At 40.5% G+C, this 140,849-nt stretch overlaps 9 protein-coding genes and 3 pseudogenes across 11 annotated transcripts; 2 read left to right on the top strand and 10 right to left on the bottom strand.

Moving 5' to 3' along the window:
- Nucleotides 1–1,120: 1,120 nt before the first annotated feature.
- On the bottom strand, nucleotides 1,121–6,882 carry LOC116610146 (annotated as a pseudogene).
- A 575-nt stretch (nucleotides 6,883–7,457) lies between these two features.
- LOC5504952 lies at nucleotides 7,458–9,007 on the top strand. The gene has a single exon (XM_001625757.3). It carries the CDS (start codon nucleotides 7,604–7,606, stop codon nucleotides 8,531–8,533), a length of 930 nt encoding a protein of 309 aa, XP_001625807.2. The 5' UTR covers nucleotides 7,458–7,603; the 3' UTR covers nucleotides 8,534–9,007.
- Nucleotides 8,797–20,690, bottom strand: LOC5504938 (ceramide glucosyltransferase). The gene is made up of 12 exons (XM_048731911.1): nucleotides 20,523–20,690; nucleotides 20,364–20,433; nucleotides 20,143–20,211; nucleotides 19,796–19,898; nucleotides 18,653–18,754; nucleotides 17,884–17,948; nucleotides 17,389–17,442; nucleotides 16,960–17,071; nucleotides 10,504–10,570; nucleotides 10,341–10,427; nucleotides 9,904–10,096; nucleotides 8,797–9,697 (listed from the first exon to the last, which is right to left on the bottom strand). Exons 1-12 carry the CDS (start codon nucleotides 20,645–20,647, stop codon nucleotides 9,503–9,505), a joined length of 1,242 nt encoding a protein of 413 aa, XP_048587868.1. The 5' UTR covers nucleotides 20,648–20,690; the 3' UTR covers nucleotides 8,797–9,502.
- A 267-nt stretch (nucleotides 20,691–20,957) lies between these two features.
- Nucleotides 20,958–26,397, top strand: LOC5504953 (ATP-dependent Clp protease proteolytic subunit, mitochondrial). The gene is made up of 7 exons (XM_048731912.1): nucleotides 20,958–21,109; nucleotides 21,184–21,261; nucleotides 21,712–21,783; nucleotides 22,209–22,349; nucleotides 25,508–25,651; nucleotides 25,753–25,858; nucleotides 25,925–26,397. The coding sequence occupies exons 1-7, from the start codon at nucleotides 21,083–21,085 to the stop codon at nucleotides 26,041–26,043; spliced, it is 687 nt and encodes a 228-aa protein (XP_048587869.1). The 5' UTR covers nucleotides 20,958–21,082; the 3' UTR covers nucleotides 26,044–26,397.
- Nucleotides 26,044–33,195, bottom strand: LOC116612526. The gene is made up of 8 exons (XM_048727745.1): nucleotides 32,956–33,195; nucleotides 32,478–32,521; nucleotides 29,737–29,839; nucleotides 27,562–28,455; nucleotides 27,313–27,392; nucleotides 26,964–27,177; nucleotides 26,840–26,882; nucleotides 26,044–26,549 (listed from the first exon to the last, which is right to left on the bottom strand). Exons 1-8 carry the CDS (start codon nucleotides 33,193–33,195, stop codon nucleotides 26,431–26,433), a joined length of 1,737 nt encoding a protein of 578 aa, XP_048583702.1. The 3' UTR covers nucleotides 26,044–26,430.
- Nucleotides 33,196–33,547: 352 nt separating this feature from the next.
- On the bottom strand, nucleotides 33,548–63,665 carry LOC5504939 (protein shortage in chiasmata 1 ortholog). Its single transcript, XM_048731913.1, has 17 exons — nucleotides 63,103–63,665; nucleotides 59,588–62,486; nucleotides 59,322–59,451; nucleotides 58,983–59,234; nucleotides 54,958–55,120; nucleotides 54,576–54,666; nucleotides 53,850–53,955; nucleotides 52,177–52,293; nucleotides 51,763–51,901; nucleotides 51,302–51,402; nucleotides 50,770–51,024; nucleotides 50,427–50,561; nucleotides 49,795–49,968; nucleotides 49,208–49,654; nucleotides 47,990–48,478; nucleotides 47,309–47,503; nucleotides 33,548–33,850 (listed from the first exon to the last, which is right to left on the bottom strand). The coding sequence occupies exons 2-17, from the start codon at nucleotides 59,621–59,623 to the stop codon at nucleotides 33,702–33,704; spliced, it is 2,979 nt and encodes a 992-aa protein (XP_048587870.1). The 5' UTR covers nucleotides 59,624–62,486; nucleotides 63,103–63,665; the 3' UTR covers nucleotides 33,548–33,701.
- A 528-nt stretch (nucleotides 63,666–64,193) lies between these two features.
- LOC5504132 (calcyphosin-like protein) lies at nucleotides 64,194–71,501 on the bottom strand. 2 transcript variants are annotated; one of them, XM_048731916.1, is made up of 7 exons: nucleotides 71,357–71,501; nucleotides 68,823–68,954; nucleotides 66,598–66,694; nucleotides 65,827–65,907; nucleotides 65,405–65,502; nucleotides 65,137–65,251; nucleotides 64,194–64,751 (listed from the first exon to the last, which is right to left on the bottom strand). In XM_048731916.1, exons 2-7 carry the CDS (start codon nucleotides 68,945–68,947, stop codon nucleotides 64,650–64,652), a joined length of 618 nt encoding a protein of 205 aa, XP_048587873.1. In that variant the 5' UTR covers nucleotides 68,948–68,954; nucleotides 71,357–71,501; the 3' UTR covers nucleotides 64,194–64,649. The 2 variants fall into 2 exon arrangements, with proteins under 2 accessions (XP_048587873.1, XP_048587872.1); XM_048731915.1 differs by lacking the exon at nucleotides 71,357–71,501 and adding an exon at nucleotides 70,190–70,346.
- A 5,561-nt stretch (nucleotides 71,502–77,062) lies between these two features.
- On the bottom strand, nucleotides 77,063–81,237 carry LOC5504131 (calcyphosin-like protein). Of its 2 annotated transcripts, none has more exons than XM_032372412.2 (6): nucleotides 80,975–81,237; nucleotides 80,416–80,512; nucleotides 80,066–80,146; nucleotides 78,887–78,984; nucleotides 78,649–78,760; nucleotides 77,063–77,663 (listed from the first exon to the last, which is right to left on the bottom strand). In XM_032372412.2, the coding sequence occupies exons 1-6, from the start codon at nucleotides 81,118–81,120 to the stop codon at nucleotides 77,559–77,561; spliced, it is 639 nt and encodes a 212-aa protein (XP_032228303.1). In that variant the 5' UTR covers nucleotides 81,121–81,237; the 3' UTR covers nucleotides 77,063–77,558. The 2 variants fall into 2 exon arrangements, with proteins under 2 accessions (XP_032228303.1, XP_001625061.1); XM_001625011.3 differs by lacking the exon at nucleotides 80,975–81,237 and adding an exon at nucleotides 80,608–80,786.
- Nucleotides 81,238–81,466: 229 nt separating this feature from the next.
- Nucleotides 81,467–90,701, bottom strand: LOC5504130 (origin recognition complex subunit 1). The gene is made up of 14 exons (XM_048731914.1): nucleotides 90,403–90,701; nucleotides 89,453–89,964; nucleotides 87,547–88,026; nucleotides 86,504–86,710; nucleotides 86,032–86,368; nucleotides 85,569–85,670; nucleotides 85,117–85,276; nucleotides 84,713–84,820; nucleotides 84,043–84,192; nucleotides 83,856–83,975; nucleotides 83,318–83,505; nucleotides 82,929–83,016; nucleotides 82,466–82,502; nucleotides 81,467–81,988 (listed from the first exon to the last, which is right to left on the bottom strand). The coding sequence occupies exons 1-14, from the start codon at nucleotides 90,498–90,500 to the stop codon at nucleotides 81,819–81,821; spliced, it is 2,757 nt and encodes a 918-aa protein (XP_048587871.1). The 5' UTR covers nucleotides 90,501–90,701; the 3' UTR covers nucleotides 81,467–81,818.
- An 11,440-nt stretch (nucleotides 90,702–102,141) lies between these two features.
- On the bottom strand, nucleotides 102,142–106,043 carry LOC125567846. Its single transcript, XM_048728475.1, has 2 exons — nucleotides 102,767–106,043; nucleotides 102,142–102,573 (listed from the first exon to the last, which is right to left on the bottom strand). The coding sequence occupies exon 1, from the start codon at nucleotides 105,196–105,198 to the stop codon at nucleotides 102,769–102,771; it is 2,430 nt and encodes an 809-aa protein (XP_048584432.1). The 5' UTR covers nucleotides 105,199–106,043; the 3' UTR covers nucleotides 102,142–102,573; nucleotides 102,767–102,768.
- Nucleotides 106,044–118,479: 12,436 nt separating this feature from the next.
- LOC116609381 lies at nucleotides 118,480–120,375 on the bottom strand (annotated as a pseudogene).
- Nucleotides 120,376–122,532: 2,157 nt separating this feature from the next.
- LOC125567848 lies at nucleotides 122,533–123,951 on the bottom strand (annotated as a pseudogene).
- Nucleotides 123,952–140,849: the final 16,898 nt, after the last annotated feature.

Here is a 140,849-nt window from a genome sequence, read left to right on the forward strand (position 1 = left end):
CGATATTTTGGAAGGCCACTACATGCTAACGCATATTATAGCAGCACAAAACAAAATAATGGATTATTATTATAACAGGAAGTGGTTAAAATTAAGTTCTTCCTTCTCAAGCTTTGCGAGTAGACCGATTAGAGTAGCGTTTATCATCTTGTGGAAATTCAATTTAGACTAATAAAAATAAATGTTTTTTTTATCTGATTCAGTGTTGGAGGCAAAATTAAAGCGCTCAGCGACGTTGGTAGGTGTGAACATTTTTTTAGACTGTTTAGAAATGCTTTCATTAACCATAAAGAAAAGAATGCAGATGCTTTATTTGTTATGTTAATTTTATTACTTTAGCACTCTTATGTGTCAAGATAACCTGCGTAGCAAGCGTTTCTGTGGAGTTTCGAGCGAAGAATATGGCCGCGCGCTCTCTATTCGTGCTGAAACTCCACAGAAACGCGTGCTACGCAGTCTAGTGTCAAGATATGTCAAGAGAGGCGCTGATTGGCTGTTCTTTTATTGAGGGTCGTCCCTGTCAGGCGCCATTTGTCATCCAGGGCCCGGTTTCTCGAAAGCAGGTTAGCGCTTATCCACAGATAAATATGGTTATCGAGACATTTGATTGGATATCTACCTTATTTATCTCTGGGTTAGCGTTAATCTGATTTCTAGGAACCCGGCCCAGGTAAACAATTTCGGGATTTCCATCGGCTGATTTGAGAAGGCTTTGTGATATTTTCGATGGGTATTCCGATTTTTTTTTTTTTCAAAAAAAAAGCAAAACTAAGGTGTGGCTTTAACTGGGGAAAATTGCGAGGCGATCGGAAATGCTTCAAGTAAAAAGAGTCTCATAGGCTGTTAGAAAACTCCTCATAAGGATTTCAGATAACAAAGGTATGAAACAGGCATTATTGTTTAACGAGCGCTATCGTGGCCTTAAATACAATGTTTTTAGAAAGTTAGTCATTAAATATGCGATAATTACATTTTAATTGACACAAACTGAAATGAACACATTGACTCGTGGCTATTTTTGAGCTGAATTTACAAAAAAAAACAGACTGAAAACAGATATCTTTAAGAACATTTAGCCCTTAGACGGATGCCTGAGTATCTTCATCTCCTTGTGTTTATTTTGCATTTATTATTATTTTTTTTGGCCGTAGGTACTTTTTCTCGCGCCCTTATTGGTTAACTTCACAACACTCGCAAGGTGACCACGGTAGCGCGCGTCGCACTATAAGAGGAACAACATGATAAAGTTAATGAGTGGTGTCTACCTCGTATTTGAGCGCCGCGAGCTTTTGCAGTTTCGCTCCGTTGACTTATTTTCCTTGACCTTTGCGCTGTATTCCCTACAATAATGATTACAAGTGTTAATTACTCTATCCCAAGGGCTGCATGATCTACCATGGTTCAGCCATAGTATCACTTTAGTCCGAGGTTATCACTTTAGTCCGAGGTTATTCAGCCACGTGGCGACGTGCTCCACGCCCCATTCAGAGACGATTAACTTTTCTGAGGGGCTGGCATCGACAACGTCTATGAATACATGATAATATTTGTCACGAGGTTGTAATATATTTATAAGCATTGCCCTGTTTTCTAGTTAAAAAAAGATATTATGATGTATAGATGTCGTTTAGTTCGTGTTAGTTTCGCCGACGCCCTGTGTCTCACCAGCTTGTAATAGCCCCACCAGCCTGTCTCCACCCAGGGCCCGTGATCACCCCCACTCGCCCTAGATATATCAACCAGCTTGTAATAGTCAAAGAGCCTTTTTCTTCCCATGGCCCGCGATAACCACCTTCTCACCCTATTTATACCGACCAGCCGACCAGCTGAGTAGAGGGATCCCACTAACCTGCCTGCACAGGAGAGTAAGACGCCCCTTTTCCCCAATTTCCTTCATCAGCTTCTCGGCCATTTCGAGGATATTGCTCCCAGGCGCGAAATTGAAGTAGAGTTTAGAGCCCATGATCATACCGAGCCAGCCGTCAGGTTTATACCCATTCTCCATCATCAGCGGGACGATGGGCTTCTTCTGGGTGTACGCATACTCCGCCTATGAGAAATACATGGAGATTGAAGCACAATCGAGGGAAGAGAGGGGATGGGTGGGTATACGGGTACTAAACCTTTGCAAAAATACCGTCGAGTCGGAGTCTGTCCGTAACATATAGACGCGTAGACGCATTCCATTGTGTTCTACGAGCAATTCAAGACCTAAGACCACGGGTGGCTTATTGGAAGCACGGTTGCCTAGTGTGTTAGCGCGTCGTCGTCTCACCGCTGTGACCCAGGTTCGAATCCTGGCTCAAACTGGGGATTTTTTCCGGGTTCCTGCCTTGATTCGAATTTGTGTCACAAGTGAGTTGAAGTTATTCTCCCGTGTTTCCAGTCTTGTCGGATAAGGACACTAAACCGGAGGTCCCGTCTCTTCAAGCTGCACTATATTAACCTGAACCGAAGGAACGTAAAAGAACCACTGGGGACGCAATAAACCCTCTGGCAGTGACCACACTCCCAGTGACAGTGCTTACTAACCGAGGGCCATATGTTAGAAAACTGTATATCGGTTAAATATGTTACCCTCGATAAACAAAAACTAAACTGAAACTGAAACAAGACGAAGCTGAATAGGGCCGCCCATAATCTGACTTTCCAGATCTACAATTCACCCTGTCCTTTTAGATGGCGTTACTCACCCGATCTATAGTTCACACTGTCCTTGTACTTGCGTGACGCACACATGAGTACAACCGCTGAGTTCTCCACGGCGTTGGCCATGGCTTCGAGTGTAAAGCCCCCCATCTGGTCAATATCCATCCACACGTGATAACCGGCGGACTGAAGAAGCTCCTGAACTTTGATCATCACGTCCTGTACATCCCATTGATAGCTGATCATCACGTGACCTTCTGGCGCATGCGCAGTAGTAGAAGGCTTTTTAGGTGATAAGGCCGCTAGAGAAAATAATGAAAAAAAATGGCAAGTGAATAAAACAAGATATCATTGAAAGTCTGAGTTTTCTCGCTGCTTACCTGCATTTTGCGCTTTTTGCTTCCCTTTAGTCTCTCACAGAGCACAATTTGCAGATTTCTTTACTTTGTTGTTGCTGCTCTGCTTCAGAATTCGCAAGTGATTCATCGCTTCGGTATCTTTGTCAATTTTCTGTTCAAGTTTCTGTCGTCACTGTCAAACGCCATCCTCCACAAAGCGAGAGCAGCATTTTCCCTCTCCTCGTCATCTTGAGCAGTCTTGAGCATGCGCACTAGCACAGGGGTCGCACCATTCGAACCGATCTGTTGTAAGAAAGATCATAAATGATATATTTTTTTAGAAGAAAAATACTCATAAAGCATGTTTTATGGGACTTAGCGAGGGGGCTGATTAACAGTTCGTGGAACAAAAAGTATAGAAACTAAATTACTAATTTTCATCGATATTAGCATATTTTAATCCTTTCAATCGTAAAAGCATTGCTATTGAAGGAACATTATAGACTGACCAGTTTGTTGTTGTTGTCGTTGACTGCAATCTGCGCCAAACCATCCGCTAGCTCACTGGTGGAGAATCCGAGACATCGCCGTTTAGACTCTTGTATCGACCGGTCCATCAACTTGATCATAAACTTGATCGGAGCTGAACAAAGTAAGATAGTTATAGGCAAATTCGTTGTTGCGCGATCCCGGCGAATCCAAAATCCTTGCCGTGTTTGGGGCGTAGTCAATCAACCATCTAAAACTTTCGATGGCTTTATGTTTTCATTATTGCCTCAAACCATTTGACTGCACACAGTAAGAGAATTGATTGGTCACGGTGGTATGATTGACTACCTGCTATTGCAAAGCCGTAGCAGGCCTTGGAAGATTGGGGGGCATTTCCTTATAATTTTTCAAAATATTGGGTGGCCCACCCCCTGATACGGCCCTTGTATTCCCAGACGAAAGACGGTTTTGAATTCTCGGCGGTCGCAAAAGAACGAATTCGACTATAAGCTATGCTCGTTTTGGCAAACAAGCGTATTCCAAAATATTTAAACTGCCAATCTTCCTAATCTCATACCAACAAGTGAAGAATCGATAGATAAAACAATCCTTTTTTTCTATTTCTACTATCTCCATATATTTTTATTTATGTCAACCTAGGCCTTTCAAATGACACAAGAGTCTACTACTATATGGAAATCGGAGATGGATAGATGGATGGTGTAAGAAAAAAAAATTGGCTGGATTAATTTGCGTGCCAGTAATTAGTGGGGTCAGTCTAGGTGTTGTTTTCATTTTCGATTAGATACCAACAAGGGGGGGGGATAATACCTTTCAATCTAGGTGGAGGAGGAATCAGTCTAGGTGGAGTGGTAGGGTTTAGGGGGCATACTTGCGCTAGCCATGATGACGCTGTTATTGTTTTCGTCTATTAAATACGCGAGAGCCAGCAATGCCTTGGCCGAGTACTGCGGCACATCGTCTGTGAGATAGGAAAGCAGCGCATTCATGCCATTGCTGTCGATGAGAGCCTGTCGACATTCTGTTTGCTTGGAGATGTTGTGAATTGCGCCCAGGACTCGGGACAGCATCCCGCTAGGCGGCGTGTACCTGTCTACGCCTAGTGTGGTGGAATTCTGAAAAACAGTCAGGTCACCAAAGAATTAAGTGATAGAGATGAAAAGACAAAGGTTCGACCATTTTACTTTGGTAGGGGTTGGAAAAACAATCATGCGGCCTTTGCGTCTAAGAAAATACATACATCCTTTGATATACAGAAAAAGGTCCAATACAAGATGAAAATATCCTGCCCGCCAAAAAAATCCTGTTCACGACAAGCACGCCTCACTCCCTCCCCCCCAACAAACATATACAAATAAAACCTCACAACCACCATTTCATTTTATTTGTTTGCCACATATATAATTAAAGATATTCACATTTATTTGTAAAGCTGAAAAAATCTTGGGTGGCGAGGAGTCCCCTTGAAACCATCAGGCTTTTATGTGTAGGGGAGCTCCTCTATTTTACATTTATTAGAAAAAAGAATGAGCTATTGTCACGGGTGTACGAGCAAACACTAAATATATATATATATTTTCATGTTTTTCTTGAAAGAGGACATATTAGACAAGCATTTCAAATTTTAGGACCTTGGTAAAGAATGGTGAATTTCTTTATATTAGTTCGACAATGGTGAGGCCGTAGGCTCATATTACAAGCTCCCAGTGGAATTGTCCGTTCACAGGAGAGAGGCAGTCCTAGCAGCTGGACGAGAAAATAGACAGCTAACTGTGTAAAGGGGCCTCATCATACATACCACATACTGCTTCATAGCGGGCGTACAACTCTTGAGTGACATTGCCATGTCAACCAGCACAGGAACCAGGCCTCCGGTTTTACATCCAATGCAGAAAGAATCGCTCAAGTCACTGAAGTTGATGAGTCGAGATGAGGCATAGAGATAGATTTCAAGCAATGTCTTGCCCCTTCTGAAAACGATATGTAAGTCAAAATATTAGTCGGATGAGAGACCGAGCCCCCTCCCCCACCCCACCCCTCACAGAAAGATCTTAACGGTACTGTAGTAGTAGTGGCCACAAAAACCTTAGCCAATAAGGTGCGAGGACCGGAGACTTGATTGACAGCAATACTAGGCCAAGAGGTTTTTCCCAATATCTTTAATCTCACTTGATACACTTTTGTCACAGTCAGTGGCCGATAATCATTTTAGATCAAATTGTCATGCCTCCCCATTGTTTAATGTTTAGTTTTCTAGAAATCCACAATAGAATGTATCACACACGGTACGTTGTCAAGAGATGAAAGTATCAAGCGCTTACCCCATCTTGCAAGTAGCATTTGACGTCCGTGTAAGCCTTCAGCGTTTTGTAAATATCGGCCATTACTTTAGGAAGGTCCAGAGCTGCTACAAAGTCCGACAGGCGTAGTCGCATCTCTGGTGTCGAGTTTGTCTCGAAGTAGATTCGAGACAAGCTAACGACCGGACCACTGCAGTGTTGAATGTTATCTCCAGTAGAGGATTTCGCTGTCAATACCTTGTAATTTTCAAAAGCGTTCTTGAACTGAGACTGGTAGCGTGGGTACTTTGTTGTGAAGCTCTGTAGTGTTTTGTTTGCCATCTTAACCTAGTCCTTGCGTCTTTTTGCTAGTCTGTTATGAGTAGAAAAGACTCAAATTTCTTTCTTTCTGACTTATAGACAGAACGCCCCTTTGCAAATCGCCAGGGAAAAGTTTATCAATAGCCAATGAGTACTGCTTCACAAAGGTTATTAGCCAGTCGAAGAAATATTCCTTCGTGCTTCCCTGAGAAAACAATGCGGCTTGTTTTTCTTATTCATCGTTATAAGGCATCTCAAGAATGCAGAGACGAATAGCGGAGGAATTTATTATGACACCCTGGCGATTCTATAAGCGCTTGGGGCGTCTAGTCATTTTTAGTTAAGAATTAAAATTCCCTCAGGAACCTATTATTTGATATATAACATAGAGGTAACTGATATATCGCTTATTATCGAGGTAAAGTGTATTTGGGCCACGGGCTATAGGCCAACTTGAGTTAAAAATGACGTGAGTGTTGAATACAGCATGTATTCCGTACCTAATCTGGCTGTATTCTCCTTGAGGAGTTAAACCAAGGCAAATACAGCCAGTCGAGGTAGGCATTCGTGTTTTATTTCAACACTGAAAAGCATTAGACATTTTTCGGCTAAAGTTGTCCTATAGCCCGTGCTCAGAATTCTCTGTTTACCGACAGCCTTTTTTTTTGTTGTTGTCCGCTTTAACTTTAACTATGTTATGATTTTTAGTGTTTTAAAAAAACCTGTGAAGCACTTTTTAGTTTATTTAGCACTAATACACTCTAATGTATTTGTTATCCTTTGTTCTGGCTTGACTATTACACTTTAACAATTACATTTTCTTGCACGGGATTTTGAAAACCACTCTAAAAATGACATAAAGGATTTTGTTAGAATGGTTTTCAAAATCAAGTGCAACAAAATGTAGTTATAAAATGTAATAGTCAAGCCAGAACAAAAAAGAACAAAGACATTACAGTGTATTAGTGTTAAATAAACTAAATAGTATTTCACAGGTTTTTGAAAACCAAAACCACTTTAAATATCGGGGTAATACATTTGACTGTCGAAAACTAGAACCTCAATATTCGAGTTATCGCGAGTTGTATCGAGGGTAAAATATACAGAAAAGCGCTTTTCCCCAGAAGAATAGAAATCGCTTTGTGTTAATAATAGTCAATATGACATGTGAGTTACCGAGGCTTTGAACCAGGAGTAAAGCTTTCATGCGAAAAAAAACATTTTCAATTTTATTTACTTAATTCCTAATTCATTCTTGAACGTATCGTATAATAATAATTTATTTATAAAGCGCTAAATCTATGTAAACATATTCTAATGCCTAGGGCAGTGGTTACCTGGCCCTACCCCTTGACCCGTCCATAGCGTGAGACGTCTATTGTTTGCTAATCAAATATTAGCAGTGTTGACGCCTGTTGTGTGACGCGCAATTGTTAGTTTATCAACTAAAGTGACAATTTGAGCGGAACTCATGATCTGCCCATGCTCTCGTCGTGAAGTTCAGCCATGGACGGTCCTTACGTATTCACAAACTTCCTACGCCTGCTTTTTGCCTTGTTTCTCATAGCCCAAGGCATTCTATTGGACCAGTACCTCGTTCAGTTCGTCCACCCGGCATTCTACTCCTTTCTGGTACTATATCTCGTCGCGTTTATTGTCTGGGTGTTGTTTACTGTTGGTAAAATCAAGATTAACTATTTGTGGACGGTGTGGGCCGCGTATAGCTGCCTTGCACTGGTCCCAATGCTTGCTACGATATTAGGGACCGTGATCTACGCGTATGACCAGCGCGTCATGACGATGATCAATGCTAACGGCTCATCAGGACACGTTACTGACACAGTAGGCTACCTTACCAGGAACGAGTTCTTCGGCCCTAATGTCCTCAAGGTAACACTTTGCATCTCGCCTTTGCTATTCCTACTCCTCCTCACTACAACACCCGAGCAAACCAACCGCAACGCAGTCGTGAACCTGTGCATGATGGGCACTTTAGAATTGTTCGACGGTATTGAGATGCTGGAGGTGTTTATAGGCCATAATCAGGAGCACACCGTCCCGTCGTGGCTCAAGACCCTCATCGCTTGCTTCGTCTGCTTCAGTTTCTTCGTCTCGCCTCTGGAGATAGTCGAGAGTAAGGTGGATCAGTGTGGGGTTTGGAAGAGGCGTCGTCGTATATTCGTATTGTACGCGTTACTTCAGGCCTTGCTGGTGAATGGTGCCTATCTAGTGATCAGGCTGTCGCTATGGCTGGTCTATCATCTGGAAGCTTCTATTTTCATCGCTAAGAATGCCATTACTATTATGATCACCCTCTTCGAGGTGTTCACTGCATGCAAGTGCTTTGGCTTTGGCCAGGAGCTGCCTCACGAACACAAGCAGGAGTGCACTGATGGGAAAAAGAAACGAGTGAAAAAGGGGGAGACTGCCGCATAGCACTTCCGGACAAAAAATGTAACGCCACACGTTAAAGCATGTCACGCAATCTTAGAAAGTGCTGTTTACTACTTCCGGTTTGGAAAAGTAACGCAACACGCTCAAACATCACACAATCTCACAAGACAATTCATATGGAAGTTTTAAAATGGATCATCTTAGGTTTATCAGTAAATGCACATTTTTTTACATGGAGCCAAAATACATGGATAAATGTGCAATCTACAAAGCACATGTAAAAAGCAAGAGAGCACAAAACACAATTGACCATACAGCTTTATTTTGTTAAATAGTTTATAATTTGTTTTACTTAAGAATATCCATAGATCCTCATTCAACATGTCTCATGGAATAATTTAGGAAAAATAAGAATCTCATAAATAATGTATAAAGCATGTCCCATTACCATTATAAAATGACCGACGGTGCATCTCTTTAAAAAAAACTGTTAACAAAAATAAAAACCCCACTGAATATTTTGATGCATTAGTTTAAAATAGAACGGCCAAGGTTCTATTGAGTTCTCCCACAATCTGCCCACTCGCGTGTATACTTTTATGGAAATTTTGTCAATAGTCTATAACATTCTGTATGTTGAGGGCGGGGCCTCTCAAATTACATATATTTAAACAATCAACCCATGTGATACTCGTAGTTCCTTTTCGTCTCAGAATTCTTATTTGTTAACTATTTTTTGCAATTCACCCAGACAACACAGTAACCCTGTTTCAGACAGCCTGCCTCATGTGAACATGGCCCCTTGAAGACAGCTTATAAGGTATGAGCACATCTCCTTGAAAGTAGCTCGCCTCATGTAAACACGGCCCCTTGAAGACAGCTTATAAGGTATGAGCACGTCTCCTTGAAAGTAGCTCGCCTCATGTAAACATGGCCCCTTGAAGACAGCTTGCCTGGTGTAAACACGCCCCCTTCATGATAACTTGCCTTGTGTGCCAGGCTTTGCATATATTAACAACAGTGAGTATCTGCATTTTGGCATTTGTCAATTAGTTCTGCTTTCCCTCCTAGCAGTAATTTGAAATGAGTAGTTCTCCATTCAATATGGCGGCCACATGCTGCCTGGAGGAAGAATACAATAGAGAACAACTCCCGAAATAGCCAGGCCAGGAAGAGCTTCCATAATGGTGGCAATGGCCCGTTACTCTGAAAACAAGTACATGCATCAATAGAACTAGATTAGTAAAAAGTGACACAGCATTAACAGCAATCAACTACAGTGAAAAAAAAAAAAGAACAATAAGTCACTGACAGTGCAGAACTCACACAAAAGAGCCGATAAGATAGAAATATGTAACAACATTTTGATCTTTTCAACAAATACACACAGAAATTCACTAGAGCAATCCTACCCCTTGGACTATTCTCAGAAGTATGAAATCCAGTAGAAACCAAAGAAGGAGGTGCTTAATAAAAAACAGGACAATGCTAAATGCCCATAACTGCCAGACTGCCCAGCTTGCTAACACACCAATCATTAGGCACTCAGTGAATGGTTCAAATGCAGCCAGAAGGGGCTCCATGGTTAGACGCAGGCGTGTCCACCTGCAGACAATAAAAAACATTCCTTGCTCACTTTCTAAAAGTAACGGAGTAGCACTAGAGTGGTTTTCAAAAACCTGTGCAACAAAATGTAACTGTTAAAGTGTAATGGTCAAACCAGAACAAAAGAGAACAAAGACATAACAGTGTATTAGTACTAAACAGTATTTCACTGGTTTTTGAAAACCACTCTAATAAAAACTCTTGATTTTGAGGTTTAGTAATAACTAAATTCTCACTTACAAACCTTAGCATTCTGCCCTGGAATTGTGCCAATGACTGCTTGCTTGGGTTCTGCATGGCAGGCTCTGAACTGAATGCTATTCTATGACCTCTGTACAACAGGATAGATGTCATTATTCACAATAGATTTTGAGCTACTACATAGTTCTTCATATAAAGGCACTTACTTGTTGTAAATTGCTTTTGAAATGAAATAATCTTCTGCTATATAACAGGAGAATGCCTCCAAGCCACCTGAAATATAGTGTAAATAAAATGTTGTACTGTATATACAAAATAATAAAAAATACACTTTACAAGTAAATGATAGATAATCTGATATAAGCACTCCTCCTTTGTGTCATGTCCATTAAGTAGAAGAGCATAAGCCTGTAGCAGACACATGTAATCTCTGTGTCATGTCCATTAAGTAGAAGAGCATAAGCCTGTAGCAGACACATGTAGCCTCTGTGTCATATCCATTAAGTAGAAGAGCATAAGCCTGCAGCAGACACATGTAATCTCTGTGCCATGTCCATTAAGTAGAAGAGCATAAGCCTGTAGCAGACACATGTAATCTTTGTGTCATGTCCATTAAGTAGAAGAGCATAAGCCTGTAGCAGACACATGTAATCTTTGTGTCATGTCCATTAAGTAGAAGAGCACAAAGCCTGTAGCAGACACATGTAATATCTGTGCCATGTCCATAAAGTAGAAGAGCATAAGCCTGCAGCAGACACATGTAATCTCTGTGTCATGTCCATTAAGTAGAAGAGCATAAGCCTGTAGCAGACACATGTAATCTCTGTGTCATGTCCATTAAGTAGAAGAGCATAAGCCTGTAGCAGACACATGTAATCTCTGTGTCATATCCATTAAGTAGAAGAGCATAAGCCTGTAGCAGACACATGTAATCTCTGTGCCATGTCCATAAAGTAGAAGAGCATAAAGCCTGCAGCAGACACATGTAATCTCTGTGTCATGTCCATTAAGTAGAAGAGCATAAAGCCTGCAGCAGACACATGTAATCTCTGTGTCATGTCCATTAAGTAGAAGAGCATAAGCCTGTAGCAGACACATGTAATCTTTGTGTCATGTCCATTAAGTAGAAGAGCATAAGCCTGTAGCAGACACATGTAATCTCTGTGCCATGTCCATAAAGTAGAAGAGCATAAGCCTGTAGCAGACACATGTAATCTCTGTGCCATGTCCATAAAGTAGAAGAGCATAAGCCTGTAGCAGACACATGTAATCTCTGTGTCATGTCCATTAAGTAGAAGAGCATAAAGCCTGTAGCAGACACATGTAATCTCTGTGTCATATCCATTAAGTAGAGAGCATAAAGCATGCAGCAGACACATGTAATCTCTGTGCCATGTCCATTAAGTAGAAGAGCATAAGCCTGTAGCAGACACATGTAATCTCTGTGTCATGTCCATTAAGTAGAAGAGCATAAGCCTGTAGCAGACACATGTAATCTCTGTGTCATGTCCATTAAGTAGAAGAGCATAAAGCCTGTACCAGACACATGTAATCTCTGTGTCATGTCCATTAAGTAGAAGAGCATAAGCCTGTACCAGACACATGTAATCTCTGTGTCATGTCCATAAAGTAGAAGAGCATAAAGCCTGTACCAGACACATGTAATCTCTGTGTCATGTCCATTAAGTAGAAGAGCATAAGCATGTAGCAGACACATGTAATCTCTGTGTCATGTCCATAAAGTAGAAGAGCATAAGCCTGTACCAGACACATGTAATCTCTGTGTCATGTCCATTAAGTAGAAGAGCATAAGCCTGTAGCAGACACATGTAATCTCTGTGTCATGTCCATTAAGTAGAAGAGCATAAGCCTGTAGCAGACACATGTAATCTCTGTGTCATGTCCATTAAGTAGAAGAGCATAAAGCCTGTAGCAGACACATGTAATCTCTGTGCCATGTCCATAAAGTAGAAGAGCATAAAGCCTGTAGCAGACACATGTAATCTTTGTGTCATGTCCATTAAGTAGAAGAGCATAAGCCTGTAGCAGACACATGTAATCTCTGTGCCATGTCCATAAAGTAGAAGAGCATAAAGCCTGCAGCAGACACATGTAATCTTTGTGTCATGTCCATTAAGTAGAAGAGCATAAAGCCTGTAGCAGACACATGTAATCTCTGTGTCATGTCCATTAAGTAGAAGAGCATAAAGCCTGTAGCAGACACATGTAATCTTTGTGTCATGTCCATTAAGTAGAAGAGCATAAGCCTGTACCAGACACATGTAATCTCTGTGTCATGTCCATTAAGTAGAAGAGCATAAAGCCTGCAGCAGACACATGTAATCTTTGTGTCATGTCCATAAAGTAGAAGAGCATAAAGCCTGCAGCAGACACATGTAATCTTTGTGTCATGTCCATTAAGTAGAAGAGCATAAGCCTGTAGCAGACACATGTAATCTCTGTGCCATGTCCATAAAGTAGAAGAGCATAAAGCCTGCAGCAGACACATGTAATCTCTGTGTCATGTCCATAAAGTAGAAGAGCATAAAGCCTGCAGCAGACACATGTAATCTCTGTGTCATGTCCATTAAGTAGAAGAGCATAAAGCCTGCAGCAGACACATGTAATCTCTGTGTCATGTCCATAAAGTAGAAGAGCATAAAGCCTGCAGCAGACACATGTAATCTCTGTGTCATGTCCATTAAGTAGAAGAGCATAAAGCCTGCAGCAGACACATGTAATCTTTGTGTCATGTCCATTAAGTAGAAGAGCATAAAGCCTGTAGCAGACACATGTAATCTCTGTGTCATGTCCATTAAGTAGAAGAGCATAAAGCCTGTAGCAGACACATGTAATCTTTGTGTCATGTCCATAAAGTAGAAGAGCATAAAGCCTGCAGCAGACACATGTAATCTTTGTGTCATGTCCATTAAGTAGAAGAGCATAAGCCTGTAGCAGACACATGTAATCTCTGTGCCATGTCCATAAAGTAGAAGAGCATAAAGCCTGCAGCAGACACATGTAATCTCTGTGTCATGTCCATAAAGTAGAAGAGCATAAAGCCTGCAGCAGACACATGTAATCTTTGTGTCATGTCCATTAAGTAGAAGAGCATAAGCCTGTAGCAGACACATGTAATCTCTGTGCCATGTCCATTAAGTAGAAGAGCATAAGCCTGTAGCAGACACATGTAATCTCTGTGTCATGTCCATAAAGTAGAAGAGCATAAGCCTGTAGCAGACACATGTAATCTCTGTGTCATGTCCATAAAGTAGAAGAGCATAAGCCTGTAGCAGACACATGTAATCTCTGTGTCATGTCCATAAAGTAGAAGAGCATAAAGCCTGCAGCAGACACATGTAATCTTTGTGTCATGTCCATTAAGTAGAAGAGCATAAGCCTGTAGCAGACACATGTAATCTCTGTGTCATGTCCATTAAGTAGAAGAGCATAAGCCTGTAGCAGACACATGTAATCTCTGTGCCATGTCCATTAAGTAGAAGAGCATAAAGCCTGTAGCAGACACATGTAATCTTTGTGTCATGTCCATTAAGTAGAAGAGCATAAGCCTGTAGCAGACACATGTAATCTCTGTGTCATGTCCATTAAGTAGAAGAGCATAAGCCTGTAGCAGACACATGTAATCTCTGTGTCATGTCCATTAAGTAGAAGAGCATAAGCCTGTACCAGACACATGTAATCTCTGTGTCATGTCCATTAAGTAGAAGAGCATAAAGCCTGCAGCAGACACATGTAATCTCTGTGTCATGTCCATTAAGTAGAAGAGCATAAAGCCTGTAGCAGACACATGTAATCTCTGTGCCATGTCCATTAAGTAGAAGAGCATAAAGCCTGTAGCAGACACATGTAATCTCTGTGCCATGTCCATTAAGTAGAAGAGCATAAAGCCTGTAGCAGACACATGTAATCTTTGTGTCATGTCCATTAAGTAGAAGAGCATAAGCCTGTAGCAGACACATGTAATCTCTGTGTCATGTCCATTAAGTAGAAGAGCATAAGCCTGTAGCAGACACATGTAATCTCTGTGCCATGTCCATTAAGTAGAAGAGCATAAAGCCTGTAGCAGACACATGTAATCTCTGTGTCATGTCCATTAAGTAGAAGAGCATAAGCCTGTACCAGACACATGTAATCTCTGTGCCATGTCCATTAAGTAGAAGAGCATAAAGCCTGCAGCAGACACATGTAATCTCTGTGCCATGTCCATTAAGTAGAAGAGCATAAAGCCTGCAGCAGACACATGTAATCTCTGTGCCATGTCCATTAAGTAGAAGAGCATAAGCCTGTAGCAGACACATGTAATCTCTGTGTCATGTCCATAAAGTAGAAGAGCATAAGCCTGTACCAGACACATGTAATCTCTGTGCCATGTCCATTAAGTAGAAGAGCATAAAGCCTGCAGCAGACACATGTAATCTCTGTGTCATGTCCATTAAGTAGAAGAGCATAAAGCCTGTAGCAGACACATGTAATCTCTGTGCCATGTCCATTAAGTAGAAGAGCATAAGCCTGTAGCAGACACATGTAATCTCTGTGTCATGTCCATTAAGTAGAGAGCATAAAGCCTGTAGCAGACACATGTAATCTCTGTGCCATGTCCATTAAGTAGAAGAGCATAAAGCCTGTAGCAGACACATGTAATCTTTGTGTCATGTCCATTAAGTAGAAGAGCATAAGCCTGTAGCAGACACATGTAATCTCTGTGTCATGTCCATTAAGTAGAAGAGCATAAGCCTGTAGCAGACACATGTAATCTCTGTGTCATGTCCATTAAGTAGAAGAGCATAAGCCTGTAGCAGACACATGTAATCTTTGTGTCATGTCCATTAAGTAGAAGAGCATAAGCCTGTACCAGACACATGTAATCTCTGTGCCATGTCCATTAAGTAGAAGAGCATAAGCCTGTAGCAGACACATGTAATCTCTGTGCCATGTCCATTAAGTAGAAGAGCATAAAGCCTGTAGCAGACACAGGTAATCTCTGTGTCATGTCCATAAAGTAGAAGAGCATAAAGCCTGTAGCAGACACATGTAATCTCTGTGTCATATCCATTAAGTAGAAGAGCATAAGCCTGTAGCAGACACATGTAATCTCTGTGCCATGTCCATAAAGTAGAAGAGCATAAGCCTGTACCAGACACATGTAATCTCTGTGCCATGTCCATTAAGTAGAAGAGCATAAAGCCTGCAGCAGACACATGTAATCTCTGTGCCATGTCCATTAAGTAGAAGAGCATAAAGCCTGCAGCAGACACATGTAATCTCTGTGCCATGTCCATTAAGTAGAAGAGCATAAGCCTGTAGCAGACACATGTAATCTCTGTGCCATGTCCATAAAGTAGAAGAGCATAAGCCTGTACCAGACACATGTAATCTCTGTGCCATGTCCATTAAGTAGAAGAGCATAAAGCCTGCAGCAGACACATGTAATCTCTGTGCCATGTCCATTAAGTAGAAGAGCATAAAGCCTGCAGCAGACACATGTAATCTCTGTGCCATGTCCATTAAGTAGAAGAGCATAAGCCTGTAGCAGACACATGTAATCTCTGTGTCATGTCCATTAAGTAGAAGAGCATAAAGCCTGTAGCAGACACATGTAATCTCTGTGTCATGTCCATTAAGTAGAAGAGCATAAGCCTGCAGCAGACACATGTAATCTCTGTGTCATGTCCATTAAGTAGAAGAGCATAAAGCCTGCAGCAGACACATGTAATCTCTGTGTCATGTCCATTAAGTAGAAGAGCATAAAGCCTGTAGCAGACACATGTAATCTCTGTGTCATGTCCATAAAGTAGAAGAGCATAAGCCTGTACCAGACACGTGTAATCTCTGTGTCATGTCCATTAAGTAGAAGAGCATAAAGCCTGCAGCAGACACATGTAATCTCTGTGTCATGTCCATTAAGTAGAAGAGCATAAGCCTGTAGCAGACACATGTAATCTCTGTGTCATGTCCATTAAGTAGAAGAGCATAAAGCCTGTAGCAGACACATGTAATCTCTGTGTCATGTCCATTAAGTAGAAGAGCATAAGCCTGTAGCAGACACATGTAATCTCTGTGCCATGTCCATTAAGTAGAAGAGCATAAGCCTGTACCAGACACATGTAATCTCTGTGCCATGTCCATTAAGTAGAAGAGCATAAGCCTGTACCAGACACATGTAATCTCTGTGTCATGTCAATTAAGTAGAAGAGCATAAAGCCTGTAGCAGACACATGTAATCTCTGTGTCATGTCCATTAAGTAGAAGAGCATAAGCCTGTAGCAGACACATGTAATCTCTGTGTCATGTCCATTAAGTAGAAGAGCATAAAGCCTATAGCAGACACATGTAATCTCTGTGTCATGTCCATTAAGTAGAAGAGCATAAAGCCTGTACCAGACACATGTAGCTAGCAGAGGACAGCTAAACACACACTACAAAGTATGAATTTCACAAAAGACAGGGGAGAAAGAAAAATTTTGTTCTTCTTATTGGTGACCCATGCATGCGTGGTTAAACTACACCCTATACGGTATATACAAATCTCTATTATAGTTACCTAATACATCCAAGACCTTTTTGTTGTATATTGTAGACATACCTAATTCATCGAAGACCTTTTTGTTGTATATTGTAGAAAAAATCTCTATTATAGTTACCTAATTCATCCAAGACCTTTTTGTTGTATATTGTAGACATCCCATTTGCACACAGCAGTCCCATAGTGTTGGCAAACAAGTACAAGAAAGCATGTTGCGTTCCAAAGTAAACCTATAAATCAAGGCAATAGATAGAATGAAAAGCAATATCGTGAACCTAGAGAAACATCAAGCAAATCAAGGTAACATTTTCAGTGCAGGATATTTTGGTAGAGGGAGCTTACAAGTAAAAATGTACATATTACACTGAATGGGTGCCTGAGTTACAAAATAATGTATTAAAAAGAATACCATATAGAAGGCAAGGCTCATTGGAAAGGATAGTTAGTGTGAATAACTTCTCTAATTCCTATTTTAAACCCTTTTCATTTTTAACTTTTTTAGATATTTTACATCCAAATTATGTTATCAGAATATGAGGAAACAAACCTTATCAACACATGCTGCAAAACTTGCAGAAGATGCACATACTATGAAGGGAATCTGGAAAATGTTAAAATAATTTTAATTAAAACAACTTTTGATGTTGTTATTTGTCATTGTTACAGCTAATTGTAGTTTTTTTTTGCTGTTGCTGCTTTTGAAACTAAAATTTTATTGTTGTAAGTTTTACTGTTGTCGTTTGCTTCATCTGCATCTATCTCCACTCCCACTCTAGCTGCTGTTGTTGTTTGCTTATATCTCTACTCCCATACTAGTTGCTGCTGTTGTTCGCTTCTATCTCCACTACCACTCTAGTTGCTGTTGTTGTTTGCTTAAATCTCCACTACCACTCTAGTTGCTGTTGTTGTTTGCTCCTATCTCCACTACCACTCTAGTTTCTGTTGTTTGGTTCTATATCCTCTACCACTCTAGTTGCTGTTGTTGTCTGCTTCTCTCTCCACTACCACTGTAGTTGCTGCTGTTGTTAATAAATTAGCATACCTGATGCACCATGCCTACACCTGAACTCATGTGTGAGACCATTTCACGCAAGGTATTTGGGTGAACTGAAAAAGATATGGATAAGAAGGAAAAATATGGATAAGAAGGGTGCAGGGTGAGGTACTCAGACAGGGTACTCAGCCAACATGACCAGGGGGGTCAGGTATATAAATCAACGGTCTAGGGGGATGGGTACTCAGCCAACATGACAAGGGGGTCAGGTATATAAATCAACAGTCTAGGGGGAGGGGTACTCAGCCAACATGACCAGGGGGTCAGGTATATAAATCAACGGTCTAGAGGGAGGGGTACTCAGCCAACATGACCAGGGGGTCAGGTATATAAATCAACGGTCTAGGGGGAGGGGTATGCAGCTAACACAACAGGGAGTCAGACAAATGAATCAGGAAGGTCCAGGATGGGGAGATGGGGTAAGGGAAAGTGGGTACTCGCCTACATGACAGGGAGTTTTGAGATTCGATAGAAGCATGTGAAAATGCATTCTGTGTGATACAAGTTTCACACTCTATAAAGAATGTGGATGGTTGCCTCTCCTCTAACTCCTCTAGCTATGTAGGAATAGTATCCTTAGTTTATTTTCATCTGTTCCTGTAAATGATGCCATTCTTATTCCATTGCAACTTGTTTGAACTGAATGCCAAACATGATCACATTGTTTTTGATATTGTTGTCCTAGCCGTCGTCATTACCTTTGCTTAAACTCCGTAATAAGATCCCTAATTCCCATGGATAAAAGGTGGGGACTCACCCATGATGCCGCTGTCACAAATCCAGAGGTAATCATATCTAGCAGCTTTATATCCCTGATTCATGTTATTTATCTTCGGGTTCACACCAACAGTTCTTGCCTCTAAAAACAATGGAAGGATGAACTCAATAAAAGCAAGATGAAAAAAGGGATGTAAATACTTTAATAAATGTATCAAGATATTATATTTGGTGTAGGAAAGGGAAATTAAGAGATACTAGAAGCCCAAGAATTATATCTTCAAGGGGTTTAATATATTTTTTTTGTTTAAGTGAGAGACAGCTGTTATTTTTCAATGGGCCTGAGGCAACAAGGTTAACCATCAGCTGAATCCTTGTCAACCATTCAATCTCACTTATAAACTGATTGTTTCTATACTTAAACTTCATTAGCAAACTCAATAAATTAAATTCAAGTGCTTTTTAAGGAGCATTCAAAAAAGTAAAGGAACATCATTTGGTTATAAGGCTAAAAATGAACCAAGTGAAAAAACACCAAACTTGTTATTGTTTGTTAAAACCATTTTCTAAAAAAGATGACATAATGGATCATCAATTTTTTTCTTATGAGCCATACAGTGTTCAAATGGAATTTGAATAGGTAAAAACTAAAGAGGACATTTAAAAAGGGTGCTTTCTCTCATAAAATTAAGCAAATTAAATAATTCAATTGATAAAACCACAGAAAAAACTGCAGGCTGTCATTAAATATTAAATGGTGAAAATATAACTGTGCACAAACAGCTTGGTCAAATTTACTCCCGAATATAAATGTACCAGAGATGGTTAAGGGTTCTACTAACTTCATTTGGGACAATGGTATTTTCTGGGAATGTGACTTGAACAAAATACTCTGCAAAGGGTCTATATACCGTGGGAACAAAATCCATTATTCATGCAGAACGCTTTTATGACAAGAAGTTGTCGAAAGCATCACGTCTTGTATTTAAAATATGAAAGATGCAAATTGTGTACCCATTCTCATCAACTTACTAGGAAACTAGAGGATTCTCAAAAGTATTTTAATTACCACCCCCTCCCCCTCCAAGCCACATCCCTCCCAAGACATCACAGTCATCAACAACAACACAAAATGTGTAATAAATAATAGCAAGATTTTCAGCAGCAAAGTGCCATCACTTGCCTGTGAAAAGTTTGGCGTTCACGAGGGGGTAATTTCGTATAAGCTGACGCACGATGCCAGCTGCACTATCTAACTCATCTTCAACACAGAACAAAATCTCGAACTGAAAAAAAAAACACCGCCACAAACTACCAGTCAAAACGTCAAAACAAGAGAAAGGCAAACAGCAAGGACCAAGCCATGTGTTATACAACAGAAATGCATGGTTTCGGAGTGGCAGAATTTCGCGGGCTGAAAAATGACACTGTTATGACTGAACACAAAGATGAACCTGTTTTGTGAATGAATTAAAAACATGACAACCAGACATTAAAGAGCAAAAGCAGTAAAACACAACAGAAACAAACCTTTGGGTAGCTCAATTCAAAGAAAGTTTGTAAATTCTTCGCTAGATTCAGTTCATCGCCAGCCAACGGCTGAAATTGTACAAGTTAACAATAAAACGTGAGTAGTATTTGGTAATGAAGATGTTTGTAAGAGTCGAGAATGTGGTTGAAATGTTGAAACTCCCTCTAAATACCTCACGGCAAATAAACAAAACCAGTATTGGTTAATATGGGCGCAATACCTTCAAAATTGAAACACCGGGAAGCTCTTGGTCGTTTGCACAAGGAGTGAAGTTGTAGAGTAAGAATTTCCTAGTTTGTTATCGCAAAAAAGTTTGAAAATTGTCATTCATAGATCGTAAACAGAACCTTTACAAATAAGAACTCGTCACTTAACTCACCCGCCGAATATAGACACTAATTGAAGTACAATCAATAAAAACCAGAGAAAAATGAAAATATAAGCCAAAGAATCCAAGAAACCAGGAGCGTAAAGTTCACCTGAGTCCAAAAATCCTGGCGCCATGTTACACTAGACTGGCTTCCGGCGTGTACGAATGATTGGTTGTTCTTTCATTCAACACGTGAGTGATTCTCACTTCTGATTGGCTGAACAGATCTCTCTACTTCCTGATTTGAGTTTGTTTTCATGCAAACACAACTTAAAGAACACATAAAAAAGTGGAATAGATTAATCTAAAGGCGAGGGAATAACCCCTGTTATAGTCATAATATAACCGTGACATTAAACAGTATGTAAATTGCAGGAAGGGATAAGAAGATAAAAAAGAAATTTGGGGAAAAGTAGTTATTTATTTATTTTTATTATGTTCAAGCTTTTCATTAAAGACGCCCATCCTCAAATGTGGTCGCTATCGGACAACGGGACTACTGTCCGATATTCGTGAAGGTTACACAATCAGTGAATCAGATTTTAGGTCAGCGGTTTTCCAAAATCAAGATGGCGGCCAGATTACGAAGTTCCGCGGTAAGGTCTTATACTCAATCTTTCGGCGAAGTTGATGTCACTTATAAATCAATACCACTTTACTCTTTTATTAGAGGTTCTTGCGCCATGTTCGGGGTTTCCATACAAGCTGCGTCAGGCGCTTCCTGGTACCAATGGTCATTGAGTCAACGGTGAGAGGGTTTTTTTCATTCCATTTTTGCATTGTGGTTGAAGGCAAACACTTATGTAATATGAAAGTTTTGTTAAAAGAGTTTTATTTGATATTAACATCTGTTGATTTTTAAGCTTTCGTGTCTATCTCGAATTTATAACATCTAAGTATAAGCAATATTTAGGTTTTGATTATGTCATCTATGACATTACGTAGTTCACATCACACGATACATGGGCAAGTCTAATTCATGATCACTTGCAAGTACTAGTAAGGGACAACTTGCATATTGCAAAAGATGGGAACTTGCATGCAAAACCCTTATACTCCTATGCAGTACAAGAAATGTTACTTAGTCTGTTATACACAAACAGGGACTTGTTATGCATATTATTTGGGTAACATACACACAGATGCCAGATCAAGGCATGTTTTACTACTATTGACATGATATTTAAATTATTTTAAGGGCCGCGGTGAGAGAGCATATGATATCTTTTCACGTCTTCTGAAAGAAAGGATTGTCTGTGTCATGGGACCAGTAAGTAAAAACAGCAATAGACAGTACCAAGAACTCCTGTTCTACTCCCCTTTGTTGACAGCACAGTTAACAAATGAGAACTGATAGGATAAATCAAGGTACATTTTTAAAATTAATTAACAAGATTGGACCAACAGAATATCGTTATATTTAATAGGCGTGATCCTTGAAACCCAATCTATTTCAGCATATTCAAGAAGGGTCTCACATAATTTTTATGTACTAATGCCGCTTTATTCCAAACTTCCACCCTGGATTAATCTTAGTTTTTCTGCAAAGGTTTGGATTTAGCCTAGCATTACAATGAACTTGTACATTGATAATTATGGTATAGCCAAGGTAGGACTCATGAATGGCTATTTATTGTTTGGGGACAAATGGTATTAAGTCATTCAACTTTAATATATCTGTTTTTGTGTTATCAGGTGACAGATGAGACATCAAGTCTAGTGATAGCCCAATTGCTGTTTCTCCAGTCAGAGAGTAGTAAACTTCCAATCCACATGTATATCAATAGCCCTGGTGGGACAGTTACCTCAGGATTAGGAATATATGACACCATGCAGGTAAGCTTGTATATCAATAGCCCTGGTGGGACAGTTACCTCAGGATTAGGAATATATGACACCATGCAGGTAAGCTTGTATATCAATAGCCCTGGTGGGACAGTTACCTCAGGATTAGGAATATATGACACTATGCAGGTAAGCTTGTATATCAATAGCCCTGGTGGGACAGTTACCTCCGGATTAGGAATATATGACACTATGCAGGTAAGCTTGTATATCAATAGCCCTGGTGGGACAGTTACCTCAGGATTAGGAATATATGACACTATGCAGGTAAGCTTGTATATCAATAGCCCTATAGTCCTATCAATCTATGGTTTAAGATTGGACTAATTGCAACACAAGGTTTTTCAACGTTTTTGTATTAATTAAGTCTCCCTTTATAACATACTAAAAGTCTAAATAAATAGAAACACGCAAACACCCCGAAAAACCGCAACGTAATTAAGAAGGCTAACAAAAAGCTTTATGCTCTAAGAGTACTTGAGAAATGCGGCCTGGATGCCATAGAGCTGATAACAGTCTACCGGTCACTTATCAGATCGGTCATTGAATATGCGTCTGCAGCCTTCGCGAACCTTTCAAATTATCTGTCTGACGCCCTAGAGAATGTTCAGAGGCGCGCGCTCAAGATCGCTTTTCCAGGTCGTAGTTATGAGGGCTCACTCACGCTTGCAAACCTTCCAACGTTGCACGAGCGAAGAAATATTGCATGCCAGCGGTTCGTTTCCAGAATCAAACCAGAGAATCCTCTTTTTCCTATCATTAAAGGGCGTCGCATTACACATGATTCAGGGTATAACCTCAGGTCTAAATCTACATCATATCAGAGGCCTACTAATACAAGTCGTTTCAACGAGTTCGTTACTGTTAAATATGCTGATTATATTTGGTTAATTGTACTTTATTGTAGTGCTTACTTGTATCTCTGACTCACCTGTAATCCAGTCTATACTGTGAATCATGAAAATCACAAAAAAATACACATACTGTAAAAAAAAATCAAATTTATACCACTATAAATGATTAGAAATATATATTTCTACACGATCTGGATAAAAATCAACGTTATCTGTTTTGGGCAAAATCCACAGGTTTCTAGCTATATTTACGATCTTTAGAAGGAGGATCAAGTAGTTATTATCATCAGTTTGAGTTTGTTTGATTTTGCAAGACTTTTTTCAAGGCTATACACTGAAAAACACCTGTACGGGTGTCTAAGCCGACAGCACAGTTAATATTGAGAAGCAGAACCTCGCAATCGGCAGTGCCCATTGACAATGACGACGTACATGTAACAGCTGTCTTTTCAGCCCTCAATTCTAGGTCATCCCCAGAAGACCTTTAACAACATTTCTCACTTGAGCTCTAAAGCTTTCCTCCAGCATTGTTAGACTCTATAATGAGTGTGGCAGAATTTTATTTAAATGTTGAGCAAGCTCCCGAGGGAAAACGGTTGTGGCACAATGGGCACAGAAGCTGATGCCTCTCTTATGTGGAAAGCTGTTGTAAAATTGTCCACACAATTAGCATCACCGTTCCTGTTGGTGACGATAATTCCGCATGGAAGCCTGTGACATCTACCTGAGCCGAAATCCAAATCTACGCGAAGATGTGGGGAATGACGGCCATGAATGAGCTGCTAGGGGAAAGTTTTAATGTTATTTCTATTTCTCATTTTAGTTTTTGCTTTTTATCCATGCGCTTCTTGGTTGTGATACCAGCCTCCAGTAATACAGGTTGGAACAGTATGGTAAAGGGGTATGGATCACGTTTCACGAACCCGAAAAATGGCTTTTTCACGTTTCACGAACCAAAAAATGGCCTTTTCACGTTTTCGAAAACCGTAATGTCTCATCCAAAACTCGCAAATTCCGTAATATCACGTCCAAAAATCGCAAATACATTCACAATCCGAAAATACTTGTATTAACTGTAACGACAATACATATCCTTCTATTTTGGAAGGTCACATGGTTCTCCGTTCAACACACTCAAAAACTTGAGTTAAATCTCGATTCACCAAGACTTAAAACTTCCAAAATCACGGTTCACGGGGAGAGAAAAATCACGTTTCACGGACGTCGAAATGGACGTTTTACGTTTCTCGACAGTGAAAAATAGCCAAATCTCGTTTCACGCAATAACCCTTTACTACCCTGTAGGAATTGGGGCATCGTTCAAGCAGCTTGTCTCCTCACCCAACATCTGCACACATAGGCAGCTGTTAACAGGACAGAGCTAAAAGAGCAACAAAATCTATCCCCAACTTCAGCAGCAGCCATGTTCCACAGTTCCAAGTTCCAGTATTCTATCAATTCAACCAATGGAAAGGCGATATAATAGCGGTCTGAAGTTTGAGCCTAGATGTTGGTCAACGACAGGGTGAACCCTTAACAAATCTTGAGAGAACTCCAGGACTGCAGCGCGTTTAGTGCTCCTGCCGCATAAACAATCTAGCGTGTTCACCCCACAGCCAATGCAAAGGGTCATCATGTACTAATTCCCTCTCAATTGGATCCTAATTTTAAAGAAATTATAAAAAAAACTTCCAACATTAAAGAATCTATTCTTACAAAAATGATACCATGAGAACGATTATAAGTATGTTGTGTCCATATACTTTCTTGTTTTATTCTGAATCAATGACATTATTTTTAAGGGCTACCAAGCACTATTTGTTTGAGAACCTGTTTTAATCACGTATAGTCATTTATGATAACAACTGCAAGATCAAAGTGGTGGTGACAAGGATAGCTAAAAAATCTGTGCATTTTACACAAAATAACTGAACTTATTCAAATAACGTTAATTTTTATCCTACTTGTGTAGAAATATATATCTCTAGTAATCTATAGTGGTATAAATTCCTTTTTTTCGTTGTTTCCATGATTTGGGAACCCTGTGGTTTTTCATACAAGTTTTGTATGTGAAAATTCGATACGTTTTTCGGGGTGTTTGCGTGCTCCGATTTTTTTTAGACTTTTAGTATGTTATGGAGGGATACTTTCTGTGCAAGGAACCGTTAAAAAACCTTGTGTTGCAATTAGTCCGATGTTGGCACCTTTTTTGACATAGATTGACTGGAATACTAGGGAAACAGTTATTTTGGAGCTAGGAAAAATATTTTATCTGGTTTTATCTTATTTTCTTAGTACATTCAGCCTCCAATCTCCACATGGTGTGTGGGCCAGGCATGTAGTATGGGCTCTCTTCTCTTAGCCGCAGGAAGCCCAGGGTTGCGTCACGCCCTACCCCATTCACGGATCATGGTTCACCAGCCCCATGGAGGAGCAAGTGTTAGTGTCATTCCTCATAATATTAATTATTCCTTGAGTTTCACAAAAAAAGAGTTTGGTATGCTTATAATTGGTATGCTTATAATGAGTGACCTTCTTAGGGTCAAGCGACTGACATTGCCATCCAAGCTGAAGAAATCTTAAAGCTAAAAAGGGTCTTGAATGGAATCTATGTGAAACATACTGGGAAGGATATGGAAACTATAGGTAAGATCTTAGATTTCCTAACCCATATCATATGATGTCTAAGATAGAGTTTCTTTTTCTTTTCAGAACAAGCTTTGGAAAGAGATAAATTTATGTCCCCAGAGGAGGCAAAAGAATTTGGATTGATTGACCGTGTACTAGCCCATCCTCCCACCAACGAAGAGCTAAAAAAGACTACTAAATGATGTGATTAAGAGATCAAGCTCAATGTATTTTGCAATCATAAAAATATTCTTACATTTTGTACAAAGTACCTTTTTCTAGTTAATTGGCTATGGTATTGTATGAGGTAATGGTATGCTCAACTCTATCATTGTACATGACACTGTGTTGATGAGATCAAACCTGATGTCATGGAATCTATGACAAACTCAGACGTCAAGGTTGCCTAGAGGGTATTTTACTTCAGAAGTCTATTATCAGCCTATCCTAGATAGCATTTAACCCCTGAGAAGGCTATCATGAGCTCTCTCATGTACAGTGTCCATAATATTCCTGGTTCCATTGTTCCAATAAATTTAAGTTATGGTGCTTCATAATGTATCAACCTGTATTTAAATTCCCATGGATTATCAGTTGAAGGCTAACTTGGTTTGGCCTTTGTTCCCTGGTACACGCTCATATGTCAGCCGGCGCTTCTTATTTGTGTGGTCATCATGATGGTTTGAGAATATGGACATCTCATCTGTATCTTGAGAAAAAGTGTGAGAGTGGTGTGTTATTGTTATGGGTGTATAGTATCTTGTTTGTTTTCAAATGTTGCTGATATTTATTGATATCTGATAGCTTGTATCATTTATATATTATTTGTTTGTATTTTGTTATATATCAATTTTCAAATCAGGTTATGTCAGGCTTAACTGACTTTGAGAAAAGGTTCAAGTGGTGGTACCATGTGAATACCACATAACTGGAAAAGGTTCACCTATAGGTTACATGTACCACCTAACTGAAAGGTGGTACCATGTGTGTGCCACTTACCTGGAAGAGGTTCAAGTGGTGGTACCACGTGCTCACCTAGCATCTGAAAGGGGATTATATAAACAGCTTGATAAGCTCTAGAGCAACATTATAAGGTTTGTTGACAAGGATTTCACACACATACTTTGGAGATTCTTTGATGATTCTGTTGGGTTGGTCCAAACAGTTCATCAAATTGTGGGACCCTTTTTCTCTTGGAAGATAGAGCCCTTGCCTCCAGAATCTGATGGCGCCTTGTTTCTGCATCATTTGTACGCACTAATGGTTTTGCGATTCCGATACTAGGGCCTACTTTGCACACCACTGACGTGGCAATCCTTGAGGTTATACCGCAGTCGCTATACATACAGAAAAGAGATAGAGACTCTACAACAAACAGCAAGTAAGCAGGAAACAGAGCAGGGTATACCACTGTTGCATACAAGCAAAAATGATGAGAAAAAAGATGACAAAACGAAAACTGCACATAATACCTTTGTCTGTTTTGCTGGAAAAGGGTATTGGCTTGCTGATCTCTTCGCGGTAACATCTGAGTGCGATCCATAGAGGTGTTCTGGAGTTTAGAGAGAAGCAAACAAATGATATGGTCCAGACCACTAGATAACCGCATAAAATTGATAGTTACCGGCGAACCCAATAGATAACCACATGAGGTTGATAGTTACCCTTGAGCCTACTAGATAACCATACACCATCTTAGTAGATAACAACATGATAGTTACCCTTGAGCGTTTACTGTCCATCCCCTCTCTCATCCGCTGTGAGTGATAAAGTGATGATGATGCGTCTCTCGTGGGTAGCAAGGACTTTGTATAGTTCTCTGAGGACGTGTTCTGTTGGTCTGTGTTTCTGTATACAGGGCCCCTTTCCCTCACATGATTTTCACTATACAAGCCCTGATGACCATGTGCTCTTATATCCACCGGGGAGTGCTTATAGGTATGTTCTGGGCTAAGGCTATATTGGTAATCTGAGACATCTGGTTCGATAGCATCAGTACTGCCCCCCCTTTCAAGAGCCAACCAGAGAGAGTCCTCACTCGTTTGTGGACTTGACCAGTTATGCTGAATTGCATCCAGAAAGTTGAGATCTGTTGGTCGGTCGTAACCATGAGCATAAAGTCCATTGCCCATTTCATCTATGCCATGCCGCACGACTTGCCTGCATTGTGGCTGTGTGACATGGTTACTATGGTAACGAGTGACAGGAGACCTGTCCATGCGGATGTTACCACCCACTGTATCATGGTGACCAAGTTGAGCATTGTTAGGTCGAACATCATGAGACTTGTCCATCCGGATGTCATCACCCACTGCTTCATACCGACTCCATGGGGAATTGTTATGCATGTGCCTACTGTAACGAATGTCATCAGGCATTGTTCCGTGCAAACTCAATGGAGAATTGTTAAGCACATGCCGTCTCTCTGACAGTTCATTTCTCGAACAGCAATTCCCACTCGCTGGATCAAGGTCATCTTTGACTAGAAAGGAGTAACCTGGTGAGGCTACTGGGTCAGGTATGGTAGATGCCGAGACGTCATTGGATCTTAAAGACTCGTCGAGGTCATTATCATCTGCTATGGGGCTTTCCAGATGGGCTATCTGATAAAATTTCTGAAACAAACAAGAAAACCATCAGTTAAAAAAGTAAAAGGAGCATTAAAACACCTCCATCGCTGTCACCAAGACAGACACTGAAAACGCCTTATTTTTGTGACCAATTGCAACAAACTTCCAATAAATGAGACGAAGTCAAAATCACTACATGTGACTGGTAAACGCCTTGGAGAGAAAGCACCACACAGTAAATTATCCATTTCGACATCTAATGGAAACACCCTTGAATCAGTGGAATCAGTAAGACTCCTTGGACTGGATGTGGACAGTAAATTGACCTTTTCGGATCACGCTGAAAGGACATACAAGAAAATTGCAGGAAGAATCGGCGTACTAAATAAGATCAAAGGTTGTCTACCCCTCAAACAAAGAACAAATTTCTATAATGCCATGATCAAACCTTTGTTTAGCTATGCTGGGACTGTTTGGCAAACAGCATCAACTAAGGATTGTTTGTCAAGATTTCTAACTCTACAAAAAAGAGCTGCACGTCTAATACTCAACGCTGAACCCAGAGCACCCTCAGTACCGTTGTTTAATAGACTTCAATGGCTGCCTTTCTATCTGGACAATCACATCTCAATGTGTTCTATTCTCTTTAAAAGGCTACAACTGATGGTGCCCGAATATCTAATTGAAACTCTTAAGCTGAACAATACACTTCATAATAGAAATACTCGTTTCTCAGGACTGAATTTTATAACTCCAAAGTATACTAGAAAAACCGAAGGTGGGAAAACGTTTACAGTAAATGCCATCCGTAAATGGAACAATTTAGAAGCCAGCATAAAGAAACTGCCTAATATAAGCTCTTTTAAGAACGCTCTCCGTCATAAATATCTTAATGAACAATTACTTTTAAATCATTTTAATATTTCGAATTAACTCATATTTTATTTTATTTATTTAATCTTTTTTTTTTCTCTCCTTTTGGTCTGGGTGGGAATAGTATTTTTATAATTTGTATTGTAAATAGGGATTTTATATATACATATATATATATTTTATATTGTATTACTTGTATGTATGAGTTTTGAGGGCCACAAGTTTACTAGTGTATTACACTATTAAGTGCCACCCTCTGTAAATAAAGTTATTATTATTATTATTATTATTATTATTATTATTATTATTATTATTATTATTATTATTATTATTATTATTATTATATAGTTCAAGGGAACAAATTGATTTTTTCTATTGTTCGATAACTCTTATAAAACACGAATGACAGCGATAGCATGCATTGTTTTCCCGGGAAAGACGTTGTTCACATACCTTGAGCATTGTAAGGGGAATGCGAGGGCACGCGGTCACAAGCTGACCGAGAGGCATGGTTAGGAGCAAGGGTAGAGCCGCTGATGAGAGCATCACTTGTGCACTGATAAAATATCATGGAAATGCAATGTATGAGAATACCAATGGCACAGCTAAGCATGGACGCAATTCATGAGGGTAACAATGGTACAGCGAAGCATGGACGCGACTCTTGAGGGTAACAATGGTACAGCTAAGCATGGACGCAATTCATGAGGGTGACAATGGTACAGCTACGCATGGACGCAATTCATGAGGGTAACAATGGCACAGCTAAGCATGAACGCAATTCATGAGGGTAACAATGGTACAGCTAAGAATGGACGCAATTCATGAGGGTAACAATGGTACAGCTAAGCATGGACGCGATTCATGAGGGTAACAATGGCACAGCTAAGCATGAACGCAATTCATGAGGGTAACAATGGTACAGCTAAGCGTGGACGCGACTCTTGAGGGTAACAATGGTACAGCTAAGCATGGACGCGATTCTTGAGAGTAACAATGGTACAGCTAAGAATGGACGCAATTCATGAGGGTAACAATGGTACAGGTAAGCATGGACGCGATTCTTGAGAGTAACAATGGCATAGCTAAGCATGGACGCGACTCTTGAGGGTAAAAATGGTACAGCTAAGCATGGACGCAATTCATGAGGGTAACAATGGTACAGCTAAGAATGGACGCAATTTTTGAGGGTAACAATGGTACAGCTAAGCATGGACGCAATTCATGAGGGTAACAATGGTACAGCTAAGCGTGGACGCGATTCATGAGGGTAACAATGGTACAGCTAAGAATGGACGCAATTCTTGAGGGTAACAATGGTACAGCTAAGCATGGACGCGATTCTTGAGGGTAACAATGGTACAGCTAAGAATGGACGCAATTCTTGAGGGTAACAATGGTACAGCTAAGCATGGACGCAATTCTTGAGGGTAACAATGGTACAGCTAAGCATGGACACGATTCTTGAGGGTAACAATGGTACAGCTAAGAATGGACGCAATTCTTGAGGGTAACAATGGTACAGCTAAGAATGGACGCGATTCTTGAGGGTAACAATGGTACAGCTAAGCATGGACGCAATTCATGAGGGTAACAATGGTACAGCTAAGCATGGACGCAATTCATGAGGGTAACAATGGTACAGCTAAGCATGGACGCGATTCATGAGGGTAACAATGACACAGCTAAGCATGGACGCAATTCATGAGGGTAACAATGGTACAGCTAAGCATGGACGCGATTCTTGAGGGTAACAATGGTACAGCTAAGCATGGACGCAATTCATGAGGGTAACAATGGTACAGCTAAGCATGGACGCAATTCATGAGGGGTAACAATGGCACAGCTAAGCATGGACGCAATTCATGAGGGTAACAATGGTACAGCTAAGCATGGACGCGATTCATGAGGGTAACAATGACACAGCTAAGCATGGACGCAATTCATGAGGGTAACAATGGTACAGCTAAGCATGGACGCAATTCATGAGGGTAACAATGGCACAGCTAAGAATGGACGCGATTCATGAGGGTAACAGTGGCACAGCTAAGCATGGACGCGATTCTTGAGGGTAACAATGGTACAGCTAAGCATGGACGCGATTCATGAGGGTAACAATGGTACAGCTAAGCATGGACGCGATTCTTGAGGGTAACAATGGTACAGCTAAGCATGGACGCAATTCATGAGGGTAACAATGGTACAGCTAAGTATGGACGCAATTCATGAGGGGTAACAATGGCACAGCTAAGCATGGACGCAATTCGTGAGGGTAACAATGGTACAGCTAAGCATGGACGCGATTCATGAGGGTAACAATGACACAGCTAAGCATGGACGCAATTCATGAGGGTAACAATGGTACAGCTAAGCATGGACGCAATTCTTGAGGGTAACAATGGCACAGCTAAGAATGGACGCGATTCATGAGGGTAACAATGGCACAGCTAAGCATGGACATGATTCTTGAGGGTAACAATGGTACAGCTAAGCATGGACGCGATTCTTGAGAGTAATGTACTTGAGGAGCTGTTCCAGAGAACAGGGCAAATTATTCAAATGTTTTTTTTTAAACACATGTGCTTTCTTAATCAGAGTCCTGTTAAACCCGAGGTTCCGCTATAAAAGGGGCTCAAAAACAATCAGTTTTCAATCAGCCTTCAATGCGTCATCATGGGACAATTGCTCTGAGCCTAAATTCAAATTGTTTTATTCTAAACCAAATTAAATATCATTCCTAGACTTGTCCACCTAAAATGTTCTGATTTATAGTAAAAAATGCTATACCAAGCTGTGCGTGCTCTAAAACGCGAGCATTTTCCTCACAATCCGAGAATAATTTATGCAGCGCAAAATTAATTTTTTTTCTCCGAAAACGTGAGTGGACAGCAAATCACTAATTTATCAATCTCTCAACACAACTGTATTGTTACCTGTTCAAAAATAGTTTTATTCTAACCGACTGAGGCTCAGAGATAAGCAATTTTACAGGAGGCTTATAATTTGTGACCGCTAGCGTGGCAGTGTTCTGATTATAATTGCAAATTGGAGACCGGGGGTGGGAGGAGCTTTCCTTTTTATAGCGGAACCTCGTGTTTAAATGCGGCCGCTAGAATCCACCTACAATGTGACCTATTTATCGGAGGTGGCCAATTTCATCGTCTAAATGCTTCTCTGCTTCCGTAACTACTTACCTGAATGCATTTAGGCATGGGAAGGAGAGAAGAAATCGCTCGTGCTGTAAAACACACAAAATCGTCAGGTAAACAGAAGTAAAATTTGAAAAATATGTCAGACAGTAGATTCCTGGGATAGCTCGAGCAGGGATAACTCTAGCACTCTACACTCCGAACCACCCTTTAGCTCCCGCTTTCAGATAGAAAACTTTTCTTAAAACGTTTCTTACTCCGTGTAATGATATATCGTTCACTTGGTTCCACCGTACCTAGCTGTACTCTTAAACAGCCGTGGTCAGCCTCACCTTTCTTGTTTTCACCCAATATCGACATAATACTATATGAAAAATTTTTGAAATATCTAGATATAAATCTTTCTACTTTATTTACCAAGTTCAGTTGAAGATATCGCTTCCCAAAATAAGACGATCGAAATGGACACTTTGTCACACTTGTTTTTTTTGCTTGAGTGTTACTACAATGTTTGTTTACTCACCGCGCTCATTTCGTGAGAAAGCCAGACACGGTCCACCCAGTCGCTATACGTCCACACTTGTGAGCTGCGTCTGGTGAGGTCTGCAATCTGCCGGATGAGTCTTGCGGTGTGTTCGGCGGAGTCCGAGTGCAAGATCTTCACATTATACTCATCTTCGGGAAGCTGGTAGTACGGCGCGGTACTGGCAGATAGCAGTGATATGTGCCGTAATATATCCGCCGACAGCTCAACCCTGGTCATGCAATTAAACGAACCAATGAGAGTCAGCCAGCCTAGCCCCAGGCTTTTTTACCGAGTTTCCTGTCTTCGGAGATAAACCGTGAAGCAGCTTGCAATCTGGGACTGGAAGCCCGATCAGAAACCCGGGTAGGAACGGACTAGGCAGAGGGTGTGACCTGAAAAACTTTGCCAGACTAAAAAAACAAACCTATTCTAGTTAGGGAATAAATAAACTAGGGAAATAGATAAATCGTACGCCTCAGTGAAATTCGCTGAAGTTTCGGTCTTTTGCTCTAAACGTCATCATAACAAATTTGTTTCCAGATAGGCTTAAAATATCATTTCAACCTTTGTCTATTTTCCACCACGCATACTCAAACCACTTAGTTTTTTACAGCTTATCTGTAGTTTCTCTAGTCACACCATCATAGTTAGCGTTGTCTTTTAGATGCCAAACATCTTATCCGTTGCTATTCCTTGATGTTTGGTAATACAGTATAACGTAGCACTGCTGGGTTTTCAGAAACTCACCCATTCCTTGATGTTTGGTAATACAGTATAACGTAGCACTGCTGGGTTTTCAGGAAAAGTGAAAGCATCAGATCCTTTAGATCTTCGTATCCATCAGAAGACGCTAGTCCAAAAACAGGACGCAAAACGACACACGTCCGCTCGTCTGTGACAGAGATGACACAAAGTCAATTTCCAACATTAATACCGTCAGTCATTATGTATATGGAGTGGCACGATAACTCAGTGACACCGGCTTCGCTTCTCAAAACAGACGAATTTAGGGAATATGCCAGAGGTGCAACCTAGCTGTCTACATAGGGACAGCCCCCCTCCGCATAGATGATGCGGATGATGTATCTTTCCAGACTGGTGGAAAGTGCGGATGATGTATCTTTCCAGACTGGTGGAAAGTGCGGGGGATGTATCTTTCCAGACTGGTGGAAAGTGCGGGTGATGTATCTTTCCAGACTGGTTGAAAGTGCGGATGATGTATCTTTCCAGACTGGTTGAAAGTGCGGATGATGTATCTTTCCAGACTGGTTGAAAGTGCGGATGATGTATCTTTCCAGACTGGTGGAAAGTGCGGATGATGTATCTTTCCAGACTGGTGGAAAGTGCGGGGGATGTATCTTTCCAGACTGGTTGAAAGTGCGGGGGATGTATCTTTCCAGACTGGTTGAAAGTGCGGGGGATGTATCTTTCCAGACTGGTTGAAAGTGCGGATGATGTATCTTTCCAGACTGGTTGAAAGTGCGGATGATGTATCTTTCCAGACTGGTGGAAAGTGCGGATGATGTATCTTTCCAGACTGGTGGAAAGTGCGGGGGATGTATCTTTCCAGACTGGTTGAAAGTGCGGGGGATGTATCTTTCCAGACTGGTGGAAAGTGCGGGTGATGTATCTTTCCAGACTGGTTGAAAGTGCGGATGATGTATCTTTCCAGACTGGTTGAAAGTGCGGATGATGTATCTTTCCAGACTGGTGGAAAGTGCGGATGATGTATCTTTCCAGACTGGTTGAAAGTGCGGATGATGTATCTTTCCAGACTGGTGGAAAGTGCGGATGATGTATCTTTCCAGACTGGTGGAAAGTGCGGGGGATGTATCTTTCCAGACTGGTTGAAAGTGCGGGGGATGTATCTTTCCAGACTGGTTGAAAGTGCGGATGATGTATCTTTCCAGACTGGTGGAAAGTGCGGATGATGTATCTTTCCAGACTGGTTGAAAGTGCGGATGATGTATCTTTCCAGACTGGTGGAAAGTGCGGATGATGTATCTTTCCAGACTGGTGGAAAGTGCGGGGGATGTATCTTTCCAGACTGGTTGAAAGTGCGGGCTATGTATCTTTCCAGACTGGTGGAAAGTGCGGATGATGTATCTTTCCAGACTGGTGGAAAGTGCGGATGATGTATCTTTCCAGACTGGTGGAAAGTGCGGATGATGTATCTTTCCAGACTGGTGGAAAGTGCGGATGATGTATCTTTCCAGACTGGTGGAAAGTGCAGGGGATGTATCTTTCCAGACGGGTGGAAAGTGCGGGGGATGTATCTTTCCAGACGGGTGGAAAGTGCGGGGGATGTATCTTTCCAGACGGGTGGAAAGTGCGGGGGATGTATCTTTCCAGACTGGTTAAAAGTGCGGATGATGTATCTTTCCAGACTGGTGGAAAGTGCGGATGATGTATCTTTCCAGACTGGTGGAAAGTGCGGATGATGTATCTTTCCAGACTGGTTGAAAGTGCGGATGATGTATCTTTCCAGACTGGTTGAAAGTGCGGATGATGTATCTTTCCAGACTGGTGGAAAGTGCGGATGATGTATCTTTCCAGACTGGTGGAAAGTGCGGGGGATGTATCTTTCCAGACTGGTGGAAAGTGCGGATGATGTATCTTTCTAGACTGGTGGAAAGTGCGGGGGATGTATCTTTCCAGACAGGTGAAAAGTGCGGGGGATGTATCTTTTCAGACTGGTGGAAAGTGCGGATGATGTATCTTTCCAGACTGGTGGAAAGTGCGGATGATGTATCTTTCCAGACTGGTGGAAAGTGCGGATGATGTATCTTTCCAGACTGGTGGAAAGTGCGGATGATGTATCTTTCCAGACTGGTGGAAAGTGCGGATGATGTATCTTTCCAGACTGGTGGAAAGTGCGGTTGATGTATCTTTCCAGACTGGTGGAAAGTGCGGATGATGTATCTTTCCAGACTGGTGGAAAGTGCGGGGGATGTATCTTTCCAGACTGGTGGAAAGTGCGGATGATGTATCTTTCCAGACTGGTGGAAAGTGCGGATGATGTATCTTTCCAGACTGGTGGAAAGTGCGGGGGATGTATCTTTCCAGACTGGTGGAAAGTGCGGATGATGTATCTTTCCAGACTGGTGGAAAGTGCGGATGATGTATCTTTCCAGACTGGTTGAAAGTGCGGATGATGTATCTTTCCAGACTGGTGGAAAGTGCGGATGATGTATCTTTCCAGACTGGTGGAAAGTGCGGATGATGTATCTTTCCAGACTGGTGGAAAGTGCGGATGATGTATCTTTCTAGACTGGTGGAAAGTGCTGGGGATGATACATCATCCGCACTTTCCACCAGTCTGGGAAGATACATCATTCGCACTTTCCACCAGTCTGGAAAGATACATCATCCGCACTTTCCACCAGTCTGGAAAGATACATCATCCGCACTTTCCACCAGTCTGGAAAGATACATCATCCGCACTTTCAACCAGTCTGGAAAGATACATCATCTTTCCAGACTGGTGGAAAGTGCGGATGATGTATCTTTCCAGACTGGTTGAAAGTGCGGATGATGTATCTTTCCAGACTGGTGGAAAGTGCGGATGATGTATCTTTCCAGACTGGTTGAAAGTGCGGATGATGTATCTTTCCAGACTGGTGGAAAGTGCGGGGGATGTATCTTTCAAGACTGGTGGAAAGTGCGGATGGTGTATCTTTCCAGACTGGTGGAAAGTGCGGATGATGTATCTTTCCAGACTGGTGGAAAGTGCGGATGATGTATCTTTCCAGACTGGTGGAAAGTGCGGATGATGTATCTTTCCAGACTGGTGGAAAGTGCGGATGATGTATCTTTCCAGACTGGTGGAAAGTGCGGATGATGTATCTTTCCAGACTGGTGGAAAGTGCGGATGATGTATCTTTCCAGACTGGTTGAAAGTGCGGATGATGTATCTTTCCAGACTGGTGGAAAGTGCGGATGATGTATCTTTCCAGACTGGTGGAAAGTGCGGATGATGTATCTTTCCAGACTGGTGGAAAGTGCGGATGATGTATCTTTCCAGACTGGTGGAAAGTGCGGGGGATGTATCTTTCCAGACTGGTGGAAAGTGCGGGGGATGTATCTTTCCAGACTGGTGGAAAGTGCGGGGGATGTATCTTTCCAGACTGGTGGAAAGTGCGGATGATGTATCTTTCCAGACTGGTTGAAAGTGCGGGGGATGTATCTTTCCAGACTGGTGGAAAGTGCGGGGGATGTATCTTTCCAGACTGGTGGAAAGTGCGGGGGATGTATCTTTCCAGACTGGTGGAAACTGCGGATGATGTATCTTTCCAGACTGGTGGAAAGTGCGGATGATGTATCTTTCCAGACTGGTGGAAAGTGCGGATGATGTATCTTTCCAGACTGGTTTAAAGTGCGGGGGATGTATTTTTCCAGACTGGTTGTAAGTGCGGATGATGTATCTTTCCAGACTGGTGGAAAGTGCGGATGATGTATCTTTCCAGACTGGTGGAAAGTGCGGATGATGTATCTTTCCACACTGGTGGAAAGTGCGGATGATGTATCTTTCCAGACTGGTGGAAAGTGCGAATGATGTATCTTTCCAGACTGGTTGAAAGTGCGGATGATGTATCTTTCCAGACTGGTGGAAAGTGCGGATGATGTATCTTTCCAGACTGGTGGAAAGTGCGGATGATGTATCTTTCCAGACTGGTGGAAAGTGCGGATGATGTATCTTTCCAGACTGGTGGAAAGTGCAGATGATGTATCTTTCCAGACTGGTGGAAAGTGCGGATGATGTATCTTTCCAGACTGGTGGAAAGTGCGGAGGATGTATCTTTCCAGGCTGGTGGAAAGTGCGGATGATGTATCTTTCCAGACTGGTGGAAAGTGCGGATGATGTATCTTTCCAGACTGGTGGAAAGTGCGGGGGATGTATCTTTCCAGACTGGTGGAAAGTGCGGATGATGTATCTTTCCAGACTGGTGGAAAGTGCGGATGATGTATCTTTCCAGACTGGTGGAAAGTGCGGATGATGTATCTTTCCAGACTGGTGGAAAGTGCGGATGATGTATCTTTCCAGACTGGTGGAAAGTGCGGGGGATGTATCTTTCCAGACTGGTGGAAAGTGCGGATGATGTATCTTTCCAGACTGGTGGAAAGTGCGGATGATGTATCTTTCCAGACTGGTGGAAAGTGCAGATGATGTATCTTTCCAGACTGGTGGAAAGTGCGGATGATGTATCTTTCCAGACTGGTGGAAAGTGCGGATGATGTATCTTTCCAGACTGGTGGAAAGTGCGGATGATGTATCTTTCCAGACTGGTGGAAAGTGCAGATGATGTATCTTTCCAGACTGGTGGAAAGTGCGGATGATGTATCTTTCCAGACTGGTGGAAAGTGCGGGGGATGTATCTTTCCAGGCTGTTGGAAAGTGCGGGGGATTTATCTTTCCAGACTGGTGGAAAGTGCGGATGATGTATCTTTCCAGACTGGTGGAAAGTGCGGATGATGTATCTTTCCAGACTGGTGGAAAGTGCGGATGATGTATCTTTCCAGACTGGTGGAAAGTGCGGGGGATGTATCTTTCCAGACTGGTGGAAAGTGCGGATGATGTATCTTTCCAGACTGGTTGAAAGTGCGGATGATGTATCTTTCCAGACTGGTGGAAAGTGCGGATGATGTATCTTTCCAGACTGGTGGAAAGTGCGGATGATGTATCTTTCCAGACTGGTGGAAAGTGCGGATGATGTATCTTTCCAGACTGGTGGAAAGTGCGGATGATGTATCTTTCCAGACTGGTGGAAAGTGCGGATGATGTATCTTTCCAGACTGGTGGAAAGTGCGGATGATGTATCTTTCCAGACTGGTGAAAAGTGCGGATGATGTATCTTTCCAGACTGGTGAAAAGTGCGGATGATGTATCTTTCCAGACTGGTGGAAAGTGCGGATGATGTATCTTTCCAGACTGGTGGAAAGTGCGGGGGATGTATCTTTCCAGACTGGTGGAAAGTGCGGATGATGTATCTTTCCAGACTGGTGGAAAGTGCGGATGATGTATCTTTCCAGACTGGTGGAAAGTGCGGATGATGTATCTTTCCAGACTGGTGGAAAGTGCGGGGGATGTATCTTTCCAGACTGGTGGAAAATGCGGATGATGTATCTTTCCAAACTGGTGGAAAGTGCGGATGATGTATCTTTCCAGACTGGTGGAAAGTGCGAATGATGTATCTTTCCAGACTGGTTGAAAGTGCGGATGATGTATCTTTCCAGACTGGTGGAAAGTGCGGATGATGTATCTTTCCAGACTGGTGGAAAGTGCGTATGATGTATCTTTCCAGACTGGTGGAAAGTGCGGATGATGTATTATTCCAGACTGGTGGAAAGTGCAGATGATGTATCTTTCCAGACTGGTGGAAAGTGCGGATGATGTATCTTTCCAGACTGGTGGAAAGTGCGGAGGATGTATCTTTCCAGGCTGGTGGAAAGTGCGGGGGATGTATCTTTCCAGACTGGTGGAAAGTGGGGATGATGTATCTTTCCAGACTGGTGGAAAGTGGGGATGATGTATCTTTCCAGACTGGTGGAAAGTGCGGATGATGTATCTTTCCAGACTGGTGGAAAGTGCGGGGGATGTATCTTTCCAGACTGGTGGAAAGTGCGGATGATGTATCTTTCCAGACTGGTTGAAAGTGCGGATGATGTATCTTTCCAGACTGGTGAAAAGTGCGGATGATGTATCTTTCCAGACTGGTGGAAAGTGCGGGGGATGTATCTTTCCAGACTGGTGGAAAGTGCGGATGATGTATCTTTCCAGACTGGTTGAAAGTGCGGATGATGTTTCTTTCCAGACTGGTGGAAAGTGCGGATGATGTATCTTTCCAGACTGGTGGAAAGTGCGGATGATGTATCTTTCCAGACTGGTGGAAAGTGCGGATGATGTATCTTTCCAGACTGGTGGAAAGTGCGGATGATGTATCTTTCCAGACTGGTGGAAAGTGCGGATGATGTATCTTTCCAGACTGGTGGAAAGTGCGGATGATGTATCTTTCCAGACTGGTGGAAAGTGCGGATGATGTATCTTTCCAGACTGGTGGAAAGTGCGGATGATGTATCTTTCCAGACTGGTGGAAAGTGCGGGGGATGTATCTTTCCAGACTGGTGGAAAGTGCGGATGATGTATCTTTCCAGACTGGTGGAAAGTGCGGATGATGTATCTTTCCAGACTCGTGGAAAGTGCGGATGATGTATCTTTCCAGACTGGTGGAAAGTGCGGATGATGTATCTTTCCAGACTGGTGGAAAGTGCGGATGATGTATCTTTCCAGACTGGTGGAAAGTGCGGATGATGTATCTTTCCAGACTGGTGGAAAGTGCGGATGATGTATCTTTCCAGACTGGTAGAAAGTGCGGGGGATGTATCTTTTCAGACTGGTGGAAAGTGCGGATGATGTATCTTTCCAGACTGGTGGAAAGTGCGGATGATGTATCTTTCCAGACTGGTTGAAAGTGCGGGGGATGTATCTTTCCAGACTGGTGGAAAGTGCGGGGGATGTATCTTTCCAGACTGGTTGAAAGTGCGGATGATGTATCTTTCCAGACTGGTTGAAAGTGCGGATGATGTATCTTTCCAGACTGGTGGAAAGTGCGGATGATGTATCTTTCCAGACTGGTGGAAAGTGCGGATGATGTATCTTTCCAGACTGGTTGAAATTGCGGGGGATGTATCTTTCCAGACTGGTTGAAAGTGCGGATGATGTATCTTTCCAGAATGGTTGAAAGTGCGGATGATGTATCTTTCCAGACTGGTTGAAAGTGTGGATGATGTATCTTTCCAGACTGGTGGAAAGTGCGGGGGATGTATCTTTCCAGACTGGTGGAAAGTGCGGGGGATGTATCTTTCCAGACTGGTGGAAAGTGCGGATGATGTATCTTTCCAGACTGGTTGAAAGTGCGGATGATGTATCTTTCCAGACTGGTGGAAAGTGCGGATGATGTATCTTTCCAGACTGGTGGAAAGTGCGGGGGATGTATCTTTCCAGACTGGTGGAAAGTGCGGATGATGTATCTTTCCAGACTGGTTGAAAGTGCGGATGATGTATCTTTCCAGACTGGTGGAAAGTGCGGATGATGTATCTTTCCAGACTGGTGGAAAGTGCAGATGATGTATCTTTCCAGACTGGTGGAAAGTGCGGATGATGTATCTTTCCAGACTGGTGGAAAGTGCGGATGATGTATCTTTCCAGACTGGTTGAAAGTGCGGGGGATGTATCTTTCCAGACTGGTGGAAAGTGCGGGGGATGTATCTTTCCAGACTGGTTCAAAGTGCGGATGATGTATCTTTCCAGACTGGTTGAAAGTGCGGATGATGTATCTTTTCAGACTGGTAGAAAGTGCGGGGGATGTATCTTTTCAGACTGGTGGAAAGTGCGGATGATGTATCTTTCCAGACTGGTGGAAAGTGCGGATGATGTATCTTTCCAGACTGGTGGAAAGTGCGGATGATGTATCTTTCCAGACTGGTTGAAAGTGCGGGGGATGTATCTTTCCAGACTGGTGGAAAGTGCGGATGATGTATCTTTCCAGACTGGTGGAAAGTGCGGATGAAGTATCTTTCCAGACTGGTGGAAAGTGCGGATGATGTATCTTTCCAGACTGGTAGAAAGTGCGGGGGATGTATCTTTTCAGACTGGTGGAAAGTGCGGATGATGTATCTTTCCAGACTGGTGGAAAGTGCGGATGATGTATTTTTTCAGACTGGTTGAAAGTGCGGATGATGTATCTTTCCAGACTGGTGGAAAGTGCGGGGGATGTATCTTTCCAGACTGGTTGAAAGTGCGGATGATGTATCTTTCCAGACTGGTGGAAAGTGCGGATGATGTATCTTTCCAGACTGGTGGAAAGTGCGGGGGATGTATCTTTCCAGACTGGTGGAAACTGCGGATGATGTATCTTTCTAGACTGGTGGAAAGTGCGGGGGATGTATCTTTCCAGACTGGTGGAAAGTGCGGGGGATGTATCTTTTCAGACTGGTGGAAAGTGCGGATGATGTATCTTTCCAGACTGGTGGAAAGTGCGGATGATGTATCTTTCCAGACTGGTGGAAAGTGCGGATGATGTATCTTTCCAGACTGGTGGAAAGTGCGGATGATGTATCTTTCCAGACTGGTGGAAAGTGCGGTTGATGTATCTTTCCAGACTGGTGGAAAGTGCGGATGATGTATCTTTCCAGACTGGTGGAAAGTGCGGGGGATGTATCTTTCCAGACTGGTGGAAAGTGCGGATGATGTATCTTTCCAGACTGGTGGAAAGTGCGGATGATGTATCTTTCCAGACTGGTGGAAAGTGCGGGGGATGTATCTTTCCAGACTGGTGGGAAGTGCGGATGATGTATCTTTCCAGACTGGTGGAAAGTGCGGATGATGTATCTTTCCAGACTGGTTGAAAGTGCGGATGATGTATCTTTCCAGACTGGTGGAAAGTGCGGATGATGTATCTTTCCAGACTGGTGGAAAGTGCGGGGGATGTATCTTTCCAGACTGGTGGAAAGTGCGGATGATGTATCTTTCTAGACTGGTGGAAAGTGCTGGGGATGTATCTTTCCAGACTGGTGGAAAGTGCGGGGGATGTATCTTTTCAGACTGGTGGAAAGTGCGGATGATGTATCTTTCCAGACTGGTGGAAAGTGCGGATGATGTATCTTTCCAGACTGGTGGAAAGTGCGGATGATGTATCTTTCCAGACTGGTGGAAAGTGCGGATGATGTATCTTTCAAGACTGGTGGAAAGTGCGGATGATGTATCTTTCCAGACTGGTGGAAAGTGCGGTTGATGTATCTTTCCAGACTAGTTGAAAGTGCGGATGATGTATCTTTCCAGACTGGTGGAAAGTGCGGGGGATGTATCTTTCCAGACTGGTGGAAAGTGCGGGGGATGTATCTTTCCAGACTGGTGGAAAGTGCGGATGATGTATCTTTCCAGACTGGTGGAAAGTGCGGATGATGTATCTTTCCAGACTGGTGGAAAGTGCGGATGATGTATCTTTCCAGACTGGTGGAAAGTGCGGATGATGTATCTTTCCAGACTGGTGGAAAGTGCGGATGATGTATCTTTCCAGACTGGTGGAAAGTGCGGATGATGTATCTTTCCAGACTGGTGGAAAGTGCGGATGATGTATCTTTCCAGACTGGTGGAAAGTGCGGATGATGTATCTTTCCAGACTGGTGGAAAGTGCGGATGATGTATCTTTCCAGACTGGTGGAAAGTGCGGATGATGTATCTTTCCAGACTGGTGGAAAGTGCGGATGATGTATCTTTCCAGACTGGTGGAAAGTGCGGATGATGTATCTTTCCAGACTGGTGGAAAGTGCGGATGATGTATCTTTCCAGACTGGTGGAAAGTGCGGATGATGTATCTTTCCAGACTGGTGGAAAGTGCGGGGGATGTATCTTTCCAGACTGGTTGAAAGTGCGGATGATGTATCTTTCCAGACTGGTGGAAAGTGCGGATGATGTATCTTTCCAGACTGGTGGAAAGTGCGGATGATGTATCTTTCCAGACTGGTGGAAAGTGCGGATGATGTATCTTTCCAGACTGGTGGAAAGTGCGGGGGATGTATCTTTCCAGACTGGTGGAAAGTGCGGGTGATGTATCTTTCCAGACTGGTTGAAAGTGCGGATGATGTATCTTTCCAGACTGGTGGAAAGTGCGGATGATGTATCTTTCCAGACTGGTGGAAAGTGCGGATGATGTATCTTTCCAGACTGGTGGAAAGTGCGGATGATGTATCTTTCCAGACTGGTGGAAAGTGCGGGGGATGTATCTTTCCAGACTGGTGGAAAGTGCGGGTGATGTATCTTTCCAGACTGGTTGAAAGTGCGGATGATGTATCTTTCCAGACTGGTTGAAAGTGCGGATGATGTATCTTTCCAGACTGGTTGAAAGTGCGGATGATGTATCTTTCCAGACTGGTGGAAAGTGCGGATGATGTATCTTTCCAGACTGGTGGAAAGTGCGGGGGATGTATCTTTCCAGACTGGTTGAAAGTGCGGGGGATGTATCTTTCCAGACTGGTTGAAAGTGCGGGGGATGTATCTTTCCAGACTGGTTGAAAGTGCGGATGATGTATCTTTCCAGACTGGTTGAAAGTGCGGATGATGTATCTTTCCAGACTGGTGGAAAGTGCGGATGATGTATCTTTCCAGACTGGTGGAAAGTGCGGGGGATGTATCTTTCCAGACTGGTTGAAAGTGCGGGGGATGTATCTTTCCAGACTGGTGGAAAGTGCGGGTGATGTATCTTTCCAGACTGGTTGAAAGTGCGGATGATGTATCTTTCCAGACTGGTTGAAAGTGCGGATGATGTATCTTTCCAGACTGGTGGAAAGTGCGGATGATGTATCTTTCCAGACTGGTTGAAAGTGCGGATGATGTATCTTTCCAGACTGGTGGAAAGTGCGGATGATGTATCTTTCCAGACTGGTGGAAAGTGCGGGGGATGTATCTTTCCAGACTGGTTGAAAGTGCGGGGGATGTATCTTTCCAGACTGGTTGAAAGTGCGGATGATGTATCTTTCCAGACTGGTGGAAAGTGCGGATGATGTATCTTTCCAGACTGGTTGAAAGTGCGGATGATGTATCTTTCCAGACTGGTGGAAAGTGCGGATGATGTATCTTTCCAGACTGGTGGAAAGTGCGGGGGATGTATCTTTCCAGACTGGTTGAAAGTGCGGGCTATGTATCTTTCCAGACTGGTGGAAAGTGCGGATGATGTATCTTTCCAGACTGGTGGAAAGTGCGGATGATGTATCTTTCCAGACTGGTGGAAAGTGCGGATGATGTATCTTTCCAGACTGGTGGAAAGTGCGGATGATGTATCTTTCCAGACTGGTGGAAAGTGCAGGGGATGTATCTTTCCAGACGGGTGGAAAGTGCGGGGGATGTATCTTTCCAGACGGGTGGAAAGTGCGGGGGATGTATCTTTCCAGACGGGTGGAAAGTGCGGGGGATGTATCTTTCCAGACTGGTTAAAAGTGCGGATGATGTATCTTTCCAGACTGGTGGAAAGTGCGGATGATGTATCTTTCCAGACTGGTGGAAAGTGCGGATGATGTATCTTTCCAGACTGGTTGAAAGTGCGGATGATGTATCTTTCCAGACTGGTTGAAAGTGCGGATGATGTATCTTTCCAGACTGGTGGAAAGTGCGGATGATGTATCTTTCCAGACTGGTGGAAAGTGCGGGGGATGTATCTTTCCAGACTGGTGGAAAGTGCGGATGATGTATCTTTCCAGACTGGTGGAAAGTGCGGATGATGTATCTTTCCAGACTGGTGGAAAGTGCGGATGATGTATCTTTCCAGACTGGTGGAAAGTGCGGATGATGTATCTTTCCAGACTGGTGGAAAGTGCGGGGGATGTATCTTTCCAGACTGGTTGAAAGTGCGGATGATGTATCTTTCCAGACTGGTGGAAAGTGCGGATGATGTATCTTTCCAGACTGGTGGAAAGTGCGGATGATGTATCTTTCCAGACTGGTTGAAAGTGCGGATGATGTATCTTTCCAGACTGGTTGAAAGTGCGGATGATGTATCTTTCCAGACTGGTGGAAAGTGCGGATGATGTATCTTTCCAGACTGGTTGAAAGTGCGGATGATGTATCTTTCCAGACTGGTGGAAAGTGCGGATGATGTATCTTTCCAGACTGGTGGAAAGTGCGGATGATGTATCTTTCCAGACTGGTGGAAAGTGCGGATGATGTATCTTTCCAGACTGGTGGAAAGTGCGGATGATGTATCTTTCCAGACTGGTGGAAAGTGCGGATGATGTATCTTTCCAGACTGGTGGAAAGTGCGGATGATGTATCTTTCAAGACTGGTTGAAAGTGAGGATGATGTATCTTTCCAGACTGGTGGAAAGTGCGGATGATGTATCTTTCCAGACTGGTGGAAAGTGCGGATGATGTATCTTTCCAGACTGGTGGAAAGTGCGGATGATGTATCTTTCCAGACTGGTTGAAAGTGCGAATGATGTATCTTTCCAGACTGGTGGAAAGTGCGGATGATGTATCTTTCCAGACTGGTGGAAAGTGCGGATGATGTATCTTTCCAGACTGGTTGAAAGTGCGGATGATGTATCTTTCCAGACTGGTGGAAAGTGCGGATGATGCATCTTTCCAGACTGGTGGAAAGTGCGGATGATGTATCTTTCCAGACTGGTTGAAAGTGCGGATGATGTATCTTTCCAGACTGGTGGAAAGTGCGGGGGATGTATCTTTCCAGACTGGTTGAAAGTGCGGGGGATGTATCTTTCCAGACTGGTGGAAAGTGCGGATGATGTATCTTTCCAGACTGGTGGAAAGTGCTGGGGATGTATCTTTCCAGACTGGTGGAAAGTGCGGATGATGTATCTTTCCAGACTGGTTGAAAGTGCGGATGATGTATCTTTCCAGACTGGTTGAAAGTGCGCATGATGTATCTCTCCAGACTGGTGGAAAGTGCGGATGATGTATCTTTCCAGACTGGTGGAAAGTGCGGATGATGTATCTTTCCAGACTGGTGGAAAGTGCGGATGATGTATCTTTCCAGACTGGTTGAAAGTGCGGATGATGTATCTTTCCAGACTGGTGGAAAGTGCGGGGGATGTATCTTTCCAGACTGGTGATATGAACATAGGTGATGAACAAAAAAGAAGTAAGCGTTTGAGCATATTAAAGCGTTTTAAAGGTTTGAAAATTTCAAACATTTGTCGTGTGAGCATGTTCCCTGATCTCGGGGAGGCGCTTATTCGAGCAATTACTGTACTACGTAAATACATATGATTGAAAATTGTGGAGCGGTCTGCATCTCTGATGACATAAGTTAAAACATGCCAAGCAAAATATACCAATGATTTGTAGAAATAAAGTGCCCGAACCATATTTCATTATACGCTGGAGTTCGACACTTCTCGTTTTCGCCATAACAGCTGTGCAAGGAGAAAAAAAGTAGATGCACTTCCCTTTTTTTTGCCATTAAGCCAAAATGAAAAGTTTTGACTTTAAAAACTTCCCGCCGTTATTTAGAACCGTCAAACGATGGCTTCAAGCTTGAAAAAAATCGCAAAAGGCGACATTCGAGTGCTCGACACATAATAAACGATGCATGAAATGTCGAACTCCACGCTTCGTTCATACTTTGCCGAGCATTTGCGGGCCGCTGTTTGCATAGCTTTTCAGGCTTAAAATCGTCGCTTGGCTGTTCTAAATAATAGTGGAAGTGTTTTAGAGCCAGAAACTTGTTATTTAGGCTAAAAATGGAAAAAAGTGGAGACAGCCGTGCATCTAGTTTTTTCCTCCTTTACCGGAAGCCGTGCAATTAGACACAGCGTTCATTATAATGCCTTTGTCCCTCACCAATCATCAGGTCTGGCTGCAGCATCATTTTATCGAGGGAGAGCGAAGAGCATGATCGCATCTTACTGTAGTCTCTCTCGTAGATCAGAATATTGTATCGAGACTCAAGAAAGTGCAACAGTTCACCATCAAGAGTGACGCGCGTCGAGCCAATCAGCACGTACGGATCTTCCGAGCACCCATCACATGGTCCAGCTGAAAAATGTCAATCAAATACAATTTACGGGTGACCCGTGTAGACCCGATAACCGCGTAGGGGTCTTCCGAGTGAATTTTACTTGAAAATACTTATAATCATCCAGCTTGATTTAAAGAAAAAACACTAATTTCACGTTTATATTGAAGAGAAGTGAAGAGCCCGCTCGTAAGGCCTAACAGGATTGGCTGGATTACCTTATTGTTCTATTGTATTTTTCTATTTTATTTATTTTTATTTCCTTCTCTACAGCAACAGGCGAAAGCACACATAAGCTTAAAGCGCCTTGATCACTGTTATCACTATTAAGTAATAGGTCAATGCCTATTGTACCACTGCTTCCCCTTTTGGCCACCGAAATGTGAGTAATTTCTCATCGAAGGATCGTCAAATACGATCCCTTTTCCATTTGAAATCTGTGACCCCCCCCCCCCCCCATAGCAAATCCTGTGTGCACGCCTAAACGTAACTATGGAATGGCTTACCGTCGTGCTCTGCGTTCTCCTCTTTGATCGATCCTTGCGTTCTCAATAACACGTGATCAAGCAGCTTTGAGGTCACCTTACTCTTGATCATGCTTTCTCCTTCATACTCAATGACGTAAGAGAACAGGCCCCAGGGAAAGTCACCCTGTATTGACAGTTGACTTGCCACATAGACCTCGACACCCTTAGTCTCCACAAACCCATCCAAGGCGGAGCTCGTGAGCAACATCACAGGGATGTTGCCGAACGAAGAGATGATCATAGCTATGCTGGAGTGGATGAGCTCAGTAAAGCGTGTGGTGACGATGAGTATTCTCGAAGGCTTACACATGATCCAGTTGCCTATGAGCTCCAGCACGCAAGCCATCTTCGGGTGAAGCACCCCGTGTTCGTAGAACGCTAACTGTGCACTCACTAAATGGCGTCTAATTGACTCAAGCGTTCCTTTGAGTACCGATCCATGTTTCTCTTGAAAATTATTCAAGTAAGCTGTGAAAATAACAAGAAGTTTTATCGTCTACGTTTCAATACATGTAGTGTAATAAAGCCCTGTGCATAGGAAATCCAACATTTTTGGCGCCGCTCCGCTCGGTTGATATCAACACAAAGAAAAGGTTGGCACACTGCTTCTCAGTCTCACCAGCAATGTTGGCGCTGTTTGCACGGGGCTTTAGTCGCATCACTGTTTTAAATGTGTTGAGAAGGACCAGAGAGAGCCAAAAGTCATTACATACATAAAACAGTGGGATTCTAGATTTGTAGTAACATATCTCTCATTAGAAACACATGTCTTTATCCATCAAAGCTGGACGATTTTGATTTAATTTTCAACGGAAAAGCTTATTCACACCACAGTAAAAAAAAGCAGTTACAATGTTCCTAGCAACATTTACCAGACCCAGACTTCAGCTTGTCTTAAACAAAACACGCTAGCTCATACTACGGCCAGCCCACAATTGACGACAAAAACCAGGGAGTTGACTAGTCCTTGTAGACACACAGCTGAAGCCAGCGTGCAATTGACGACCATATCCAAGGAGCCGACTAGTCTTTGTAGGCAAACTACTAACCTACTTCTACGGCCAATCTGCAAATGACGACCAGATCCAAAGAGCCGACTAGTCCTGGAAGACACACTACTTACATACCGCTACAGCCAGTCTACCATTGAAGACCGGATCTAAGGAGCTGGCTCGACCTTGTAGACAAAGAACGTACCTACTGCTACGGCTAATCCGCAGTTAACGACCAGATCCAAGGCGCCGACTAGTCCATGCAGACACAATACCATTCGGTGGCACTGCTCCAAGTTTTCGTCTTCTTTCATGGATACTTCCGTTTGTTTGACAAGGAAGCGGGTGTAGTCCGGAGTTAGGGTGCTGAGGGTAGTGGCTGGCTTGATGATACCACTTTGTTTGAGACGTGCCAGGAATGGATGGATGCTACTCTGAAGAAACTCAACAGCCTCGAGCAACTCTTCCTGGAGCTTGAGGTCGATAACTCGAGGCGATTGTGTGATATGCGACGCATTGCGCTCTTGTTTCGCCACTACTTTCGTGTCTTTGAGAGGGACGTCTGGTCGTTTAGTTGGATGAGACGTTGGTATCGGTTCTTTTTTTTGCTCTTGCTTTATAGGTAATGTATTCAATATTGTGTTTGAGTTATCTGGATAATGAATAAAATACATGGCTTAGTGAAGTAACGCTTTGGTCTCGGTTCTATTTTTGGCGGCTCTTGCTTAATATTTAACTCCTAATATCAAGACAATTTTTCCTTTGACGAATCCATAGATGTTTGCTCATTACCTTTCTCGTATGTAGAGCGTACTGATGCTTGCGGTGTCTTAGTCGTTCTAAGCACCAGAAAGTCGTCAAGACTTGAAAATATGGCGTTTTTTTTAACTGCAGAATTGGACATCAAAGTGGCTGGAGCGTCATTTTGTGATTTGTTTTCATGTGGTTTTACTCCCAAAGAATGATCTAAAGTAAAATATAGATATAGATAAATACAGTAGGAAAAACGTGAGTTGATAATGCATACTATTAAGTATTTCTTGATACATACTATACACCTATTTGAAATAAGGTTGCATTTGGAGAATCTACGTGCCGTAGCCTTCAGTGCTTCGTGGGTATCAAATAAATAAGAAAATAAGCGCAAATAAAAATAAACTTGAGAATCCATGTGTCGTAAAACCGCAGTCGTTCGTGGATAACGCATAAACGACTGAATCCAGGTCTCGTGTAAATCTGTTCATTTTTGCTTATCTATTTTTTAGCTATACATATAGCACTGCCAGTTATGATACATATATTTGCCGAGTTCAACCTAATTGTGTATCTAACTAATCAAGATATTCTTCATTTTAGGTGAAATGCTCACATTATCTGTTTTTGGCACCCTCCATGAACAAACCATCAAAACAAGCTCTACCAACCTGTGTCGTGTTGCGTTGGGTAGACCACTGCTTGCAGTTGCTTGCGTTCTGGTAAGGGTGTTGTCCGCAAGGCTGAAGGAGATTTTGGCACGAAATCAGCACATCTCGCAGGATTGTCGCCCTTTTCTTGATATTCTAAATCAAACACACGATCTTAAAAGAGACTAGAATAAAAAGTATTGTTTTAGAAAATGCTGCTTTTTCATATTTTTTATTCTCCCATTGTATACTCTAAGTATTGATCCAGTTATTCATAAGGGATCAACTCGGTCCTCACCCTGTAACGACTTGCTCATCTTCTTTATTTAAACTAGGATCCAAGTCGCATCGAGTAAAGCCTTACCCCTTAACTCCACATGGTTAAACGCCTCAGGAAGTTGAACAGTCGGCGACCCTTTGCTTTGCTTCTTTGACACTCTCATCTTTGCCAGGCGGGCAACCTTCATTCGTGCTTTCTCTATCGGACCTGCTTCCTCGTCTAAGGGGTCCCAACACAAGCGTAATTCCACACCGGTGTTGATCACTTCCTTGTCCATTGTTCCGATAAGGCCTGAGACATCTTGAGCCGCTACCTTGGTGGACGAAGGGACATTTGGTACTAAAATGATAAAACAATATATCAATACGCTAATTTGTTAAAAACCAAGTATGGCACATTTGGTACTAAAACGATAAAACAATATATCAACACTGTCATTTGCTGGAAAACAATTATGGGTTTGGTTTTTGCTTGATGTGCCGAACCTCACCTATATTAATTTCATCGGAGTAGGGGTGGCGGAAGGATGAGGGCAAAGTCTTCAGATAGACAATAGATCTCTCTTTTCAAAGATTTTAGGAAGGAGATGTAAGGCTCAAATGATCTTTTGTCTTACCGGGCAAGGCCATGGCTACGATCTCGTTAAAGACTTTTTCCTTTTCCCAAACTTTACGGACTGATCGCTCTTTCGAAGTAGGTGTCATGACTTGATGGGTTCTAAAATTAAAGCCAAACTCAGATTATCATGAATGCACAATAATATGACGTAACTTGAATTAACAAAATGCATTTTTATCGTAAAAGATAAGGAGACACGTTCACTGGTGGGAAATAAAACTACCCTTACGTTCCATATTGAATATGCAGGCACTTAGGATGGAATTCAGTGCGTTTTTACGGTTCTCATTAAAAGTCAAAATATATACTGTAGTCAATAGAAGCCACGTTTCTACTTAGCCGCGAAAGATATACTTTTGGCTTGAGTCGTAAAGAAGCTTTTTTGGAGTTTTTTTTTATGATACTCATCTTATCTCTACTTAAATGACATAGATTAAATAGAAATGGAGTTAAACGTACAAGACAGGAGACACGGTCACTGGGTCCAATTCGTTAGTAGCGGTACTTGTGTTCGATTGCGTTGTGCTGTCTCTGATAGTGGTTGCGAGGGGGGACTCCAGGACACCTCCTAGGTCAAAGCCTTCAGGAGATGGTACACCTGGTAAAGGAACAACAAAAATACTGCATTCTTTAGTTTACATGTTCGTGTATACAATCCCCTTAGGGAAGCAAGTTTGTGAAGCTACGTGTCGTAATCCGCAATTGTCTATGATTAACTTATGAATGGCTGAAAGCTTATCTTTGAAAAAGAAAACGCACAGTTTTCTGAACCTGGATTTGTATTTATCTATTATTATTACTATCATTTGCTTGTTTATTTGATACCCATAAAGCTCTGCGAGAGCCTTTTTTCAAATAGGTATATACCGATACCTTCTCCGTTTATATCCATAAAATCGACTTTGCTAGATAAACTTGAGACAGCATACTCAAGATTGTCGATTGGTTTGCACGGTGTGGTGATAAGACTACTGCCGTCGGACATCGCAACTAAAAACAGAAAACAGAGGATTACGAATAACTTTGATGATCAACTTTGTTGTTCAACAAGGTGTTCCCGACGCACTAGACTAGACACAGAATGCCTTTTAAAATCCTGCGCCCTGCGCATGCGCACTACAGGGTTCGTATAAAATTCAAGGGCTTTTAAGGACTTTTTCAATGATTTTTGTAGAATTTCGAGGCGTAGTACAGCAAAAAAAATCATAGAAACAATATAGGGCCAACGTTTTTTCCAAGTTTTTACCAAAGCTTTTTTCAATTGAACTTGATCTTTTTTCAAAACGAAAATAGACGACAATTGGACTCTTTGAAAAATACGCGCAAGCATCATGACTCACTGGTGAGCAACTGTTTTTCAAACAGCGATTTCAAGCAAACGTTCACCTACAGATTTCCAACTTTTTGTAAGATTCTCAAACTATTCTTCCTCTTCTTTTAAAACCTTAAGCTTTTTCTTAGCACAGATTCACAAGCTTTTCACAGTTTTCAAAAATAACTCTTCCAGGCTAGGTGCTGAAAGAAGAACACACATCCAGCAAGTCTAGCTTGTAAGGAGAGGCGAATGGTCAATCAGAGAAATAGTTCAGAGACGGCAAAAGGCCGTTTTGAGATCCGAGAAGGAAAAGTCGAATATATATCTAGCGACTATTCGCGACCCCTCATGTAGTTAAAATCCATGAAGATCATATTCGAGCTTGCTCAGCTTTCTCCACAAACCAAGCACCAAGAGATCACAGAAGTTGGAAAATGGAGATTGGTAAGTAGGGGGTGGAAGTTATTTTATTTCTTCAAATGAAACTTAAATCAACTTTTTTTTTTTTTTTTTTAAAGTAGTTTTTAAGAAGCGCTCGGTGGAAAATAGCTGGCGGTTCCGCTGGCCGTCGGGGCCTAATGAAACCCCTGCATGCTTGTAGCCAGCAAGAGCTTGAACTTGGAGAAGAATACTTCCTTTTACAGCACAATCCGCGTAGGATCTAGGCAAATCCTGTCTGGCTATAGGTTATACATTCTTTATCTTGTACATCCTTACGATGTTTATTTCGCCTCGGTGTCTTTCTGCTCTCACTAGGAACTTAATCAACATAATCAACAAGGCCAAAAACGACATAATCAACAAGGCCAAAAATCTGTTCATACAAGCCACTTGTTTGCCGCTTTAATAACAGGTAGCCTAAACAACAGAATGATATATAACAATAGACCGTTTTCACGATGTTGCGCGCGCGTCCAAAATGCCACAGACATGCGTGTCATAGCTGATCCAGGAGGAATTTGACTATAGTGCCAAAATTCTGCAAAAGAAGCACTCTGGCAGTTTTTTCTATAGCTTCGTCTGTAAAGTCCACTTTGTACACTATCTTAGATCAGCCGTGGCCCGCCAGTCTATTGCTATAGCAAAACATATATTTGGCTGGAGTTTGCGATGAATCTACATTCTACATTCTACGCATGGGTTCCCAGTCTTTCTCATAATGGGTTGCAATAATAGATATTATCAAACAAAAGTGAAGGGATTGGGTTTGAATTGGTTGAAAAGTATCTACCGTCCTCTTTATGGCCAAGGTGATCTGGCAGTGTTTTGCGTCCCGTGATCATCTCCTCATAGGGACTCTCAATCATCGGATCTTCAAGCATCTGAGGTATTTCATCCTGTAACGCGTGAATGCAAGAATAAGAAAAAAGAAACAAATAAAAGAGGAAGACAGGTGAGTACCTAGGGGGCGCGGCATAAGAGGGTGCTTCCACCAAAAGCATCGACTCATTTATAAATCAACCGCCGTAGGGCGAATATCAAAATCCGAGATGGAGGCCCAAGTCAAGTACAAATTGCAAAAGGGTGAGGTTTCAAAGCGCTTCCTGATGAAACAAATGCCAACATTATAGGGTCTTAGCAGGTGCTAGGAAACAAAAACTATATGGAAATGATCTGTAGGGGCGTGGCTGTGCTCCCTGATATTTTCTTAATGTTAATGTATCGTGTCCCCAATATTTCGAGGCCTTCTACGGCACTGCACTACCTTCTAGTCCGTTACAAATTTGTAACAAAGAAAACGCCCTAAAAAAAAACGATGAATTATCATATGCTTTTCGAGAAAATTTATTTTGATTCTAGGGATTGCAAAAATGGGTGTTGTCAAAAGCAATTTTAGCCCCTAAAAGAAAGCAAAAGGGTATGGTCTTTAGGTTTTGGTTATGACAACAAGAGATCACAGTTATACACGAAGGCGCGGTATAAAAAGATGCTTGAATCTCGAATCCTAAGGTATTACCTTGGGAGATCCATAATCTTTCAGAAACGTCTCCTTTGACTCATTATCTTGTTTTGCTGTGTATTTAGAACCAGAAAGCGTCCTTTCTCCCCTATAAACAGGAATGAGGGTAAATAAAAGCCTGTTCGATAAAGAAACAGGCGTGCGTCCTGAAGTGGGATCCGAGGAGTCCAGACCTCACCCTGCTAATGTGAGGGGGTGAGTTCGGTTGTTTGGGTAGAAAAAGTGCCTAGATCTATATAGTGACCCATTACCAGAGCTAAGGATGCCGATTTGAACTTTGATCTGTGGTCAGTGAATAAGTGGTCTGGACCCCACCTTGTATTTTTCGCTAGACACGCCCCTGAGAAATCTGTCTTAGCATGTCTACAATTGGGCTCACCGTAATATAAAATCCTCAGTCAATTGACTTCCATCATGATTAGTGAAGGGGTCTGGAACAGCTCTGGGCTTCAGCCGTGATGCCAGGTCTCTTAGTAGGGGTACCTGCACTATCAGGTCTACAGTGACACCCACAGAAATCTGATCCTCAATACTGTAAAGATCTAAGGAAATCAGACCAATCACACCCACAGAAATCTGATCCTCAATACTGTAAAGATCTAAGGAAATCCGGCCAATCACACCCACAGAAATCTGATCCTCAATACTGTAAAGATCTAAGGAAATCAGACCAATCACACCCACAGAAATCAGATCCTCAATACTGTAAAGATCTAAGGAAATCAGACCAATCACACCCACAGAAATCTGATCCTCAATACTGTAAAGATCTAAGGAAATCAGGCCAATCACACCCACAGAAATCTGATCCTCAATACTGTAAAGATCTAAGGAAATCAGACCAATCACACCCACAGAAATCTGATCCTCAATACTGTAAAGATCTAAGGAAATCAGACCAATCACACCCACAGAAATCTGATCCTCAATACTGTAAAGATCTAAGGAAATCAGGCCAATCACACCCACAGAAATCTGATCCTCAATACTGTAAAGATCTAAGGAAATCAGGCCAATCACACCCACAGAAATCTGATCCTCAATACTGTAAAGATCTAAGGAAATCAGACCAATCACACCCACAGAAATCTGATCCTTAAATACTGTAAAGATCTAAGGAAATCAGGCCAATCACACCCACAGAAATCTGATCCTCAATACTGTAAAGATCTAAGGAAATCAGGCCAATCACACCCACAGAAATCTGATCCTCAATACTGTAAAGATCTAAGGAAATCAGACCAATCACACCCACAGAAATTTGATCCTCAATACTATAAAGATCTAAGGAAATCAGACCAATCACACCCACAGAAATCTGATCCTCAATACTGTAAAGATCTAAGGAAATCAGACCAATCACACCCACAGAAATCTGATCCTCAATACTGTAAAGATCTAAGGAAATCAGGCAAATCACACCCACAGAAATCTGATCCTCAATACTGTAAAGATCTAAGGAAATCAGGCCAATCACACCCACAGAAATCTGATCCTCAATACTGTAAAGATCTAAGGAAATCAGGCCAATCACACCCACAGAAATCTGATCCTCAATACTGTAAAGATCTAAGAAAATCAGACCAATCACACCCACAGAAATCTGATCCTCAATACTGTAAAGATCTAAGGAAATCAGACCAATCACACCCACAGAAATCTGATCCTCAATACTGTAAAGATCTAAGGAAATCAGACCAATCACACCCACAGAAATCTGATCCTCAATACTGTAAAGATCTAAGGAAATCAGGCCAATCACATCCACATAAATCTGATCCTCAATACTGTAAAGATCTAAGGAAATCAGACCAATCACACCCACAGAAATCTGATCCTCAATACTGTAAAGATCTAAGGAAATCAGACCAATCACACCCACAGAAATCTGATCCTTAAATACTGTAAAGATCTAAGGAAATCAGGCCAATCACACCGACAGAAATCTGATCCTCAATACTGTAAAGATCTAAGGAAATCAGGCCAATCACACCCACAGAAATCTGATCCTCAATACTGTAAAGATCTAAGGAAATCCGGCCAATCACACCCACAGAAATCTGATCCTCAATACTGTAAAGATCTAAGGAAATCAGACCAATAACACCCACAGAAATCTGATCCTCAATACTGTAAAGATCTAAGGAAATCAGACCAATGACACCCACAGAAATCTGATCCTCAATACTGTAAAGATCTAAGGAAATCAGACCAATCACACCCACAGAAATCTGATCCTCAATACTGTAAAGATCTAAGGAAATCAGACCAATCACACCCACAGAAATCTGATCCTCAATACTTTAAAGATCTAAGCAAATCAGGCCAATCACACCCACAGAAATCTGATCCTCAATACTGTAAAGATCTAAGGAAATCAGACCAATCACACTCACAAAAGTCTGATCCTCAATACTGTAAAGATCTAAGGAAATCAGACCAATTGCACTCACGGAAATCTGATCCTCAATACTATATAAAGATCTAAGGAAATCAGACCAATCACACTCACATAAATCTGATCCTCAATACTATATAAAGATCTAAGGAAATCAGACCAATTGCACCCACAGAAATCTGATCCTCAATACTGTAAAGATCTAAGGAAATCTGATCCTCAAATGACCACAAAAACCAAGTCGCATAGCTATACCATATTTCTATACCTATGGAGCTCTAAGGAAAGATCTAAGGAAAGGATCTAAGGAAGGAAAATAAGACAAATCATACACACAGAAATCTGGTCCTCAATACTATAAAGATCTAAGGAAATAAGACCAATAATACACACATAAATCTGATCCTCGATACTACCAAGATCTAAGGAAAGGAAATCAGACCAATCACACAAGAGAAATCTGGTCCTCAATACTATAAAGAACAAAGGAAATCAGCCAATCACGCACACAGAAATCTTATACTCAATAATATAAAGCTATATAAACTTGCCAAGGTTTAATTACAGACAGGCATGTTCCCAGGATTGGCCGTAGTGGGGTGCACAGTCATAGGTATCATATGGAAAAAGAAGATTCCTTAATAAGAAATTACCCATTTTTTGGCTGCCAAGGGGGGGGGAGGCACACACCCTGGGCACCCCCCTGTGTACGTGCCTGTGGGGGAGGGGTTATTTGACTGGTTTACTGGTTTATCAGGCCCATCATATAAAGATTGACAAAAAGGATAGACTGACGTAGCCGAATGACAGACAGAGTTTAGGACGGAAACAGATGTAATGAAAGACAGAATATGTTGAGGAGAGACAGAATGGAGGAAATTGCAAACAAGCAGACAAAATGACAGACAGACAGAGTCAAGGGCAGACAGACGGAATGACAGACAGACAGAGTCAAGGGCAGACAGACGGAATGACAGACAGACAGAGTCAAGGGCAGACAGACGGAATGACAGACAGACAGAGTCAAGGGCAGACAGACGGAATGACAGACAGACAGAGTCAAGGGCAGACAGACGGAATGACAGACAGACAGAGTCAAGGGCAGACAGACGGAATGACAGACAGACAGAGTCAAGGGCAGACAGACGGAATGACAGACAGACAGAGTCAAGGGCAGACAGACGGAATGACAGACAGACAGAGTCAAGGGCAGACAGACGGAATGACAGACAGACAGAGTCAAGGGCAGACAGACGGAATGACAGACAGACAGAGTCAAGGGCAGACAGACGGAATGACAGACAGACAGAGTCAAGGGCAGACAGACGGAATGACAGACAGACAGAGTCAAGGGCAGACAGACGGAATGACAGACAGACAGAGTCAAGGGCAGACAGACGGAATGACAGACAGAGTCAAGGGCAGACAGACGGAATGACAGACAGAGTCAAGGGCAGACAGACGGAATGACAGACAGACAGAGTCAAGGGCAGACAGACGGAATGACAGACAGACAGAGTCAAGGGCAGACAGACGGAATGACAGACAGACAGAGTCAAGGGCAGACAGACGGAATGACAGACAGACAGAGTCAAGGGCAGACAGACGGAATGACAGACAGACAGAGTCAAGGGCAGACAGACGGAATGACAGACAGAGTCAAGGGCAGACAGACGGAATGACAGACAGACAGAGTCAAGGGCAGACAGACGGAATGACAGACAGACAGAGTCAAGGGCAGACAGACGGAATGACAGACCGACAGAGTCAAGGGCAGACAGACGGAATGACAGACATGGACAGGAAGGCAAATAGTGTTGTAAAGGGCCGACCATTCAACTTTTAAAAACTAGAAAAAAATTATTCATGCATTTCAGGACAAAAAATATTCCTGCATTGTTTTTAATCAAGAACTTACCACTACATGCCAGCTACAGTGAAAAAAAATATCCGGCCCCTCTCAAAGGTTAAATGGTCGACTCCCTAAGTGGAATCTTAATTATTACCATCGTCTTCAGCGCTGTCCATGAAAAACATCTCCTGTGTTGGCTCGACTGTTTCCACAACATAGTTTAACACTTCTTCTTCAAGTTCCGACCACAGGTCAAAGTCGACTATAGGTGAATCTGGGTTTGAGCTCGGTACCATTTCATCTTCGCTGGGATGAGAAACTGCTGTGCTAAAACACTCCAAACTTCGGATACCAGCCGTAATCGACTCGAGCTCAGCCTTAGAGTACGATACTCGTTCAGCAATAACTGAGAGTTTAAGAGATATAAGCTTAAGATAAAATCATGGAGCCGACAGCCATTTCCAGATATTTCGTTAGTATTTGCTATACCTACCCTTTGTCCAAGGTGTGAAACAAGATCCATCTTCAATTTTTCCTTTATGAGGATAGAGATCCATGCATTCCATGTGATGTGGGACAGTTAGCAACATACGCGCTAGGTTTAGCTGTCGTTGTTCTGAAGCCTGATAGTGACAATTTATAAGCTTACAACAAAACACTGTAATTACTATAGCTAAGCTTAAGTAAACTTTAACTTTAAGAAAGAAAAACGTTTACTTTACAGTGCTTATAGAGAAACTCTTTCATATAATTACTTACCTGTGAAAGATAGTTAATGGCCAAATATTTAGGCATTTTGTTACGCTTTTCTACAAAGGATGAATATCATCAATATGTTGTAAGTTATAAGATGGTAGATAAGGAAAATGAAAAAGAAAAGTAAGTCGCGCGCGCTCCCAAATAATTCCCGCGCTTTTGCAAACAACACAGGGTTACCGCGTCAGCACTGAGCGCTTCGATGCTGGGAAAGGAGAAATCGACTTACGCTGTTAGTCTCTACTAGTCAATTGAAACCCCGGCCCCCGAACCCCGGGACATAGCGGGGAATATAATATTGGTGCGGTGTTACATTTTTAATTTTCTCCCGCCCCTAGGAGAAATCGTGCTATTGCCGAAGCGTATGGTACATTATTTCAATTGACTAGTGCATAAATGTCATTATAGATAATTGTATATAACCAAGAGACCATGATAATATATAGATTTAGGTACTGCCTAAAAGCGGAGCCAGCAATTAACACCTTTTTTTGTGACTGATAGGGGTAGTTCTAGAGGGGATCTTGGTGTCTCTAGTATCTCTAGTAATTTTTTTAATGAGATTAAAAATATGTCAAATTTGACTGCCATGTAATTATGAATTGTATTGGCCCCTCCAAATGGATCAAACAAGCACTCATTCAATAATATTAAATATGCAGTATGAAAGTTAACAAAATACTAAAACTTGGTGTGAAAAAGGCTGTCAAAGTTCATGGTGTCTTAGTTGACGAGAATGTTTTTTCAAGAGTCTAATGGTCAATTCTTATTTCCCTTCATAGAAGTTCCACAATGTATATATTTATCAAAACACCATTCTAACAAGCTTTGACCATGTGAAGAATATATCATGGATTTAACAGCATTCCAAAGATTTAGATGCCATACTGTAGTTCAGGGGCGGATCTAGCTTTTGCCAAGGGGGGATTTCGCCCAAAAATTTGTGTCATTATTTTACCTTCGTAACGATTTTGGAATGAAAAGATACACCGAAAACAATAAAAAAGACAGCTCAAGGGGAGGTTCAAACCCCTAACCCCCCTCCCTCCATAGACCCGCTACTGTAGTTTTCATGTACCACAACTGATTATTCAGAAGAATGTGTTGAAACGAAACTCCACAAATATACCTCCTGTCATGCATTACATATTGGTGCACCAACCCATTGGCCTGTTGGTTTTAGAAACCCTGGATCCACCCATACTGGCTACTCAAAAATGAATGCAATGGAGGCAAATCCTAAATTATTACTGAAAGTGCTTAATTCAAATTTCTAATTTCAAACCAAACCATGTTCATTGACCTATGTTAGGGTAAGAGAGAAATAAGTATAACAAAAGGTCAATGAGGAGAAGAAAAAGGGAAAAATGAATGACTCTATTTGACAAAATATGAATCTACTTTAAAAAATATATAACAATAATGCAATAATAGCTTAAATGAGCACATTCCTAACATTTTCCCCTTTCTCTATCTACAGGTTTGATATAAAACTGTTTTCTTTACAGATTTATTATTGAAAAAGCACAAGTTTGATGTTGTCTTTATATAATTAAGTACCTTGCTCCCAGGGGGGAGGTGGAGGGGGGGCAACTTTGAGAAACGGGAGTTTGAGAGACGAGAGTGCTCGACAGCATAATCAATTTTAACCCTAAGGGATTGCACTAAGGGCATGGTCAACAACAACTCTTACCTCTAAGAGATAGCACATTGGGTGTGGTCAGAGGAATTTTTAACCCTGAGAGATAGCATAAAAAAAACAATGCTGGTTTTAATTTACTGAATTTACTGACAGATCCTATATTGTTTTGTTACCAACAATAAAGCCGAAAGTATTAACTGATCAGTTGACTTGTGGTTTATTGTAAAATACATTTCAAGCGATTGGGCCACCACTTAGCGTAAGACACCCTCAAAGATAGCAGAATCGGAAAAATCCTCCTCCCCCGGCGTGAAAACCCCTAAAAGATAGCAGAATCGGAAAAATCCTAAAACACACCCTAAGAGATAGAAGTTGGTAAGAATTTTATACCGTAAAAGATAGACCGAGCACCCCCGTCTATCTTTCTGGAGAGTCCCCCCCAGACCTTGATCTAATAAAAAACCCTTCCCTTGATAGAAGTTTCATTAATGTACACTCGTATCAAAGCTACATTCTGACCAGCTTTGCCCTTGCAAAGAAACAAATGATGGATGCAACAGCATTCCAAAGATAGAATGATATAGTTAGATACACTTCAGGTGACATATGGAAGATTAATATATCACTTATTACTGGTGATAGAGAGAGAGAGAGAGAGAGAGAGAGAGAGAGAAAAAAAGAAGAAATTGGACTATAGCTTTGATAAAAAACTCATCAGTAATGCAACAACTTGGTTGAGCACCCTCCTAACAGTCTCGCGAGGAAGTCACTATTCGCACATGACCTTACGCCGAATTCCAAACTCCAGGAAAGTATTTAGGCTATTTTTGCAGTTGTCATGTGCACATTGAATTTTACAGGCAAGAAATGCAGTATGGATATGTCCTTCGTCTGTGAAAATTCGTAACATTTTTGCTCGCCGATTTCGTCCGCCATCTTGGACCTGTAATCTGCCAGTCGTTATTTTTTTCCGTCTTCGCTTCAGGATTCCTGTGGATGTCCGCGCAACAGCAAATAACGACTGGGTACGAGTCTGCCCTCCTAACATTTCCCCTTTCCTCATTATCTTTAGGTTGATAGAAAAAATGTTTTCAGATTTATCATTGAGGGCAAGTGCTTTAAAAAAGCCTATTTCACATTTACTGCTGTATCTAAGTAAGAAATCCCCTACTTTATTATCTTTAAGACATTTGCCTATTCTCATGCCTCCCAGCCTTCAGCATCAATCATGGCCCTCGGGTAGTCCTTGGTTGGTTTTACCTAAATAAAAGTGAAAACAATTATAAGTATTCTTTTCTTTCAAAACAACATTTAAAAAAATAAACACAATAGATAGTTATGCAAGATGCAGACAATATAAGCTAAGCAAAAAGAATAGGTAATAGGGGTTGCATTTTGTGTTTTTATTTTCGATGAGAAAATTCTCTTGTAACTGTAAAGTTAATATATAGTAAGTATATATAGTATATATAAGTTATTTGTAGTTTTGATAATGTTGAAAAAGTTGCTGTATCTTCTAGAAGACTAAATACACAGAATATAAAGACAAGAAAGGTCTTCTTTAGCAATAAATGACAGGATGATATTTGTCAGCCTTTATTAAATATCTCAACGCAGTCAATAAAGTATAGAGAGAACGAAGAGTATCAAAGGATGTTGTTATGCTCAAATTGTTTGATTTAGACCACGAATTCTCAAAGCAAACTCTATAAACAAATGTATAAATCGAACAAGCTAAGTGACATTGAAACAGTAACTAGCTTGAGCGATTGGTTTTGGGGAAAAAAACACACGAAGAAACGAGCATTATAAAAGCACAACAATAAAAGAAAAATAACTGTGATATTCTCAATACAAACCGTCGTCCAAAACTCACCTTGGCAGTTTTTTGTCGCTTTCTGTTTGTCGCTTGTGGGGTTGTGTTCGCTTTTTGTTGTAAACTGTGAACTTGTCGACTTTCTGCTAGCAAGAAACTCGTCGACACAATTGAATTATTTTTATAGCTGAAAACATACATCAATCCAAGGCCCTTTCTTCTCAGGATCTCCTTATAGATCTCCATAGATATAGAAGTGAAGGAATATTATTAGAATGGTAGTGTAGAGCCTCTAAGTAGTCCTCTTTTTGCTGCTACAAGGGACGGGATTCACGGACACTCGGGTAGATTTTACTATCGGCTCGTACTTCAGACCAAACGGTTCCTCAAAGATTTCAGCCCATTTGAATCCGCATATTTTCTCATTAAATACTATTTTCAATCTGCCTTTTTTGCTTTGAACATACGAACTTTGATGGCGGTAAAAAAAATAAAATACGTAAAAACGTAAGACCGAGGGGGCCTGAGAGTTGCGCGATTGACTGGATGAATTGTGACACCACAGGATACCCGCGCGATGACCACAAAACCAAGCCGTATATTTTTATACCTATGGAGCTGCGCGCGCGGCCTGCGGCCGCGCTGGCTCCGCTATAAGAGAACGAATCCTCCTGGCCCATGATGAGCGAATCAGCAGTGAAAACTTTTACTAGGGTTGTGAAATGTTACAACTGGCCGCGAAGGGGATACTCTTCTTTGTATTTAGTATAATTAAGATATCAAGGCCTTTGTTTTCAAGGATGAAATAGTCTTCGTGACTATTTAGCACATGCCGATGTGGTTGATAATAGTTTTACTTTTTGATTGCCATAGAAATTGCAGTAGAAATTTCGATATATATGTAATGGCGTTTGAATCCATCACACCACTCTTTGTTCAATCAAGGTTCAATGTCAAAGATTGAGATTCTGAAAAACATTTTTAAGTAGAAACCTTTGTCAATCTAATAAGTCAGTTTAAAATTACCTCGAGACTTCGGCAATAAGCTTATACATCACTTGTATATCGCTTATTGCCTCGGCTCTCGGTTATTAACTCTTACGGGGTGGGGTCTAATTTAGGATGCGGTGAAAATAAAAGAAGGCATAGAATAATACGTTAACAGTTTTATTATTTCAATTGAATTTCCTTCTAGAGATTATTCAGGGAAATACAATAGAAACTTCTGAATGAGATCTATTACAAATACATTAAAAAAATGTTTCTTATTACAGACAATACAAATCCCTTTTTTCCTGCTTATGTGGAGTGAACAGAAATAAGTAATAAATTGCGTACGTTGCTTGATTTTGTCCAATCAATGTTGCAATATAGACAATTTTTTCAAGCTTTTCTTGAAAAGTTACATTTATTCCAATTTAGGTAGGTGAGAACCTTACTCATACTTCAGGGTTTGTGTGATAAAAAGCAATGATAAAAGGCATTTAGTAAAAGTTATTTAGGGGATTATAAAAAAAAAAGACAAAAAGAAATAATACATATATGCTATGTGTGAACAAAAAAGTTAGCCTATCCTTAAGAATAACAAGGAAGAACTTAAGGCATAACTACAGTTTCCAAGCCTGACGCATCATGAGGTCGAAGTAAGCATCGTCATCAATGGACACGCTGACTCCATTGTAATAATCCAAGAACTCTTCCTTGGTGACCTGAAAGATGGCACACAATGTTCAAATAGGTTCAGGCCCATGTCCAGGATTTTTCTTGGGGGGGAGGGGGGGTGCAATATCAAAAAAAGTGGACCTTATTTTTCTGAGGGGGGGGGAGTTCAATGATAAAAATCTAACCACCAAGGCTGACTTTGCAGCATGCCTTTGCAGTATCTTCACGGGACGTTTATTGTCGGTTTTGGTTACATACCAGAGTGATCTAGCTTATGATTCTTAGTTTTGTCTACAAATAGTACGTCTATTGAGAACTGAAAATGGATAATTGCCTTAAAATACTTAAATAGAATAATCACCTTACAGTACTACAATTGAATGATCACCTCACAATCCCCTCCATTGGTACTTCTCTTGAATATGGCCTTACCTTTCCATCTCTCTTGGCGGGATCAGGCTCAAATGTAGCAAGGAATTTCTGAAAGACTTCAGCCTCTGTCATTTCACCGCTCTGATACCTCTTATCTTGTCGAGCATTGTAAACTCTAAAGGAAAAAAACCTCAAATCAGATAAAAGTTAACAAATATATAACAAACATAATTTTAAGCAAAAAGAGTGCCATAAGATCATAAACACAAATGACAAATTGCTTGATGCCAACATGGCACTGTAGTACAGAGCTGGATTGGTCACTCACTTTTTCAAATCAGCTATTGTGATTACCCCATCGCCTGTTGTGTCCATCTTATGAAAGGCCTTCATGATGATCTCTACACGGTTTTTCGACATTGAAGGCTGGGGATAAATAACGGATTCAGTCATTTACAAACGTGCTGTACTTTTTAGCAATATAGAATTGCAAGCTCTTCAAATTCCTGTGGACTGTGGGTTAGCAATGTAAGAGGTATTCACTGAATTGGCTTGATTTTATCTATCCTACAATAGAAAATGCCTTAATTTTTTTTCATATAATAAAATGATGCATGCATACTGTACTGTAGCTTTATTTTCCAAATTGTGAAAGAAAAACAACCATGCCATACAAATCAGACGACAAACACCAAAAACAAACAAAAGAAAAAACACAAAAGATCTTTGGTCAATGTCTACTACATTTACCCTGACAGCTCTCAGAAACTCTTCAAAGTCAAGGCTTCCGCTTCCATCTTTATCGAACTGAGCAAAAAGTTGTTTGACTTCCTGTAACAAATAACATCCAAACCATCATTAGTAAAATACGTAATACTGTTTTGGTATGGTAATAACTAGGTGGTCCCTTTTGCTCAGAGGAAGGGCTAACACTAGAAACTACAGCAAACAACTTTGTTTTCACAGAGGCAAAATACAGCATTTCAACCTTGTGTTGTTTTATTACTCTTACTCAAATTTGGATATCACCACATTAGAAACAATGCTGGTAAATAAAATTTAATCTTTCCTTTTAAAACTATAAATTTTCAAAATGCAAGTTGTCCAGGACTGTAGCAGGGGATGGGGCACTGGGGGCAAATGCGGCCCAATATTTAAAAAAAAAATATACGGAAATGACCAGTAGGGGCGTAGCTGTGCCTCCAAATATTTTCTTAATGTTTCTGTATTGTGCCCCCCAATAATTTGAGGCCTGCTACGGCATTGTTATCTGTTTAACTTCTATTAACATTTAAGCTCCCTTGATAAGCGAGTGATTTTAAAAAGACCAGCTACACGTCACAAAAGGCTTTCTATTTTTTCTGTAATGCTTTGGGCAAGCCTAGAAATTAAAAAGAATTTTTGATTTAATTTTTGGCCATGCCTAGAAATCTAGCAGAAAAAAACCCGAAATCTTAATTCCAAGCCCTGAAAAATCAACAATAAATCTGTGCTTTGTGCAGAAAAATGAGTAAAACTTACATCATCAGTTAATTTTGTGCCAAAGTCCTGCATTCCTTTTCTGAATTCATCAATGTTTAGAGCTCTGTTTCCATCATCATCAAAAATTCTGAAGGCTCTAAAAATAAAAGAAGCAATAGATAATCAGCAACATTTTGCTAAACTATTAGAGTAAGGAACAGCTGATCTTGAAGCGCAACTAATCATAGGCTCTGTGAGCTAACTTGTGAATGCAAATGCATTTTCCTAGTTATTTTCTTGTGTGCATAAAAGATATACAGGATATCGAAAAAGTATCAATGCTGAGAGTACATAAAAATGTCATTTTCGTTTTTTTATGGAATAACAAACCAAGTACTGCAGTCAGGGGCGTACGCAGGATTTTAACAAGTTGCAGTCCAAGCGTTCAGAAGCTGAATGAGGGCGTGGCAACTCATCCCGCATCCCCATGAAGATTTCATAGCTCCCGCTTTTGGGTTTGAAATTGGCGTCAGACTTTTGAGAATATTACACGATCCTCTGTCATCCTCGATATAAAATAGGACTTCAGTCGTCGCGTGGCACGGAACGACATAACAATATGTTTGGAAATCATCTGTAGACTACCATGATTAAGAAAATTTTAGTTTTTATCCTCATCATATATATAAAACTACGTACATAAAAATGAATGAGTAAACATTTGATTTTTTCCCCCTCGTTATGCAAATAATATCGCCAATTTTTTTTTTTTTTTTTTTTTTTGCAGTCCAGTGACTGCAGGCCTATAGGCTGCGTACGCCCCTGGCAGTATTATTAATAATTATTATAAAAAGCAAAAAAATAAATAAATTGTGCCCAGAGTGGGGATTGAACTTCGGTCCTTATGGCTGCAGACAAATGACAGAACCCCTATGCTACTGTGGCTTTGCTAGATTGATTGGTGACAAAAATTTAGTTTAATACTATGGTATTGCATAGTTCTTTGTCAAATTTTAGCCTATCCTTTCCAAAACAAAAAAAAACCTGCCAGAATTAATCAGGCTTGTCATGTTTTTTGCATGTATTTGTATTTGTTTTAAGATAATCTGAAAACTAAAGAATTTATTTCTTTTCAACATTTAAGCGCATGCGGGAACCTTATGATAAAAAAGATCAACAAAAATTCCAAGAGTGCACTCATTTAGAGAAATTAGAATCAAAAGTTGAGTATCTAAATGCACTTCAAAGCCAGCGTCAGTTCTGCTCGTGTAACTTTTTCACATGTGAAACAAACAAGGCAGCTCGTCGATTACCATGTATGACATTGGCGTGGATTTCGTTTGAAGTGTGTTCTGATACTCAAATTTTGATTTTGATAAACACAGGTTCGACATGCCACTGCATTAACCAAGTACTTGCGGTAAGGCCTATTTTAGCCATAGCATTGGATATAGTTAAGAAGAAGCGCGTTGCTCCCACTCAAATATTGAAAAGGAATAAATTCTTAAATTTTCAAATTATCTTAAAAAAATACTCTCGAATTGACTATCTGGAATTTATTCTTGTGTAACACAGGTCCTCTTGCCCCTCTCACGCAAGTTGCCTTAGGGTTTGGACTTAGCCAATGTTAGAAATATCACATGTGACTCATTATATATTATGTTTTTACACATGTAAAACTCAGGTGTGTTACAAACTGATACAGCCGACTCCTTGTACATTAGCACAATAAGTAAGAATAAGATAATAACATTCTTTATCTTGCACATCCTTACAATCTTATGCCTAGGTATCTTTCAGAACTTGACATCATTAACAAGGCCAAAAACCTTTACACGCTAACAGCTAGCCACTTGTTTTCCCACTTTAAAAACAGGTAACCTTAAATACTGAACGGTGGCCAAAATGATATATAGCAAATGCTAGGAAACCATATATTTGGCTTGAATTTGTGATTAATCTACATTCTACATTCAAACTTTTGTTTCTTTCATCAAATATTATTCAAGGGCTCTCAAGGACTGTTGATAAGAATTCAAGCACTTTTCAGACCTCGAATTTCTCATTTTAAAATTCAAGCACTTTCAAGGTTTTGAAGGACTTGTACAAACCCTGTTTGGACACTTTTAAATAGAATGCAGCCAGGGTAAGTGAACCAACTGCTTCTTCATTAGTAATTGTCAGCAGTATATGATCAATAACAACATTTCAGATGGCTACACTTTTGAGTCCCAGAAGAAGTGCCGCTGGTAGGGTTGGGTGCCAAGTACCCCCTTAGGTCTTACCTGCCAAACATCTTGATACCACAGGTACCTCGGCCTGCCATGGCAGCATGGAGCTTCTCTATGGGTGTTTTAGCATTTTCCTCCATCTTTTTAGCTTTTATCTTGAGTTCCCTTTCGTCTGCCATGGTGCTACTGTACATACATATGAATTAAAGGGTAAAATCATTACTAAAAATACCCCTGGGCAGATAAATAATTCCTTTATTAGCAATGTATTAGCTGTGTTAACTTCTTATGAAATCTTTGCAAAGTGCCCACGCAGACTACTTAGATATCCCACAGCTTGTCTGTAGTTTTCTAGTCATACTTAGAACTGTGGTAGAAGATCACAAAAGAAAGAGCAGTTACATACAGTATGCTTGCCTCTTGGGCAGGGAAAAAAGCAAACTCTGCTACATGGAAATACACCTAATATGATTGCACTTTGGCCCCCTGTTTAACTTATAGGAATAAACATTTTCCATTTTCATTGCGACAATCATTTAGGTCTTAATAATGTTATGGTAAAACTTATAGATAAGTGTAACTCTGAGGCTCAGCTTAGGGAAAGGGAAGGCCAGTGGGCTTATCGGCTTAAGTCTATCTACCCGCAGGGTCTTACTAGTGATGACTTTTTTTTGTAGTAGGAACCCATGTAGAGATGTGTAAATTCTTTTTATCCATAGCGCGCTATTCTAGAAAATGCACGTTTTTGTCAGTTGTAATGTTTTTGCGTCTCGCTCCACTATGCTGATGTAAATAAGCTTGTAACGATCCACCTTCTTCAGTCTGCCCTGAAGAAGTCTTATTAAAGACGAAAATTTGTCAGAGTCGATTTCCAGTTTTTGGTGTATTGTATTCATTGTTCTGGTACGAGATCGCGACAGTTTGGGCTTTTTGATTCTATTCATTTTCCATTTGAAGTATAGAAAGTAATTCTCATTTATCGAAGATTAGAACATTTCACCCTGATTTCGTAGTGTATGTTAAGTTGGCTGTCTATATACTGTTTATAATTGATCGACGTGTATGCAACAGCCCAACGCTAGCAAATTTATTCAGTAGAAATACAACGGGGTACGTAGTTGTTTTCAATTTAAAAGCACAAGCAGCATTGTAAGGTTCAGTCGGAAAGCATGTGTTTGCCGAAAAGGTTTGATTTAACGTCAGACATCATCTATTATTAAAGTACAGGTACTGTTTAACCCACTGTTAAAACAGCACGAATTCCCTTATTAAATATTAGAATTATAGTATCAAACTGTTCTTCACGAAAAAACATTCTCGAATAAACTTCAACGAGGAGAGAGCAAACAATCACTCACAAATACGCAAAAGACTATTCTAGAGTGGCAAACAAGCTACTGTTTGCAGCAATGACATCTTACCTTTGATTTTTCAGGTATTTTCAAGGTCTAAAGTCTTTACGTGGGTAAGAGAAGCGAGATATACTGGGTACAGCAGAGTTGTGCTGTGAACTGCTGATTCTTCGAGAGAGAGTGAAAGGCGTGATGTATTAGATCTAGGGCCACGCGGCCAACTCCCAAGAGGCTATTTTGGGGTCTGGGGTTGTTCTATCTAATCAAGTTTGGCAAACCTCAAAGAACAATCTGTTACCTAGGCCTGGAATTTGCTAATGGTGTAATATTTTCTTTAATGATTGTGTGTTTTTTTTACATCATTTTGATTTTAATACAATCTTGTAGTATAAGTGGAAAAAGTATAATTTCCAGGGTAAAGGAATCCAACCTGAAAAATTGTTTCCATATCACGCAAATGTAAGTATATTTCGCAGTTTTTACACCCATCTCATGTGATTCAGGAGACGATGAACAATGCTCTGATATAACTATGTTTTGCGGGTAGTCCACATTTAACAATCAATGTCTCTTCTAAAATGATTAATGTAGCGTTAAGCAAATTCCGGCGTGCTGTGGTAAAATTTACGGTAACGAAGCATTCTAGTTTTGAAACGCTCAAATATTAATAACATATTGATATCAAGATTTTTCTGTAAGGAAGGTAATTAGAGATAACACTAGAATGAATACTTATTTCAGTATCCAGACTGGTTTCACCTCAGATGAGAGCCACCTGTTCTGGTGTAACAATTATCATATTGGGTAAACGCGCCAAACCGTTGTCTATTGCGTGACAAACCGAAAAACTTTAAAACGAATGGAAAACGAGAAGGAGGGAACCGTTTTTTTTTTTTTTTTTTACCAAAATAAACAGTTCCTCACGACAGCTTTGAATTTTGAATTTAGAAGACCATGAATTGTCTTCAAATTAGTGCATTCCGGTTTGGATATTGGGCAAAAAGAAGAGATGAAAAGAAGAGAAGACTTCCAAGTACTATTACGTATTCTGATAGTTTGTGCTTTCAAATCATTGTGATATCTTTGAATATATTCTGGACGAAAACAACTGACGTGTCAATAAGCAGGAATATAAAAAATCTACGAACAAAATATAGCGTTAAAGAAAGAAACACGAAAAAGTATAGACTTATTCTAAAACACAGTATTCGTGTGTACTTATTCGGTCGTACCAACCTTTTTGTGCTTGGAAAACCGAACTTTCTTGGGCGCTGTTATGTTTGTGCTACTTCGTCACCAAACGTTTTGCTACGCGGCCGATTTCAAACACAATATCATTGTTTAATAATGGTTTTCAAAAGCTATACAAATTGCGTTGCTTTGTTTTGATGGCCAATTAGAAGGCATTTAGGTATCCGTTATTTTTGAGTAATCACCAAAAATAGCATAGTTAGTAGATTACAATACAGGGAACAGTTTGCATTAAAAATCTGTACAAAGTTATATAGCAAGAAATGATATTTATCAGCTAGGATACTTAATATACCATTTCAATAAAGTTTGACTATTCATCATTTTCCATTTTCTTATAGTCAAACTTAATTGATAAAGGTGTAAATATTTTCAATTATAATAAATAAACAATGCTTTTATAGAAGCCCGAGTATGAGGCAATTTTTATTTTTGAATTTGTAAACACTCTTTTTTTATAAGAACCTTTTTTTTATTAGAACGTCCAGCCTCAAATTTTAAGAACGGGGCTTAGATAGCAGATTTTTTTCTTTTTTAGTTCTGATGCGTTCTAAGGGAAAGTTCCTTTGGGTGTTATCTCTTGGCATGTGTAGATTGTGCTAATTTGGAAAAGGTTGCTTGAAAATATGGCCAAAAGTTGCTCTAAAATTGCTAATATATCCAAAAGTTGCTTGCTCTCTAGAGTCGTTTGTTTTAAATAAATGCTCAAAACATATTTGTTTGCTTGTTTTCGTTTCAACAATTTCATGAAATATTTTTTTCTAATCGGCATTAAAATATGTTTAATTAATCATTAAACTATAAATACATTTGTCAACCATCTCTTTTAATTCAACAATAAATAGGATACGTATTTTCTAGTAAATTTTCTAACTAGTCAAAATTCACTTGTATGGGCATCATGTTATTAAATGCAGTATTTGCTTCATGTATAATATACTCCATGATGCTTTAGTCAGTGATTAAGTTCACAGCCTATACTGATCGATCAAGTCTCGCTACACGCAATGCTGTTTTGGAAACTATATCACACGTAGCTCATGTTGCATTTGATGACGTCGATTGACCGCTCTTTCGTTGCCTGTTTTTCCTTACATTCTCGCAGATTTCAGGTTTCCTAGAGATCGATGCGCTTGTGGGTTTAATAAAGGTTGTCCCAGCGTCTAAGGCTGTCCCAAAGATGCTCCAAATTTCTTAAAAAGATACTCCAAAAATACCAAAAAAGTTGCCAAAAGTTGCTCCAAAAATTGCAAAAGTTGCCACAAAGTTGCCATAAATTTGCAAAAATTGCCAAAAAGATGCTAAAAAATGGAATAAGAATTATCAAAAAATTGTCCCAAGTGGAAAAATTTGCCAAGAAATTTACTACATTTTTCAAAGTTGTTGAGAGAATGCTGCTTAACAATTCTTGTCAACATTAAAAAAAACATTGATTAGAAGTTTAATGTAAATATGTAATATGCAATGTAATATGTATATAAATTATGAAGCAATAAAAGAGGCATCATGAAAAACGAAACGACTTGGTTCACAGTGCAACTTAAAGAAAAAGTCGTCCATGTGAGTTTTATAACAACATGGCTGATAGTCAAAGCACATGCAGGCTAGTGAGGCAACACTCCCTTGTTGCCATTATATCGGAGCATCACAGGCACTTCAAACTCGCTTGTTGTCATTATATCTGAGCATCACAGACACACAAGTGTATCTTCTAGTGCACTGTCCTGCTGTCGGCTAAAAGCATTTCGTAGGAGACTGAATACTCTCTCTGCTGCTACCGAGCTTGGTTGGTGAGTAATATCTTCTTCGTAGCTGCTGACCAGTTAGGAAGAGTATCCACATGATCTGCCCACCAAGATACTTTCTCTTCCTCAGTGGTGCAAACTACTCCATCTGCAGCGGCCAAGTAGCTTGGTAACTCTTCAACCAGAGAAGCAACCTCATCATTGGAGAAAAATCCAAACTCCTGCAGCTCCTCTACAGATGCTGCATTTGGGTGCAGTTCCTGTACCTTCTCAGGGCAACTCTAGCGTGCTGCCTTGAAGGCACGCACGGTAGAACGGAATTCTACACTAAATTTCCTTAAAAAAAATATTGAAAACATGGAGCAATGCAGGCCTTTGCCTTTGCAATCAGCTCGTTGAAGATACCAGGATCATCATTTGCATGCTGCTTTGCTTTGGCCTCAAAATTCCGGTATGCCTCAATGGCAATAGCATGGGCTACTGTAGACAGGCGCTCATAACAAGAAAATACAAGGGGCCCATCTCCTTCTAGATAATAGGTGGCAGAAACGAAATGCTTGCCTGCATCAGCCAAAGCAGCCAGCTCCATTTTTAGGTCACGTGTAGCCTCAGGATCATCAAACACCTCCAGCAGCTTGGCTCTGCACATGGGTGAGGTGTGGTTCTCTCTCAAGAAGGGCTCCACATCTCCATAGTACTGGGTAACCAAATCAAGCACTTCATATTTACTCCACCATCTTGTCTATGATCTCAGCTTTATAGAAGTCCCTGTTCTTGTCTTCCAAGCTAGTCTGGCTGCAGGGCTGTTGGAATACATTGTGTTCCAGTATCTAGAAAATGTCTCTAGCACTGTAAACTCAAAATGTTTCCCAGCATTATCAATGGTATGTGAAAAGCACTTAACATTAAAAACATTTGGAAAGTAAAACCCAACCTGACGCAAGGCAGCTTAATTTACAGCAGCACCATCCCTCATTGCCGCCAGAAGATGATTAGGTAAAATGCCATATTCAACTGCTAATCATTGAATCAGTCGCTGAGCCAGCTGTTCTGCAAGTCGCTGCTGGACTTTATATTGCTGATCAACATATCTTAATAAGATAGCTAAGGCCTCGCCAAGTCTTGTACTTCCATCAAAGATAACTGAGAAGAACCCATTTGAGGCCGAGATTTCAGTCTTTATCAGCATCTTCTCTTTCTCTGATATTAAAGGGATGAACTCTGACAGATGGGATCGAGTGGTCAATCGATGGCCATACTTTTCAAGGAAAGGTCTAAGAACATCAACTTTTGCAAGAGGAATCCCAGCTTTGAGCATTATCTCTACCAGCTCGTAGCGATAGAGGCGCATTTTCTCTGGAAGAGTGGAACCTTGAATGGTGCTATGTTTGGACAAAAGTTTCTTAATGTTCTGATCGTTCGCTTTGTCCTTCTCAAGAGTAGCTTTAGCCCTAAGATGCTTTTGCGAAGTAACATGCTTTTTCAGAGAGCTCTTTTTCTTTGACAACGTTTCTTTACAGGCTTCGCACCTAAGTTTTCCAGATTGAGCAACCAAATGTTCATTTTGGAATTCCTTAACTCTCTGCCAAGTCGGCACTTAAGGCCCTGACGTGCACATTTAAGGTGAATATATCTCTAAAAACCGGAAAAAAAAACCCAGCATAGTTGCTCTCATTTTACAAAGATGCCCGGAAAAGGAAAAAGTTGCCGCAAATCCTAAAAGTTGCTCAAAAGTTGCCAAGCATCTTTGGGACAGCCCTACCAGCGTCCCTTGCAACCTCGATATAACCGCTGGATATTTAAACGCCCGTTATAATGGCCGCTGTCCAGATTTCGTGTGCACACGTAAAACGAGCGAGGACTGTCCGGGACCATTTTTACATGAAATATTGAACTTTTTGATGGTTTGGGTCGATTTTACACCAATTTGTTGCTCAAAATTTGCAAAGATGGCAAAAGTTGCCCCTAGGTTGGTTACTCAAAACGCCATAAGATGCTCAAAAAGTTGCCGAGCACAATCTACATATGCCTAGTTGTCTCTACTATATAATTTGACGAAGTGTCAAATCAGACTTCTTGGTTTAACTTTGTCTCGGTTTGGGGGCAGTTATTTTTCATGCACAATCCAGAAGTCAAAGATACTTATTAACAGGCCCGTACCCAGAGGGGGGGGGGGGTTGCAAACACACCCCCCCAACAACGGCCTAAGGTCCACTTTCGGTTTCTTAATAGACGTACTATTTGAACACAAAACTATAAAGCATAAGCTAGATCACTCTGGTATGTAGCCAAATCCGAAAAAAACGTCCTGTGGAGATACTGCAAATGCATAAAAAAATCTTTTTTTTGTTTTATAGGGGTGGCCAGATTTTTATCAGAGAACCCCCCCCCCCCCCCCGCAAAAATTAGGTCCACTTTCTCGGGTTTCGCATCCTCCTCCCAAGAAAAATCCTGGGTACGGGCCTGATTAAGCCACGTTTTATCTATGCAATGGAAACCTGTATACACCCTAAATACATCTTTTTATGGTCTCCGCTATATAATATTATTAAGTGCTTATGTTCCATATCTAAAATATAAACAAAACGTTTTAATGCTATAAGCGCTCATTCTCCATTATCAAATCCTCGCTCATATCTGATTCTCCTGTCTTCCTCGCTCTTGCTTTTCTCGTGCAGCGCTTTTCTTGCAAGGAGAAGATCGGAAAGCCTTTCTTGTTTCTTAACGTCATCTATAGCATCAACTATTATCAGGTTGCAACCTGGAGTTAGTCGCATCTTTGAAAATTGAGTGCCTTCACTTTTTCTGAATAAATGTTTTCATCCAATTCCTTCCCCTCCACTTTTTGTCCAGCTTGCAGCTAATCTCTCGCTCGCGTTCCTTAGACATTGTCATTGCTGTTCCTTTCTTTGCTCCTTCTTTTTTCGGTTTTCGGAGGGTGGCACCGAAAATATGTGGGAAGCGTAAAGGGGGGGGGGGGGGGCATGAAAAATTTTGTTACTTAAGTTTTGTTACTTAAGGGAGTCAACTAATTTTATCCCTCAGTTTTATCAGAATCCTCACCCTTCCCTCCCCCCCCCTCGGGATAATAAATTAACTTTCCCTAAAATGCAGAATCAAATTGTGCTTATAGTAACAACTTTATTATTGCTATTGATCATTAATGTAATTATCCACGAGGTAGGGGGGGGTACTCCGATATCAAACGGACGGGGTTCATCGTCGGGATTTTTTTAAAACAACCCTAAAAGATACTAAAGTGATCTAAAAACATGAGCTACAAGTTAGATGAGTGATGGCTATAATAGCACCCTAAAAGATACCGAGGTAAAAAAAATCTGGGCATTCTCATTTCCACCCCTAAAAGATACCCAAGGCTCCAAATTTACACCCTAAAAGATACGACGATCCCCGTCCGATGGATATAGGGAGTACCCCCCCCCCCCCGGTAATTATCTCCCTTAAATTTATTGGGTATTATATTCTTTTATACACTAAAATTTAAGATCATTAAGAACACATTCAGCCTTTAAATGTCCGAAAAATAAAAACGGCCCAGCCTCAACTGAAAAAAAGACGTTCTTATAAGTAAAGAGTGTATGTATACTTCAAAGGGAACGATAAAAGGGCCTTAAACTCGTTCTATTTTTATAGTGCTTGTCTGAGGCTACAGATCAGGAAATAAAAAGCATAAAAATATTTATGGCAGATAATACTTTTTTTCACATAACTTATATTTCAAAGGGCAGTCTGCACCCTCAGCTTTAGGTCATCTCCAATAATAAATTTGCTTCCATTTTTCTGCAGTCACCTTCTTGTGTTAGCAAACAAGGCTAACCCCATTGTCACAGACCCAGGGCGTGTCCCCCCACACTTTACCCCTGAGGGAGGGCCACCCTATCTTACAAAAAGTCGCTTTTTGACATTCCAAAAGAAACCCCGAAAATACACATAACATACTTTTACTTCCCTATCAACATTTACATCTAATTTGTACATTTCAAAGCTCGATAAAAACAATAATTACAAAACTTTAACTTGTATTACATTGATAAGAAGAAGAATCCTGCCCCTGTTGGGAACAATGCAATCTATTTCCCATATATACAACCCTTCTACCTACAAAACAGCATAAGAGCTGAAGAAATAAAAAAAATCAACTTGTCAATTTTACATCTGCCAATAAGGCCTAATTATAATCTACAAGGGAATAAGGGCATTATGAAATGCTGTTGGGTTCAACTGGCTTTGCTATTTGTCTCTTGATATTCCAAATTCCAAGCCACAGCAGGTGTCAGCATGTAGCATCAGCACCCGTTATTGTTTTCATAGTACAAAAAAGTCCATTTAGTTATATTTATTCTTACTTATATGGTTATATTTTGGAAAAAAAATGTTAAATATAATACATCCTTAATTTTGATTTTTTTAGATTAAAAAAGCTATTTCAGTTTGTAAGCATTTCTCATCATTAAGTCAAAATAGGCGTCACTGTCGATCGAGGCACTAACACCAGAATAGTAATTCAAGAACTCGTCGTACGTAATCTGCAAAGAAAATAAATGCCATACAATAAATATGTTAATCCTTCTTGCACCTTCTAACAGAGCATGGTTCAATCTGTATGATATTTGAGCTTTAAACCTCAATCAAACGAAGATGGGAGTTGATGAGAGTCCCACTCTTTCTAGCTCTCACAGGGTTCTGATCAAACGGCCTTTGAGAGTTGATTTGGAAAAAAAAATGAACATGAATTTGTAATAACTATTTGACTTCAGGATTCATCACTGAACTGGTAATTACACGTTAAATTTCACTTTTAGTGAAAACTGCTGACCAAAATACTCTCATCAACTCTCTTTCACAGGATCAAATGGCACGAACTCTCAACAACACCCATGTCAAAATTGAACATCTTCAAAGTAAATGACAATCAGTGAGAGTGTGTGTCAGTGAGAGTGCATGGTCAAACAGACATGAGGAGAATTTGAACTCTCATCAACGCTAATCTCAGTTTGATAGAGGCTTTAGAGTGGCAGCAATAAAACATACAGCAATTTTAAACTGTGCCCTGAATAATTATCATGCTATTTAAAAAAAAAAAACTAAGTTGTGTTAATACAAAGGTACAAGAGTATTATATTTTGGAATGTTTTCTTATCTCTTGTCTCAAAAGTCAAAAGTGGTGCGGTGTTGTTTAGTGGGGGGGGGGGGGGGGGAGAGGTTAACATCAAAATATTGAAATACTCCATTTTTTTATGTGGTGTGTGAAAAATATTTTTTTTAAAGTCATTATTTTTTTAATAATGACTTTCAAAATAATAAAGCAAATCCAATGTTTCTGAACGCTCAATACCCAAGGGGATATTTAATCAGAATTAACTCTGCAATATCTTATATAGAGCAAAAAGATGAGCCTAGAGGTAGAAATGTTTTTTTAATTCTTTAGGAAAGCAAGAATGGAGAGATTTCTACTTAGAATCCCTAGAATCCATCCCATGAAAGCTAGGACAGGGCAGTCCAGCAACTTACTATTCCATCTTTATCATCGGGTGAATCAAAGCTATCAAGGAATTTCCTGAGGCACTGTTCTTCTGTCCATTCACCATTTTGGTATTTTGGGTGGTGCTTCACATTGTATACCCTAGCAAATACAATGCAAAGAATAAATATTTCTAATGCCAAGCTCCATGTTACTAAATTAAAGAAGCCAGAGTCTTCTATGTTAATGTTATTATCCTCTGTCTAAAGTAAATATTGAGCTACATACCCTTTCAAGTCTTCTACGGTAATGTTATTATCTCCTGTTTTGTCCAATTTATTGAATGCTTGCTGGATGACGTTTTTTCTTGCTTTACTCATGGGTGGCTGATAAAAAGAAAAATTAATGTTTCACTTCAACAAGTTTTATCCAATCTCTTCCCTGGTTACCTTAGTAAACAATAAACAGTAGGGAAAAATTCAAACCCCGACTTAAAGTTAAAAGCTGTAATGCATGTGAGAATGGATAATACAAGTAAACTTACATATATACACAGTTGAACCTCAATAAAGTGTACTCAATAAAACAATACTCCCTGTATAGCTGTTTTGATTTAAGGTCCCACTAACCATAAACTACATGGAACATAACCCTGACTAAATGAAATACTTGTTATAACATTAAAAGGTAATTCCCTCGAAATAGTTCTACAACCCAGAATTTTTTAAAACTTGGCATAAACAATATTGAAGTTAAGGGCTTTCAAAAAATGTAATAAAAAATGGGGGTACCGACCTCGTTTTCGCAACAGAGGGGCGTAGAGTTGACGCGTTTTTACTGATCGTGCAAGGAAAAATCCCAACTCTTAGTTTTCAAAAAGAGTGCCTATAGTCTTTAGAAAATTAAGTTCTGTTTGTTGAGCTGCCAAAATCCGATCTTCTAAGCAATAACCCGTAGTAGCTAATGTTCAAAACAAATAACATTTTAAGAGATCGCACTAAAAGACATTGTTTTCGCCACTATTCATACGGTAAAAAGCGCCATTTTAAAGTATTTTTACGGCTTCTACTACCCAACTTTTTTTCTTCTTTCAGTATATCATTTTTCCATATATATTTAACTATTTGAGCAAATAAAAAATGGGGGTAACTGACTTCGTTTTTCTGTCAAAACGATTTTAAGTAAAAAATGCGTGCCTTTTGCTGTGTTTTCTTGTACAACTGTGGAGCGTGCGTGCACTTAATATCGGAAAATTCGAACAAACTGCGCTCCACTATGCGCAGAAGGGATGCGCAGTGCAATTCAAGGGAATTACCTTATTACCTTAAGCTGGGGGTAATACTTCAAGCCCCCCTCCTCTCTGCCTAGCTATGGGCCTATTTATTACAAACCATAAACAATGTGACAGGGGGGAGGGGGTGATCTAAGGGAGTCTTCATACTTTAAAAGCTCTATTTGCAAACTTACTCTGAGTCTGATAAGGAACTCGTCGAAGTCTATGGTTCCACTGCCATCAGTATCAAATGCTTCAAAGGTCCTTTTCACTTCCTAATAAGATAATGAAATCACAGTAGTTGGATTGAGGAATAAGTGAGATGGATAAACAAAGACAGATGAGAAAAAGAAACACAACAAAACATGCCTGTTGCTCTAGGTAATATTTTCTCGATGTTGTATAATTTCCTATATCTAGCTATATACATTTATTAAGGATACCCAATAAAAATAAGATTAGTTTGATTAAATGCACGTTTGACACTTCGTTCATTTCAAGCACTAACCTGGGTCGAAGAAAAAGATACGATAAAATAACTTACCTTCGGTTCTAACATCACTCCATAATCGCGTAGCCCCTTTTTAAATTCGTTAAAATCAAGAGATCTATTTCCATCGTCATCCATTATTTTGAAAGTTCTGTAAAACACAAACAAAAACACAAAACAACGTTTTCGTTTAATAGGAAAGCCAAACGTGTTCGTAGAATTTCTCACGCACACTCCAAACCCTACCGGCCAAGGCCTTTTATTCCCGAAGAGCCTCTCGAAAGGCAAGCTAAGCGTAATGACTCAACAGGATCTTTAGTTTGTCCAGCATTTTTCTTGCATTTTTCAATCAACTCTTTCTCATGCCTAGCAGTGGCCGCCATTTTGAAAACGCTCTATCGTAAAACACAGCGTGACGTCACTTTTTCTGCTATGTTTTGTTTCCCTGGAAACAGGGGCTCAATTTGGTAAGCGGTAAAGCACACAAGGCGGGAATAATAAAGAAGAAAAAATCCGTGTGAAAAATTATCAAATCAAATGAAAAAAAAAAAAATGAGAGAAAATTTCAATGCGCAATAAAACATTATGCCATACTAAAGATATAAGTCTCTACCTCCCTAGTCCCATGATACCATTACAACCCCTAGCAAGACAACGCATCCTCAAATGTTCGATCGGATCCAACTTGCCCGTGTCTCCCTTGGTAAGAACTTGGTGGCATTTACGCTTCAAATCATTATCTTTGCGGCCGGTGAACATCCCACAAATTATTTCAGTCCTAGAAGGCCTGTCCAGAGAACGTTACTAGGTCCTTATTACATTATGTAGAGCGAGATTTACGCATTTCTCAAGATATATCCTATTTTGTTTCTTGACGACATAACCACGCATATATTCAAAGATTGACCGGATATTTTTCTCTTACTCATTATTATTGAAACGTACAAGCAGTGGACACAAAGCGCTGTTGCCATAGCGGAATGAACCGCATTGGCCGAGCTTCCTTGCGGGATATGCTGTCTGTGAGTGGCGCGTTGTGAGTATTGTCTAGATACTGACAGCTGGCATATCGCGGGTAGAGGATGGAAACGATAGAAGCAAGTCATGACACAAAAATAGTACTTTATTTACTCGTGTAGTCTATAAAATGAAGGTCTTCGCGTTATATACACATATTGTCATCTTTACTTGTACAATCAAAAATAACTTTCATAGAGATTTGAGTGGCAGTAGTCAAATGAATGAAATGATTTTAATTATGTGATTTCTTCATTTCTAGTAGATCCTCGATATAACGATATTACAAGAAAATTGCATCGATATGAGAAAATAATTTCCTTTATACGAGCATTCTACAGTTGTTGGGGTGCAAAATTATTTACTCAGAAATTATCGTTATATCAAAACTGTACTGTTTATTGGGTGTAATACTCTGTCTTAACTATAAGTAGCTATCGTCAATTACCAAGAGTAGCGTTTCTCAGTGCGTATATGACGTCATCTTGATTCACGTTTAGACGAATCCTTCTCTGCTGATCCAGACGGCCGGGCTCAACCAATAGAAGACGAGTGGCGCCCAGTCTACTTGTTATTATTGAGGCCTCAGTAGTGGATGGCGGAGTGAGCCCTGGAAAGAAAGTGAAAAGGCGCTTGGTTTAAAGGTTATGGAACAACAACAAATTAACTTTGACGGAGGGGGTAGGGGGAGGGGAGGGGGGCAGGATTGAAAAAAATCCTGTATGCCCTTCGGGTCTAAAAAACTCCTGTATAGTTTTCTCTAAGGAAAAAATACCCTACTCCATGACAAAAATAACATTTGCTCAATATACTACTCGATAATAATAATAATAATAATAATAATAATAATAATAATAATAATAATAATAATAATAATAATAATAATAATAATAATAATAATAGTAATAGTAATAGTAATAGTAATAGTAATAATAATAATAATAATAATAATAATAATAATAATAAAAATAAAAATAATAATAATAATAATAATAATAATAATAATAATAATAATAATAATAATAATAATAATAATAATAATAATAAACGGCCGGATCAAAACTAGCATTAAACAGACGATACTTACCTTCCAGTCTACAAAGATTTCCCAACTGACAATAGACCTGGCAAGAAAAAGCAGGAAGTGATAACACAATGCGCCCTTATAATATTACAGTAATAATTAATACATAGGTGGAGCATCCTATTGACTTGACGCTTACAGAAACGATAAAAGGTATTCCTAAGAATAAAGAGCTGAAAAAATCACTTTACAGATCCCTTCAAATCTATGGAGGCATAGTGGAACCACTAAACAACGTTGCATCCTTGCATACTAAAGGGGCGATATATCTGGCCCTTTTCCCAAACCCCCTCTTTCTCCTCCAACAGATCCCTTTTCCAAACAACGCTGTATAATAAACTGCTAAAGGGGGTGGCGTATACGGCCCCCTCCCCAGCTCCCTTCTTTCGGCCTCGTCCCATCCCTCTAATTGATACATCAGCACTCCATTGACAAGTGTACTTTGAATGGATGACACTCTTGATACCTCACTAAATGCAGCCTCTTCGACGCCCGATCGTTTGAATTCTGCCAGAACTGCTTTCATCAGTAAACCTTCAAACATTGACAGATTCCTTGGAATTACAAAACAACAGCATTTTAGTTTAAAGGTTGGCGATGCTGTAGATCTGCATTAGATCTACATTAACAAACTTTCCGAACACACCTCCAAAACAGCTTCCGTACATTTGTTATAGCATCAGGCCGTCACGTGATGACTAACCTAGCCCATCCATCCTAATATTTAGTTACTAAGTCAGCACTGTTACATAAAGGTACAACAATAATGACCTAAAACTTCAAGTCAAGAAACTTCTCTTTAGCATTCCCTCTTTCACTTCTTTTATAGGTATGATATAAGTGACCTTGACTTACATCATGACTTTGATTTTAGGCGAAGAGAACATCTCTTGTAAGGCCTGATCCACGTGAATCATCCCAACCAACGATAAAGGTTTCTTCGACTTTGGAGTGGCTTTTTTACTGGTCTGGAGATCGGCAATCTCGACAGCACGCCGACAGATGTCGAGGCATCGACGAGCATCTCCCGATACTGCTGCGACCTGTAGAGGTTAAATCTAAGATGGAAGATTGTAGAGAAAAAATAAGACCAAGGGAACTCTAAAGGGAACGGGTGTCAAGCCAATGCAACCAAGTAGATAATTTTGTTAAAGACTTTGTTTTTCAGTTCTGCTATGAATAGCTTAAAATGCACATATATAGGCCACGAGATTTTTGATAAGTAAATTGTGCTTATCAATCTTTCACATCGAAATATGAGATTCATGGCCTAGACGACAATATGTGTCAATTAAAATATCGGCATCTTGCATGCCACGGTCCAACCTCCGCTAGAAATATTATCAGTGAGCCCATTCGGCGATGTCAATAGGGGAGGATTTTGGTCACAAACCTTCCTAGCCACGAGCTGCATAGCGTCGGGGTCGAATACATTCAGGTCTTGAATCCTGGACAGCACGATTCGCTGCAGCTGAGCATGCGTGTACGGCTGAAAGGTGATCCGAGTCAGGCCCTGCAAATACAAAACTGTATAAGGGAACTGCTTTGGGAGGCCTCTTGAAAACCACAGTGACACTGACCAATCTACTCTGCACTCTGTTTATCATCATGCGCTCCGGCAAATCCATAGTGTTAGCGATAGCGAGGACTATCAGCTTGGAGTGTCGCCGACTTGGCCACTCAAATAGGTTGTACATGACTCCCTGCTTACGCGTCCAGAGCAAATCCAGCTGTGGGACAAAATGAGTTGGAATATAAAAGAGTTAGGAACATTAACAGCAAAGAGTAATGGATGTGCTAGGACCTGTCAGTTTGATGTCTTCAAGGTACACGGGCGGATCCAGGAGTTTCAAAAAGGGGGGCGACGCAAGAGCCCCAAGAAAGGGCGGCCGGATTCATTGTTCTTCCATGGGTTTCCTTATATTTCTTGTTATTTTGAAGCCAAATATCTGAAAATAGGGGGGGGGGGGCTGCTCAGCTACCCTTAGACCAGACCCTGGGTTATAGTTGCAGAGGGGGCGTAACAGGGAGGCGAAAAACACACAGAAAACCGCACAGAAAAACGCCAAAAACAGAAAAACCTTCAAAATAAATAAATAACCGTAAATTAAACGCAAAACCGCAAATCCTCACGCTCCCTTTCTCAAGTGATCAAAGATGGTACTACACAGGGTTCCCATGATTTGCCTTAGTGCTTTACTACAGGGTCCACCAAGGTCTACCACCTTGTAAATGAAAGCCTTCCCTTACCTCATCCACCATAAGCACGACACAATCACGCTGTGATGAGTTACTGCTGAACATCTTATCTAACAGTTCTGACGCATGCGCAGGGGTGGCTTTCTGTCCCGTAAGTTTCTGAACGGAAGATATAGTAAAAAAATGATAAAAAAACAATCAATCCAATGAGTGATAAGCTTCCTAAATCAATTCTTTTTATTTGTTTACTTATTTATTTATAATTGCACAACCTATATCGGCCTCTATCAGGTGTGAGTTGGGGACTGCAGCTGGTTTCCGGCATGGGGGTTTATTGGGTACTTAGCAGTTCTTTCTTTGAGAAAGACTTTTAAGATGAGTATATTTTTTACTTTAATGAATGTACAGTATAATAGTGGTTCTGGTAATAATCCTTAAGGAATACAATTCATTACCTTGAGTAGCATGCTATAGATCTGATTGGGCTCCGTCATCTTCATTCCATTGAGCTCAACAAAGCAAAAATCGTCTTCCATGGATTCAGACAGCAGTCGGATGACCTCATGTACAGTGGCAGTCTTCCCTGTGCCTGGCACACCGGAGATGTACATGCATCTGAACAAAATATTGTGATTTTATATGTGTAGTTATCTCCAGTGACAGTACCACACTAACTTACACTCAAACTGTGTGGAGCAGTCTGTATCTACACACTGACAAGTAAACCAGTCACATGAAGTCACATAAATAAGTACATTTGATCATATCTCACAATGTTACTGTAATTTGTGCTATACAAGAACTTAACAATAATATGTACAAGCTCTTTGATCTGGGGGGGGGGGGGGAGGGGGTAGCACTGAGTTCGCACTATACTCAACTCCAAGGGGCTTAAACCTGAACTCACCCTCCTTCAGAATCAGTTAGTTTCCCTTCAACAAACCCAAAGATATCTGAAAACTCGTCCTCACGGCATGGAAGGGATGGAGGTACAGCAGAGACGTGCAGTCTAAAAACAGATGAAACAGTATTTTATGTCATTCCATAATCCTAATCACAATAGGTAAGCATTCCAGGTACATTGCACATGTATGGCCATAGCAAATAAAAAAACTCTACCTCTCATCAAATGTTACTAAATTAAAAATAATCCTATTGTCTTTGTTTCCTTTCTTTACTGAACACTACTTATAAATAGAAAGAGCCTCATACAGTAGGTTGTCAGGAAAAGTAGAGAATTTGGGATTCAAGTAATTTGTGAAACAAGTTTGGTTAAAACAATAGCGTTGTGGGGGTCAATGGCATCATAGAAACTGTTACATCATTACCATTGCCTTACCCCGCCATGTTTCATGCCCACTTAACCATACCTGGTTCTGGCTTCCTGTAGGGGTGTCCTTGGAGTTTTACAGGGCTGTTGTCTGCTAGGCATGCTGGGGGTGCATGTGGAGGGTATACTTTTCCGGCCACCTCCCCTACTAGGGGTCTTAGCACTTGATCTCTCCCCAGTTGGCACTTTTGGTGTCTTTCTTTGCTGGCTCCTAGGGGTCTGGGAAGGTGTTCTGGAAGACTTTCTAGAAGGGGTAGCCCTAGCTGGGGTAGTTCTTGAAGATGTCCGAGAGGACTTAGAAGAAGTCTTTGAAGGTTGTGGTGTTCGAAATGATATGTGCTTCCCCTTCACTGTATGTGGGGTTCTTGGCACTTTTTCTAAAAGTACAAAAACAGTTTTATCATCATCACTGTCCTTTGCAATTAACTGGAATTGGACCTAAAGTGTTTTTAGTACTGAAGCTGGTGGGAATGTGGTATAAGGGCATAATGCACACTTATAAACCACCACACCTTTGCCTGGGGTGAACACATCATCATCATCATCATCATCATCTGCCAATTCCTCTTCTTCATCCTCGTCATCTTCCATTTCATTATCATCGTCATCATTATCACTGTCTGCATCTTGTACTTTGAATGACTCATCTTTGTCATAATAATCATCATGACTGCTGTTGGGCTCATCAGATAACAATATTTCTAGGACTTCAGTTGTACCTATAGTTAACCATAAATTAGCTTCATAAATATGTATTATTGACCAAAACAACATAATTTTATCCAGGGACACTGGCAGGAGGTGGATCCGCAACCTAGATCAGTTTCCATAATTTCTGCATCCTAAGCCAATTTTCTTTTTTTTTCAATAGAAAGAAAATTAATAAAAATAAACGCCTAAAAATACCTGACTACTGATAATTGTTTTGAGTTCAAAAGGCAAAGAAATGGAAGAAAGCAGCATTTTTATACTTATAGCATGATGTTGTCAATTTGAGAACTCCAAAATATTTTAGGTGTTACACTATATGAGGCTGAAGGGTTCTAGCCTCTTATCAGTTTCTGTCCTTATTCATGCAGCAACATGTCATTTCTTACTCTTCCTGCTAAGCACATATTATAACGTTAACACGATTTTGAAAAACAGCCCCCTGATGTAAAGTAGATAAATACAATGTAGGTATAGATTAGGTATCAGATTCAACAAAGAGAAGCAACATTTCATATTGTAGTTCACATTGATAATGTTGAGTGCAAGTGGGTAAATACACTTGTGATATTATACAACAATTGTTCTGCTAGAAAAAAAAGGGTGGAAAATCTGTTGCTGAGATAAAGAGAAAACAGAGTGAGATGAGTGGAACTTTGCATTGTTGCGATGTCAGTATGAAGATTTAAATATATTGTAATAAGACTTCATTGTGGACAGTAAAGATCAATTCAACAATGTTATTTTGATAATCAGTGTATTATAAAAAAATGAAATTTGCCATCCTGCCAGAGGCCCTTTATAACACTGTACTCTCATTTTCATACATCAAAATTGTTTGTCATACCAAATCTCTGCCTGGGAGATTTTATTTCAGTTTTTCCTTTTTTCTGCCTGGTCCTTTGGTCTGACTTAGCAGATTGTTGTCCTTTTGCTTTACTTTTCTTGGACACCACTGTGCTCTCTTCTGGGATACTTTTGCTGGCTTTTCGTTTAGAAGTATTTCTTATGGTTTGTCCTTTGTCACTTTTTGACACAAGTTGCCTGGTATTTCTGTTCCCTGGAGTTTGCGATCCAGTTTTTTCAGTTGGTTTTGTGCTCTCTCTTCGGCTTAAAGGAGTTTTTATAAGTCTGTTTGCTGGCACTTCCTGTCTTGGTGTTTCACCATTCTCCTTGTTTTGTTCTTGCTTTTGTCTGGTTTTAGTTGCTGGAGCGGCCCCAAGCTTGTGTTTATCTATCACCTTTAAAACAACCTTTAATTCATCAAGTTCAAATGCACCATTAGACTTCCTTCTCATTCTAGGGGTACCAACCCTCCAGGCTTTCTCTGAAAAGAAAATTAAAAAATTGTGGAACCTGGATTTTACAAAAGTATGTTTTTTTTATACAATTGTCATTCAAATTATCATACAATTACAATTATTAGTTGTCATGTTCATGAACAAGAGTAAAGAATGTAAAATAGTTGAATGGTAGTTGACCCTGAAAGTTTTGTATTTAAATTACTTCATCAGGAATTCAGCCAACGATGAAATTTTGGAGTTGAACTGCAGTATCATTTTTTTTGCATATTGTACTGTATTGTCTGATGACACATTTGATAGTATGATCCTCTAAAAAAAATACTTGATTCTAATCTCTTTAAAAATTGTTAAGGACTTAACATTCTAATCATGCAATTATGGTACTGGATATCATCATTTTTTTTAGAATGGGGATGGATATAGTGTGTGGACATATCTAAGATATTCTCCAATGATTGCTTATATAACCAGGGCTTACATTAACTTTCAGAGTAGGTGGTGGAAGTTATTTTATCTTTTTATCATTTTTAGGGAAAGTTTATTTATTATCCTGAGGGGGGGCGTGAGGATTTTGATAAAAGTAAGGGATAAAATTAGTTGAGCCCCCTTCAGGAGGAACAAAATTGTCAATGCCCCCCCTTATGCTTTCCCAATATTTTGGGTGGCCCCCCCTTCCTGAAAATCAAAGAAAGAAGGAGCAAAGGAAGGAACGGCAATGACAATGTCAAAGAAACGCAATCAAGAGATTAGCTGCAAGCTGGACAGAAAGTGGAGGGGAATGATTTGGCTGAAAACATTAATTCAGAAAAAGTGAAGGCTCACAATTTCTCAAAGATGTGACAAACTCCAGGTTGCAACCTGATAATGGTTGATGCTTTAGATGACGTAAAAGAAGCAAAAAGGCTTTTTGATCTTCTCCTTGCAAAAAAAGCACAGCATGAGAAAAGAATGAGCGCTTATAGCATTAAAACGTTTTGTTTATATTTTAGATATGGAACATAAGCACTTTATAATATTATATGGCGGAAACCATAAAAAGATGTATTTAGGGTGTATACAGGTTTGCATTGCATAGATAAAATGTGGCTTATAATACGTATCCAGGACTCCTGGATTGTGCATACCAAATAACTGTCCCCAAACCAAGACAAGTTAAACCAAGAAGTCTGATTTGACACTTCGTCAAATTATATAGTATAGACAACACCAAAAGGAATCAGTGACCCCCCTTTTAAAATCCAAATACTTGTGACGCCCCCCCTGTAGACCTAAAAAATTTCTTAACCCCCCCCCCCCCCCCCCACATTATCCTCACCCCCACTTGGGATAATAAATGAACTTTCCCTTAGCTCAAATAAAACTTAAGTAGACTTAAGTAGCCAGCACTGGGGTGGAAAATAACTGGTGCTTCCGCTGGCAGGGGCCTTATGAAACCCCTGTATAACATACCTTTATAAGCTCTAGCTATTGGTGTCTTGGAGAATGCTGGAGTGATGGCCTTGTTATTGTTCATGTCTTGTTGTGTTACATCTTCAAGCATCTTTACCATGTCTTTCGCTTGATATATACCACCATTTCTATCAAATCCATACCTAACAAAAAACACTCTCCCATTTTTTTTCTCATTGTTATCAGGGATTTCTTCCTTCACTCCTATAAACTTCACTGTTGCCTCCTCTATTATTGTCTCAGCATCTAGATTCTCTACACTTCCATAGATTGGCTTCTGGTCAGGACGGTTGCACGGAAGGAAGAGTTCACCTTCTACAGCCTTCAGCTTCAACTTAACATCTGGAGTGAGCTCATCATATTGGAATAACCAGTGGATCTCCGCACGGTGGCGGTCAGGGTATGGTCCACGGTCGTATAGCGCCTCTAACTTGCCAACCATACAGTCTGCACTTGAATTAATCAGCACATAGCAACCAGTTGTTATCACAGTGCCCTTAATACTGCACTTCCTATAAGATAAAAAATATTGATATTATCAAATGTGCTTCATATGTATTGCTATACTTTGTGTTATAAGCATTTTACAGCAGCATTTTACTGTTGTATAACCTTATTCCAAAGCCTAATAGTACACAATTCTCCGAATGCATGGGTAAAGACATACTTGCCAACAATTCCCTGAATTCATAGGTAGAGAAAGTATATAAGTAGATCACACAGAGAATGCATGAGTAGAAACTATACAAAACACTTCGCTTCCATGTAGCGATAGATAAACAATTTAATGCTAAATGCTGCCAATGTATGGTGTTTTTCTGCATGTTTAGACTTTTCCACAAGTATTGCAATTAAGTATTTACTTATTACGAGTAAAATCTACAAATTACAAAATCTACAAATGACATTAGCCCAAATTGCAGAAAGACACAAATCGCCAGTACACCCACTTGAAATAAACGTAGCCATCTTCACTTATTCCTTCTCCAATCCATTCAAACTCCTTTTCTTCTTGTCCATGGGTGGCTTTCTCAGTAGACACCGGCATTTTGGTGTTTTTAGCCCGTAGACTTTTTTTCAAAATATCGCGGCCATTTTAGCACGTGAAAAGAACCACTCTTGGCGATAACCGCTGACCCGGCCTGCAGTGAGCGTGCGTGGGAGCAGAAGAGAGAGTGGAAGCCTCAGAAAGTTTCGGTCTGAGAGTCATAGGTATCATATGGTGGGGGAAGTTGATTACCAGAGGCTCATAAGTAGGAGCAATCATCTGCATTATATAAGTGTCACGGCGTTTCCTAGGATCAGGCTATTTTTAGACGCGCGCCCACGAACGGGCCAATCAGCTACGTACGTTGGTCGCGCGCGAGTGGCGTGAGGCTGCACGCGCAAATTTCAGTTAGGAAGAATATTTATCATCCGTCGGTTTTGTTTGTTCAACAAAAGAATTGCAAGCCAGAATTTAAATTCGTAGATAAAGTTGGATTCGTCATTGAAGAAGAGAGCAACAAAAGTCAAAGTACCGAAGAGAAAACATAGTTTTTTGTCTGAAACTGCGCGTGCAGTCGAGCTCAGCCAAAACGTATGCACTAAGGTCGCCCTGATTGGCTAATCCGCGCGTCTAAAAATAGCCTGATCCAAGGAAACGTCGTGACACCTATATTATACAAGAATGTGAGGAAGTTGATTGCCCCTACTTATGAGCCCCTGTGATTACTTATAAATGTGGACTTTAAAAGCACACTAGCATACACACATTGTATGCACCAGTCGGGCCAAGACGGGACGCTAGCACAGTCTATTTCCCGTGCAGTTCGGCAACCATGGACAGCTGTTTCGTCCTTATTAGGACTCGTCAGCATTGCATAGCCGGTTTGCCTCAATTAAACTTCATCGGCAAAAAAACTGCAGGGCGACTTCGACTCGAGCGAAGTGCTTTAAACCACAGCTTAGATCCATGTGGGATCTAGAGCTGCGACCGGGCTAGCGTGATGCCAATTGTGCGGATCACGTATGCTATGCCATGCTGACGAGTCCTAATAAGGACGAAACAGCTGTCCATGCTTGCCGAACTGCACGGGTAATAGACTGTGCTAGCGTCCCGTCTTGGCCCGACTGGTGCCAATGTGTGTATGCTAGTGTGCTTCTAAAGTCCACATTTATGTATACATACTCGCAAGGATAGTTTGGCTATCCGACGGAGTTTTAGACTAGCAAAGGTCGCATGCGTGATCCGCATGCTAGTGCGTCCCGTCTTGGCCCGACTGGTGCCAATGTGTGTATGCTAGTGTGATTTTAAAGTCCACTTCTAAAGTCCACAATTACTTATAAGCCCAGGTTTTTTTGGCTGCGTTTTCAGAACGAAGTCACTTCATTTTTTTGGGGGTTGACATTTTTTCGAATTCTGAAACAATTTGCACAAAATGAGAAACATTTTAGAAGGAAAATCAGGCAATATGTACTTTGATTTCTGATCTCGATATACTGCCCTCTAAATGGACGGGTTACCTGTGCCCCAAATAGTCTGGGTTGGAGAGGTTTGGAGACGATTACCCATAATAACTTGCGTTGCTCACATGCGTTGGTAAAGTAGTGTGCTGTGTGCAATGTTCATAGCTTCTTCGTCTTTATTCGCATTTGAATTATAATTTTTATCGGCATTTTTAAGCAAGAAAGTCGAGAGATGGAAGTTAAGAGTTTATTGAAGCTATTAATTAGTGTAGAGAAGGCTGAATTGCTCTTAAAAGATACAAAGAAGAGGATGAAACATGTGACTCGCGAAGGCATCTTCGCTTAGCTGAGGTCAGTCGATGATGAACCAATTCGCTTGAAATACATGGTTCTAGCTTCATTTCAAGCTAACTATAGTTTAACTAGTGATATATTTTAATAATTGAAGTTGTATTTGACATAATTTATTTCTTCGTAGTATTTCTTTACGCCGTAGAACGCATGCCAGCTTCCCAGTTCGCCCAGCTGCAAAGTTCAGGAGACACGGATTGCTCAGGTAAGTCAGGTTTTTGGATCAGGCCTTTAAAATCAGGCCAGGGAATTACTCCTGGGAAATACCACCATCATTTGGAAACTTCACTAAGCTAAAACATTTTCTTGTGCTTACCTTTGGCTATGGATAACTAGGACTACTTTGACGTTTTTTTCTTGCCTGTGTAAGGGCCTTACTAACACTCAGGGACGCTAGATGGAAGATGGCAGGCAAAACTTGGGTGAGGGGATGGTGAAGAATGAATTGTAAAGGATATTTCTTACTTTTTTAAGACCCAACTTAATTTTTTTAATCTAATTCTAATCCATCAAATTATTCATTTATTTACTTATATCTTACATTTATAGCCTACAATCTTTTACAAAACTAATGGGACACTTTCCCTCCCCCTTCCTCAATGTTGGAGGGCAAATGATCACCTTGCTACTGCTTGTGTTTTGAGCTGAAAAATCGCCTCTAACCAATATTAATCGGGGTGATTATTTGATTGAATTCCTGTGCCTAAGCCAAAATGGCTGACAGCATTCAAATTACAACATGATCAATTGGGATTCTAATAGATTTATATTGCTTAAAATACTACAAGAAAATTATACTTTGACTTAGATAAGCAACAATTACAAATTCAGAACTTATAAGCAAAATACAATGTGTATAGCACTTAAGAAAAAGCTCTAAAACTGTGCAAAAGCATGAAAATTGATAAAATATTTACATCATATCTCAATAAAACATTTCTAAATGCTTAAAATAACAAAAAATTCAAATGATACATGTTAAATTATTGAATTGGTGAGTCAGTAGTCTCCTAAAACATATTATTCTAGCTATGTATGTTGCAGTAAAGACATATTTATAAGCAATGTTCTGTCCTTGCATTTGAATCTCCCATGCCATTGTTGCATTGGTTGTGAACTACTTGACGTGGTACGGCTTGAAGCACCCAAGGCCAGTGTGAGATTGCAAGTAGTGCAGCCCCAGGTCAATCTCTTCCTCTCATTGGTGATTTCTATTGCAATGCTACCCACAATGAAGCAAAGAATAATTTAAAGTCGAGAATTGTATGCGAAAAAAGAAAATATCGTTTTGTTGTAGGTTTCAAAAACAGTGCGCGCTCGTGAGAATGTCGCCATTCTTGATTGCGAATGCAGCACTGCGCACAAGGCAAAAACAGCAAGACTAAAAAAAATATCTGCTAAATTTTGCAGATTTGTTTCCTTGAGTTAAATAATCATTTGACTACCATGTTAAGATATAAATATGACGGTAAAACACAACGTTCTTCAGCAATAACTAAGAAGACATGAAGACGGGAACAGGTTTAGCGCGCGCATTATGTTTTCTCATGTAATTTGGTTGACATCTCGATCTACGTCACAAATGACTGGACCCGGGCCTTTCAGTTCACGGCCTTTTTTCCGAAGGTTGACCAAATTCGCTTCAGCTGGAAAAATACTTGTAGGACGGACTTCATGATCAAAAGGAGCGAGTTCAACTTCATGTAGCTTACGACTCCACTTATGGCTTTTGACTTTGTATCCGCTCTCTAACCCTTCTTCATCACTCAAATCTTCTTGAAATGATAAATCACTCTCTCCACTAGCTTGCCAATATCTTTGGCTGGGAAACCGTAAAACACTTTATCATCGCTATCATTATCGAATATGTTATCATTATCGAATATGCACACGCTGCCATGTTGTAATAATCTCAATCTAATGTTGCACTTCAAAAATTCGTATAAAATCGCATACACAACGTGAGCACATGGGCTAATGCCCAAGAGACCCTTGATCTTTATTCTGATTGGTGGGAATCTCAAACAAAAGAAAAGTGATTATTTTACAGACCAATAGGAGGCTACAAAGTTGATGTATTGTTTTGGCCACTTCAGTGGCCTATGGCCACTTGTTAGGAGAGCCACTTGAGTGGCCTAAGGTCTCTAAAGGGTTAACAATTTGTCCAAGGAAAAAGCACCTTTCTCTTGTCCTGCGACACATTTACTCCTGCCTTCTGCATGACTTTACTTTGTACCTGCTTCAATTTGAACATGTTAAGTTCCACAGAGTAGTCTTTACTGTTCTGGCATTTTGTTGCTGTATCATAAATTTGATCCTCCAGGAGCAAAGACATCAAACCGGCACTGGAGGAAAAGTTATTGCAATAAAGGTGATAACCTTTACCTTTCAAATTGTTTGAGAGATAGTCTACAACTCTACATCCGAGCCCAAACTCTTGGCCTTGTTGTGGTTTGCTGGTGTAGACGTGGAAGTGGGACACAGTGCATAATGGAGTTGATATGAATCCAAACCTTGATATCGCACTTCACAGACTTCACTGACATGTATTGCTTATGATGTATAGTAATTTTATAATTGCTAAATTTCACAAGGCCATCATTGATCGCATACTCCCTGTTCAGCTTATTTTGAACAAAAAAACTTTCATTATGAGCAGCTGGATGAGGTGAACCTTGTCGTGTTTGGTATGACTGCATGGTTTTGGCCGTTTAACGGTCATTGTAGTGAAGATACTTTCATATTTTCAAGTATCTGTCTCTTGGCTTGACGACCTTGATTTTTTGGACTGAAGGGAATTCATTTTTCTACTCATTAGCATATGTTAAATTTTCCCAATTAGTATATTAATCCATTCGCATTACATGTAACTAATTAACCCTATCAGTTATGTTTTACTGCTATTGTATTTACTTATTTCTTATTCAGTTTGTAGAAATATTATTTTTATAAATAAATATCTACAAATATTTGCTAACAAGATGTGAAAGAAAAACTATAAATTAAATCTATTGTAACATGTTCTAGGTGTATAAAAAAGAAAATATTATCCTATATATCTTATGATATACCATTATCAAAACTATACAAATATTATGAAAAAATAATTAGTTCTTGCACTGCTCAAATACAACTAAATTTATCATGGAAACTACGGTTTTTTATTTCTGAATACTTAATGTTTAATGTCATACATTAAGCTACTCATGGCTTTGATCCACTGCCTTCTGTTAAACTGTTTATTTAACTTTGAGAAGCAATGGGTGTGGCCACAGGTATGACTACAACAAATCTTGTCCGACAAGTGTTCGGTTTAGGTGGTATAATAGCCCTCGGCCCAACACTCACCAGCTACCATACCTAGATCTGCTTATAATTAGAAATTCTGACCAATTGCTTATCTCTCTCTAATTGTCTGACCTGCTTTTCTCAGACATATGCCTGTTTATGCCTGCATTGATGAATATAGGCAAGCCTATAGACTTGTTTTTCTTTTTTTCTTTTTCTGATTAATGTTGTTTGCTCTGTGAGTGAATTTTACTGACCCATTGATAATTGCGTTTTAAGCCTGTTCTCCTTTTCATCCAGCCTTGTTATATGGCACACCACACCCAATTGTTTATTTTCTTGTTTAAGGTGGTTCCTTAAAAAATGGAAAAGTGCAGTATTCAATTTATAATGATGCCATTGAATTGCCCTTATTAAAAGGAGAAAAATGACACAAAATTTGTAACAGTAGGTCGCCATTTAAACAGAGCCACGCCTTTTTTACTCTAATCTAGCCAATTCACGGCCATAGCTGTAGCTCCTTTACTGTTTCCATTTAACCCCTCAAACTTTCAGAATATAATGCACTGATATTAAGGCTTTAATCTGAACCTAAATTCGTAATGTTATGACATTTTTGATCAACACATCAAACACACAATTAGAAAAATTGTATTTTTTAATATTTGTTTAGTTGAAATCTGATCCTACAAAGTTAATTTTCAATTTTGACCAACATTTAGGTTCAGCATTCTGTCATCTTGCCAAATTTTATAGGTATACCATAGATAGTTTTCAAAATATCTGTGTTTAAGAAACAGTGGTTGCCCAAAAAATTAGCTTTTTCAGAAATAAGACTTAAAGTCCCACAACATATTTCTTTATGAGAAAAACCTACAAAAGAAAGCTATAAGCACTTAGGAAGCTCCTGCAGCATAAGATAGTCCTTCTGCTTGCTGCTGCTTGTCTATTAGAAGGTGCTGAGACCTCTCAGCACCCTACTCCTCTTCTTGACCTCCGTACTCCACTTAAACTCTCCATTGACAATGCGCTCTCTGTTTAAACCTTTCACTCCCAAGGGGCCCATGCCAGATGAAGCCCTATTTTCCCAAGGGCCTAGGGATTAACGCTCTCATCAATGGAGCCAATTCTATATGGTACCAGAAAATTGAAAATAAGGCTTTAAATACTCAAATCATGTTTAACAATAGTAAAAATGTATATTGCCAAGACAATTCCCTATCCATTGATGTACAAAATTAGGGTGAATGTGCCATAAGATTTTATAAAACTTGAAGTTGAAATAATGGTTATTTGCAAAGTGCACCTATTTATCATCTAAACCTAAAATTACAAGTCAATATCTTTCATATTACATCAAAATCTACAATAAAAATACAGCTATTATGTTGAGCATGTTTCTTGATTTCAAACGTATTTGTTATAGCATGTAAAAAATCCAAAACATGTTTGATTGTTTTGTGCGTTTTGAATTTCGCGCCATGACAGTTCTTGATGTCCTATTGGTCCTGGTTATGGTTCTTGAAACAGTTCAAGCCAGGCCTTTCAATAATTATTTGAGTAGGAGGCTGTGTGTTTAGAGTAGGCGGCTGTTAGTGAGTAGCAAGGGCCGTAAGGCCAGAGTAACCTAGGGGGGTCCGGGGGCATGCCCCCCCGGGAAATTTTGCAATTTAGTATATAAGGGATGCGTTTTCCAGCATTCTGAGGGCTGAAAATTTGGCTGTTATATGTGATCCACACAGCCCTTTTTTCAGCATTTTTGAGGGCAAAAAGTACAACTGAGACGTGTTCCATAGCTTTAGTATTTTCTGACTCAACTGATGTCTTTTACAACCCCGGGACACAAGGTATCATTATTGCTAATATCAAGATTGATGTCAAAAATTTGTCACTATTGTACTATCTGAAATGAAATTGTATCTGAAATAACAACGCCAAGATCCAGGTGTGTTTTATACAACAACTCACGGCACAACACCTGACTAATGAAATAATAATGTATCCAAATTTTACCGGAATACGCAAGATACAGCTGTGCTTTTTACAACCTCGGCACAAAAGCTCACTGAGTGAAATTTTGTCACTATTGTACTATCTGAAATAACAACGTCAAGATCCAGCTGTGTTTTGAACAACAACTCATGGCACAACACCTGACTGTAAATTAATAATGATCACTGAGCTGTTGTCAAAAGCATCAGACACATTCAGAGTCGCTGTATTCAAAGTCACTGTCTGAGTAATCGCCAAACAGATCATCAGGAGGGAGCTTCAAAAGCGCTGCGGTTGCCTCCATTTCTTCCTCCAGTGCAACCGCATCCGCCTCTAAGCGCCCTGGCAGTCTCCCACACATGCTCGATGTCTGTGATGTCCATGGGGATTGGGTCGACTTGAGTGCCTGCATCTGTTGTTGTGGGTTTGTGCAGTTGATGATCCTTTGATGGAGGATTTGCCAATTTGCGCCTGGGCTTGGCCAACCACTGCCTTGTCACCTCTTCTATGATAGGCTTGCACTCACTTGTACTAGGGCCATTGATGGTTACGTGCATGAGGGCCTGGAGCATGTCGTTTTTCATTGACGATCGGAGGCGAGTCTTGAGACGCTTGATAGCAGAGGCACCTCGCTCTGGCCAAGCATTGCTAACGGGCAGAGAAAGGCATATCTCTACTATTTGTAGGAGGCATGGACACATGTGTTGGTAGGTGGCTTTCATGGCCATCATGTGCTCAAGCAGCCATTCTGTCGGGGTCTTCCGGTTGGTCAGCTTCTTTGAAGGACGTCTGACGTCTGGGGGGACTTCGCTCTTTAAACTCAAGATGTTGTATTTGATCTTGGTCCACTCCGCCAGTAACTCGTCCTTCTTTTCAGCCTGGTCGTTGCTTCCATTGTAAAAGAAGTCGGCCAATACTATTGCTTCTTTCTTCCCGTACTCCTTAAAGCCAGGATCTGTCTTTTCTGGGACGGCGCATGGGTCAAAGATTTTTGAAGGCTGTCAGGACTTCTAGGTTGCCAGAAAACCTGTTCACGATGTTGTCTTTCAGTGCCTGGACATATTGCCTTGTTAGGCTTTGCAGCATGCTCTTCTTCTCCGGTGTGAAATCTGGCAGGTCGCACCTTGAAAGTCTCCCTCCCTCGATCAGATCTTCCGTCATTCTGGCTAAGTGTGTTTGGTTCTTAGCGACATCATCTAGCTGATCCATGGTGTAGTCGATGGCTGGTGCGATTGAAGCAAAACACACTTCACCCTCTTGGAAGGCCTTACTCAGATGCCCGAGGATAGGAAGGACCTCATGCAATAAATACACAGTTCCTATAAATTTCAACTTCGAAGTTTGCTTCAAAAGGCCAGTTGCTGTTGCATCGTTGCTCTCTTTGAAGAATCTAAGGGTCTGAAGTAATGCTTCGTAATCTTCAAAGACCCCTTCGATAGCCTTCTCCGTTGAAAGCCATCTTGTCCTGCAGGCTTTCCAATTTGTTTCTTGCCTTTCGCGCTGACATTTATCTTCTTGACTTCAAGTACGGATTTCGCGTACGCCGCCGTTTTCTTCGCTGAGTTATCGAAGAAAGACCACAGTTGAATAAGGATACGCTCCACTTGTTTGATGTAATCTACTGTGTCGTTGGCGTCTCCGCACGCAAGGGCCAAACGGTGACAGATGCAATGGATGTTAAGCATGGCCTTGTTATCCGCTTTCAACCTTGTTGCTACTCCGGATCTTCGGCCTGTCATCACGGATGCCCCATCGCTTGAGAAACTTGACACATTTTCCATTTTCAGACCAGCATCTGTGACTTGGGAAATAATGGCCTCTGTGATGGACTTGGCATCTGGTGATCCTGTTGTAGAACTCTCTAACAGGTCGCTGGCGGCCAGAAATGTCGTGTGAGCTTTGCCACTATTGGGGTCAACATATTTTACAAATGTTACCAGCTGCTCTATGTTGGAAACATCGCATACCTCGTCAGAGAGAATTCCAAAGCAGTTTGCGAGAGACAAGTTAGTCGTGAGCTGCTCTTTCAATACGCTGCCAATAAGGAGGAACATTTCTCGGACTGATCCTGCAGAGCGGTGTTGAAAGTACTTGATGTTGTCGAGACCTAGTTGCTCAAGCACTGACAGCAGACTAGTGAACTTCTTATTAGGCATCTCTTCTTTTGCTAGCCAGTACATGGCCAGAAATGTCTTATAGTACACCTCGTCCTTACTGCTTTGGATTTCTTTGATTGCTACTTCAAAGCTTGATACTCTGCTGAGTAGCTCCGCCTCGACTGCTGCTTTGTGCTGTTGTGATTGTGCATGATCCTCTAGAGCCGCTCGCTTAAATCGCACAGCAGGATCGAGGCTGTATTTTTTGCTTTTGTTTTGGGGGTTTGATGTCCCATGCTTTCGACAAAGCAAGCAGAACATTCCCTGGCCTTCAACATATATAAGCCAGTTGACATCAGTGGCGGTGGACAATGACAACTTCTCATCCATTATCCACTGATGCTGAAAGCGATCAGCAGCCCCCGTAGCCAGGCGGCGCGTTTCAGTGGGGCGCAGAGAGATGCACCTCCGGCTTCTACACGTGTGGAAGCTATGAATAACCTGAGGGTCATCAACAAATGAAGAGATTAAGAAATTCGACTCATCCTCTGCCGTCCATGCCTTTTTAACTTCGCCCTTTGCTCTGTTTTGCGGGGTCGGGTTGCTAGGTGTTTCATTTGCCTCATTTGTCTCGCCACCATGCACTATGAGATTGGCACCTGATGCCGTGCCATCTTGAACCTCTTGAGTAATGCTTGAAGCAGAGTTCGGCGATGGTAATGTAGTCTCTTCGTTTGGTTTGGCTGGAAAATACCACGTAAGTTATGTTATTTGAAATAAAAAGCTATGTTTGAAAAACGTTTTCTGACATACTGTTTTTCTGCCACATACTGTCTTTATGTAATTCAGTTAAAAATCTGATTGATATGGGACCGTTCTTATAATTTGGTTCCCAAACAAAAATCGCCTTTTTTACCACAACTGTTAGTAATCTCGCGCTCTGATTGGTCAATTCGCCGTGGTAAATAAGAGTCCATACCACGCGCGCGCACGCGTGCGGTACTTGCAACGGAAAGTCGCACGTGCTTCCTCGAAAATGAGTGAAATTGTGAAATGAGTGAAGTTGTTGTTGTGGTAAAAAACAAATTTCCAGGGGTTGAGCGTGGTATGTACTCTTATTTCCCACTCTACACGTCATCTTCGAGGCCAAAATTTGTTGTGGACTCACTCGACTTCGTCTCGTGAGTCCACAACATTTTGACCTCGAAGATGACGTGTAGCGTGGGAAATAAGAGTACATACCACGCTCAACCCCTGGAAATTTGTTAAATCTGCCAATTATAACTTTCCCTTCTTGCAAAACAATTTTTTTCTGCTTCTACTTTTATTTTTTGTGTCTCATGGTAATTACTCTTCTGTCTGTTGTGTTTTTTGACCCCCCAAAATAGCTCTGTTGACAAATAATCATTTTTCTGGCAGATGCGAGAAATAGCGTGAAAATTGATTTCCGCACCTATGTGCGTAAGTGCCAAAACCCGGGGGAAACGAGGGACTGTACTCCTACCAGAATTGTTAAACCAAGGGGAAACAAAATCGAAAAAATATATAACAGATTCGAGAAAAAAGAACATACCCTTATCAACGTACACCATATTTTCTTTTTTGCTTGGCCGTCACAAGAACAGTCGGCTGATATGCTTGTGCAACGCGCGCGATGAATGCGGGACTGTCCCGCGGACAGTGGTGACTTTTTGTTCTAACCTAATAGCGCGCGTAGTTTCATTTTGACGCCCATGATTTAGGACATCGACTAACTGGATATCAACATGGGCAATATGGATATCATATATGCGAGCCCCCCTCCCCGCCGAGTTTCCGATCAAACGGGCACTAAATAGCTTTCACTCAAATGAATATCTAGACAGTTCTTATGGAATGTTTCAAGACATTACCAAAAATCAGGGACATTTTGTTCAGGCGGTATTTTTTGACAGCGGTCTCATTTAGGCGTTACTGCGCATGCGTCGGAATATCAGCTCACCCAAAACAAAATGGCGGAGGGAAGACAGAGATCAAGAAGAATTGATTATAAAGCACTGAATAATGTTTCATCTGCCGATTTTAATTTCGATTTTCAAAGAAAACGAAAGTATAAAAGTGGATCAAAGGTATATGATGTGGAAAGGATAATAAGTCAGCGAATTACCTCCAGAAACGTAAGTGATAGTTTGCTCGAGCAAACCTTTTTATTTGAGTAGAATCCCAATTTTGTTAAAATATAAATTGGAAACTCACATTTTTGGTTTGATTTCAAAAGGAATTGTACACCGAATTTCCATTGATTGCTGTATTTTTGTATTTTGTTTCGATACAGGGGGATAAAGAGTACCTAGTGAAGTGGAAAAATTGGCCGATTTGGACTAGTACTTGGGAGCCAGCGAATCATTTAACAGAAGCTTTGATTAGGTGAATATTCTGAAATAACTCCTCAATAATGATTTTTTAAAAAAAATATTATTAATAAAAAATTCCGGAAGTCATAGCTTCTGATCTTTTGATGTATTTTGAACTTTCAGATCTTACCTATTCCCTGTAATAACACCTGAAAGACTAGAAAATGCATCAGCTTTGTTTTTGGAGGGGATTACAAGCATCTTGAAATCCAAGGCAGTAAAAGCTGTACATAGCACCGAAATCCGTATTGATCATGACATAGTAAGATACATATTTAAGGGCTGTGGTAAATTAGCTGCTGACAAGAAGTCTATGTTTTATGAGAAATCTGATTTCAAAAGATTTGGCCTTCCAGTGTATTGGTATTACTGCCTGGATGAACATGGACAAGGAATTACAGTGGATTTCCCCATCAAAATCAAAACTGTCCTTTCATACACAAAAGCTTACTACATAGTGTCATGTGGGAAATTAGAAAAGAGCCCAACATCTCCTGTAGAAAAAATAGTTATAACTTTAAATAGGAAAGCTTGTGATCAGCACAATTTGTTTGTTTGATTTTTTTTATAATATATTTTTTTATCATTCATAGGATTTAATAATATATGACTCAATAGAATAATATATGTATATACAAAGAAATTGTTATAACATCACCAAGGAAATGTTGAATAGTTTTAAAATTATTTACATGACAATTTATTGTACTGTTGTTATTAATAGCATTGTTATTGCTACTTATAATGTTTATTCATCCAGAGTGTTACTCGTAGTTGCAGTATAATTTGATTCTGTGTTCCTTCTTCTTTTCCTTGAGTCTAAAATTTTGCTATTCCACCATTCCTCATTTCGCTTCACATATTTTCTCTTCTCTCTTTCGTGGTGCTCTAGAGATTTTTGCCTAGACTCCAAAAGCAGAATGTCCTTAGCTGCATCCCATTTATTGGACTTTTGGTAGTATATGCGCTTAGCATCATCGTTGTTTTTTTCCACACCTTGCCCTGAAAACTGTATGATTGGCCCATGACTTAAGATAAACTGGGGTATGTGGTATGGAACTGCATGCATGTATGGGGTCACCCTGGCATTACCATAACCAACACGTTTCGCACCAAGCTTGGAAAATAATTCTATCCATGCTTTGGCCTTTTGGTGAATAGAATCTGGTGTAGTTTCATCAGCATTTGCACAGCATATCAGCAGGTATAATGAATGGAAGTCTTCCCAAAGCTTTATGACCTCAGACTTGGTTTCATCAAAGAGTATATTCATGGATTTCAGCTTTTCAGGAAGAAATTTCATCAGCTTTTTTTTGTCAGAGCCAACTAAACTTGTCCAGTCTTTCTGCTTACTTGATTTTCCATCTGCATTCAGTTTTTCCCACACATTAAATGTTATGCCAATGTCATTAATTGCTTTAATTAGCTTATCAAGGCCTATGCCTTTACATTCTCCTCTTGGTTTGTGCATATCTTCTTTGCTGTCTTTTTCCATTACTTCAATAATCAAATTTTCTGTCAGCCTGTCTGTTATCCTTAACATCATATGCAGTTCATCCAGAATGACATGATCTAGTTCAATCTCAAATAAAGGTGGGTTGATACAACAATAATTCTCTTTCTTTTTTGTACACCACTCCTTAAGTGATTTGATTGTTCTTTTCATTGTGTCTGAGTTGTAGTATGTTGATTCATGTTTCATATTCCACCTCTGAGACTTGTGAACTATACACCACAAACAAGCATAATCAGAAGTGGCACCACTGAGACCCATTGAAAGCAGCAAAAATTTCAAATCACCCCCAAGAAAAAACTCTAAAGGAATTTCTTTGTCTCCCAAAGTGACTTTTTTAGCTTTCACATGCTCATTAATATCCTTAATTAGACTGTTGTATGAAACTTTCAGTGTTTCATATTGTTCGGGTCCATTCACAATTCCAATCGTATGGTTTCCTTTTGATGCATTGTATTCACCAGACTGCAGCAATGAGAAAGAGAGAATCATAAAATTGGTTGTTCTTGACATCTTTGCCCCATCACCACTTATTTTAACTTTTAGTGGATTTTTAGTGAAATCAAAAGATGGGTGTGAATCCAAATACTTTGATATGACCTCCTTTAGCAGTAAGGAAAAGGAACGTTGAGCACCAGGGTCAGGGCCAGGCACCCTCTCAATGTGGCAGAGAGAATTGAGCTTGTCCCTCTTTTGTTTAATGAGGTAAGATCGAGGGATATCATTTGTTAGGAAACTGAGTTCATGATAGCATTCATCACTTACACAAAATTTGTCTAGTAGAAACAATACTTGTTCAAGCCTATGGTTCTCTTCCTCTGTAAGTCTTTGAGTTTCATCACTATTTTTTTCCTGTTCATCATAGTTCAAAGTATATATTTTGCCATCATCACTCTGATCTTTAAAAGCAATAGATGCAATGTCCAGACCAAATGTCTTTGAGAACCAGAGAGCACATTGAGCTCTCTCTTTTAGCTGTTTAAGTTTTCTTGATTTTTGTTTTGTACCAACCTCAGAAATCTTTTTTGAAGAACAACACAATTTTTCATCCCCTTCCTCTAATGCCAGTGCATAAGCTTTGAGTTCTTCATTTAGTGCTTCTAAAACTTCAATTTCTTCACAATTTGTTTGTTGAACTTGCTTAAGCTCTTCCAAAAGTGTTTTTTTCTGCAACTCCAAATCAGTGCATTTATTTTTCCATTCTTGAAGTTCCAGATTCACATCTTCATATTCATCTCTGAGCTTTGAGATAGATTCAAGCTCTTTTGAAAGGATACTGAATTCTGCATATCTTTTATCCAGTTCCCTTCTGTTCCTTCCACCTTTGCACTTCTTATAGAGGGAGAGAACTTTTCCAGTTTCCCTTCTTAGATTTTCTTCCAACCGTCCACTTGATCCCTTTGCAATAGCCCAACAGTGTCCAGGTACTGTGGCATTGAGCAGGTCTGTTAGACTATAACAGCTTCCATCTGAGGTACTTTTTTGTGAAAAATTATTCCATATTTTGAACAAAGGAAATGGAACCTTAACAGTGAAAGCAACTTCAAATAGCTTTGCAGATTCTCCAGTTAAATAAGCAAATGAACTCCTTGGATTAATCTCTGAATCAAATTTTAATTTCCAATCTATTGCTTGTTTAGAGTATTCGGATAAAATCTCAGACATATTTTGTTGCTCTTAGTTAGCTCTGCTAGCTCAGTGTTGGAATTTTATTAACCACAGGAATCCCATTATTTATTTGATTAAGTAAAAAGCAATATAATGTACAAAAATATTCGAGAATCTAAATATTAGATATTGTTTTGAAGGATCATGAATGCAATGAGTACACTGGCCTTGATAACTTCGTCCTACATGGCGAATTTATTATAATTTATTATACTTTCTCTTGCCTCTCTTATACCCCCACGAATCTTTTTTGCACCTTTTAGGCCTGGTTACATAGGCTTAAAATGGCGGAGAAAGAAGTGGTTTAGTAGCATTTACTCGAAGATTTCAGAGGTTTTTCTCAAGCTACAAACCGCGGTACCTCAGATTCAGATAGCAATACTTAAAGAATGAAATTCAGGGACTTCGACAGAGTTTTGCCCGTTCCAAATGATTATCAATTGCCATTAAAAATGGCTGTTTCACGAGATCATGCTGCCTTCGATAACATGGGAAGACCGCGTAATCGATTCATCGATGTGCTGCAACATCATTTCATGTATTTGGTGAACTACTATTACAAGTTTGAAGAAAATCCACGGAGAGTTTTATGGTATATTTAGCTATAATATTGCCCGATCAAAACTTCCATGAAAGCCTCAAAAACCAATCCTGGTAAGTAGATTGAAGTCAGGTAAATAAGTTAAGAAGACCGCAAAATTGTATTAGTTTGCATAAATACTATATTTCGAGCTTTTCAAATTTCATTGCATACAATCTTTGAAAATAATCGGCCATTTTTAAATGGCATTTCAGACATGCGCCGTAAAAATAGCCGCCATATTGTCCCTGATTTTTGGTAATGAAACCTCGAACAAGGCGAATTCTACTAAGATACTGCTTTCGTTTCCCAGGAGAGTTTGTATTGTAGATGATGAAAAAAAAAACGTGAATCTGACGAATCTAGAAACCCATCAGGCCGTCACCAGACTGTCCAAGACAGTCAACCTCGGCAGAGGTCTCTCTTGCGAGCACACAAGAAACCGAAAATAATAGGCACAAGACACAAAAAAACTTGTAGTTTTTGTTCGTGATCGATACCCTGCGAGCCGAGCTTTCTCCTGTGAGTCTTTGATCTTTTCGTAAGCAGTCGTCTCTCAGACACGCCGACTTGCTACAAAATGAAACAGACCTCACAGGAGAAAGCTCGTTCACAGGATAAGTGATCGATGATAGATGTTCACAATTTAGTAGTTCAAAAGTTCAAACTAACTGGTTCAAACAACACAACGCATTTGTAATAATTTCAAAACCTCAATAAAGAAATGATATATTACCCGATCTATTTTCATTTACAAAATAGCTTCTGAAAGCATGAATATTCATGCCCGAACTCGCGGTCGCATCTCTCTTTGATCTCTTGTTGGACGTCGCCATGTTTGAAGAGAAATACCGCTGTACACAATTAGGCTCACACTACCCATAATCCATATCGATGCGAATCCAAGATGGCGGTCGTAAACAAAACAACACGCGACTTGAGTTATTTGGACGAGAATGCAATTGAACGAAGAAAAGTATTGCTAAAAAGACCCTGCTAAATAAGAAAATGATACAACAACATACTAGTGAGTATTTCATTTTCATTTGACAACGTTTCTAGAGCAAGTTTTAGGGCAGATTGCCCAACCTTTTTTTACTGTGTTTTGAAGTAGGCGGCGGTTCACCGCCGGTAGCCGCCTTCTATTGAAAGGCCTGCAAGCAGTAGCGCAAAGCGCACTTTTTGCAGCCTTGTTAACAGAACTTTGTTATCCCATTCTTCAGGCATCGTTTGCATTGCCCTTTTGTCATCTGCACATGCCAGTGACCGTCTTGAATACTGCCCTCATGCAGAGCATGCTTGCGCGAAGAGAAACCATTGATAAGTCCCCTAGCAAGCTACACTCTAAACTTCAACTGAGTCAGACTGCTACATCCAATCCGAACCAAAACAAATACTACCTCCACCTGAGCGAGCCTTGTTACCTCGTAGTACTGCCAATACTGATCGGCTTTGTCAACGCCGCCCATGAACTTGTTGTATATCGTGACAACGGGAAGGAAATCGACCTTGACAATAGAGCCGTCTTTTTGTCTGCGGTTGACGGTCTCTGTGCCTTTTGCTTCGCATTGGGTACTAATAAAGGCAACTGCCTTTTTGTCCTTCCATATGGTAAAAACAACATTGCCCTTCTGGTGGAATATTGACTCTCCTCGGCGAAGGTTTTTATCGCAGCGGCGCCTTTCAGTTCGTCCGGGAAGTCCTTTCGATTGCTTGTTGTACCAGAGAGATAGATCTTATCCTTTAGCAAGTCTTCTGCTAGCTTTACCGAAGTAAAGAAGTTGTCACAGAAGATGTAGTGACCTTTTCCTGCGACTTTACGAGTCAACTCGTAAACAACTTGATACCCGAGTCCTTGTTGCCATCTTTCTTCCCCGTGTATACTTGCATTTCAGGAACGAACGCCGTTTCTGCATCAGCGCGCACCCATATCTTTATTCCTCGCTTTATTGGCTTCATCGGCATATATTGTTTAAAACCATGGCGCGTCTAAAAACGGCCGCACTTTGTGCAGTTTGTCGTGCCCCGGGCTGCCACGTGGAATCATGGTTTCTCGATTGTTCAGAGGAAGATACTGTCTTATTTTCTCAAATCTGTCTCTTGGCATTACCTTCTTTACCTTTGAAGCCAAAGAGAATGTTGAGCCCAAGGAACGCACGCATTTTGGCAATGATGGTTTCGTACCATTTCTCGTCGGGCTTCATTTGTTGGCACTGGCGGGCATATCTATTTGTTTCCAGGACGATATGTTCAATCAGTTCTTCTGAAAACAGTATCAGGAAGAAACCCCCCGCAAAACATTCTTCTGGTAGCATAAAAGTGGCACCGGTCTTCTCGCAAAACGCAGAAATGTCACGTCTCCTTCGGTACTTGACCAAACTTCTCTCGATTCTCTCTGAAAACTCACATCTTTGTTCTCAGAATCGCTTTCCTCGCTCTAATCATCTTTAGAAATATCAGACTCCCCATCATTTTCCGGTCTATAAGGCTCTAGATTATTGGTAAAACCAATGGATTCTTTATTATCGCTTTCGAACAGATTATACAAATTGCCAACATAAAACTTTACAGCTGAATACCTCGCTTGTTTTGTATGAGCACCTCATTTTTATGCACTTAAAAATTGTAAATTCTTCCCAAATTAATTCCTGTACAATTTTATAACGCGGTTTAACAACGTACATTTCTGTCATTGAAATTTCAGCAGAATGCATATTTACCCCTTCGTCTTTTGACTTATCTGTAATATGTAACGCAGGCAACACAAGTGTTTGTTGTGTCTTCTGTTCTATTTCGAGTTGATTAATGGATATCTCACATTTCTTCATGTCAGCAACATTTCTTAATGTTTTGCTTTTGCTAAGATTAGTGGCCCCCAAAACGTCGCTTTCATTTTCCAATTGTGAATTGAGGGCCCGCCTTAGTTTAACGAAGGCTGGCGGTTTTCCTCAGTTTTAGGAGTCCTTATAGCATACATTCCCATCTTCGTTGACATCTGTGGGTCAGATTGTTTAAGCAAATCCCGAGCTCGCGAGTTCCTCTTACAAAAACGCTGGGTGTGGTCGTACAAATTGTATCGACCCCTTAAAGGATTGACTCGGCTTTGCCTGGTAAAACTATTTCTAGCTTTCCTATGCTTATTTGTTAAAACTTGTTTGACTTCATCACAGATTATGATTCGCACTGGGGAATCGCAGACTGTGCGAGCTAATAAAGTACATGCCATGATTTGCAAAACAATTAGCGTTTTTAGTACGAGTGTCAATTCCTGCTATGGCAAAATGCTTAGAGCTTGTCAGAGAATCCTTAAGTTTAGCCACAATTTCTTTGTTTAGTATCGATTTTTGGTGATTGGATTTCACTCATGGTGAACCCTTTTAAAGACGCACTGGACTCTGCCTTTCCAATGTTTTCGGAGATTGCAGAATAACATATTCTTTCAGTGCAGGCTTCAAACCTTTAACAAAATAATTAAGCCATTCCGAGCGAGGAATATCTAGTTGTAAGCAAAAGAGTAAGAGTAAGTGTGCGCCAGAAATGCGCACAACAAGAAAATTTGCCTAGCTAATCTGTTATGTTCAATGGCTTGTGTTTCACTAACCTCCAAAATGTTGTCTCGTTTTCTTTAGAGAGCGCGGCTTTTCTTCATTGCCTTGCAGTATTCCAAACAACAAGACGAGTGTTCTAGTCAAAGCTGTTTTCAGATTTTCCTCTGATGATCCTTCTTCGATGATCGGAGACTGTGTTCTTAATTCACTTGTACGGGAGTCATAGTGGTCTTTCTTCTAGGTCTTCCTTAGACCTGTTGTGCTTGGTTGAAGCCCGGGTTCTAACACCACATGTAACAGCTATATTTTTGGGTTCTCTAACCACATGTAACAGAACGACTATGACCCACTTGGCTGGGAGGAGGTATCGGTTTTTTTCTTGTTCGCTGTTACAAGGTCTTTACAAGATCTGGTGTCTACAAGTAATTTCACATGTGAGTCTCTTCAAGTCCCTTGTGTCTTAAGTGAGTGTTAGTGGGAGAGAGTGTTACAGGTGTCTCTTCAAGTTCTTAAGTGAGTTGGGGCTTCGGTATGCACCCATATTTATATGTTGCTACTGACTACGGATGTCACACACTAACTTGTTACACTGCTAGTGTGCATGGCAAGCTACACGTGACTATTATGATTGACAGCATTCCAATCATTTTTGCACTCAAAATCTTAAAATGTACTAATACCAAATTTCACCGATGGCTAGGTCTGAAGCTTAGGGTAAACCTTGTGTTAACTCAGACTTAACTTTCCTTATGTAGCTAACGGATGCAGGACTAAAACAAATGCTCAAGACTCTGTTCTCCAGTACCACTTGAAAAGTGACGCGGTACGCCTATAAGTTTCCCGAGTTCATATTTTTAGATCTGCTAAAAATATGAACTGCTTGGCTAAGCAATTTCCATGCGAGCGTTTTATATTTCCCTGTCAAACGCGATAGGTTAACTAAACAAAATGCTTTTAGTTGTTCGGTGGACTTCAATATGCTGACAGCTGATCAGTATATAATTTCTAGATGTCTTCACTACATGTGTGACTTATTCCTGCATGACAAAGCAATCCACCGGAGCAACGTGGAAATTGAAGGATTAGTTAAAAGAATATTATCACCTTTTGGAAAATCAGAAAAGAACAAATTAATCCAATAGTTCCTTTTGTCCAGGGCCTCCAAGGCCAGATGTAGGAGATGGGGGATGTCGATCTTTAGGCATTTACTTATTTTTGGTAGGGGGTTAAAAATTGCACATTTCAATAGAGGTTTCAGGAATCCTTCGCACAATGATGGGTTGTATAGTACTGCAATGACGGGAGCAAGTTTGTGGGCAAACAGCTTCAGGACGAAATTTGGAATTCTGTCAGGGCTTTGCCACTTCCAGATCTTGGTTGCACTGAGGGATTTGAAGGCCTCGCGAACAGAGACAAACAGACTGGGAGGAATATCAGTAATGTCGTGATTTCAAACCGATGAAGAAATCATTTATGGGCTGGCACATTGCCTTAGCAGAGCAGAGGTGATTTTTGATTATCAATTAGCTGGCGGTACCATTCCCCATCCCAAGAAGTCGATCCAGAAATGGTATTCCTGAGGGTTCCACAGGATGTCCAGGACGAGGTAATTTGGGCCCATGAGACATCCTTCAAGAACTTAAAGCTTTCCTAATCCTTAAATCTCCCAATTTGTTGAGCTAGAGTAGCACAATTGACCTTTGTGTTGAATTGTGGTTTGGACACGATGGCCGACATGTTGGAATCACAGTGTATAACACATTTACCACTTATGGGTGACTGTCAAGAAAAGCATAATAAAAAAGAGCTGAAAAGGTCGCAGTAAAAAGCTGTCTTCTCACATTTCCATTAAGAGTCAATAAAGCTTTTTTTCTTAATAACCGGACAAAAAATATCGTGAACCAAAAAAGCAACATACAAACGATTAATAATATGCACTGCTACAATGGTCATGAGTACATTTTGCTTAACACTTTCAGTCCCAGGTTCTGTTGGCCCAGTTAAAGTGAAGCAAACAGTTCCACACGCCCAAATTAAAAGTTCTTGAAGCCATAACCTATACGCTATAACCGAGTTCGGAGTAGTTATTTAGGTGATTCTTCAGTCCGATGAATGGAATAAACGCCGGTTCTTCGATTTCAGTGGTGGTTCTAGACCAAACCAGGTCTTCAGGTCGCAAACTACGGACATTTTCATTGATAGAAAAATCTCCACGGCCATTGTTGTTCTCCGATTCTAAATTTTCGTCTTCGAAGCCGTGAAGTTCTTCTGGATCACTTTCAAAATCACCAAAAACATCGCTTACCAAATCCATGATTTGAAAGGCAGGCTCAATGAACGAGAAAGGCTCTGTGACGCGCGAATAATTTTAAACTTCGGAGGTAAATTTAATAGTGAACACTTGGTCGTATCGTCTTTGAACAGCCTTTCACGGGAACCATATTAAGCAAGAGTAGACTTTTATACTGATATGCATTATATGTCGTTTGGTTGAAAAAAAAAACATAGTATGTTGGGCTTCTGAATAAGAGCCATTTTCTCGTAAAATTTGTATTGGCAAGAAACTTCAGTTAGTGATTTCCGCAAAACGGTGCGGTTCTGAAATGCCTTTCATTGGATTCTGGTAGATAACGTTTGTTGCTTCAAAATGATACTTTCAGCGTAAAAATCGACCGAGAAAACACCCCTATGTCAGAAGAAGAAAAACACAAAAGTCATGTAAACTAACTGTGAAGCTTGATTAGCACTTTTTGACGTTTTTCATAAGTGCAAACCACTCTCCACACTCCCTTGGGATTTGGCAGTCAACCATGCGAAGACCGCGCTAAATTTAAAACGTGAAATATCATTCTTAGGTTTTTGTCAGGATAAACTTGGATCCAACAATATACCGTCTATATTTCCTCGCCGTGACCCAAGAACCAACAAAATTGTGTGGCCAGTGGACATCTCCCATCTACTAAAGTCCGAAACTCCACGGCTAGAGTCAAATTGTGAAAATCACATGCCAATTAAGCTTGAAAATGTATCAACCGAGAAATATGGCGAACGCGACACTATCATGGGCATGCCTGTGAACAAGAGGAAAACCAAGGATTGACTGCAAAAAAGAGATAGATCGTTTACTAGAGAAAATACGACGGATGGAGGAGCAAAGGGAAGTTGAGAGATTTGGTGTCGGCCAATTTATGGCTTCTTATCGTGATATGCGATTTTAAACTGGACTACCTGATTATCAGACCTTTCTTGCTCTTTTTTTTAATTTTCTCCAACCAAGACCAGGGTTCTCTTTAAAATTATAATGGATATATAAATGCTTCCAAAGATCCTTCATGTGTTGTTTTCCGTGGCAGACCGCGAAGTTTAAATCTGATTGAGTTTTTTTTTAACTTTAGCACGCTTGCTTGTAGGTTTGCTTGAGAAGGATTTGGCTGATCGGTTTAATGTTTCGCAGCAAGAGGTGTCCGAAATGGTAGTGTTATTCACAATGTTACAGCTTTATTTCTATTGAACATAGCCAAACCAAATTTCACATGAGTTATCGTACACAATTCGTGGTTGTATTTGTAAGAAACTAGGGTAAGAAAGGCTAACGTAAACGCTTTGCGAACGGACTGAACTTCGCCGTCAATTTTTGGGTCGAAATTCTAAATGTATATCTAACTTTTTTCCTCTTCCACATATTTTTTTTAACTTTCATAGAGGCTTTATCACCACATACTGAACTGATTCTGTCTCAAATAAGTGCAAAACATGTTTATTTTTTATGTGCTACTACATTATTGCGTGTTAATACATTGGGTCGTTCTTGGTAAAAAAAATCTAGAGCAATCGCATTAATATTGACGGTTTTTGCGAAGTTTAAAATTGATAACGCCCTTTGTTTATGATTTATAACATTATTGCGTGTTAATACAGATACAATTTTTAAATGTGTGCACTCCATTTATTGGGTCGTCCTTGGTAAAAAATCTAGAGCAATCGCATAAATATTGACGGTTCTGTGCGAAGTTTGAAATTGATAACGCCTCTGTTTATGATCGGTTGATAGACGCGCGAGCGACCTTAATCTGGGGTTTGAAGCATTATGATAGTGACTTGATCTAGAGAGTTCTTAACTCAATGTATCAACACGTTGTTGGTTGATAGCTGGCTCCCCCTTGAGTATTGAAGTATATGAGCAGCTTACTTCTGTTGGAAGTTTTCTTTTCCTACCACCTGTTTGTCTCTATGTAGTAAGTGTTTTTAGAATACAATATCCTGCAGTGGTTGGCGCTTCATAAGCTCCTTTTCGGGGTCTTGCTCTGCCTTTATTATCGCTCCAGTCGTCTTGCTCATTAGAATCGAGTAAGTATAGATATTTTTTCTTTTCGAAATGCCCACCGACTGTCTCATGGCCGGGCGTGTATGTCCCTCAACAAGTTGTTCAGGCAACAAATTCAGGCGCATCGGCTTACAAGAAATTTCAAACTTTTTAGTTTTGCTAAAAGAATATTCCTCCGTAAAAATGCCGTTTGTCATTAGTCTTTTGGAAGAAGCTTAGAAAAAGTTTTTTTATTTATTAAGCTGATAGCTTATATTAATAATTTTACAGATACAGTATTCCAAAGTCCTCAAAGTTGAAGCTAAAAAAAGCTTTTAAATAATGTTGATATTTAGATTGTCTTGTGTTCTTTACCTCCAGATCCTGCCGCTCAGGTCTTCGATGTACTCTGTAAACCTATCTAGTCCAAGCAGGAGATTGTGTGGGTTATCTGGACCCTCGGACAGACTGAATACTACTGTGTTCTTAGTTGAGTTTGGATTCTCCAAGTTCTCTAAGTTGAGTTTGGATTCTCAAAGGTCATCTTAAAAGAATTTACTCCTTTGTCTCCTCCAAATCCAGATCTCAGTTGCTGGGATCAAACCATTATTGCCAAGTAAGTCGACCATTCCTTTAAATATAAGAACATTACAGAAAATACTGTTAATCCTGTGATTCTGTTGATTCTTAGTTGCATTTGATTCCCGGCACAGTAGAATGACACAAAAGAGAGAGATGTGAGAGTTTCAGAGAATTTAAGCAAGGGTTGAAGTACTAAAGTATCTTCTGTTTTTGTTTTAAGATATTTAATATGCAGTTACCGTTTTAAATTTCAGCCCATTTCTGTTGTTGGACATCCATTTGTGCCGCTAATTGACTCCCTATAGACCTCAACCGCCTTTGTACGTCTACAAACCCGTCCGGCCACTTGCTTCGTTGCTCCCCTTTCTTGGCTTGTTAATGACTGCAACGGCTTTATGGGGAAATCCTTTATTTACTTTTTGAACAGTTTTATTTATAAAAAAATTTCCTTAGAGAAGGACACCCCCTATAATAAGTATCTAGTAGGAAGAAGCCCTCACTCTGCAGTCATTTACGTGTCCCGTGACAAGCACATTACAAGCCAGAGCACTGACTTGATAAAGGGCTTAAAACTAGGGGAGCAGGTCATGGTCGACAGAGGGTTTTCTATTCAGAGCATTCTTATTCCAAAGAAAGTTGATCTTGTTATCCCATTCTAGACCATCATAATGATCTTGTCATCCCATTCTAGGTCTATCACATTCTAGACACTGAGTTCAAGCTGTCAATGACCCATTTAGCTGACCAGATTTTTACAGTATGTGCATACCTTGTAAACTTTCAGAGCTCATTTTTTTCAGCAAGCATATTTTGTTGGAACTGTCCATAGGAAAAATCTATCAGACCTCAAAACCTCTCCATTTCTTTCTTTGCATAGTCCAGGTTTTAATTGTTTCAATGCTCCGAAACTCCGAGGTTCACACTTGGCACCCTTTGTAGCGGACCATTTGCACTTAATCTCAGTGCATGTGTTATCTTTTGGAAGCTCACTTAGTCCTTCAGACAATTACCGTAGTCTAAGCAAGTCAGCTGTATAATATTGCCAACAGCCACACCCGCCACAATTGAAAATAAAACTGCTATGGTATCTTAGTCGTTTGTAGGGATTCTAGCTCTGACTAAAAAGTCTTTGAGTGATTTCTCCCTTCTGTAAGAGACTATAGGTTGATTGAAGATGCTATCCGTAAAAGGCTGATCCGTAATAAGGTGCCTCATTAGAATCTTTTTAAGATTCGGTATAGCAGGGTTGAATCTTGTGACAAAAGGTAAGATTCGTTTATTAGATGCCTTTTTGCTTCAAAGCGCATTTTGCCTGTCTGTGAACTTAACACTCGCCAGTATCGAGAAAGGTGATGGTTTCCTGTGACAACTCGTGCGTGAATTTAATAGTCGGGTGGAAACTATTCGCAAAGTTTAAGAAACTCGCGATTTTATCCCCCGGTATAGTTCACACTGCAAAGATGTCGTCAATAAACCTCTTTCAGACTAGCGGTTTGCAGGGACTAAGGCGTAGGAGTTCTTCTTCATATAAATGACAGAGAAAGATACGGCCATTTACGTACCCATCGCGATGCCGTGCGTTTGTAGGTAGTGCTTGTCATTGAACTTGAAAGAGTTTTCTTTCAGTATAAGCCCCATAAGTTCCCTCAGAGATACTGTGGGGACGGGTAGTGCGGGGTTATTGTGTTGTTCGTATTGTTGACAGACTACTTCGATACTTTCATCTTGGGGGATGTTGGTATAGAGAGCACAAACATCGAACGATGTTAAAAACAGTGGGAGTACTGGAGTACTTGAGTACTGGATTACTTGAGTTTGAATTCGGCGGTTATGCAAATTAGTGTTGCTTGATGGTTCATAGCTCGATCTTTCATCATCTTGCATATGCTCTCTAATAGCGACATCAAGAAAGATTGTGATATCGGTTGGAGGGTCATGACCAGGTATCGAGAGGGAATAAGACCCGTGCTTGGTAGACTTCTGTATTCCAACGCGTGAGGTCTTTAGTTGAAGCCGGTAGGGTTTCGGAACCAGTTGGAGCAGACAAATTTCACCACCAGCCTTAGGTAGTGCCTTAGTTGCAATCGTAGGAAAAACGAGAGACGACAAGAGTAGGTAAAACACGTAGATATACGGAAGCAGATATTTCGTGGCCGCCATTGCTGCCGCCTGCACAGGTCAATTTCAAATTATTAACAATCCTTCTGTAATGTACATGGCAAAGAGTCCCTTTTAGTGGCGGACCATTTGACCTGGGGGGGGGGAGGGTTGATGATTTTGAGAAAATATCCTGCAAGCTACATTTCAACGAAAAAAATTGCTTGCAAAGCAAATAAGCAAATTTGTGTTTTGTATTTCTTCTCACCTTCGTCATTTTGCGCTGCCTTACCAGAAGCAGATGCGTCCGTTGGTGCTGGAGCCGGGAGATTTTTTTTAATAGCCCAATAGGTAATTGGCTTTTTACGTTTTCTTCACGTTTGATCATGTCCGCCACGAGTAGACCGACATCTTCGGTAAATTGTTCTATTTGCGGCTTTTCCACTGAAATAGCAAACAATGACCGAAATAAAAACAGTAAATAATCAACCTGTTTGTACCTGATGCAATTCAAGTAAGTGAACTGTCATTTTTTGGAGATCAAAGCTCATGCAAATGTGCCATTGAACTCATTGAGCTTGATTAGTTTATTTTCCTTTTTTTCTTATTTTAATGTCTGTTTGCGATCATATTCAATGTTCAGCAAAACTGTGTTCTCTATCTCATCAGCATATAAGCTGCCGTTGAAATGTTATCCCATAGGCAAAAAGCCCGCGCATTTATATGGTGACCAATCGTAATTTACTTGGGTAAATAAGCTCCAGTTGTTAGGATACTATTGAACAATAGTTTTACTCCACTCGTTGATTACAAGGGTTACACTAGTTTTTCCCTGAGCACTCTTGAATATGTATTGTCTTATAGGTTGTGTGTACAATGTACATATGTCTGGCTTAAAATGAAGCAGCTCATTTAAAGCTGTAAAAAAAAGTCCCGTGCCAAGAGTGATCCATAGATAAGCTTCGCTCTTACCATTCTTTGCTGTCTTTTTTATCACTCCAACATAGATCTGTTTCTCTCCTTTAGCCATTTTCCAGCTAACATCGGCTTCCTCCCCAGCTTTGAATGTCCCGACAGTCTTGTCGGCGTAAAAATAGACACGCATAAACAACTCGCTTCAATAACTTGCTTTCAAAATCAGATATTTTATTATGATCCATAGAGATTTTTAGAAATCGGAAGACTTGTTTGCTTTTTATAACAGTAGCGAAGTTGCCCAAGGAATTTAGAAAATAAAGAAGAGTTATGATCTCTCATCTAAAAAAGAGCGGCAAAGAAAGCTGGCCAATAGGGTTTTGCGATTTGTCATACGAACCACATTTCAGCCAGGGACGTTTTTCTTTGTCAAATAACTGAAATACACCATCACAAGATATAAAAATAATAAAGCTCTCGCTTTTCAAGTGGAGTACCCGTGTACACTGTAGCAGCCATACTTTTAAAGTTGCGTTTCTCTGGCGAGGCTAAGTCGGCTCCGGAGGAGTTCGTTCTCAATTCTGAGTTGCTCAGAATTTTGGTTTCCACTGTCGCGAGAATTATTGTCATTACTACTACTCTTTGGCACAAGGCCAGAGCGTTTGATCTCTTCCATTTCCTTCCTGAGAAGTTCGACTTGTTTCAAGATCTCCGTCACTGTCACTGCTTCCGCTGCAGGTGAGGGTTGAAAGGATGAAATAATTTCCTTGGCAATGGCGGCAGGGGACGAACGGCAGGACTTTTGAATTGAAGCAGAGAGTCTAGATATGAGTTCCTTTTTGTCTCGCTTCTTGGATAATCCCCGCTTCACAAGCTCATCCTGTAGTTGGGTTTTCTTGAGGCTATTCAAAGATTTCTTATCGAGGGAAACCAATTGAGGCCGCTCCTGTGCATGTTCTTGAGTTGATTTTGATTCTGGTGTCGAGTCAATTTCAATCACTTGTGCCGGTCGTGGCGCTGGGAGAGCTGACACAGGCACTTTCCAGGAGTTATTTTCCGGTCTGACCACACAGGTGCTTAAGTCTGGCAGCGAAGCGGCTCTAGTGAGCTTTGGAAGGTTATTCGAGGAGTTTTTGTGGAGAGATTCAAAACTACGTCTGTACGCCATTTTGAGTCACGCAATGGTCCTGGTGTGTTCTGTTTCTTGTCGATATCTTCTCAGACGAATCTCAACTTAAAACGGAAGCGTCTGATCACCCCTTCGGGAAAGACGCAAAGAATCTAGCCTTGCTTTCTGTATAGTTGGAAGGTTCATGGCCTTGCTTAGGGAGCCAAATATTCATAACAAATTCGTGCCGGAAAATTTCCTGCCACCTTGATCTGTATGAGGTATTTTGGCTCAGCCTGTGCAAGGCAACATGTTTTGCCTCTCTTCCCTCCATAGTAACAGTAAGAAGGCCTTGCTTGTAACGACTGTATACATCCCTGGCATGCACAGGCAAAACATAACCAATCGTTTAAATTGTTGGATTCTGAGGATATGGAAGGAACAATCTATTGGCATGACAATACTCCCTTGCATCTTTCTCTAGTTTTAATAGATCTGACTCTTGAAGTTCAAATCTATTAAAAATAGAGCAGCAGTCTCAAAGGCGAACACCTATATACACCAGGGCGAGAATAGTCTGTCTCTGTTGAGGGTCATCTTCCTCTCTACTTAAATACCTGATGACTCGCATAAAATTATGACATATATGCCTCGACTCTTTGCCTGTCAGCCTGTACTGTAAGTCATTCCTTTTCCCCTGTGTTTCATTGTACCACATTCTGATTTTATTAGCTAGGCGTTTTGTTTTTACCTCCAGCTGCAAGGCATTGACTACCCTAGCAAGCAGATGTCAGGTTGGATGTCTGCAAATGACTTTACAGACTGAGGTATTTTGGACTTGCCAAGTGCCTCTTTTAAGACTGCTTTAATGAAGTATTGCCATGCATTGTTTAAATGTAGTGGCTCAACATGAGCTTTGTCAATGAATTTGCCAATGAGAGGAGTAAATTCCTGTCTACTTCTCTCTTTGGCAATGAATTCAGTGACCTTTGCTCTCTTGGTACTTCTTGCCAGGTTTTTGGACTCAAGAGAGGCTTTCAACTTGTCCACTATTTGTACAACTTCTAGCCTCTCTTCGTAGTTCCAAGGTTGCCATTTGCAATCTTGGCTGCTCCCAAAAGTACCATTTAGGTCTCCGCAGTCATGAGAGCTAACATTGCCAAAGGCAGAGAAGTATCTAGAAGAATTTGATAATTCTCCTCCAAGCATAGCCAGCATTTTCATGTCATTTGGGAACTCTGCAAAATTGAAATGAGACATGCTTGTACATTCCTTGTACGTAGTTCTTGACTACCTTACATGTCTCATCACAATTTGCCCCAAAAACCAAAAAAGTTGTCATTGCTGCTAACCACTTTCTTGCCAGTATTTAAAAAACTTACCAAGAAAGAACAGGCAGTCTCATTTTTGTTAAAAGGGCAGCCACCCCCACCAAAAGCTACCTGAAAAGTCCCCTCTGTCTCTCCAAACCACTTCAGAGCATCACTACGGGACCTTGATTCTAAGTAAAACCTAGCTAGCCTGGGCAAGTATTCACTTAGATCCCTGTAGCTGCCACAAGGAGGTTCTTTCTCAATGTCTGTTGAAAAATCAGCAACAGAATATACATTGCCAATATCAATAGCCGTGACTTCTTTCACAAGGTTGTTATATGTAAGAAGTTTAGGCACAGGACAATTGGCCAAGTACTTTAGTGCAGTCTTGCAACCTCTTTTTTTCTTGCATGGCATCATTGAAGAGGCAAGCCTGACAGCCTGATACTTTCTTTTTCCTATCACCCCTGCACTATAGTACACTGCTACACTTCTCAACTTGTTCAATTGGGACTTTTCAAAGGCACTAATTTCTCTTTTCTGCTCTTTGTTGACTACATAATGAGTTAGTTTTTTTACTGAACAGTGCAGCATTAAAGTTTTTCATGTCTCTATATTCTATATTATTATGCTTTCTTTGGGTTGGTACAGCAATTTTGCGGACAGCAAAAATTAAGGAATGATAATTAAATGAAATACTGGAGACCCCAGCTGCTACAATTCTTTGCTTTTTGTTACATAAAATAACATCAATCAAAGATTTAGAAGTTTGAGTAACATGGGTAAATTGATCAATTAGTTGGTCTAATTGGTAGATCTCACAAATAGATGTTAGTTGTTTTGTGTTAAGATCTGGATGCTGAGCGCGAAAATTACAATTTAGGTCACCCAAAATGAAAATATCTCTATTATTCTTATCAATTTTCGCAAGAAGGTCCTCAAATTTTTGAAAAATTGAGAATCAGAGTTGCGAGGAACAAAGTTTGTAGACGAATCAGGCGGTCTGTAGCATGTTATTATGGTAAAAGGTTTGCTATTCGGCTTACATATATCTACACATATGGCCTCAAGACCGTCAATTAAGTCGTTATGATGTAGTTTAAGGTATTGCGTAAATAAAGGGCAACACCCCCACCATCACGTTTTCTGTCACATCTTAAAATATCATAACCGTCAATATGAACGGCTGAGCTGGGGATGGGACAGTCAAGCCGCGTCTCGTTAATAGCCAGGACGTCGGGTATTTTATCATTCATGATAATTCTTAATTGATCAATGTGCTTAACCAGGCTAGTTATATTGATACAGGCCATTTTAAAGCCTCTTATATTAGGTATGACTGAATCGGGCTTATTATTTATAATGATTGGATTGGAGTCAGAGCAATTACTCACGGTTGAATGGTCATGGTGCTCGTCTCCCACCCCAGAAATAATCTATTGTCGATCCCTAATATTCTTGATAATACTTTGAGCTAAGGCATTAGTTCCATTGCTGTTGAGGTGAAGACCGTTGTTGTCCAAATACTGGAGACCAATCTTTTGATTATCTATGAAACCCCAACCATTTTGCTTTGCAAACTTGGCCATAACTTTGTTTGTTTCGTCTATCTTATTATTCAGGTTTCCTGCGCTGTCAGAGCGGTGAATAATCGACGAGATAGACTTTAGTGTTGGGAGCATCGTTTGATATCTGTCTCTCAATGTGTGCAATCTTCTCGGCAATTTCGCGAGGAGCGGATTGTTTCATATTATTGGTACCGGCATGAATAATGATTTGCTCAGGTTTGTCTTCAAGCGTAGGTTTGATGTAATGCGCCATATCGCCAGCTTCCACTAAAAGATTTCACCGTAACGTTATACCGTTTCGACATTTTCTTTCCTTTCAGATTCCTGATCATGGAGTCTCCTACGATGGCAATGAGAGGGCGATTTTGTGGCGCGGATGCTTTATCTTTGATTTCAGTTTCATTTGTTTTTTCCCTTTTGTCTTTTTCTCCTTTGACTCGGTTGCAATCACCTTTGTCTTTCCACCAGGCGAATTCTGAGAGAGTGTTGTCTTTTCAGCAGGCGAATTCGACGGCTCGTTGCTGTAAAGGGATTTAGACAAGATTGTGATAGTATGTGTTAGGGATTCTTTCTCGATAGAGAGTTCTTTAATTTTCTCGTCCGCGAGGCTAAGTCGGCTCCGGAGGAGTTCGTTCTCAATTCTGAGTTGCTCAGAATTTTGGTTTCCACTGTCGCGAGAATTATTGGTTGGCATTACTACTACTCTTTGGCACAAGGCCAGAGCGTTTGATCTCTTCCATTTCCTTCCTGAGAAGTTCGACTTGTTTCAAGATCTCCGTCACTGTCACTGCTTCCGCTGCAGGTGAGGGTTGAAAGGATGAATTAATTTCCTTGGCAATGGCGGCAGGGGACGAACGGCAGGACTTTTGAATTGAAGCAGAGAGTCTAGATATGAGTTCCTTTTTGTCTCCCTTCTTGGGTAATCCTCGCTTCACAAGCTCATCCTGTAGTTGGGTTTTCTTGAGGCTATTCAAAGATTTCTTATCGAGGGAAACCAATTGAGGCCGCTCCTGTGCATGTTCTTGAGTTGATTTTGATTCTGGTGTCGAGTCAATTTCAATCACTTGTGCCGGTCGTGGCGCTGGGAGAGCTGACACAGGCACTTTCCAGGAGTTATTTTCCGGTCTGACCACACAGGTGCTTAAGTCTGGCAGCGAAGCGGCTCTAGTGAGCTTTGGAAGGTTATTCAAGGAGTTTTTGTGGAGAGATTCAAAACTACGTCTGTACGCCATTTTGAGTCACGCAATGGTCCTGGTGTGTTCTGTTTCTTGTCGAAATCTTCTCAGACGAATCTCAACTTAAAACGGAAGCGTCTGATCAACCCTTCGGGAAAGACGCAAAGAATCTAGCCTTGCTTTCTGTATAGTTGGAAGGTTCATGGCCTTGCTTAGGGAGCCAAATATTCATAACAAATTCGTGCCGGAAAATTTCCTGCCACCTTGATCTGTATGAGGTATTTTGGCTCAGCCTGTGCAAGGCAACATGTTTTGCCTCTCTTCCCTCCATAGTAACAGTAAGAAGGCCTTGCTTGTAACTACTGTATACATCCCTGGCATGCACAGGCAAAACATAACCAATCGTTTAAATTGTTGGATTCTGAGGATATGGAAGGAACAATCTATTGGCATGACAATACTCCCTTGCATCTTTCTCTAGTTTTAATAGATCTGACTCTTGAAGTTCAAATCTATTAAAAATAGAGCAGCAGTCTCAAAGGCGAACACCTATATACACCAGGGCAAGAATAGTCTGTCTCTGTTGAGGGTCATCTTCCTCTCTACTTAAATACCTGATGACTCGCATAAAATTATGACATATATGCCTTGACTCTTTGCCTGTCAGCCTGTACTGTAAGTCATTTCTTTTCCCCTGTGTTTCATTGTACCACATTCTGATTTTATTAGCTAGGCGTTTTGTTTTTACCTCCAGCTGCAAGGCATTGACTACCCTAGCAAAGCAGATGTCAGGTTGGATGTCTGCAAATGACTTTACAGACTGAGGTTTTTTGGACTTGCCAAGTGCCTCTTTTAAGACTGCTTTAATGAAGTATTGTCATGCATTGTTTTTTAATTGTAGTGGCTCAACATGAGCTTTGTCAATGAATTTGCCAATGAGAGGAGTAAATTTCTGTCTACTTCTCTCTTTGGCAATGAATTCAGTGACCTTTGCTCTCTTGGTACTTCTTGCCAGGTTTTTGGACTCAAGAGAGGCTTTCCACTTTTTGTACAACTTCTAGCCTCTCTTCGTAGTTCCAAGGTTGCCATTTGCAATCTTGGCTGCTCCCAAAAGTACCATTTAGGTCTCCGCAGTCATGAGAGCTAACATTGCCAAAGGCAGAGAAGTATCTAGAAGAATTTGATAATTCTCCTCCAAGCATAGCCAGCATTTTCATGTCATTTGGGAACTCTGCAAAATTGAAATGAGACATGCTTGTACATTCCTTGTACGTAGTTCTTGACTACCTTACATGTCTCATCACAATTTGCGCCAAAAACCAAAAAAGTTGTCATTGCTGCTAGCCACTTTCTTGCCAGTATTTAAAAAACTTACCAAATAAGAACAGGCAGTCTCATTTTTGCCAAAAGGACAGCCACCCCCACCAAAAGCTACCTGAAAAGTCCCCTCTGTCTCTCCAAACCACTTCAGAGCATCACTATGGGACCTTGATTCTAAGTAAAACCTAGCTAGCCTGGGCAAGTATTCACTTAGATCCCTGTAGCAGAATATACATTGCCAATATCAATAGCCGTGACTTCTTTCACAAGGTTGTTATATGTAAGAAGTTTAGGCACAGGACAATTGGCCAAGTACTTTAGTGCAGTCTTGCAACCTCTTTTTTTCTTGCATGGCATCATTGAAGAGGCAAGCCTGACAGCCTAATACTTTCTTTTTCCTATCACCCCTGCACTATAGTACACTGCTACACTTCTCAACTTGTTCAATTGGGACTTTTCAAAGGCACTAATTTCTCTTTTCTGCTCTTTGTTGACTACATAATGAGTTAGGGAATTATATTCTTAGGGATAAAAAAACTAACTCACTAATTGTACAAGCCTTCTGTAGAGTGTGAAATAGACCATATAGGGCAGGCTTCCTGTTGTTGGGTGTAGCTCCATGTATTTTGTGAGCACACTTCAAGGTCTCCATCCGGCGTCTCTGAGAAATTTGGCTATCTAGTGAGGTTGGAGTCCTTGTGCGGGTAGGTTGCTAAGAATAAAAAGAAAAAAAATAAGATAACTCCACGACAGTTACCAATGTACGGACCACGTGCATTCGTTCGTTCTCGCTCGAATCGCTTGCTTCGTGTGCAAATTTAGTTGCTTTTACAATCCTTGTCGCAGAATACCTCTAGAAGTATGTTTTGCTCTCATTTTGGTCGCAAGCTAGGCGATGATGGATCTACGTTTTGTGTTTTCTGCGGAAAAGGTAAGAGCAGTGTGTGTAAGTGTGGAATTTCTTGCACAGCCGTTAGGTCACTTTGGACAGAGTTAAGCTCTGCTTTGGACCAATAATTCTAAGAGCTCGCTTTAAAAAGGATCGTTAAAGAGAATTAAAACTAATTGGAAAAGTCTGACTCATTTAAGTTAGAACAAATGATGATATAAGCTTGAAGCAAAACCTTAAAGTTCACTTAGGGATCGACCATTGGAAAAGTGGTCGGGGGGGGAGGGGAGGGGCATGAAGATTTTGTTTAATGGACATAGACACTGTATTTGCACTATTTTGTGACTGAGTGTATAGTAAATAGTTGTAAATAGCTTATAAGCTTAATTCATAATTTATAAGCTTAATTCAGTCCAACTCAAGCAAGCTATCTTCCATATTATTCCAAAACAAACTGCATATTGTCTATTTCTTTTATTTCCACAAGAAGTTAAGTAACTACATGTAAAACATTTTAAATTATACTGTTCATGATCATTTTTTTTAATAATTTTCAAATAATAATTATTATTATGAGATATTTTAGATAATTTTTTGAAAAGGCAAAGATCATTTAGTTTCATTTTAATCATAAGATTTCTTTTGTTTTTATTGATTTCTCTAGAACTCTCCAAAGCAGTTGAAAACAAACCATTTGGTAGACCTGCTTCACATGTATCTACAATAAAATCATTCGTTGGTTTTAAGAAGGGAAAAGATGGCAAGCCGACAAAGAAACAGTTAAAAGACAAGAATAAACCTGAGGAGGCTAATGATGTAATCATTAACATTGGGTTGAAAGTATTTAGTGAGGAAGAGCTCAAGGATAAAAGAGGAAAGAAGTTGGCAATAAAAGTGAACAAGCATGCATCCTATAAGGGATTGCTCGAACAAGCGAAATCGAAATGGGCCGACTTTCAGAGAAACCTGTATTCCGAAGGTAATAATAAATAATAATAATAATGTTTTTGGAGCATTGCACGATGTCTCAATGCTCTTACATTTAAGAAAAACTAACTCGACTATTAATATTACACTAAAATATACAGAAAAAAGTTTAAATAATGTATATGCAGAAATTCTGATCTAGCAAAGTATATAACTCACAGGATATGCTCATACATGACAACACACGGCCCATTTGATTATATTCTCATGTGAATTTGTGACATGTAAGTAATAAATTATTATTATTATTATTATTATTATTATTATTACTTTTGGTCAATTTGCTCAAACTGCACGTCCATTTCCCATGATGCACCCCACATACAGTTGTATAGTTACATACTTTGATAGTCAAGATCAGAATTTCTGCATATTGCTGTATATGAAATTACTAAAATATAAACAATAATACTAAAATATATGAAATTAATTAATTTCAAGGAACTGAATATGTCCTACTTTACCGAGACGGCCAAGAGGCTTTGTTCCTTCCTGGAACGTCCAAAGAGTTTTTCACCTTGGAAAAGTATAAGCAAGCAGCATTAAAGGACTACAAGCGCATAACGTTATATCTATGTACGGTCAATGACATAGAAGAATTTAGGAAAGAGGAAAGGGATAGTGACAGTTCTGAACCTGGAGCTTCTTGTCCAGTAAAGAGGAGCAACGAAAGTGATGCCTGCATAGCAACAGAGCCACCAGCCAAGAAACTAACAACAAATCATCCAACCAACAATCATCCAGGACCTTCAGGCATAAGTACCAACAGTGGTTCTGACTGGTTTTACTATGATGAAATTGAACGTCTTTATGGCAATGATGACAGCCCTCCACCAAGCAACAACAAAACAAAATCGCCTATCCCAGAAAGCGAAGCTGGTGTTATTGAACTATTGCAAGAAAAGGTCATCTCTGATGGGAAAATATCCATGTTCATGATCATTAGAAGGGGTACACCAGTAACCAGGGCTATCACATTGTGGCAAAGAGCAGCTAAGAAAGTTAATCCTGTTCATGTGTGTCGTGTGAAGTTTGTAGGAGAAGACGGAATCGATGATGGTGCTTTGGCACGTGAGTTTTTTTCATGTATCATTCCCGATATAGCGAAAAAATTCTTCCCAGATGGAAGTCCTGCTTATTCTACCAATGACATTGCCACTTATAGAACAATTGGGGAAATTGTTTGCAGCTAGCTTGGGCCAGGGAGACCCAGCCCCAAACTTTCTGGCCCCCTGTGTGTTTGACACGCTGGTGTCACTTGGAGATCTTGACTACTCCAACAGCAAAGGTCTTCAAAAACATTTGACTGAAACAGAATGTAAGCTGTTGAAAAATATCAGGCAGGATATTGCCAGTAGCACTGATATTATAATTGACCATGGCTACACAGGGCCCATAACCGATGCATGTGCTGACTCTATTCTTGCTGCTGTTACTGTCAGTATGCTCAGCAGACGGGAGTTGATGTTAAAAGAACTAAAGAAGGGAATGGAGCTGTATGGATTGGCTGACATAGTCACCAAGCACCCAAAGAAATGCAAAGGTCTGTTTGTTATGGGCCACCAAGAGGAAGTCGACGGGAATTACTTATTTTCTCTCATGAAACCGCAGTATTCAGCTGTGGGAAGCTCTCGTCGAACCGTAGAAGAGTCAGTAATGGACAACTTCCAAGACTTCATATTCAGCCTTGAGGATAAATCACAAGTCTGTAGCTACCAAGAGGCGATGGCATGGAAAGCCTATGGTGCTGATAGAAAAGATATCGATGATGATGAAAATGAAGACCACAATACTGATGATGGTGAACGGTTCAATGTAGTTGATCTGAGCCCAAGTGCAGTTATGGGCTGGTTAACTGGCCAAAAGCACCGAAATCTCAGCAAGGAAATCTCTCCAATTCATGTAAGGTTTGACCATGATTGCCTTAAGAGGAACCGAAAGCACACAGTTTGCTTTCCCCTTGTTGGGGCATGTGGGAGGGAGATAACCCTTCCAGTTGCCCACATGGCATCGTTAGATACTTTTAAGCAAAACTTTTTATTAGCTTTTTGTAAGGGCCAGGCATTTTCAAAATCTTAAAACATATTTTTTCAAAATGGACACTGGTACTCTCATTCTCATTTCTAGTTTTCAGTTTAATGTTCATGGCTTTTATTTCCATTAGTTTTGACTAGTAAGACATAATTACAATGTCATTTTATGGTTGTGTTCTCACCAGCCAAATTATTATGCTCAAGTTATTGGTAGATGGTATTGTTTAGAGTGAATGCATTGAACCTGTGAAGTAAAAGTTAATACTGTAATAGTCAAATAGACACAAAAGAAAAGTAATAAATAGTCAAATATGTATTTCACGGGTTCATTGCGTTCACTCTATCGAAGTTGAATTTGGTTCAAGTATATCAGTGCTCACTCAAGCAGAAAGGTCGAAAATGCGAGGAGGTAAGGGGAACCTGGTTCAAAACCTCATTTGTTTAGCGGTGAAACACCAGCTGAAACATAATGTAAAAATTGGTCCTGGCCATATTGAAATTTGGGTAGTTACACTGAACAGATTTACTGAACAAATTGATTTTGTGATTTCATAATGCTTCAATATGAAAGTTAACAGCTAAGTACTGTCTTGCGACACTGCCTAATCAGTATTTCCTTTATAATTATCTTTAATAAACAAGTGCATATACAGGACACTTAGGCTATTTCAGGGATGCCGGAGCATTTTTTTGATTGGGGGCGAGGGTGTGGGCTAAGCTATGCATTTGTAGTTTTTCTATATATGTTTAGCTATATTTTGCTTTTTATCTGTATTTTTCTTTTTAAATCTTAAAGTAATTCAGAAGAAATCAAAACTTATTGAGGCAGCTCTAGCACCCCCAACCCCGGTTCCGGCACCCCTGTATTTGGCCTTGTTTATACAGATTGTGCACAGAAAGATATATGAGCTAATTTGATGAGCCTTGATGAATGCTTTATCTGTTATTGTTGTTTGTTCCTGTTCTTAATTTAGAAGTTGCAAATTATGATTTAGTTGTAATGATATTTGATTAGAGTGGGCATACTCCATCCATGAAACACATAGTACTGATTACAGCTAAAATAGTGCTGATTAGATTTTTGAAGAATAAAAGAATATTGTTTTTAGTAATACTTGTCTATTTCATTATCCATTATCTGTAATTCATGAAGTATTATAAGAAATCATAACCTTTTTGACACATGCACAATAATAGTGTTGAGGCTGGTGCCATTCTGATTAAGGCATTAACTTATAAACAGATTTTTAAATCATGGGAATTATTCAGTGTTGCAAGGCCTTGATGTCACATTTGTGAACAGTAACCTTTAAATTGTAAATCATGTGACAGTATATACCTATTTTCAAAAAAGCTGCAAGATAAAATGGCAATTGTCACATGGTGATTGCATGGCTAAAAGCAGTCATTTCTATGAAATAATGACAAGATAGTATGTGGTTAACCTTAACCTCTTTTTAGTGTTCATTTTCGTGCAATTTCAAGAAGCTCAAATTTGTGTGTCGAACAGCTTTTAAGTGGTTGTAACCTTTTGGTTATGCAATCTCCTCTGACAACCATTTTTGAAATGGGCATGTTTTCCTTTTGCTAACATAACCTAATGTTTCATTTACAGTCAACTTGATCTTGACACCCTTTATATGAGAACCTCAGTGACTTATAATTCTTTTTCTGGCCTAGTGCTTTTTAATCAACTGGTTGAATCTTGCAAGTGGGTTTTTACTGAATTGTTTCCTTTATGGAAGGGACTGAGAAGGAGGGGTTCGACCTTGTTTTACGTAATGTTTAAAGGCCGACAATGAGGACTTGACGGGGTTTCAAAGTCCGCGCAATTAGTTCCAGTCCGAGGCGCTAGCCGAGGACTGGAACTAATTGCAAGGACTTTGAAATCCCGTCAAGTCCGAATTGGAGGCCTTTGAACGACTTCAAAAACTCATTAATTATTCGGGAGGGAAAAGAAGCGAAGGAAATACATATAACAGAAATATATTGATTTATTGCATCTCCACTAAGGTTTTCAGTTTTCATAATTTTGAATGCATGAAGCACCGTTTGTTGTTCTTCAATTCCCGGACGGCTTTCTGAAACAAAAGCTATTCAAATTGTCTTTGTCTGCTATTCATGGCATTCCTAATGAGTCTAATTCATAAGTTTTATAAGTATGTTATCTTCCGAGGAATCGCATCAGAAACTCGGTGGCGTAATGGTATAAGACGGCGCATATAGACTGGACGGTAGGGGATCGAGTCGTGATGGAGTCATGTATCAAAGACCTTTTTTCACTAAATTAATATTAAACTGATTATTTCTAATAATTTGATTATCATTAGCTAGTAGTAGTTGGAAACATGGTAGAAGTAACTGGAAATAAGGTAGAAGTAACTGGAAATAATGTAGAAGTAACTTGAAAAAGGTAGAAGTAACTGGAAATAAGGTAGAATACAAGGTACGAGTACTTCCTCTGGTTTCAAGTTACTTCACGTGGTACAAATTACAAACAGGGATTGGTTGAATACCTCATGAATAATTAATGAGTTTTTGAAAGTTGTTTCTCAACCGTTCCTTATAAAATAATGTAACTTAACAACCATTAACTGCAATGTGCAACAACTCTTCATACATCTGTAATGCTTCTCTCCAGTGTTCAGGTTTCTTCTTATTGAGACTGTGAAGAACATAACGAAAATATTCTTGGTATTCATCATCTTCGTCCTGTTGTACAAGATGAGTGTAAGCATAACTCATATCATGTTGTGAAACTGGTACAAGTAAATTATCAATACCCCCGTAACTTTCAGGAAGGTGGAAAATTGCATCAGGTCTTCCTGCTACAGTATCATGGCGGGATTTCCTTATATAGTGAGTATTCCATGAATCACCCACTCTTTTCAGATCGTTTTGAAGTAGTTCAGCAAAACAAAACCAAAGACACTCTAAATGAAGCTTGTCTGCTGTGTTGAGTACTGCTTTCTCTATCATGTCTTTGAAAAGATTCATCCACCATGTTGACCAATTTTTTCTAAGAAAGCTCCACCAGCATTCAATTCTTTGATTTCGTGGAGATGCAACATATCTATGAGAGTTGGGATCATCCAAAAAAAAAGAATGTATACCGGCCATAGTACCATTCTCAGTTCCAAGGTCTGTGTCTAGTTCTCTGGGACAGCCACCAAGTTGTTTGAAGGCGTCCAGATAATAGGAAGCAATGTTGTCAGGATAATTATTAGATCGAGTTACATACAACCAAATGACTTTGCGACTGAAACCATCGATACACGCATGCATCGGAAAACCGTATGGCTTAAGTTTATCGTAGCCATCAGCATGCCAAGTACTATTTGGCCCTAAGCTACGATAAACTCTTCTTTTCAGCTTATGGGCCTTTCTCAATTCAACTCCATTTGGGTCGATTTCTTTCAGCATTTCTTGAACAACTACACGTGGTACCAGTATACCCTTCATTCGAAGATTATGCCAAACTGACCGATATCCAACAATCGAATTTGGTCCATCCAAAAGTTCTGTAATAGCAGATCTAACGGTATTTGGATCATACTCAAGATATCTTCTTGACATCCCCCAATCTTTAAGACGTCTTTTCAGCGTTCTGACGCTGATATTTATCCCATGACACTTCGACAGTAGTCCAACAATGTCATCATAACTATGCCCAAGGTGAAATAATTGTGTTATGATGGTTCTTTCCTGATCTTCGCTTTCGCTGTCCGCCATTTTGAATTTGCAAATGGAGGAAGACTGGGACTTTAGCGCAACCATGAGCCCAGAATCTTTTGTCAGCGGTCTACTGTGTATTTCACTTCCGCCGTGGCAATTTACTTTTGTTTGTTCTGCCGTGAGTTCTGCCGTGGAGTTGCTTTCTTTTGCCGTGAGTCTGCTTTGTTCTGCCGTAATTTTTTGTTTTATGCCGTGGCTTTTTTTAATTTGCCGTGACCCTTGTGGGCCAGGTCGTAGTTGTGTTCTGCCGTGTTCGTTGTGTTCTGCCGTGAGTTCGTTGTATTCTGCCGTGGGATTGCTTTCTTTGCCGTGAGATGCTTTGTTCTGCCGCGAGTTTGATTTATTTTGCCGTTAGATCGCTTTCTTTTGCCGTGCGTTTGCTTTGTTCTGCCGTGGCATTTTTTAATTTGCCGTGGCTTTTTTTTAATTTGCCGTGACCCTAGTTGGCCACCGTATGCCTATGAGCAATAGGCAAAAGACAAAATACAATGTTTATTTTTTCAAAGCTGCTATATTCAAATTTCCATTTGATTATAATCTTATTAAATGTATTCAAAATAAATATTGTCCTTCTCTATTTGTTTGGTAATTCCAAATTATTATTTATTTATATAAACTGACTTGTTAAACATTTTTTAAACTAATATCTATCATTTTTCTCAAAACACTACCTGAGTACTTGGTGTTTTAATTGGTGCTGCGCTTGCCACTTCATCACATTCTTGTCTCAGTGAGATTTCCTAAAAAAAGGACAAATAAATTCTGTATTCAGCTCAAAACAAAATAAATTCAAAAGAATACGACTAGTTAAACAGATCAAATTAAAGAACCTCTCCATTATCTTAGAGATTTTGTATGGAGAAACTAAGGAGAATTTTTAGTTCAATCAGTTTCCATTTCAAGCCGTAATTCCGGTTTGTTTCGTAAAATAACTTCTTTTTTGCCAGATAAACTGGTAACTAAAGTTAAAAGTGATAAGTTTTGCCTATATTTTTACCAAGGATGGTTTCACAGAAAACTTTACTGAGAAAATGGTTCGGTAATAATTTTAAGAGCCCGTACAATATTGACAACACTTCGAGCGCCGTGCTTTTATCTTCAGAATAATCGCACGGAATTACAATTTGCTTACCTTCTCCTTTAGTCTTTTGATTTTTTTCTGCTTTGAACCAATTTGAAGATATGCTTGTGCTCTCTCTGCGCCGAGCAGACATAAAAGCTCCGACGTCAAAGCGGCTCTTCTTTGTTTTGCCCATCGCTCGACTTCACTGTAGACAATTATCAACCGCGGCACAGAAAAAAAATATTCTGGCGATCCAAAAAGGTTACAAGAAAAGCAAAAAACATGATTCTTACCTTATAAATAAAGAATACAAGCAGCTCCATTAGGTGGCCATACTATTTAAATTGAAAAAGTTTGTAGAGCCGATATTTCTACTATTTTGCTACATTTTCAAGTCAGCTTTCTTTCACTAAAAATACGGGGTGCTAAAAAATCCGAGTTTAAGAAATATGCTTGTATTTGGTATCAAAATGAAGCTCTCTTATTGTAGTTTTCGTTCGCGCCAAATATTTGTTTTTGAGTAGTATCCCAGGGCACATAGCGAGCCTTTTTTTATACCCCAAGAAACTAGTTTCCAGGCTTCTATGAAAATACCGAGAGCATGCGTGATATTTTTGCGGACATTGGATATGTCCCGAAACTTGAGACAGCTGACCCAGCGTGTATATTTTGACTCTGTTTGTCCTATTCATTTTATTCCAACCAAAGTGAGGGGTTTTCGTGTGAAAGTAAGTCAATTAGCTATCTTTTCCCTGTCATAAACAGAACAGAACAGAAAGTCCAAAAATATTTATCCCCTACATGCCTCAAGTTTTCCAGTTCTAATTTTCCTGATTTAACTAGTACTTGTATTATCATAAAACAGTTATCTAGTGGGCATGTATTGCTAAGTAGGATCCCAGAACTGAAAATACTTCCCCAGGGGATAGTAATTAGGCCTGCAGTACTAGACTGAATAATTTTACTTTGATTAACTAACAGGTTAGCAACTTCAACTTCCTCATTGATATGTGACCTAAGGTGAGTTCCACTTGGACGTATATCTGGCTGGGTTAGGGGACTACCCGATGGGGGTAGGGGACTACCTGGCTGAATAAAGGAACTACTTGGTAGGGGTAGGGGACTACTTGGTAGGGGTAGGGGTGGGGGACTAGGTGGCAGGGCTAGGGGACTACCTGGCTGAATAAAGGGACTACTCGGTTGGGATGGGGGACTATGTGGCAGGGGTAGGGGACTACCTGGTGGCCCTTGTGGGTGGAAGCTAGGACTAGGCATGATGAAAGGGAGCAAATCTCTTGGAACTCTCATAGAAAAAACATCAGGAGCAATAACCCGAAACCACAAACAACTAAGGTTTGTTAAAATGTCAGCTATGAGTGTTTCATCTCTAAATACTCTCTCGATTGACACTGGACCATTGTGAGCATAAAGTATAAAGTCGCAATATCACAAGCGGTTGCATTTGAATTTGGTAATAGTAGATGTGGCCAGTCTTCAGCACACACTTTCCATTATCGATGGTGAAGCATTGTCTGTCCAGAGTTTCCTTTGGTAACGCATTGCTGCCCCCTTGAACCACCTCTTCAATAGTATGCTGCTTGAAAATTTTCAGGGACTTGATCTCCAGCAGTCCGTCTTCATCAATAAGCCCATCAGGAGAGCAACCAAGAAAGGGAAATTTGGAATTCACCCAAAATCCTGTTCTTATAACCTTCTTAGGACGCAATACTAAGGTGTGAACATATAATACACATTTATTCAATATTTTTTCCTCACACAGTACAACAATTTAACAGTCTGCAACATCTATAAATAAGTGCATCATATGTATAGGTATTTTGTGGTAGCAGCCAATGGTATGAATATTAAAAATGGGGTTATAAGGTTAGTGGCAGTTAGGTTGCAAACATAGTTGATGTTAATGAATTTAAATGATTATATAATGGTAGTAAGGGCGCTGTTGGCAATATAAAGCATTAGTATGAGATGTTATGCGGATTTTAATGATAGTTTAATGTACTGTAACCTGTAAGAACCTGTAATCTGTAAGAACAGCGACATCGACTCTGATGAATAGTTTTAAGGGGTTAGTATGGTTATAGTTTGTTATAAATTTAAGAAGCGCAGTTTTGGGTATAGTAGTAGAACTTTTGTAATACGTAAAAAGAAGCCTTCACCAATCTGTACAAAACATAAGTATAATATTTCGTTTTTATTTTATATAATGTAATTTTAGTGTAAACAATATGACATCTTTTCTCCTAACTACAAAATTTAGTTGTAAAAATATACCCCTGACGTGTCTTTTGTAATAACATTTGTATTAATCTGTTAAATTCAAATTTAAGAAAGAACGACATATAATAATTAAGTTGAAATAATTAATTTAATATAACTGTTTATGTGAAACAGAACATGTACTCCTTGTATGTATGATATTTCGTTCTTACTATTAATAAAGTTTATGAAGTAAAAGGATCTGCTTCCCTGCTAGCAGAGGCCTCTTTTCTCTGTATTTCGCTTGGCTCGGTTCGCGTGGAAAAGATACCTCTGCCATGGGTCGCAAGTTCGTTTGATCAAACCGCCGTCCACGATCGTGGACGGGAGATCCAGAGCGCATGCTCCGTTCATTAATTACTGGACAATTTTTGAGCCTTCAATGACTAGCGCATGCGTGAAGCGTATATCCGCTCTGGGATAATAAGCCCGCATTCGAAACGGCGTCCTCCGTAGAAATATCACGCGACGAATTATAAAAGAAGCCATTCAATGCCTTGTCTTTATTCAGATTTTTCTCTCTTTTGACTTACGAGCCAATCTACCGTTTACAGCTTTTGTATATTCTTCTGGAATTAGCTGATCTAAGTTTACCAAAAAGTTTTGTAACATTTTCTTCGAGTCCAACTGTGCGATATTTACATTGAAGAAACTCGCCTGCACAGATGTCTTTCAGATGATTTATCCCACAAACAAGACAAAACTCATCTTTGCTGCGTTTGCTGTTCAATATTTTTAGTGGCGTTCGTGATGTCCCTCTCGGTTGCTATAGGGCCTATCGTCAGGTTGTTTACACGACAGATGTATTTTTTCTTTTGAGACAAGAAATTCATGGAATGATGTGCTTCTTGCACCAGGAGTTTTGCATGAGCTAAAATTCTGGTGGTCTCATGTCGAAGCTATAAGCAGATTATTTCACCCAAGATTGGGGGAACGAGTGTAACAATTACATATGTCCACCTCCTTGTTTAATTAGCGCAGTTTTGTTTCATATGCAGTTCTGCAATGCTAAGGGTACTTTAATTGTGCCAGAATGGAAGTCCGCCCCATTTTGGCCATTATTGTGTTCACAGAAACGACCTTTTGTGGATTTCGTTAAAGATTATTGGTATCTACCGAAGTTGGTTGACACATTCATTCCCGGTAGGGGGTCTGCCATGATTTATTCTAATAAGAAATCTGCTTTCTCGTGCATTCCGAAGTTCAATATGTTAGCACTGAAGTTGGATTTTTCTGGTGCCTAAATCTTGTTCTGTATTTTTGTTTTTCTTTTTTCAGATGTTTTTCAAGCCGGAGTTTGGTCGGGCAAATTAAATCTCAAGAGTGACAAATTGAAGAAGCTCGCCAAATCTCTTCCTTCTTATATTCTTAGTTGTAGAGCTGCATCAACTAATGTGAAGTATAAGAATGCCTGGCTTAGTTGGAAAAAATGGGAAAAACAAAATCTTGGTTCCAATCGGTTTCCCGTTCCACCTTTTTTATTTTGTCTATAGAGACAAAGCTGAAACATGCAAATCCCCGGCATGAGCAGAAGCAGAACTCCGCAAACTAGTAATCGATGAATTGATGACGTCAAGTGACGCCCTGGGCATTTTGTGCACGCCGGTAAGTCGGGACAGGAACTTGAACCATGTCCTGGTTTCTCAAGACCACAGTTTAAACAGTATCCATAGGCTATCGCATACTGTTTCCTCACATTAGTTAGTTCACATTGTCTTATCACAGGGCAGTTCTGGAGCTTGTGCTTCCTCGACTTACATATCTTGCAAACATCAGTGCATTGCGCCCCAGTAGTCTTCCCTTCTATCTCTGTGGCGGCAACCGTAGAAACCTTGACAGGTGTCGTCTTGCCTTGTCCTTATCTTGGGGGTGTTTTAGTGTCCTTACTTTCACGGCGGGGCAATGGTTGACAGCCAAACACTGGATCATTTCGCATTAAAGCTTGCCGTTTGACAAATGCTGCGACATCCCGCAACTGAGCACTCTCTCAACGCCTCGTTATTTCATAGTTCTCTCCCTGCCATTTTCTAATCAAGTCATGTGGCAGGCGCTCAACAATGCGCTTGAGATTAGTAGCCACATTCAGTTCTCTTTCAACATCACCACTGAGAATCTTTGTAGCTGCATTGAGTCTATCCGAGTAGTTGAGAAGAGCAACATTGTCTCCATAAGCAATCTTTGGACCAGAAACAAGCTCATCGATAAATGCCTGAGTCACGTGAATTGTCTGTCCATAACGTTCCTCTAGGGTCTTCATTATGTCCTCAAACGAGCAACCTCGGTTATGCTTAACAACGTCAAGGGCTTCTCCTGTCACAAACTTGGGTAGATATTCGGGACGCTGCGCGTCAGTCAGGAATCCACCCTCAAAATGAGTGCGAATCTGTTCACGAAAAAATGGGAAATCTGCTGGATTCCCAGTAAACTGTGTTGGTTTAATCCCATTTAACATCTGGATCTTCATAACCGTAACTGGATCATTCACACCAGGCGCAATATCTGCCACAGCCGGTTTGTCCAGTTTACTGTCAATATTGGACACATGGCCTGTCTCTTCATTGAAACCACTCTCGATTCTCCACTCCAAATCAGCGATATCAGCCTCTTCAGCCAGCTTGTCGAGTTCCATGTTGGCCTTGTACTCCAACTCTTCTCTGATCCTGATCTCCGCCCTTTCGAGCTTCAATTGGGCGAGAAGTGTTTTTGTCAGGGCTGACTTGCGAGACGATGCACGCGACCCCTGTGATCCCCTCGAGTTTGCGATTGATACTGCATCTTCCCTCAGGTCAGGCATTCCGGAGTCCATTCCACATTCCAGTATTTCGTCGAGACTCTTTGGCTGCTCGAATTTCGCTATTATCTCATTGATCTGTCTCTTCATATTGGTGTAATGTTCCTGCACAAGTTGCAGCCTCTCCCTGGAATTGATTCCATGTACATAGCTCACATGTAGACCCTCAAAGGCCTTCCAAGCGGTCAACAACGTGTCTAGAGTCGCCTTCGCTTCCGGCAATCGCTGAGTCGACAGTTCGAGCTCCAGCTCCGGCAAAAGACCCTCTATTGACTTCCGTTTGTTCGCCCACAAAGTAGCGAGACTCCTTTGGTCTTGATCCATAAATCAAGAATTCTTTTCACTGAATGTTTGGGTTTTGCACAGAGATTTTCGACACACCAAGTTTGAACACAACACATTTATTCGCATCTCAAACAATCGTTGACAAACAACGCTAAGCGGCGGTGAAAAGCTGTAAAATAATAAACAAACTGTCTTAGCATGTGGTAATTACATATAATCAGTGTAAATACAGCTATACTCACAATTCTGTGCGATCTCCATGGTTATAAGTTACATAAATCAAACAAAGTCGTATCTTTCCACCGAAAGACTCACAACTGGGACGCACTCGCCCCGATCACGCCACTCTGCTACGTAACCGCGTCACCACAGGCATCCCGTAGAGTGGTTATACTAAAATTAGGGAAATCTCCCAAACAAGTAGTGGTTCCTCCTGGACGGCGGCAGCGATTGCACTTACTGGCATTTCTTTCTTCTTTTCCGGATCTTCTTCTTCTTGGGTTACGACTGCCTCACTAGGCCAATCAGCTCTCGGTTTCTTGAGGAAGGGTGGACCGCTCATCCATCTTCCTTTGCTTAGCTCTTCAACAGTGATGCCTCTGCTTAGGTCGTCAGCTGGATTTTGATCCGTCGGTACATGTCTCTAGTGACCTTGTTCCCACTCGGACTGGATCTCGAGGATGCGAACACCTACGAAGGGCTTGAATGCGGAGGACCGGGATCTTAACCAGGACAGGACTATCGTGGAGTCCGACCACAAGACAACACTCTCCTGCTTTGTCTTGAGCTCTGAGACGATGGTTTTCGCGAGTCTGGAGGCTACGAGAGCTGCCATCAGTCTAGTCTAGGAACTGTTGATTGGCGCAGTGGTGCTACTCTGGCTTTCGCTGCCACAATGCGGACCTATGGGCCTTGCGGAGTCGGCCAGACAAGGTAGGCGACGGCGCCATATGCCTTACAGCTTGCGTCGGCGAACACGTGAAGCTCTGATCGGTCGCCTGCGTTATGGGGCTTGAGACATCTCGGGATTTGGACCTCCTTCAGGCTTTCGATCTCTTTCAGTAGTGAAAGCCACATGGCACTTGTTTCTTCTGGAAGAGGACCGTCCCAATCGAACTGTTCTGCCCTACAAACCTCTTGCAGCGGTACTCTTGCTTTGATCGTGACGGCTGACGCGAGGCCTAGAGGGTCATACAGCCGGGAGATGCTCGAGAGTACAGATCTCTTCGTCAGTGCTTTCAACTTCAAATTTCTCGAGGCGAAGCTTATTGTGTCTCTCTGCGGGTTCTATCCTACTCCGAGTCTTCGTGCCTTCTTCCCCATCGAGATTGACTGTTGGGGTCCCTGATGCATGTCCGGCATTGTTTCCGGGTAGGCATGGCTGGCTTTGCACTGCAGTATCTGACGAAATCCACTGCTTTATCTTGAAACTTCCTGTCGCCAGAACGCTGTCAGTCTCTTTGATTGTCTTCGTGGCTTCCTCTGCGGTTGAACATGAGAATATCAAATCGTCCATGTATCTATCTCTCTTGAGCAGGGTAGCTGCTAGCGGGCTCTCTTCACTGTTTTCATCGGCCATCCTTAACAGCACATAGCTGGCCATGTCTGGGGATGGTTTGTCGGGGAGAAGGGTTTTATCTTGATTCCACGGTAACCCAACAATGTAACGGTTGTCTTCTTTTCTACAGGAACTCTCCATTAGCTTTAGCGCTTGCTTGTCCTCAGACGACATCAGCTGCTTCGGGCATGCGCAGTCATTTGCTTGTACCCCGAGTGTCTCAAACTCGTAGAACTTCGTTAGGTTGACTGGCTGTACGAAGCTGACGGAGCAGATCTGGGACTCTCTTCGCTTATTCTCTGAACCAATGACATACCATCCGAGCTTCGTCTTCTTGGCTACTGGTTGGAACGGTGCTCCTTGGCGTGTTTCTTCCTCTGCGTGGATATGGCTGTAGTGGACACCTAAGATGAGATCAACTGGACCGGCTCTGTGCGTGAAATCGATGCCACGAAGGTGATTGAATGAGCTTAGCCATGTGCGATCTATGAGAGGAACATCGAGCACTGTATAGCTGATCTTTTGGGCCTCAATCTTGAATTCCTCCGCGGCGTCGAGACCAGACATCCAAAACTCTACTTTTCGGCTTTTGGGTCGTTGATTTTCTCTCCACCAACGACTGCAAGGGTGACTTTCTCTCTCTTCCCTTGTAGCCCCAGTCTTCTGGCGAAGGCCTTTGAAATTACTGTCGTTCCCGCGCCGCTATCAATTAGAACGCTTCCCTCCTGAACTCGTCCGTTCGCAGCTCTGAAGCATGCTCTCACTACGGGCATCATAGCCGTCTTGTCTAGTACTGAGGCGATATTGCTTGCTTGAGGGTTAGGGACATTGTCAGCTTGGGGTGGAATCGGCGTCACTGCATTTGCTGATGCGGGCGGGCTATGAGCGTGCAGTAGAGGGTGATGGAAGTATGGACATGACGGGACTATTTCGCACTTCTTTTTCGACCTGCATTCTCTTTGTGGGTGACCTCGCTTTAAACATGAGAAACGGGCGTTCTTGAGCAGGGTCAGTCTCTCATTGACTGTGGCGGCAGCCATCTTAGGGCAATCTGGAACCCTGTGGTTTTCGGCGTCACAGACGAAACAGTTCGTCGTTCTTGCTTGCTGTCCCACTGCGAAAACACCTTTCCTCTCCCTGGGTTGAGTCTGGTTTTGTTCGTTTCTGCCGATTCCGATGTCTCCAAAGTCGGGGTCGAACTCAGCCTTCACACGCTTTCTTATGAAATCTGGATACTATCGGCATAATCATACAAATCATGGGTGGATGGGTGGGTGGATGGGTGGGTGAGTGGGTGGATGGGTAGCTGGACAACTGTGCACATATGTGCCAAATTCGTGCACATTACTACCAAGTTGTGCACATGGATACCGCTTGTGCACATGAATACTTACTCTGCGCACATGAATACCTTGGCGTGCACATGGATGCCGAATTGTGCACATGAATACCTCAATGTGCACATTAAGGATTTTAGATGTCTTTTTGTGCACTTTGATCAGCCCGTAACTTTCTTGTTTG

This window comes from Nematostella vectensis, chromosome 1, assembly GCF_932526225.1.
Source record: "Nematostella vectensis chromosome 1, jaNemVect1.1, whole genome shotgun sequence".
NCBI lineage: Eukaryota > Metazoa > Cnidaria > Anthozoa > Actiniaria > Edwardsiidae > Nematostella > Nematostella vectensis.

What these genes read in the sequence shown, in the direction of transcription:
- LOC5504952 (XM_001625757.3), top strand. Translation starts at nt 7,604, where the DNA reads ATGGACGGTCCTTACGTATTCACAAACTTCCTACGCCTGCTTTTTGCC.
- LOC5504938 (XM_048731911.1), bottom strand. Translation starts at nt 20,647, where the DNA reads ATGGCGCCAGGATTTTTGGACTCAGGTGAACTTTACGCTCCTGGTTTC. An exon ending in TTGAATTGAGCTACCCAAAG is followed by an intron (nt 19,899 to 20,142) that starts GTTTGTTTCTGT and finishes TTTTTTTTTCAG; the next exon opens with TTCGAGATTTTGTTCTGTGT. An exon ending in TTCCAGGGCAGAATGCTAAG is followed by an intron (nt 10,097 to 10,340) that starts GTTTGTAAGTGA and finishes TATTGTCTGCAG; the next exon opens with GTGGACACGCCTGCGTCTAA.
- LOC5504953 (XM_048731912.1), top strand. Translation starts at nt 21,083, where the DNA reads ATGGCGGCCAGATTACGAAGTTCCGCG. An exon ending in CCAGATTACGAAGTTCCGCG is followed by an intron (nt 21,110 to 21,183) that starts GTAAGGTCTTAT and finishes CTCTTTTATTAG; the next exon opens with AGGTTCTTGCGCCATGTTCG. An exon ending in GAAGGATATGGAAACTATAG is followed by an intron (nt 25,859 to 25,924) that starts GTAAGATCTTAG and finishes TTTTCTTTTCAG; the next exon opens with AACAAGCTTTGGAAAGAGAT.
- LOC116612526 (XM_048727745.1), bottom strand. Translation starts at nt 33,195, where the DNA reads ATGACCAGGGTTGAGCTGTCGGCGGATATATTACGGCACATATCACTG. An exon ending in CCATGCCTAAATGCATTCAG is followed by an intron (nt 29,840 to 32,477) that starts GTAAGTAGTTAC and finishes ATATTTTATCAG; the next exon opens with TGCACAAGTGATGCTCTCAT. An exon ending in ACCACTTGAACCTCTTCCAG is followed by an intron (nt 26,550 to 26,839) that starts GTAAGTGGCACA and finishes CTTTTTCTCAAG; the next exon opens with ATACAGATGAGATGTCCATA.
- LOC5504939 (XM_048731913.1), bottom strand. Translation starts at nt 59,623, where the DNA reads ATGCCTAAATATTTGGCCATTAACTATCTTTCACAG. An exon ending in ACTGAGGATTTTATATTACG is followed by an intron (nt 54,667 to 54,957) that starts GTGAGCCCAATT and finishes TCCTGTTTATAG; the next exon opens with GGGAGAAAGGACGCTTTCTG. An exon ending in CCTTGGCCATAAAGAGGACG is followed by an intron (nt 52,294 to 53,849) that starts GTAGATACTTTT and finishes TTCTGTTTTTAG; the next exon opens with TTGCGATGTCCGACGGCAGT.
- LOC5504132 (XM_048731916.1), bottom strand. Translation starts at nt 68,947, where the DNA reads ATGGCAGACGAAAGGGAACTCAAGATAAAAGCTAAAAAGATGGAGGAA. An exon ending in GCACAAAATTAACTGATGAT is followed by an intron (nt 65,908 to 66,597) that starts GTAAGTTTTACT and finishes TATTTGTTACAG; the next exon opens with GAAGTCAAACAACTTTTTGC. An exon ending in CCGCCAAGAGAGATGGAAAG is followed by an intron (nt 64,752 to 65,136) that starts GTAAGGCCATAT and finishes GCCATCTTTCAG; the next exon opens with GTCACCAAGGAAGAGTTCTT.
- LOC5504131 (XM_032372412.2), bottom strand. Translation starts at nt 81,120, where the DNA reads ATGTTCACCGGCCGCAAAGATAATGATTTGAAGCGTAAATGCCACCAA. An exon ending in AGTTCCTTATCAGACTCAGA is followed by an intron (nt 78,985 to 80,065) that starts GTAAGTTTGCAA and finishes TCTTTTTATCAG; the next exon opens with CCACCCATGAGTAAAGCAAG. An exon ending in CCGATGATAAAGATGGAATA is followed by an intron (nt 77,664 to 78,648) that starts GTAAGTTGCTGG and finishes TTTTCTTTGCAG; the next exon opens with ATTACGTACGACGAGTTCTT.
- LOC5504130 (XM_048731914.1), bottom strand. Translation starts at nt 90,500, where the DNA reads ATGCCGGTGTCTACTGAGAAAGCCACCCATGGACAAGAAGAAAAGGAG. An exon ending in ATCTCCCAGGCAGAGATTTG is followed by an intron (nt 86,711 to 87,546) that starts GTATGACAAACA and finishes GGTTAACTATAG; the next exon opens with GTACAACTGAAGTCCTAGAA. An exon ending in TCGTGCTTATGGTGGATGAG is followed by an intron (nt 84,193 to 84,712) that starts GTAAGGGAAGGC and finishes TTTGTCCCACAG; the next exon opens with CTGGATTTGCTCTGGACGCG.
- LOC125567846 (XM_048728475.1), bottom strand. Translation starts at nt 105,198, where the DNA reads ATGTCTGAGATTTTATCCGAATACTCTAAACAAGCAATAGATTGGAAA.